The following is a 144179-nucleotide window of genomic DNA, read 5'->3' as shown; positions in this document are numbered from 1 at the left end:
CTGAGATATGAGTCCTGGTATTTGGAAAGCGTGAAGATGTTAGAGGTGAAAAAAACATATTCTACAGAAAATCCATACAAAGACATTTTGTGGTGAAAGAGAGGGCGGGTTCAATGCTGTGGCTTCTGATATTACACTGGAACAGGTGATCCAGAGATCACAGAAAAGCTCTGAGGGAATTGTTGGTCAGACATGTAAAAGTAAATATGTTGCTCAATGGCAGCTAGGTTACCATGAAGTCCGTTCTATTTGCAATGCTTTCAGAGAGATGACAAATTCAAAATTAATGGACCATTGTGAAACTGTTCCTCACCATGAACTTGTGGGAAGGAGAGGGGAACATTTTTAATAAACATGTTGAGAGCCTTCTTAATTTCATAAGCAGCAAGGAAAACCCTTTGAAATGGCTAAGCCTGTGTGACTACACATCTTTGTGACTAAACAATATGTGACAATGATATGACGAAACGTCTACTAGATGTCATGGAACATGGATCGAAACTATATGCAGAACTGAAGCAGGAGAGATTTGTATTGAAAGAGAAAAAGCTGTTTGACATAATCACTACGCAAAACTTCCAAGCGTTAATTGCCATAGTAAGAATTTCGTTCAACCATCCATTACAAAATAGGTTACAAAAAACAGCTTTCACAAGCACATAGAGAGATGGATGTAGCAAAAGAAAGGGGTGAATTTAGAAAGGACGTTCTGTCGCATGATCTTCTTCCAACAAACACATTGTTTGATAGAGATGCTGTAACCGAACAAGTGAAGGACAAACTCATACAAGAGATTGAAAAAAAATGTCACCTGAAGAATTTCAATTTCTAAAGGTGTCCTAATTGAAAACTGCTGTTGTTGTGAACTATATGCCACAATTGCGAATGGTCAAGATTACCTCCATGCAAAACTTTGGAGAGGTTGTTCAGACTGTTCTACAGATATCAAAGTCAATGTGCACCTTACAAGAACTGCATATTGACTTTGGCAGTTATATTGAACTATCTGTAAAAGAATGTGAGAGAATCAGACAAAAGTCTACAAGTGGAACAATTGACCCTCCCTGCATCAAAACCTCGACACCTATACTTGTGCGACTTGATAACTTCTGGTCATCAACATTGAACAATCTGAACTTGAAGATGTTAACTTGCCAAAACAAGGTGATGCTTCAGTGAACAGTGAATTTCCCATTATTACAAGTGGAATGATTGTCAATGAGGTATTGGCGCTTGCAGAGACGTATTCAAAAGGTATGGGCCATATTGTTCAAGAACTTAACAGCAAATTGGAGGAAATGGACCTTCATGTTGTGCCTTTTGTTGAGTGGGCTGTTTAAAATGGTTCCAATCGAGTCATTGTACCATCAAATGTCACAGATGGTATTATTCAACTACTTAGATTTGTTGCAATGTTTATAAGTCAAGTATTGTCAGAATTATGGATACGTTATGGAACAGGCAAGAAAAGACACTTAATCCTGCTTCATATTCTGTGCAAGAAACTTGACCCAGAGATGCCAAGTGTACTTATCAATATATAACACAAATTGCCCGAACCACAAAATCTCTACAAGCTTATTAGGAGGGAAAAGATCAATTTATTGTGATCCCCCTCGACATCCTACTTAGTGTCAATGTGTATTATCTTTTTCAAGTTATGACAAGCTCTATGACAGAAAACAACAATACATTAAATATTTACACACCTATATATACTTTGTACATACATGAAAAACAGATTCTTTACACAGTACAAAAATAAAATTTCTTGCATCAAACATTACAAAAAACTACTAAGAATACATCACAAACATTAGAATTAAAAACATTCTTTTTAATTAAAAAACATTATTTTTAAAAACATTATTTGTTTCATTTCCATATATGTCTCTCCTTCCTCTATTATAGCCGCCTTTTTGGAAAATGGCAGAAGGGTTGCTCTGACTACTTGACCCCCAAAACCTATGTTTTTACACCAAAATGAAGTACATAGGTCTCATGGTTTCTGAAATAGTACATCATCACTGAAACACATCCGCCATTTTTTAAAATGTCATCCGGAAAAATTCAGCCAGGATCATTAATGTCTAAACAAGCTAAATTACTTCCCTAATGATCCAAAAACACTAATCAAGAATATAAATCTCTGGACAACATTTGGTTACAGAGGTATATCAAGGGGCTGGGATTATGCTTGACAAATCACATTTTAATATTGTGTCATGCATGCGCCATCTTGTGTGTTACAAAATCGATGCAACCCATACATAAATATGGCCTCCCATGATTCCGTCAGAACTCAGCATGTTGAGCTGGCGCTGAGACTCCAACCTGGTTCCTGAGTAGCAAATATATAGAGAAAAAGGGAGTAACCCCACTAACCAAGAGACAGGGTACTGCAAGTACTGTATTAAGAAGAAACTCTCTTGGACAAAATATAATTACCCAACATCATTCACATCAGCATCGAGTCAATCCAATGTCTCACATCAACCACAACACCAGGCCCAAAAAACAATTATAAACACATTAATAGAATCCGTAAGTAATACAAAATAATTATTAAAAATAGTTTTCTAGGAAATTATTCATGATTAAAAGCAAATTCAGTGTTAAATAAAGATAACATCAATATAATTACAAATAGCAATTGATCAAAATGTAAAATACATGAAAGACAAACATGTGAAACATACAAATTATCAAAGTACGGTTATTTCAAAAGAATCAATCAATTAGATCAAAAACCCTTCAGTAAATTATAGGACTGGGCATGGACAGTTCTTTGAATATAACCTTAAAATCAAACAAGGGCATCAACACATTTCTGTGGCAATGAGTTATTGCGAAGCCACCTTCATCAGGACAGAGGTAATAATTGTCTCTCTTAATGGCACCATTTGTGGTGCACTTTCCTGTCACCTTTGCGATAAGAATATAATCACCTGTCTACCTCCGGATCTGAAGAAATTCTTAAGAAGTCTTCTTAGGTCAATTGGACTTCACTAGTGGTGCTTTTCGATATAAAGACTGAGGTTTCCTCATATCTTAAGTCAGAGTTAAATACATTGTCCACCTCAGTTCCAGGTCACAAAAGATCAGAAAAGATCTTCTGTTATATCAGTGGGAACCTTTATTATGCACAGTTTTAATATCCAAGGTAATTTTTGATTAAATATATTCTGTTTTCGTCCTCATGTACCAGGGGGCGATATCTTTATCATTAATCACTGTGTTCTTCCGCTGCTTTGTCTAATTCTTTTATACGGGGATCTAGCGTCAGATATCTCGCCACGCCGTTCTGTGCCACGATCGAGTAGATGACCGTGATGTTATCTTTTTTTAAAACTAAATTTGCTTTTAAACATGAATAATTTACTAGAAAACTATTTTTAGTAAATATTTCGTATTACTTACGGATTCTATTAATCGGTTTTGTAATTGTTTTTTGGGCCTGATGTTGTGGTTGATGCGCGACCCTTGATTAACTGGATGCTGATGTGAATGACGTTGGGTAATTATATTTTGTCCAACAGAGTTTCTTCTTAATACAGTTCCCGAGTACCAAAGCCAGGAACTCCAGCCTTTAGGCCATATCTCCTTCTCTACACATGAATGTTCATGAAGAATGGAGTGAATTTCGTAAGGTTCTGACTCACTGGATTTTACATCAAGGCCCGGAGGCCAATATTATGCATTCACCTTTTATTACTACTCAGACAGCAGCAACAAATAAATAGAATCAGAATACATTCTAGAACTCTGAACATGCATATCCACTTAGAACCTGCAGCCATCTTCCTCTTTTTTAGCTTTGAATGAGAGGTTCTATATGGAATGCATGGTGATGTTTCATACTGTGAACATTGCCAGTGGCCCCTGCTGGTCTGCTCTGTTAAATTGAGTCTGTATTTTTTGTATAAACTTACATTGTCTGTCATGCTTTCATCCTAATTACATTTTCTTTTTTTTCCGTCTTAATTATAAAAATACTTTAAAAAAAATTAGCAATAGTGAATATACACTTACCTCTTTATATTTATGTTGATGATATAATGGTATTAGATACAGTAAATGCAATATTGTTGGAAGGTCGATATTCTAACCACTATATAGTGACATGCAGCTATGGGTCGAACAGTTTATTTTAGAATCTCGCCACTGAGTACCTTTTAGCTGCATCTGGTGATCCCTTCGAGGTCTGTTGGGCCCAAATGCCCACGTGCATAATAATGTAGGCTTGGGTGTTAGAGTCGTCAGATTCGCTTCAGCCGCTGATATTCACTGCTGCTCCACTTCAGGGATGTGGGACTTTGCATAATTCTGCCACAGAATTTTGTGAAATGACATGTATGTTTTGGGAAATTGTGCAAAATGGCAGGTACATAGCAAAACAGGATTCGACAATATCTTATTTGATTTTTTAAGTGAGTGTGAACCTCATGATTAAAGTCATGTGAGAGACATCTTCAGGAAACTGATTCGAGGAACAATATTTCTTGTGAGTCATTCTCTCAATCAATCAATCATAAAATGTATATAGCGCACTGCTCATCCAGTAGGGTCTCAAGGCGCTGGGGGGAGGGGTCCGCTACTGCTCGAACAGCCAGGTCTTTAGTTGCTTCCTGAAGGAGAGATGGTTCTGGGTCATCCGAAAGTGGATGTAGAGGGAGTTCAATGTCTTGGCTGCCAGGTAGGAGAAGGATCTTCCTCCGGCGGTGGCTCTGCGAATGCATGGTACGGCGGCGAGGGCGAGGCTGTTTGATCGTAGCTGGCGGGTGGGCGTGTAGAAAGTCAAATGGTTGTTGAGGTATGTGGGTCCTAGGTCATGTAGAGCTTTATGTGGGTGGGTGAGGAGTCTGAAAGTGATCCTCTTGCTGACGGGGAGCCAGTGCAGGTCTTTCAGGTGGGCAGTTATGTGGCTGTGGCGAGGGATGTCCAGGATGAGTCATGCGGAGGTGTTCTGTATGCGCTGGAATCTTTTCTGGAGTTTGGCTGTCGTTCCGGCGTAGAGGGTGTTTCCGTAGTCCAGACGGTTGGTGACGAGTGCCTGGGTGACCGTTTTCCTGGTTTCGGCAGGGATCCATCGAAAGATCTTACGGAGCATGCGCAGGGTGTTGAAGCAAGATGATGAGACGGCGTTGACTTGTCTGGTCATCGAGAGGGATGAAGCCCAGGTTACGGGCTTGGTCCGTTGGCTTGGGAGTGGTGCTCAGGGCAGGGGGCCACCAGGAGTCGTCCCAGGTGGAGGTTGATGATCCCAGGATGAGGACTTCCGTCTTGTCTGAGTTCAGTTTCAGGCGGCTGTTCTTCATCCATTCGGCCACGTATTTCATCCCTTCGTGTAGGCTGGCTCTGGCGATGGCGGGGTCGTTGGTGAGGGAGAGGATCAGCTGTGTGTCGTCGGCGTAGGAGATGATGTTGAGGTTGTGTTGGCGTGCGATGGCTGCGAGAGGGCTCATGTAGACGTTGAAGATGGTTGGACTGAGTGATGATCCTTGGGGTACGCCGCAGAAGACTTCGGTGGCCTCGGATCTGAACGGGGGGAGGTGGACTCTCTGGGTTCTTCCGGCGAGGAACGAGATGATCCACTCCAGGGCCTTCTCTTTGATTCCGATGTTGCTGCGAAGTAAAATTTCACATCATTCTCTGTGCGAACCAGTGCCCTGCTAGTACCTTCAAGACATTATTATGTTAGGAATGCCTTTGCTGAGAAAAGGTCTGCAACATGGCTTTAAAGTAAAATTTCACATCATTTTCGAATTCCTCCAGCATAGTTATAAGTTTATTCTGTTCTGGACCACATCGACTTCCAAAGTCAGACTATTTGCTCACATGAAGCATATGTGAGCAGCGTATGGTAATACAAAAAAACTCAGGATCAGCAGTACAGACATGGCTTTGCAAGCAGCAATTTGATTTTACTGTACCTATGTTTCTAGGTCACAGCAAATAAGTCTCGTTTCCAAATGTGTCACGTTCTATCTGTCCTACTTTTGACATGAACCCGCCCTACTAATCGAAAGAATACGGCTTAGGCTGTGCTACCATTTAGCATTTTGGCTGCACTAAAGCGTCGCTGGAAGGCAATGCTGGCGCAAGCACTAAATTTCATTTTGTTCATTTGTGAAACCACACGTCCAGGAAAAGAGACTAAATGTAAAAGAAATTGGGAGCATTGTTTATCCATCACATCTGAAACACGTTGGAGCCTGTCCTGCCCGACAGTAAATGGAATGTATTGCTAATACTCACAATTGCCGGCTCCCTGAGTCACACCACAGAGGGAACAGCGGGGGCGAGAGATGGCTTTTATTACTGAATATCTAGAAAAGAAAGAGCTGTACATTAATAAATAATTGCATTAAAATAAAGGACGATGAGATAAACGCACAGCCACTTGCTTAATGTGGGGAGTTTCTAAATTATCATAAAGTATATGAGAAATTGGATTCCAAAGTTATACATTGCAATTATCAATCAATAAACAGAAAGGTTAAAATCAAAAATCTTGCTAGATTTGCTAAATTGGATACGTTTTAAAGAAAATTGCTTTTAGGTTCCATTAGCTACATCTTTTCACCCACTCAAATGCTTTTACTTAATTAAGAAAGCAACATTACATATGAGGAACATGCTTGGCACTGTAATTTAGAGAAAACAGTCATGAATTTTGCTCAAAATAAGTCATTAAATGCTCCAACTAATTCCAGGAATTACCTCTCATAAAGGTTATGAGATTTTATTGTTATTTTTTAAGCTATGCATTAAGAATTACATACTGTTTCTGCTAGTCAGGAATGCCATACCTAACTCCACCACATTTAAAAAACAACTTACCTATAATGGCCATATCATGCCTTTATACACCCACATCAATGACACATAAATCACACAGATTCATGGAAGGGTTTATTGCCAGAAAGATGGAGATAGCTACACTTTGAGGGAGAAAACAAACTTAACTATCTCTGTAGGATGCTAATGAAAATAAACTATGGTTATCAATAAGGACTAGCTATGCTTGTGGTTAGAGACTGAAGAATGCGTACGTGTGCAGGCAAACCATTAGGTTTGATCATGAAGCCCTCACCCAACAACCTAGTTGGTGGGTGACCAGCCAGCCAGGTCTTCATCTCGCCACCTATTAAGCAAGTTACACTGGCTGCCTGTTCGTCAGAGGGTGAAATTCAAGATCTGTTGTATTATTCACAAATGCCTGTTTGTTGTTGGCCCTAAATACTTATCTGAAATATTCAGACCTTATGAACAAGGCCGCTCCTTACGCTCCAAGAATCAAGCCCTACTTCAGATACCTAGGATCAAAAAAGAGAGACAGGGAGGCAGAGCTTTATCATATAAAGGCCCCACCCTCTGGAACTCCCTGCCCCTCACCCTCAGGCTAAATCCCAATCTGACTGCATTAAGGAAATGCCTTAAGACCCATCTGTTTATGACCTAGTAATGTCCCACTATTCCTGCCTGATTGTCTTTATGCTAACCAGCTTGTGGTAAGTATGCAAGCGCGGAGATACCCCTTCGGGGGTCGAATTCCTGCGCTATACAAGAAAATAAATAAATAAATAGTTGGTGGCATGCTTCATCATCGGGCCCACCACAGTGACACCGAATGTGTCCCGGGTGTGCTTCGACGCCAGATTACTGCAGAGCTGGTATTTTTGCTGAGTGTGCAGTGTAGTGAGTGAGTTAGTGATAATTTAAAGCTATACAGATGTGCCCGGTACCCGAGGGTAAATGGATAAACTTTAATCACCGGGCCCCTGTTAGCAGCTAAAAGGTAGACGGACGCGCTGGAGTGCGGATTATGACCTCCTGCGTCCTGTGTGGTCTACATGTTTCAGCCAATCCTTTGATTTTAAACTGGCTTTCCTCAGGACTAATGAGTATGTGAAAGGTGGAAATAAATACTTAATTTTAAGTGATTGTGTTTGTTTAATTAATGTGTCGCACTCGCTAAGGTGCGTTATATGTCAGAGGGGGATTCCCTCTTGCTTTACTGTACATATAACATTAAGGACATAGACAGACGTACAGGGTAGAGTCAATTAGCATGATTTCATAGGCACACAACATATTGCCGACTGCTAAGGTGCGTGCACGGCCTATAGTTGGCTGAAAGGTGGTCACGCCAAGGGCATGACTGGCATGGGTTATCTTAGTGTAAAGCTGGTTGTCTGGTGGTGGGCTAAACAGCGAGGAATAGCATGGTGAGGTACAGACAAGTAATACGAATTATCCTCACACTGGCTACTTGCTGTTGAAGCCTCCTTGGGTCACTTGGCAGAGAAAAAGACCCTATGGTAGATTGAGAAAGGGATTGATTAGGATTCAACCTGTAGGGAGAGAAAGGTATCTGCTTACCAGGATCGTAGCGGTCGGTAGTTTTTTACTCACTAAATTGCTGGTCTGGATCCTCCTTGGACCTGTCGTCCTTCTGCGGTGCCCCGAATGACTGGAAGGGGCCGTTCATCGGGTTTAAATAGCCCGCTTGATAATGTGCACCTGGAGGTATTGGTGGAAATAAAAGATGGTGCCGACTCACTCAGGGAGCTGAGTCATCTTGTGCGCTGCGCATGTGGACGGGAGTAGCATGGCTACTGTGCATGCGCTGTGTGCCCTCTGACGGTGAGGAGGTGCGGCATCTGTGCGCATGGGCAGAATACACTCCAAGTAGTGCGGAGTGCTTGCGCATGTGCAATTGTCGCGCATGAGGCAGGATACGAAAGCTGGCCTGATGTAGGCTAATAGTCTTATTATAAGGAGTAGAGCAATTATAGAAGAGAAATCACAGTACTAGAGAGCTGGGAATGTCATGGTTATTGAGAATATTCAGAGAGAAACGGTTCAATAGGCCATTAGAGTGTAGGTGGGGGCAGTCAGTGTTGAATATGGCTTATGGCTCAGGTGGTGAGTGAATTCCACGGGATGGAGTCATTCAGGCCCTCTGTATGTGTGGATAGGCAATATATCCAGCGTTGTTCCTTCATGAGGAGGGTCTTCTCATTGGACTGGGTCACGTCATACTGTTCAATGACCGTCCAGGTGAAGTCATTTGGGGTGTGGTTCTGCGACAAGAAATGTTCAATCAATCTACTTATGTTTTTGCCGCAACGGATGGTGCTCCTGTGTTCGGTCATTCTGGTTTTGACTTTCTGGTGGTCATACCTATGTACCTAAGGCCGCATCTGCACGTTATTAGGTACACCAGATTGGCTGAATTGCAGTTGGTGAATTGGCGTTGCCTCCAGATTTTGCCGGTTTCTAGGCAGAGTGTTTTGGACGGGGAGGTTAGATGACATATGTTGCAGTTGTTACAGGGTTAGTGGCCTATCGAGTTTTGGAAGGCCCCAAGCGTTCAGGAATGTGTTGTCTGCAGGGTGATTGTTGACTCTGGGTCTGGTAGATACCAGTTGATCCTTCAAGTTCTTGGAACATTTGTACGCAAAGCGGGGCGTTTCCCAGTTTCTGATTCCTGAGTTAATGATTTTCCAGTTTTTACGAATAATGCTGGACACCTGGTTAGATGCTGTGTTATATGTAGTAACACAGTTTACCACGGGTGTTTCAGTTGGTTTTATGATGGTTTCCAGGAGCGCGTCTCTGTTTTGGTTACGTGTCCTTTTGCGTGCTTTCGACATGATCCTGGTGGGGTAACCTCGGTCCTCTAGTTGGTGAACTAGGGCAGTAGTCTAACAACCTTTCCCACCATGATTGGGAGGTCATCAAACGCCTACAAAACGACCCCAACCTTATCATCAAGCCCGCAGACAAAGGGGGAGGAATTGTGATAATGGACAAAGCGGATTACGACCAAGAATGCCGCAGACTCCTGAGCGACGCCCAAAATTACAAATGTCTCAAAAAAGACCCAGCAGATGAGCTATGAAATACCATCAACCTACTCATCAAAAATGCAAGTGACTCGGAGCACATCTCCAAGCAAGAGGCAAACTACCTCTGTACCAAAGATGCCAAAGTCCCGTACTTTTACACAGTACCCAAAGTGCACAAAGGAATCACCCCACCTCCAGGCAGGCCAATTATGTCAGGCATTCAATCCCTCCTGGAACCATTATCAGGATTCTGTGACTTCTACCTCAATCCCCTGGTTCAGAAAACACCATCTTATATCAAGGACACGAAACATCTCCTTAACATCATCAGGGATATCAGCTTCAATCCAGCGACCCAACTCCTTGTGGGATTAGACATAGAGAGTTTATACACCAGCCTACCCCAAGACGCCACCTTACAAGTACTACACGACGTTCTAATGGAGAACACCTGGGAATACCGAACACCACGAAGTTTCATCCTTGACTGCGCCGCCCTTGCGCTCAAAGAAAATTATTTTGAGTATGAAGCAAAGTTTTTCCTTCAAACCAACGGAACATCTATGGGGAGCGTTTTTGCCCCCAGCGTGGCAGGACTATACGTCCACCACTTCGAGCAGAGCCACATTGAGCACCCACAAACCCATTCTGCGCCAACATAAAAACCTGGGGTCTCTATATCAATTTACTGGGGGAATTGACCTTTGATATTAACAAATTAAAAGACGAAATTAGCCATCGCATGGAACAAGAAGACTGGAATCAGGTATTGGAGAAGATAAATAAGAACCTAGATGCTCACGCCAAGGAAGTACACGAAAGGAAAACCCGGAAGTTCCGCCGGGATACAATAGACTATAAACTGGACGAAGTTTATACGTGGGCTGAAAAATATGCTCAAAGGAGAGTTTTTAAGAAACCTGGAACCACCTCTTCTGAAGAAAGCATAGTTACAGACCAGGATTTATCTCTACAGAGGCCACCAGCTTCTTCTCTACAAGTTACCATACCAGCGAGTGAGACAACAGCTACAACTTCTACCAGCAGAGTTCCTTTTTTAGCGGAAGGCCCGACGACCAAAACTCACCAGACAAGGATCCAACCAGCACAGACGAAACATCAGGCGTGGAAAAACCAAAAGTCACGAAAGAGCAGGGAAGACCACACAGAAATGTGAAAAAATAAACTCACTAGTGATTAATATTTCGAATCGATCACTTTCCATGGAGGAGGAAAATGTACTTAATAAAGGAATATCTTTTGTTCCCTCTTAAACTTCAAACACTTTGGAGACAGAAATTGCTCTCTTTAAGTTTATGAGAAAATTGAGGCTGAGATGGTTCTTTAACATTAATCCTAGCACAGAACCACCAACACAGGAACAACGCACATTTAAACCTAAAAGTAAGTTTTTGTCCCCTATTTCACACAAGACACTGGACACCTTCGAAATATTGGTTAAAAAAGATTTGGAGGGCATAAAATACGGTCCCCCACAACACCCAAATCTTACCACCAAAGAAAGACGGATGCTGAATAAACTAAGACAAGACAGGTCGATCACATTTCATCCGGCTGATAAGGGTGGAGCACTGGTAGTGCTCAACACAGACTTTTACAACCAGAAAGTCCATGAACATGTACAGAATGAAGACACGTACATACTCTTGGAACATGACCCGACTAAAGAACTGCTCGATGCATTGAAGAATTTATTGCAAAAAGCCTTTGAACAGGGAGTGATTGACGACAACACCAAGAAATTTTTACTCAATCTCACATCTAAGGTTCCAACCCTGTATATGTTACCGAAGGTGCACAAGAGCAGAACCTCACCACCTTTTCGCCCTATAGTTGCCGGGTGTGGATCAATCCACGAACCACTGGGTTACTACTTGGACTTCTACCTACAACCTTTAGTACAGGTCTGGGTTACTCATGTCAAAGACACAACAGATTGTTTGAAAAAACTTGAAAGTAAACGTCATCTGTTTCAACAGGACATTTGGTTATGCACCATCAACGTGGTGTCATTATGCACGTCCATCGCTCATGATGAAGGAATGGAGGCCATTGAATGGAGTCTCCTGAAGTCAGAGATAGAACAACAAAAAGGTACCTTTCTCCTTGAGTTACTTCATTTTGCTCTGTATCACAATTATTTTCAGAGGCAAGACAAGTTTTTTCTCCAACGCACTGGAACCGCGATGGGATTTCCAGGAGCGCCTTCCTACGCCAATATTTTCATGTTGCACTTTGAGGAGAAATTTATACTAACAAACCCCCAATGGCAGGCACATGCAGCGTTATTTATATGCTATATAGATGACATCCTGGTCATCTGGACAGGGACCAGAGAGACATTAGAGGAAAACATCAGTATATTGAATACCTGCAATCCTAGAATCCAGTTCACTTTTAAGATTAACAAAGAAAAGATTCATTTTCTGGACATCGAAATACAGAAAACAATTCATGGTCTCGAGACAACAGTGTATAAAACACCTACAGATGTTAATAATGCTCTCCTGTTCTCGAGTGCTCACCCACTCAGTTTAAAAAGACACTTGGCAATCTCGCAAATGATGCGCACAAAAAGGATCACATCTAACAAATGAAATTGTCAAGAATTAATTCTTCAGTAAACTCAGGAATACAAGGACCGAGGTTATCCGGACAACATCCTGGAGAATGCAAACCTGATTACAGCACAAAAGACACGTGAAGAACTCTTGACTCCGACCACTAAAAATCCGTTGAAACGTGAGGTATTTGTTTTGAAAAATTCGGTACAAGCGTCTCAAATCAAAACAATTATCAGAGAGAGATGGGAAATAATCGACAATTAACCTGACTTCAAGCAAGTATTCCAAGGAACTCCGTTATTTGCACATACTAGAACTAAAAATCTAAGAGAATTTCTAAAACCCACTAGACCTACAGTTAAATCACAAGAGAGGGGCATGATGAAATGTTTCAACTGTGGCCAGTGTGGCAATGTCATAACTGGAAATTTGTTCACGGACCCACACACAGGCAAAAACATAAAACTCAGATACAACGCAGATTGTACAACAGAGGGTGTGATATATGCCATTAAATGTCCATGTGGACTTGTATACGTGGGAAGAACAAGTAGGAAAATAAAGACACGTATAGTTGAACACAAAAGCTGCATCAGAAATTAGAATACCAACTCATCATTAGCCAGACACTGGGTAGAAGCCAAGCACACTATCCCCCAACTTAGATATACTATTTTAGAATGTATCAAACAAAGGTCTGGAATAGACTATAATACCCTTTTAGCCAGAATGGAAACCTTCTGGATAAAATCTTTAGGTACCGTAATTCCAGCAGGTCTCAATGAACATTACGAATTGTTGTGTTTTCTAGATTAATACTATTGTATTGCATAGATTGTACAGGAGTACGCCGGGATTCTTTATACTCATCTCTTTTTATTTTCATTTTCCTTCCCTTTCTCAAGCTTATTTTCCGATCAACAATTTCCTTTTTTCCAGTCCTAAACGTTTTATTACTCAGCCCTTTTTACATATACACTCTGTGATTATTCTCTTGCACGTTTGGGTAATTAGATGTAGCCAGGTTTCTTTTTATCTCATGTTCTTATCTCATGTCTTCCATCATATCTTGAATACATATTCTCTATTTTACTTCCAGTTGTCTACAATATGTGTTTAGGGTATTTCACAGCAGGTTTTCCAAATAGTGAGTTATCAGCCCCTTTCCGTGTCTGTTGTTTGCGGGCCGGGAGGGCCAGCACACATTTTCAGTTCTGAGTCCGTTGTTTAGTTTTAGTCACTCTCTTGCACAAATAACCTCGCGATTTCCGTACCTTGTGACCTAATGGGCGTACACGGAACCAGTTCTCTTCACGTCCAAGTCGGCGTGCGTTCAATCAGGTACGCCGTAGAAACGATTTCACGCCACATTTAGAACTGAGGCACATTGAATTGCCCATGTTTTCAACATTCCTTCATTTTTGTTTTAGCATTCCGTTTGGAATGGCGTAGGTCGAACCTTAGCGTGAGCACCGGATAGTGAGGGTAAGCGGTGTACTTGTTTTGTTATTTTCCAGACACACACTTGTTACATGGGACTCTGATCCCACATTTCACTTCTCATTTATAGATCCACCTTCTAATGCAGATACTGCCTGTGCACATGTAAGCACACCGTGACGAGCAGCTCTTAACATTTTGCCGAGTAAGCATAGATCGGTACTATTTCAGATTCTTTTGGGGCATTTCACATGAGCACGGGATTTTAAGGCACCTTAGTTTCACGCTTTTCATTTTGATTGAGTTCCAGGGTGCCCGCACGTTTTCGGGTTAACATCACAAACACCAGTCTCTTGCTGTTATGTTTGGGGGTAGGCTCATGCACACAGATTCTTTGGTTTACCTAAGTGTAGTGTTTCTTTTTCTGTTCTTTCCAGTCTTTTCTGTTCTTTCCCGTCTTTTGTTACGGTGATTTTTCACTCTTACAAGCACTGTTCGTTTTCCTGGCGGTACTCTTAAGCTCTTGAAATCAATGCGCAATTACTTGTATACAAACATGTTATTTTTCTGTAGACATTCAATATAGATATTGTGTTGCTGTTATTGTAGGTCCTGAGAAATCCACAACTTCGGAAGTCAACATCTGCAATTTATGATTTTTGCTTTACCTATATAACCCCTGAAGAAGGGTTGAGAGTCAACCCGAAATGCATTGGGATTGTTGATATTAAGATATGACTCTTGGTTGTTAGTTTCAATGAAAGATGTAATGTAAAAATGCTAATGTGATTTTTTGAACCGTGTTTTTTCAAGTCAAAAATCATGATCAATGAAGTCCACTATGAAAACAGTGTGAATTAGTTATCGTTTCAGTTGTTATGATGAATACTTCAAATAACACAAAATAAAAACAGAATACAAATACAAAGAAAAACATACATGTGTTTACATTCATAAAGGCTATTGTCCTCACAGCTGTGCCATCAGTAGCTCAGGGTTCTCCTTGGGCTCATATTTACATTGTCTCTATATCAATGACATCTTCATCATCTGGGAAGGGGACAAGGAAACACTTGACCTTTTCATCTCATGGATCAACAACCGTGACGCCTACCTCCGCTTCACATGCACAAGTAGTCCAACAGAACTTGCTTTCCTGGACCTTAGCATCAAAGCAGAACAAGATTGTCTAACAACCACTACACACTGCAAACCTGCAGCAAGGAACTCCCTCCTCAGGTTTGACAGCTTCCACCCCGGAGCCCTGAGGGAGGACCTACCATTTGGACAATTTTTGCGCATCCGGCGCAACTGCATCAACATTAAAGATTACAAATCACAATCTACTGCCCTAGTTCACAAACTAGAGGACCGAGGTTACCCCACCAGGATCATCTCGAAAACACGCAAAAGGGCACGTAGCCAAAACAGAGACAAAGCTCCTGGAAACCATCATAAAACCACCTGAAACACCTGTGGTAACCTGTGTTACTACATATAACACAGCATCTAACCAGGTGTCCAGCATTATTCGTAAAAACTGGAAAATCATTAACTCAGGAAGCAGAAACTGGGAAACGCCCCGCTTTGCGTACAAAAGGTCCAAGATCTTGAAGGATCAATTGGTATCTACCAGACCCAGAGTCAACAATCACCCTGCAGACAACACAATCCTGAACGCTTGGGGCCTTCTAAAACTCACCGGCCACCAACCCTGTAACAACTGCAGCGTATGTCACTTAACCTCCCCGTCCAAAACACTCTGTCTAGAAACCGGCAAAATCTGGACGCAACGCCAATTCACCAACTACAATTCAGCCAATCTGGTGTACCTAATAACGTGCAGGTGCGGCCTGAGGTACATAGGTATGAACACCAGAAAAGTCAAAACCAGAATGACCGAACACAGGAGCACCATCCGTTGCGGCAAAACATAAGTAGATTGACTGAACATTTCTTGTCGCAGAACCACACCCCAAACGACTTCACCTGGACGGTCATTGAACAGTATGACGTGACCCAGTCCAATGAGAAGACCCACCTCATGAAGGAACAAAGCTGGATATGTCGCCTATCCACATGACTCCATCCCGCGGAATTCACTCACCACCTGAGCCATAAGCCATATTCAACACTGACTGCCCCCACCTACACTCTAATGGCCTATTGAACCGTTTCTCTCTGAATATTCTCAATGACCCTGACATTCCCAGCTCTCTAGTACTGTGATTTCTCTTCTATAATTGCTCTACTCCATATAATAAGAGTATTCGCCTACATCAGGCCAGCTTTCGTATCCTGCCTCATGCGCGACAATTGCGCATGCGCAAGCACTCCGCACTACTTGGAGTGTATTCCGCCCATGCGCACTGATGCCGCACCTCGTCACCGTCAAAGGGCACACAGTGCATGCACGGTAGCCACGCTACTCCCGTCCACATATGCAGCGCACAAGATGACTCAGCTCCCTGAGTGAGTCGGCACCATCTTTTATTTCCACCAATACCTCCAGGTGCACTTTATCAAGCAGGCTATTTAAACCCGATGAACGGCCCCGTCCAGTCATTCGGGGCACCGCAGAAGGACGACAGGTCCAAGGAGGATCCAGACCGGCAATTTCGTGAGTAAAAAACTACCGACCGCTACGATCCTGGTAAGCAGATACCTTTCTCTCCTTACAGGTTGAATCCTAATCAATCCCTTTCTCAAACTACCATAGGGTCTTTTTTCTCTGCCAAGTGGCCCAAGGAGGCTTCAACAGCAAGTAGCCAGTGTGAGGAAAATTCGTATTACTTATCTGTACCTCACCATGCTATTCCCCCCTGTTTAGCCCACCACCAGACAACCGGCTTTACACTAAGATAACCCACGCCAGTCATGCCCTTGGCGTGACCACCTTTTAGCCAACTCTAGGCCGTGCACGCACCTTAGCAGTCGGCAATATGTTGTGTGCCTAGTAAATCATGCTAATTTACTCTACCCTGTACGTCTGTCTATGTTCTTAATGTTATATGTACAGTAAAGCAAGAGGGAATCCCCCTCTGACATATAACGCACCTTAGCGAGTGCAACACATTAATTAAACAAACACAATCACTTAAAATTAAGTATTTATTTGCACCTTTCACATACTCATTGGTCCTGAGGAAAGCCAGTTTAAAATCAAAGGCCTGGCTGAAACATGTAGACCACACAGGACGCAGGAGGTCATAATCCGCACTCCAGCGTGTCCGTCTGCCTTTTAGCTGCTAACAGGGGCCCGGTGATTAAAGTTTATCCATTTACCCTCGGGAACCGGGCAACACTGTATAGCTTTTAATTATCACTAACTCACGCACTACACTGCACACTCAGCAAAAATACCAGCTCCACAGTAATCTGGCGTCGAAGCACACCCGGGACGCATTCGGTGTCACTGTGGTGGGCCCGATGATGAAGCATGCCACCAACTTGGTTGGTGGGGGAGGGCTTCATGATCAAACCTAATGGTTTGCCTGCACACGTACGCATTCTTGAGTCTCTAACCACAAACATAGCTAGTCCTTATTGATAATCATATATAATTTTGGGGATCTGGACTAGCTTACCTAGTCCTCTCCTTTTTGATTTGGCAATGAAAATAAACTGACATCACACACCTCATTGTTGATACCACTGACAGCAACACGGATGACAACTTGTATGAGACGATCAAAGATAATGAACTCCCACATCTGTTTCACCAGCTTTGACGTCGTCAATGACACCATTGATGACATGAGTGGCTTGTGATAACACCCTCTGTAGGTGATGAATCACAAAGATACCCTTAAAATTAGAAATTGTTCAAGACAAGTCAAAAATACTTTTTTCGGACACTTAGGGCCCGAAGTAGGTAAATCCCATTTACCGATTTTGAAATACCGAATCCTACCGATTCGGTATTTCAAAATCGGTAAATGGTATGTAGGTCCCAACATCTGGATTCGTTACCGAATCCTTAACAATTCTTTAATTACCGATTCGGTAAATACCGAATCGGTAATGCCCACTCATTCCTATGGGCTTTGAAGCCCATAGGAATGATTAGGCATTACCGATTCGGTATTTACCGAATCAGTAATTAAAGAATTCACAAGGGTGCAGGGGGTGTCACTTTGACACCCTCTGGCACCCCCAAAACAGGCACAGGTGCCATGTGGCAGGCATACCGGCCCTAAGGGCAGGTCTGCCTGTCACATGACATAGGTGTGCATGCACACATGTGCATGCACACCGGAATCGGTATTTTACCATGGATTTGTATTCCATGGTAAAATACCGATTCTGTAAGCCATGTGCAGAAGGTACATTGCCTACCTACATTGCATTTTTGGTAATTTTACCGAATCGGTAAATATTACCGATTCGGTAATTATTTTACCGAATCGGTACATATTACAGAATCGGTAAATTTACCGAATCGGTAATGATACCGATTCGGTAAAATTACCGAAAATGTGCTCCTACATCTCAATAGCCCTTTACCGATCGGAAACGGCCGAAAATCGGTATTTTCGGCCGATTCCGATCGGTAAAGGGCTACCTACATCTGGCCCTAAAAGCCATAAAAGCAAACATAAAACATTAAAAAATATACAGTGTAGCCAGAATGAATTTGACAAGGGCTATATATACAAACAGATAAAGATAAAACTCATCATTAAAATAAATACCGAGGGCCGCTCTAGAGAAAAAATACAACAGATAAAGTGCAAAAGTAATGAGGCAATAGCTTGATTAACAGACTGCATAATCACGTCATATCAAGCACAAAAGTGAGCACATATATTTCCCAAAAAGCATTAGACAAATACAGCCTAGCTGCTGCATGAACATACTCTTCCTGAGTCTTAGGGCCCCTGTAGAAAAAAAACTTGCAATCCCAAATAAACCATAGGGGGAGAAAGCATTTGTACGTATATTAATGCTGGCCTTACTTGAACAAAAAGGGCGGATCTAAGCTGCAGGAGAATACATTTATTATGCAGGGTACTCGTAAAATTCGCTGAAAATAGTAAAATGTAAAGTGTCTTGTTCAGAGACATTTTCAAAAGGACATGGCTTCAGGGCACCAGGCTTCGTGTAGCCTTTGGGAAAGGCTAGTAGCCAGTGTACCAGAAACAATCTAAATTGGGGTAACACGAAGCGATGATCAGCCACGGCAGGAGTGGGAGTACCTGCAGGGCGGTGACAAGGGGAGGGCGAGGGACAGGGTGGGGGGTAGTAATGTATGGATTACAGAGTTTTACAGGTAAGTAAACATTTAAAAAAATAAAACGAATTTCATTGCGCGCACTGCATCCCATTTGGGGATGCAGTGCACTCAACGAAATTCGTTTTATTTATTCAAATGTTTACTTACCTGGGATGCTCCGTAATCCATACATTACTACCCCCCACCCTGCCCCTCCCCCTCCCCACGACACTGCCCTGCAGGTACTCCCACTGCCGGCCACTGCTGGCGATGGTGCATATTAGTGACCAGTGACTAATAAGGCTACACCTATCATTCGCTCTATAATGTACTTTAACCACGCAAGGGATACGTAGGGCCCCCTCAAGTGCAGTACAGTCTGCTACGACAATTTGGTGGCTTGGCTAGACCAAATTCTCAACCAGAGCAAAAGCAACAAGGTCAGAGATGTACCCCATGCCAAGTTCCTCATGCAGGATAAAAGCTGGAGTGCAGGGGAGGACAGCAAGAAGCCTACGCATAAATGTGTTTTCTTCCCCCTGGATGTCCCACGCATTTAAATACCCCCACACATCACATCCATACATGGCCATAGGGACACATTTTTCTCTGTACAACTTTAGCAGGGCGGGTACAGGCTTTGACCCCAATTTTTTTGCAATGTCCATATTTGGCCCTACTGCTCTTGCCAGAATGTTATTTTGTGTGTTCTTTGGGCAACCCAAGTCTCTCGGTCATCAAATAGCACCCCCAGGTATGAGAAGGTTGACACTTTTGTTAAGTATGCCCCCTACAGAAGAAATTGCACATAGCAGCCTTCTGAGTACCTATCATCATAGTATGGGATTAAAAAGAAATTGTGGCAAGATCAAGTGAGCCCATGAAATAGTTAAAAACATTTAAAAGTTATTGGAGACCTACAGCAGTCCTGGCAAACAACACTGCATCATCAGAATACAGGAGTGCAGGGATCAGTTTAGAACCAGCTCTTGGGATATCTTTGCTGCTAGCTGAGAGAAGGTCCCCTAGCATGTTCATGTAAAGCGTAAACAGCAGGGGGGCCAGAATGGACACCTGCCGTTTCCCTCTTCTGAATTCCGAGGAGCCCAGTACACCACCATCCTCACTGCATCTCACCACCTAAGTGGTATTGTTTTGGGTGGAGTGTAGAAAGGCCACGAGGTCTGCGTCCAAGCTCAGGTCCTGAAGAATCAACTGCAGTTTGGATCTGTTAACACGGTCGAACGCTGATGTTAAGTCCATGAAGGCCACGTGCAGGCAGCCCTTCTTTGCTATTGTTTATTTCCCTACCACTAGGTGCAGGTTAATGCATTGATCAAGTGTCCCTTTGCATTGCCTGAAACCATACTGTAACATGCGGGATAGTCCTGTGATCCCTTTTTAAAAATAGGTATAATAATAGCCTTGGCCCAAGAGGAGGGGAATCCACATATGCAGGCGGCATTAAAAACCTGTACCAATATCCTGGCCCAGACTAGAGGGTCAGCCTTATGCAGGTCCGAAGGATCCCATCTGGACCTCACGCTTTCCTCCTGGCTGTGGCCAGGATAGCTTTGTGTACCTCTTCTGAGCTAAAGTGCAGCTGTGCGCTAACTGAGCTGGGGTTCTATTGTACGTCAGGACCTTCTAAATCGTCGCCACAATACATTCCTCCAAAGTGCTGAACCCATCGTTCTGCAGCTATAGTACAGTCTGTACTGGAATTAGATATATCAGAAAAAAAGGGACTGTTGACCACAGCCCAAACTTTTGTGCTATCTGAGAGTACACTTGCCTGCCCAAGAGCCTCCCATGCCTGTTTCCTAATGGACTTCTTCCTCTGATTTGTTGCATATTTATAGGCGCCCTCCTACAAGTCCTGACCTCAGCCTCATCCCTCAGAGCTTGTTTTAGTGCCAACAATAAGTTTCTATGGGCCTTAGAGCAGGTACGTCAAACCATCTCTTTTCCTCTGTACCTTTAGACCTGCTCTTAATGGTTAAACTATTTGCAATCTGCTTAGTTAGCTTGTCAAAAGAATCTAAAATAACTCTGTTCTGCACTCTAGTATCCATATATAGTGATATCTCTGCTGTGCACTCAACATGCAAATTGTCAAGGAAGGTCTCCGGTATCACCTTCTCCGACTTCAGCCTACGTGTTTGGTCTTTAGTGCTAATGACAGAATTTAAAATGCTACAGCCCTCCCCTCCATGTAGAGCGGAGGAGTAAACCAATTCAAGCATAAGGGGGTTGTGATCACAATGGTTGCTTCCGTTTTCTCTAAGCAGCACACGTTATTAGCTAAGAGGAGCTCTTTTATGTGGTGGCCTGATTGCAAGTGCTCAAAACGTGTGGCCAGTGGTGAGAAGACCACATGTCCCATTGCGGAAGTACAATTAAGGTGACATTGATGAGCATTAAAATTACCTAAAATTAAGACCTCATAATAAAAGTGTTTACTCCCCCGTAATGTTAAAAAAACCCTCTAAGGCTTTTAAATGTTCGATCTCAAATCATCTAGTGAAGGAGTTATAAAAATTGACTACTAGTGGGGGGTGGGGGGGTCTTGAACAACAGCTCCACTGCTAACAGATGGAGTGAATGACAATCTACCATTCTAGTTTTGCATTTTAGTTCAAGTGAGACCAGTAGAAGAAGACGCCCCTCGGCTCTACCCACTGTTGAAGACGTAGCACACTTAAAATCGAGGTGAAGCCATCCAGAAAAATACTCTCAGTAGCATCCCACGTTTCCCGTAAAGCAATTAAAAGGCAACTTAAAAAGGAGCTCTGCCAGAGCACGTCATCTCTTTTTGACCTTAGACCTGCAAGATTCCAAGACAGGATCTTCCTGCAGGAAAATGGTGATAGGTGCTGGCTTTAGAGGTGGAGCAGAATCTGACTTGGGGAATGAAATAGATATAGTGCCAGCCCGGACCAAGGACCTTGGGCCCTGTGACTCGGCCTGAGCTGGTGATTGTCAGTCATTGCCATCTAACCCCTGTGGGCTTAACAAGAATCTGTTAGCTAATGGAAGTACACATCTGCCATTACTTCCCTGGGTTGGCTTAACTGGCCTGAATGCTTGCTGCCGAAGGAAGTCTGGGAAAAGGTAATTGGAAGGGTAAAATACTGTAGGGGGGAATTCTGATCGATGTTTTGGAACTTCTTCTAAGCTGATCCTCAATGAACACTTTGGCTTCAGCAGGGTGTCTCACGTTGGCTATGACACTGTCCTCCTCAATATTTTTCCCGACCCTGCATCCCACCCATCCCACTCTTCTGGCCGTGATAATATGAGGGGATAGGGATTGACCATTAACAACATTAGTATCACACCAGTTAGTGACCTTATACATAAGACCCAGTGTGGATTCTTTCAAGCCTTGTATTATAGGTGGAACTCCCAATAAAATGCATCTAATGGTTGTGGTTCAGGGGGCAGCTCTATGGTGCTCAAGTATCCAGCTTGTGCCATGGGGGGGTCTATTTAAGGTAGATGTGTGAATGAAACCCCCCTTTGATAACTGTGCCCCTAGTGTTTATACCACCTGCGTTGGAGAGTGTAAATTGTTAATGGCATGGCTAATCCCTGACCCTTGAGCCACCCCCTGGATCAGTGGCATATTATTTTGTGTCTCCTTTATCACCTGTTTTGGACTACTAATCACAGCAGGTAATGCCCCTGTACTATTCAATTCCATGGTATTGGGCCCAGCAGTACTATTAGTCCCTCTGGGGTATTGACAGGGTGCTTATAGAGAAAGAGAATAAAGCTTCGTCTCTATACCCTCCACCTGTTGCTGTACGGGTGCTAATAATGTACTAAACAGAGATTTCAACCTGAATAAAAAAATTGTGCAGAGTCAGTGTTAGCTGGTGAAAGTGTATTTTTCTGAGGTGTAATCCGAGGGGCTTTTTTACAGCCAGTTCTCTTCCTTTTGATTGGGGGACCGTCCAGACTGGAGCATCTTCCACCATTGTCAGGACAGCCTTGGCGTTAGGGATCACAGCAGATGAAGTGGCAGCAGGTGATAAAACTAGGCCAGCACTTACCCTTTCGGCTTTGTGGTTCTCCATTAAGGTTAAATACTGTGCAACTTTCCTAGATTCCAGAGACAGCCTCCTTTCAGTCAGGGCTATCTCCTTTGAAATGACATTGGCTGCTCTAGTCAAAAAGGAGACTATGGTTGCTGCAGTATTCCCCCCTGATACCCCAGCAATCATTTTCCTTTTAACCATGGTTATGGGATTTGGGATTGGAGTCACTGACCCAGCAACAAATTATACAAGCTCCTTAGACAGACCAAAGAAGGCAGAACACTCACTCAGCTACAGTAGACTACCAATCGGGTGCAGTAAGAGACATCAACATGTGAAGCGGGTCAAAGGGAGAATACAGTAAGGGAGAAACAGTACCTTGATCCAAGGGACCTGGTCCAGCCCAGCCTCTGCCTGCCGCTGACGGGTGCAGACGAGCCCGCTCTTGGCCCAGTCTTGGCCTGGTCATGGCCCGGTCTTTGCCCAGGCATGTCCAGAGCAGCGGTAGCCCCAAGCAGTAATTAAGGCACATCCGGGTGCAAGGAAGACATGGGTAAGGTGCACCAGGTTGCGGGAGCCTGCTGTGACCCGTAGTCTCCTGTCCCCACTGCTATAGCGCAATCCGGGTTTCCCGCGCAGCGGGAGCCCCGAGCAGTAATTACGACACCTCTGGGCACATGGATGATGTGGGTAAGGTGGGGAAAGTTGCGGACGCCTGCTGAGGCCCGTAGTCCACCGCCATAGAGCAATACGGGCCTATTCAATAGAACTGGAAATAGAGGGATAAGTGGGGGTATGTGTATGCATGTGTGCATGTATACCTGATTATTTGTATGACGTAAAAGTACCAGAAGAGAAACCGAGCGGCAAACAGAGAGGTCAGTTCAAGGACAGGATTCAGCATTGTAAACAATGAGGCAGGCTGTTTTGGAGTGATAAGTCATATCATCTAGAGATGTAACACTCTCTGTAAAGGTGATCCTCCTGTTTCCTTCTCAATTGCAGAAGTGCCTCTGCAGTATCTGGTGTTGATGGGGAGGTTGTTCCAAATCATGACAGCTTAGATGGTGAAAGCCTGCCTCCTGATTTACACTCTTATTCGTTTCTTAGGTTCTAACCAGATGGGTGCTGCCTTGGTACACTAAGACTACAGAAACGCCAATTATGAATTATGAAAGGCTTTATTTTGTTAAGAACTTCATATGGTAAGCTGAAACAAGCAGCAAAAAATACTAGTGTAAATGCAACATATATATATATATATATATATATATATATATATATATATATATATATATATATATATATATATATATATATATATATATATATATATATATATATATATATATATATATATATATATATATATATATTGTTTACCAATAAATCATGCGTGTAAAAAATACAGAGACCAGAGTGAGGTTAACTGCAAGGTGTTAAGCCAAATATTATAGCTTGTATTTTGTGACACATTATTACTCAGGCTTATCGCCAGTAGGTATATATAGTTAGGATTTTTTCTCTATGGGATTTTTGAAAATTCTATGTCTAATAACTTTGGTGTTTGTGGACGGAATTGGCTGAAATTTTCAGGAAAATGGAACATTTTGTTTCTGAGCAGCCCCTGACAATATGGGGGGGTTTCATCAAGGGGGGGCCGAGAAAAAAGGGGGGTCCCAAAACGCGTTTTTCCCATGTTAATTTCCATAGGGCGGTTGGCCTCACTTTTAGCTCGAACGGCTGAATGGATTTGCACGAAACTTGGCAAAATTGTAGGGACTGTTAGCCCGATGTGCCTTTGCTAGGTCTCAATATATGTGCTCCAGTGGATTGTGAGTAATTTAGGTTCAAAAAAAGATATATATCTGGGCGGAGCCTAACCACACATCTGATCTGATTGGCTGTCAGCACTTCATCCAAGAAGCGTTGGCAGCCATCTTGGGGCCAATTTACATGATAGCACCTCATTAAAAAGCATTGTAGTTAATAGAGGGTTTTAGGACTTTAGTTACATTATAAATCATTTGTTGATGGTACCATACTCGTTTTAGGAATTGTGGTGGGTTCTAAGGTGATTTTACCATGTGAAAAAACCTTCTGCTGTGATATCATGAATATTGTTTGAAAGAAAACTAATATCTCATGATTTTCCCACAGTGGTTTGGAAGGGGATCTATAAGCTAAACTGAAAGCATATTTTCTGTAAATGCACATTATCTTTCTCAGTCATGTGAAAATGAAGTCTGACATTCTCAGTAAAACATGTACATCTAACAAGGACAGAGACTGTCAGTTGATTCCTTTGTGTTCTACTGCAGCCTCCTAGAGTGTTCTAAAGAACAACTAGAGCGCTAACAGTCCTACTTATTACAAAGGTATGGCACACCTGAAGCCATCTTGATTGGAATAAAGTGGTAACTCTTAAAACATTTAATTTAAAAAGAAACAACATGAGGGGGTATATTTTGCCATAGAAAGTATGATTAGTGCTGCAGAATGAAATATTAGGGCACATTTTGAGTGACTTCTCAAATCCTTTTCTATTTCATTAAAACATTCTGACATGCAGTCTCCCAAAATGGCCACCAGAGACAAAAGAGCCCAAATGTAGCCCAAATATCACCCAGATGTAGCCCAAGTATAGCCCAATGACAGAATGTCCCAGAGTGTTCTAAAGAACAACTAGAGCGCTAACAGTCCTACTTATTACAAAGGTATGGCACACCTGAAGCCATCTTGATTGGAATAAAGTGGTAACTCTTAAAACATTTAATTTAAAAAGAAACAACATGAGGGGGTATATTTTGCCATAGAAAGTATGATTAGTGCTGCAGAATGAAAAATTGGGGCACATTTTGAGTGACTTCTCAAATCCTTTTCTATTTCATTAAAACATTCTGACATGCAGTCTCCCAAAATGGTCACCAGAGACAAAAGAGCCCAAATGTAGCCCAAATATCACCCAGATGTAGCCCAAGTATAGCCCAATGACAGAATGTCCCAGAGTGTTCTAAAGAACAACTAGAGCGCTAACAGTCCTACTTATTACAAAGGTATAGCACACCTGGAGCCATCGTGATGGGAATAAAGTGGTAACTCTTAAAACATTTAATTTAAAAAGGAACAAAATGAGGGGGTATATTATGCAATAGAAGGTATTATTAGTGCTGCAGAAAGAACAATTAGGGCACATTTTGAGTGACTTTCCAAATCCTCTTCTATTTCATTAAAAAATTCTGACATGCAGTCTCCCAAAATGGCCACCAGAGACAAAAGAGCCCAAATGTAGCCCAAATATCACCCAGATGTAGCCCAAGTATAGCCCAATGACAGAATGTCCCAGAGTGTTCTAAAGAACAACTAGAGCGCTAACAGTCTTACTTATGACAAAAGTATGGCACACCGGAAGCCATCTTGATTGGAATGAAGTGGTAAGTCTGAAAACACTCAGTTTAAAAAGGAACAACATGAGGGGGTTAATTTTGCCATAGAAAGTATGATTAGTGCTTCAGAAAGAAAAATTAGGGATCATTTTGAGTGACTTCTCAAATCCTCTTCTATTTCATTAAAAAAATTCTGGCATTCAGACTGAAACATGCACTTTGAATACCAGCAGCAGACGTCCCTGGTGAGCAGTAGCTTTACTACAGTGATCTAATGTGCAACTAGAGTGCTAACATTCAGAATTTATGGCAAATGTGTGACACATCTGAATGCCTTCTTGATGGAACCAAAGTAAACAAGCATTGAAAATGCAATAGATCGCGCCCTCGTTTAAGTTAAAGCCATTCTGTTTGTAATGAGGTGGCTTTTTAGCTTTGCTTTTATTAGTGTTTTTTCAACTTTCATGTAAATAACATGCATCTGTATGCATATAAGTATATGTATGCATGCATTTATGTTTGTATTTATATAGATATACAGATGATATATGTTTATATATATATGTATATATATATATATTCACTGAAAAAACCATAGGCTATAGACCATATATAGTTAGGAATTAGCATTTACAAAACCTTGAAAATTCACTGAAAAAACCATAGGTTATAGACCATATATAGTTAGGAATTAGCATTTACAAAACCTTGAAAATTCACTGAAAAAACCATAGGTTATAGACCATATATAGTTAGGAATTCGCATTTACAAAACCTTATTTTACTCACACAAAACCATTGAAATTCCATATATAGTTAGTTGCACTAACTATATATCGCGCACCCGCAATCCACTGCTGATGATGTCACATATTACATCATTCATGACATGGTCAGTGACATCACTGATGACATCACTGATGACATCTCAAATGACATCACTGATGACATCTCAAATGACATCACTGATGACATCACTGATGACATCTCATTTGACATTACTGATCACATCACTGATGATATCATTCATGTGATAATACGATGAACCTCTTCGGACTCTAATATAACCTTAGATACAATCAGTGTAAACAGACACTCACAGACTGTCACTCATCCATGGAGTTACTCACACACCTAGTCAGTCATGCAAAGAATCAATCACACCTCCATTTCCTCAACTATACAGTTATACAAACTTTACTTATTCAAACATATACTAACACATATTTACTCTCTTATACAATCCCTGATACAAGTTCACAATGATCCATACAGCCACTCACACATTCACTGGCTCTTATGCACAGTTATTTATATATGTCAACTCTCACATGTACTGTGTTTTACATATGTACTTACTTTGACATGTAGCACTGAGATATCCATTCACTCACCAATACACTCATGCACACAGTCAACCGCCCATACAGCTGTTTCCACATGCACTTTTGAAACCATACATCTAGTGAATCAACTGCTCACACATCTATGCACAGAGTCATACACCTCCCTGCCACCCACACACACACTCAGTCTCCCATACAAATACTTGGGCAACCAATCAATAACCCATATAGTTACTCATATAGCTACTTATCAACACATGCAACAGTTTACAGAACAACAGACATAATGATGCACAAATTAAGACAGTTTAGTTACTAACCCATGCACTTAGTGAGACACATTTAATCACTCACTCATACAGTCAGTCATGCACCTACTAAATCCTTCATCCAGACACTTATACATCCACTCATTCTTCAATATGTAAGACATATTTTAACTTTACAGAAACATACAGTCACTGGATTTTGTCATCAGTGATGTCATCAGTGATGTCATTTGAGATGTCATCAGTGATGTCATCTGTGATGTCACTGACCATGTCATGAATGATGTAATATGTGACATCATCAGCAGTGGATTGCGGGTGCGCGATATATAGATAGTGCAACTAACTATATATGGAATTTCAATGGTTTTGTGTGAGTAAAATATGGTTTTGTAAATGCGAATTCCTAACTATATATGGTCTATAACCTATGGTTTTTTCAGTGAATATATATATATATATATATATATATATATATATATATATATATATATATATATATATATATATATATATATTGTTTACCAATAAATCATGCGTGTAAAAAATACAGAGACCAGAGTGAGGTTAACTGCAAGGTGTTAAGCCAAATATTATAGCTTGTATTTTGTGACACATTATTACTCAGGCTTATCTTGGGAGTCTTTCCCTGCCCTCCATTACTCTTGTGTCCACCTTTTTGTTTGCTGTATTTTTTACCTTGATATGAAGTTGACATGCAAACAAATCACTAGTCTTTTTTTCTCATTTCCACTAGTTTGATAAATGAGTCATGATCCGTTTTGAGATGGAAAACGTCCTCTGCATGTCTTTTGAGATGGTGCCCACCTGCAGTGAGTTGCCATGGTAATTATATGGATATTTTTGTCATTTTTAGCCTCAGCACGTAGAACAATAGTGTGTATTCTGCGGGACTAAGTGGAAATGGATTGATATCCCGAGATGTGCCCTTGGGTCCACCTAATGTCAATAACTGACAACAGGAAAGATACACAGAGAACTCAGAGACAGACTTCCCTCTCCAGCACTAGCATAGTTGTGCTGACTGTCTTAGGAAAGGTAAAGCAGATTGCACCCAACAAACTTTGGGACAATGTCCACCTCTTCTTTAATGAGTGTGACTATTATCAGCCAACCAGTTTGTGTAGGGCTGTCAGCTGTGGCAGCCAATTATAACAGATAAATTGAACTTTTACCTGCTGCCTGCACATGAAAAGTGCACATTGGCCTCTCCTGCCTAATATTGTCAACCACTCCCTGGAAATGTAGCATGCATGTTATACACAATGGGGCATATGTCCAAGGACTTAGCCCCATCAGAGAGTCATTTTATAAGATGTTCTGGTAGCGTTAAGTCCATCGTCCTATTTAAAGTGGCTTAACGACGCCTTGTAAATAAGGCCCCCTTTCATGCTACACTTAGGGTGAAAGTGGCGGGCAATGGGTGTTGCGGTGAGCATTCCACGGCAACAACCATTGATTTTGATGCTGTCCCCTATTTACAAGGGTGGCATAAATATGGGGCAGAGCCAAACTTAAGGCAAAAAAAACCTGATCTTAACATGATGAAATGAGGAGAAATGTTTAATTTCTCCTCATTTTTTGCTGTTTCTATGTATGCTGCATTTTGCTGCACACATAGAAACAGCAAATCACAATGAATGCGTGTTTATGTGTAGGAAGGTGTGCCTTCCTGCACATAAATATTCATTATAAAAATGACGATTTGAAACTTCAATGTGTGCTGCATTCTGGATTGTTTATGGGCAGGAAGGGATTGGAAATATTTGGTAGTATCAGTAGTTAAGAGATCCTGCTTCCTTTAGAAAATTTTACATATCAACATTGCTTAGACAATTATTTTTGTAACATAACATCCATTGGCCCTGTTGGCAAAGTTGTTTGTTTACTTAAGTTGACGACTAAACTTCCCTTTTCTACGAATTCCAGAAACTCACAAAGTGATTCCTGGAAGGTGCAAGCCCATTTACAGAAAAGGAGCTCTCTACCACTCTCACCCATTCAACCATGAGTGTGGAGATATCCACAGTGTATATCCGCGGAAAGGGTGGGAAAATGGCAATTTCAAGGCATGGTTTGCATTAACAGTCTGGAAACACTCAAAAACATGGAACTTTGTTGGCATTATCATACTATGATCAGACTTTTTTTCATCCTTGATATGGTTGGAGGTTTACTTAAGAAGAACAGATCAACCCCACATTGAATGGGGGAGTCAGGAAGGGGGTTACTTAACAGGTAAACAGAACGCAAAAAAGTACATTTGCAAGAGAGAATCCATTCCCACTGAACAGAGTTCACTACCATGGAGAACTATGTACAAAGGGGATGGAAACAAAAGTTAGGAATCATGATTTCCAATGGAATCCATCGGGAGTGGCCGGAGCAGGTAAGAACGATGGGGCCAGGATGGGGAGGAATTCGACAGACGAGCACGAGGGAAAATTAAATAAATAATTATTTTTCCCTAGTCCTCGTCTGTCAAAATCCCCCCTCACCTGGCCCCACCGCTCTTACCTTCATGGGCCATTGCTGAAATCCACATGTAAAAAATACACTAGATGTAGTTTTCCGTGCTGGTTTCATTTGGTATTGCTGAATTTCAAAAAGGTTTAAATCTGCATACACATGTAGAACTAAGGGGCATATTAGCAAGAAGCTCGTTAAAATCATTGCCCTCTAAAGCGGCGCAAATGGGCTTGCTAATATGCACTATAGAATTCCAATAGAAGCCCAGGTTAGATGTCCTGCACATCTAACCTGGGCTTCTATTGGAATTCTATAGCGCATATTACCATGCCCATTATCGCTGCTTTAGCAGCAGTTTCCTGCCGCTAAAACAGCGATAATTTTAACGAGCTTCTTGCTAATATGGCCCTAAATCTTCTGGTACAGATTTACAACTTTTTTTTGTGAATAGGGCCTCGTGTATTTACTTAGAAATATATATATTTTTTGTGGCTTTCAGAAGGGTGACCGTAGTGTTGTAAAAGTATTTTAAACTTTTTGACACAGTAGATCTGTGCCCTGACAGGTTTTTTACATTTTGCATCAACTTCATGGCAAAGTACTCCTTGTTTTCTGATGTTTTCCCCTGCAATCGTTCCTGATGTCCTTTTAATTGGGAATGATGTGCGTGTAGGCTCAGTTTTAGATTATGTGAGTACATATTTATATAAAGTTGGACCATTATACTGCAGGTGATTCTCACGTTCTTCATTCATGAGGTTTTCATAATTCTGCATGAGCAGATGTGTGAGCATTATATTTAAGAAAATGTGAGTGTTTAACCTAGAATACAGTTTTGTTGCAGATCAAACGACCGTACACAAAGGGGCATAGAATGGAGATAGTTTGGGATGAGAGCTGCAGGTAGGAAGCATGTCCTGTACATACTTTGTCACATGTGAACTAGGAAGCCTGCACATTCCTTAATTTGCAAGTCAAAAGTCTGGACAATTCCCCAGTTTTAAATAGAAATAATTCAAAACAAGTTTTATGTGGATGTCATTAAAACAAATCAAAGCTATAATTTTTAAGATTATGGGATATGAACATGAATTTGGTGAGGCAGCTCATTGGGCTAATGTGGAAAGAGCAGAGTTAAAAGTCAACAGTTCTAAGACACCAGGTGCATTCAGCCTTTCGCCTTTTATCTTTCCAAATTTGAGACCCAGAAAAACAATACTCATAAGAATACCAATCCTGATAATGTGAGGAAAAATTGTCTGATATTTCAGTGTGTTCCTTTACCATATTTTCAGCAACATTGTAAACTCCCATTAGAAATCTGTCCATTCTGTATTGTGATCTATAGCAGTCACCTGTCAATGCTCAAAAGGCTCAAGCACTGTGAATGAAATGGTGCAAGGATATTCAGCACTCCTAACAAAGTAGTCAATTTGCCATTGGAGCACTCCCTTTCAACATTAGAAAAGACAATTATTCTGTTTACTTTCTTGCGATATTGGCCACTCTAAAGCCTTGCCCCCTCTTACAGAAGCACCGACCTGTTTTAGAAGTTTATTTTCAGTTATGCAATACCCCAGCACTTCCATTCTACGGGGATGCTTCTCATATGCTAAAGCGAAGTGCTTTACAAGCGCATGGCGTTGGTCCATTCTCCAGGACATGAAGTTTCACTGCTTCACCTCACTAAAGGGAACATGTGCTGTCTCTGGGATATACCATCCCCCTGACAAAACTCAATCTTAGTGCAATACCAACCTCATGGACGTTCAGCCCCATTGCCTCCTACATTTACAGTCTCAGTAACTGTCTAGCCTCACCTTTAGAACAGGTGCGGCCTCTGAAATGAGTAACCCCCTTCTACGCCAGCTGAGAGCACTGTTACAATCTCAGGGACGTGCAGATTTCCTTCATGAATCACAGAGAAGTGATGTAATACAAACCAAAGGGGTCTGTGGAGCTACATGATCAGCGTCTGATGGAAAGTTTAAATGTATGTGTCTTGTAAAGCGCACTGCTGCCCTGAGGCGTCGTAGCGCTGTAGACCCCTGGGGACCCCGTCCTGGCTATCCCTGTGAGATGGTCCCTACAGGGTATCTCCAAGGTGAAACCAGGCATCCCCGGCGAATGTGGGGGGCTGTTGTAGAAATGAGGAAAGCTAATGCCCAGAGTTGCTGCGTGTGATCCCTGGTTAGAGTAGGCACCGAGGCGAGAATTATCGAGTCCGCTGACCCTGGTCCACGACCCTGCGGCGTCGGGAATTGAACCCTGGTCCCGAGCCGTTCTCTGCTTCCGGGTCTGCTGCCTCTAACAAGTGAGCCACACCAGCACATCCAGGATGAAGGTGTAAGGCCCAGCTTTATGCTTGGATGCCAGGGAGGGACCAGAGAAGATTGCTGTAGCTCACTTTATGTACTCTACAACTGATGGCTTAAAAACAGAGGCTGACCTACTCAGCCTTTCTTCTCACTAGGTTGTTAATGTAACTGCTAGGTTGGTTGAGAACTGTGGCTGCTCTTCAAGCTCAACGAGGCCACTGAGTTTGCTTTGCCTGCTATCTCCCTGTGAATGTGTTGCCCTGCTGTGGTGAGGATTAAAAGAGGACCTCTTTTAGCAGGACATCATGATATCCACCACTCTCTTGCCAAAGCTATTCTACTACCCAATGACATACCCCACACAGCCTCTGCTGCAGTCTTCCATGCATTTGCCTTTTGCAGCCCTTTAGCCATCTGTATACAGCCCCACACCTGCCTGGTGAGAGTCTTTTTGCCATCTGCCCCATGACTCAAACGAGTTACGACCCTGGTGCAGCTCTCTGTGCACACCTCTTGATCCAGCCCTCTCCCCATCTGTCTGTGCCTCATATACCTCCTGTATTGGCAAAAAAAAGGAAAATGTGCAGAGAAATTGTGGTTTTAAAAAATTCCTTTCTGCTCACATTTTCCTAATTTTGCCACATTTCTAGCTCAGATGCCACTTGTTCACACTTATTTGTGGACTTGATATTAGTATGGGATAAAAATGCAAACGAGAACTTCATTTTTATCTCATGTTCTCCCCATGTTCACCCCAATTCAAGAGGCTTTAAATGACAGTGATTGTGGCATTTCATCCCTTGTTTCCATCATTCTAGATCTGAGTGGCATTAGTGAAATATTTTTTATCTGTGTTGCCTGTATTTGGCAGATTTCCTCTGGAACTACAATAAGAAATGTTGAGTACACTGGGACTGGGAACCTAGAGTGTTGTGGACACTTTATGCAATAGGAGTATACAGTTAACTTCAAAGCGCTTGGTTGTTCTCTGTGGTGTGGCATGTTTGTATCACAATACACCTGCCACTGAGAGGCTATTCAACAGAGATGCTCTGTCAGAGCTGTGTGTGGGAAACAGGAGCAGCAGGCATTCTGCAGATAAGGTCTGAGCTGCACTAGTAGAGCTGTGAGTTACAGCAACTAAACTAGCTGTCGTCTGTGGTAGGAGTAAGGTGCAAAGAAAACTGTACTTGGGTATCCGCATGGAATTTTGAGGGTGCTTCTAGAAAGGATCAATGTACCCAGGTAAGTCCAAATGTTGGCATAACACAGGGTGCTTCAGTATTGCTTGCGATGCACTGCCAGAGCTTTGGCAGCAGTGCTACTGAGCATGATGAAGGTGCATAGGCAGAACGGTGTGTGGGTCTGGTACTGTGGAATATCAGTAGTGAGTCAGGATTGTCAGCCAGGTAGGGTTTTGGGGTCAATTCACGCTGGGGTCTTGCCATTCCTCTATTATACAACCCTGCTATCTTATTCCCCTGTGGTCTAATTATTGCTAACCGGGTCAGTCCCATTATTCTTTTTCCATCCCATCAGAGCTTGAGGAAGGTGCCATGGATTGGTATTCCTCTACCATAATTCATGGACTACTTGTTCCCTTTACCCCAGGACCAGTGCTTGTTGTCCAGTTCAGACTTGCGATTTCTCGTAAACCTGGGACAGTGTCCAAAAGCCTATTGATGTTGCTGGGAATGCTTCAACAACACCAATGGAATGCCCCTTTTAGGCAGTTTTTTGCGTGAAAGGGGTACATATTTATAAGGCCATGAAAAGCCACACGTGGCTTTACGTGGCTGTATAAATCTGTCAGTGGCCCATTGTGCCAGCGGAACTTCAAAAAAGTGATGTTCCAGTTTGGCAAAAGTGCTGGTAGGGCCTCATGAACGAGACCATCTGTATCTATTGTAGGTAATGAGGGCAGTTTGCACTGCTGCTTGCTGCCTTTGCTGTGTCTGTTCTGGAATCATGAAGGAAGCCTACGATTATACAGCCCATACTGTTACACATGTGTGCCTGAGAGAAACATCAAGCCGTAGTTATTCATAGTCATATAGGGCTGTGTCTAGCCATGATGCTGTCACTGGGCAAAGGCTGACTGCATATGATGTCTGCCCCTGGGAATGGGATTTCTTCATCTCTAACTTATGGTAGCAGTCTTAACTAGTTTAGGCTTGGTGACTATAATAGACAAACCTTCTCCAGCAACTTTTCTGTAATGTGAGGAATGTTAAATTTGTTTTTTAATTGTGCACTGATTTTGTTTTTTATTCAGTGATACCATCTCCTGTGATGTCGTCAGAGTCAAAGGTCAGAAACATCACTTTCTGTAATGCACCAGGCCTGATGTTGTGTGGGTCAAAGGCATGTGATGTCGATTCTGCTATCCCAAACATTTTGGTGAATCGACGTCCGTGTTGAACACCTGATCAATAGTCAGGATAGGGCAGGGGCTGACCCTGCGTCACCCAGCTCAACCCTGTTTTCTGATAGGGTGTTTAGATAGGTGGTTTGAAATGCATCACCGCCCGAGACAGCTTCATTATTCAGACATGCTGCTCTGATGTGGGCATGCGCAGCATGTCTATGACTTGCAAATGTTAGAAGGAAGCTGAGATTTAAACCGTCCGTCAAGCATGTGCAATCCCCAAAACTCTGCTGAAACCTTTCCTTGTAATGTGACATACACACTTAGCGCTGTCAGCACACAGACAACAGAAATCAAAACACTCAAAGTGACTGATGTGTCAATTTGACTGTTTTCATTTCTGCTGCCGAAGGTGCAAAAAGCAGCTTCTCCATGTTTGTACGATTAAGGCACTAGGCTGCGCACCAGCAACCTCTATGTGCCAGCCGACCCTGGTCTTTTGTTCATGGAGGGCCATGTTGAAAGTCTTTTCCATTACATCGCCTGGTTTTGGTCCACTGTCCAGTAGCTAAATTCACAGGATTGTAGGTGCTTGCATTTATATAGTCACCGAGTTATTATTGGAGCATGTGGGGTCTGTTTAGCTCCTCTAATTAAATTATACTTTGTTAGCCTATACTCTATTATTAATGGGGGGAAAAACATAGATGGCAATACGAACGGTGCAAAGCATTTTTTTTTTTTAATGTGCACTGCCGGAACATCACTTTAATTGACATTCCGGCAACACATAGTGCAAAGCCATATCTATAAAGCCACATTGCGTGACTTTTCATAGCCATGTAGATATGGTGTGAGGCACGCAGCGCAAGTGGCTGTGTTGCTTCACATTGAAATGGATATGGCATGCCGTGGATGTTAAGGTGGGTGTTCTCATGACATTTGACACATTTCCAGGTATTCAACGTTCTGTAAATCTGGGACTGCGTCAAAAGCCGACACCTCCCCAGTGGAGGCGTAGCGGAGACGCAGTATTTTTCCTATTTCGAAATGTGCTGCATTCAGCAGCACTCATAAAAGGAGGACATCACCTTCATTGATTGTTTTTGTGCAGAAAGGTGCCCCTTCCTGCACAAAAACAATAATTCTTATAATGCAGATACCTTTGCACCATGGTGCAAGGTTACCTGCTTTAGTACACGGCAGCCAATTGTGCGTCAGCACTGCGGAAGAGGTCTTAAATACGCTTTATCTCATAGATACGGTTCATTCCTGTCCTTTTCTTTTGACGTAAGTCAGCACAGCAAAAAGGCTGTGGTGCTGCCCTACGCTAAAAGTTTGTAAATGAGGCCCGGAGTTTCAGATATTTTTAGGGGAAGGGGCCATGAACGACACCCCTGCAATAACCCTAGAATCCTTTTAAGCCACCAAAACACTTTGGGGCATATTATCAAGGGGGTTTATCTCCGCTTCTTTGGCTTTAAAAGCCAAGAAAGCGGAGATAAAATTATCTCCCTATTACCTAGCTGTCGCTAACACCATTTAGCGACAGCTAGTAGGAGATAGCGACCATCCTGGGCCCCACTTTACATGTCAGTGATATTTATCACTAATGATATGCGAAGTGGGCGTGCCAAGATGTTAGCGACTGGAAACAGTCGCTAACATCGCTATCTCCTATTACCAACTTTTGGAGATATTCGCGCTAAGCGCGAATATCTCCAAAAGCTAACACCTGCCCTGAGCAGTTCTTAGCCATGTTATCCAATGGGAGGTGGATAACATGGCTAAGAGCATTAGCTCAGTAATGCATGAATATCGCTGACTTTTCAGCGATATTCATGCATTGCCGCGATTTTTATCGCATTTGCGATAAACCTTGGTAATACCAAGGTTCATTTGCGGTAAAAATCGGCGCAGCTCAGCGGTAATATGCCCATTTGTTCACTGTGTACGTGGTCGTGCTCTACGCACTACCTAAAGAGAGTCCACTTTCGCCCCAGTATTATTCTCCCCGGGCTCCACCGCTAATAAACACCGCTTATCCTTATTAATCTGGGAACACATTGAATTAAACAGTCTGTGAAATTAGCAGTGAATATTTGAAGGAACTGCTCAGTGAAGACATTCAATCAGTTAACTGCTCTCGCTGGAAAACTGGTCATATATTGTTAGAGTCCTTTGTTGGCGGGTTTTAAAGCGGTGGCCCATGGAAAGTGGTGTTTAACATTAGAATCATTAGCATCACACTCTGCTTTTTTAATAATCTCTTTGCCCAGCAGAGCTTACCTGCTCATGGAAGAAAGAATTATAGTTACATGTGTTTGTTAACATCTGTTGATACGATTTAGAGAGGAAGGAGGGTGTGTGCTTCTCTGCTTCCCTTCTGCCTTACATTGGTCTGTGCTAAACTGTCCTTTCTGTTGCTTGTAGCTTGTGGTAGCTTCATCATTTCTTTATGGTATCTGCAACTTTTTTCTATATCCTTGTGTCTGTTTTTGACTTTTTGTAACCTCTTTGACTGCTCCCTACAACCCCCTCTCATTATACATCCATCTCCTTATCCTAAGCATTAACATATTAATTCTGATTACATATGTAGTCCTAATTCCCTGACTCATATCGATCTCATGCTTGACCAACCCAATTTGACTTACACTGCCCACCCTAAACCAATTCAACCAGTTCATCCCTATACCAATCCTATAGGACTAAATATTGTCATACTCATAACATATTGACCTAAAAAAATGCCCAGAAAGTATTAATTCAACCCTTAGTCAATCCGACCTATGCTGTGCAACCAAACTAAGCCACTTAACTGCAATTTATGTCTTATTATTTCATACCATCTTAACCCAGAGCATACTGAGCATTGCCCAATTCCTATTATGCCCCGATTAACCAAGCTTGTGCATTCTTTGTATAACTCATGTTACAATATAGCAAACCCAATACACTGTCCTGTGCAACCCAACTCCACCCGATGCACTGTACACCGTACTCATACTACACCATGATTAACCTGATTTACCCACATTATAACCAAGTCTTACCTCGTACAATACATAACATTATTATTCTCAGTCCCTTACATGCCATAGAAAGTACAACCTAATCCAAAACTAACGCAACAAATAAGATATTCAAATGTCACAATAAAACCAACAAACCTATACAAAACTAAACGCAACCCATACTGAATCCAATGCAATATATTACTCAATATTGTTAGAAATGGGGGTCTCTAGTTGGCAATGGCTGGTGCGACTGTCCAAATAGGGACTCTTCTTTCCAAGGCAATGGCAATTGGGCCACCCCCTTTGACAACCCCTGCTCCACCCTGTGGTAATGTAGCATGAGCAGTTAGGCCTATCTCAGAGGCAGTGTGTGAAGCATTTATGACCATGTACAATAAGGCAGTAATGACACCACAAAAGGACACAACTCAGGTAGTTATAGAAAAATAATATCTTTATCTAACAGTTTAACTCAAAATCTCTCAAGCTTTTCAAGAACTCCAATTCACGTCAACCAGTAGGAACTCAACAAGACAATATCGTATTCACCGAAGCGTGACACTGAGGGCCGGGGCCTACGCACCAGATACCTGTAGTTGAAAGGGGAAGCAGCACGCAGCTTCTCGAAGAAGCAGAGATGATGACAGGCGGAGTCCCAGCGACCACACGTCTTGGAGGTGGAGGTCCGCAGTGTGCACCCACAATGATTCGGGCACTCGGGCACAGGCGGGCACTCAGCTGCAGCAGCACGTGGCTGCGGCGGGCCGGGCTGGTGATGGCGAGGACTCTCGTTGTGCAGCTCCGTGGTGGGTTTACAGCGGCAGCAGCTCTCTCTTAGCTGCAGCAGCCCACAAGACGATAGTGACAATCCTCAACAAGGGTTAACAAGGTGCGGGCACACCGCGGCAGCAGCTCTCTCTCACCCACAGGACAAATCCCAAGGATGCAAAGTTGTCAAAGGTGCGGGCGCTCAATGGCTACAGCTCTCTCTTAGCTGCTGCGGCCCTCAGGACAAAACATGATTAGGCAAAGGGGCAAAGGGTGCAGGCACTCAGCAGCTACAGCTCTCTCTTGGCTGCAGTGGCCCACAGGACAATTCACGATGATGCAAAAGTTGCCAAAGGTGCGGGCGCTCAGCGGCCACAGCTCTCTCTTAGCTGCGGCGGCCCACAGGACAATACACAATGATGCAAAAGTGGCAAAGGGTGCCGGCACTCAGCAGCAGCAGCTCTCTCTTAGCTGCGGCGGCCCACAGGACGGGTCACAATGATGCAGAAGTTGGCAAGGGTGCAGGCACTCTGCAGTAGCAGCACTCTCTCCGCTGCGGTGGCCCACACGACAGAGAATGGTCCCAGCCAGGCTGGCACAATGGTGGACGCTCAGCGGCTACAGCTCTCTATTAGTTGCAGCGGTCCACACAGATTCAGCAAACAGCTCAAAGGTGCAGAGTCCGGCGGACTCTTAGCGGCAGCAGCTCTCTCTCGGCAGCAGCGGCCCACACAGATCCAGCGGAAGAGTTGAGGGTGCAGATTTAGGCGGGCTCTCAGCAGCAGCAGCGGCTTCATAGCTGCTGCGGTCCACACCAGTTTAGCAAAAGTTTCAAAGGTTCAGGTTTATGCAGGCTCTCAGCAGCGGCAGCTCTCTCTTAGCTGCAGCGGCCCACACAGGATTAGCAAAAGATTCAAAGGTTCAGGTTCAGGCGGGCTCTCAGTGGCGGCAGCTCTCTCTTAGCTGCAGCGGCCCACGCAGGTTTAGTTAAAGTGTCGAAGGTGCCCAGTCTGCGGTCCTCATAGTAGAACTAGAGGCTCTGGATTACTTGCCGGAGGCCTCACCTGCAAGTAGAATTCCTCGCACAGGAATTCCGACGGCTGACGGGGTAAAGTCTAATGTCCCAGAGACTTCTGTAGGAGGTGCTCTCGATTTAGACCTTCGGGTAGTTTCTTCGGCAAGCTTGGTGAAAGTTTCAACGTCCTTTCCTCTGTTCACTCAGTTTTTTCATGACACCCAGAAGAAACACACTTGGCCAAAGTTTCAGCGCAGCATTTTATACCTAACAAGTCTTTGTTATCTAAGGTCGCAAAGCACTGACTCCAGTCAGAACCAGTTTGGTGGGGTCAGGGAGCACTTGGTTTATGAGGCGACATCCTGCCTTTTCAGAATGAACCATTATTCACCTTGCCATGCAAAGCCCTACTCGGATCGAAGAGTCACCGCTCCCCACGCTCTGAATATCGATCTCTCTTTCCAGCCAGGTCTGACCCAGCTGGCCCTGCTGCTCCAAAACCAGATGGCCAATACACATACTAGCAACAGCCTGCAGTAAAGCTTAGGCAAATAACTACCGCGTTTTCAGGAAAGGCATTTCAACACAAGTGATATATAAACGGTCCTCACTAAAAGGTGTCCCTTCAATGACCTGAGCATAAACATATCAAACTTGAAGTTCCTATCAGGTTCCTGGTGCCAGATAAGATGATAGAAAGTAACCCTTAACCAGCTCATCCTGGCCTACGAGACAGATCGTTTCACAGTAGTGACAGTGAAAGGGAGGGTAACTCACTATTGAAACATGCTACACAGATGTAGGCACTATGGTTATCTTTATTGATACAGTCATTTATATACAGGGAGAGTTCGAGGTGTGGCACTGATTAGCAGTGGCACGGTGCCCAGAACATCTAAATTCAGCCAACATAAAAGACAGGAAGAGTAGAGGGGAAGGGAGACCCACACCATTGATGCTACGTCTAACAAATAGACAGAACAATCTATAATTAGGCAGGAATATCCCTTGCATAATGTACATTTATGTTTCTATGTCTTGAGGGTCTAGCAACAAGCATCTGAGGGTCTTGAGTGAATTGAGATGAGTAACATGTCCCTCATCTCTTTCAAAAAGGCTGACACATTTACATACACTTAGCTAGTCCAAAACGCTCTTATATACGGGAAGGCTTAGTGCTGTAAATTGACATGAAGGAAGGTTTGTGATCCAGAGGGTGCAATAAGTGTGATCTCATTTAGCTGACTGTGGATGATCATCCCTGTTGCAGATGTAGCATGTTGAGAAATGGCACCAGCAAACCATGTTTTGTAAATAATTAGTTATAACATACCTTTTTATCTATGCCATTGAAGTGGAGGCCTACTTGTCCACTCGTTTAAAATTTTGCTTCTATACGATAACCCAAATTCTTGCACTAACATCCTAAGTGACTGGTATGCATGTGTGTGTATGTGGTCTGTGTGGTGAATACAGTGTGTATAAGCAAACCAGAATGATGGATACCTGAGTATTCTATCTTGGAAGCCCGTGGCATATTATTACATACATGATGGAGGTGAGGTTTGCTTTCCCAGGCGTGCATTGCAGACATTCTTGACGTTGGAGTGAGCAGACGCAGACACTGAAGTAGGGGGCAAGAATAGAGAGGGCTCCAGCATAAATTCAATTAAGTCCTTTTGCGGGGAGGGGTAGTGCTACAGTGCATCTTGCAGCACTGCCATTTAACAGATGTTAGGGTGAGGGGTGGAACTGCAGTTTATGTTGTTCGGAGTGAGAAAGATCCTTAAAGTGAGGTCAGCCTTTTCTCTTTTTTGATCACTATCAGTATACCTGTTGAGCTAGGTACAGAAGGTTCACACCACTTTGTTCCACTGTTGTGGGTACTTCAGGCTGTAAACTACAATGGTGTGAGGAGCATTCCTCTGCACAAAGACTGGGCCTGGAGAACAGTCTAGAGAAGATAAATGAAAAGAAAACCAACTCACCAGTTCTGAAAGTGTAGCCAGAGAATCCACATTTTCTGTCTGCATAAACAGTATAAAAGTGGGTGCCTCTACTCCATTTGATGTCCTGGCTCTACGGGCCATATTATCAAGAAAGGGCGATACATTATCGCCGCTTTTATCGGCAGGAAACTACAGCGAAAGCGGCGATAATGGGCTTGATAATATGCCCTTGTGAATTCCCATAGAAGCCCAGGTTCTGGTGTTAACCTGGGCTTCTATGGAAATTCACAAGGGCATATTATCAAGCCCATTATCGCCACTTTAGCTGCAGATTCCTAGCGATAATGTATTGCCCTTTCTTGATAATATGGCCCTAAGTTCTCTTCGGCAAAGGAAGACAGTGCTCTACATAGGGCTACTGCACATCCAGAGCTGATGTCTGCCTAGCAGTTAGCTCCACAGAGGCGAGGGAAAATCACCTGGCGACAGGCCTAGATGGAAGAAGAATGGTTTCTGGCCTCAAGTGCTACCAAGGCTAACTTGCTGCTAGAGAGAAGGAGCCTTTCAACCCCAAAGAAGTGATACTGATATCAAGCACCAGAACAGATTGACCCCTGGCATTGTGTGGGTCCACCAGCTGAACGAAGGCAGAAGAGAACAATCTGCATTCCCTGATACTTAGTTACAACAATCTCTCAGTGAAAACCAGTTCAAGGAGAGAACCACCATCTGTTTTGTCTCTGATGCCAGCAAGAAATATGTTCCCGAGGTAGAGCAATCTGCCATCAAGAAGTTTGTCCCAAGGTAGAGTGCAGGACCAAGAAGTTTGTGCCTGAGGCTGAGTATACCACCAACATGTCTGCGCAGCCAGGTGGGGTATGCTGTCACCCGGAAGATGTACCTAGGCAGACAGTGCATCGCCATCCATCCTTGTGCCTAAGGTATGCTGTGCTGTTGCAACGGAGACACCACTGAAGATGGCCATATGCTGCTCTTGCCTTTCACCCTTGCAGCCTGCCTACTTTACCTCACCATGACCCAGAAGAGGATCCACCAATTTCAGAGTCTCCCCTTACCAGCGAAGACGTCAGACAGTGACTTCTGTTGTCCTCCTGCTGCCATCCTCCCTCGGATTGAGTGCCAAGCCTCCAGCCAGTGCATCTCCTCCCAGAAGCGGTGGTGAAGTGAGACGCATGTTAAGGGACACCGACAAATGCTAGAAAACAGACACCCTGCACTGTGGCGAGGCAGCAAAAGGAGGAACGTGCTGGAGATCTGAGAGCTAGAACAGAACACTGTAGTAATCTGCTCCTAACCCTTTTATTCATAAACATGGGCACTCAAACCATGGCAGGGAGTCTTACCTAGACCTCCCACAGAGGAAGGGAGCCTTGAGAGAGGGGCGAGGTGGGGCACAATATAAGGCACAGAAGCCCAATCATCAGTACAAGAACTGTGGCTGTTTCATGAGTGGTGATGTATTACATGTAAAGTGTGTAGATGAAAGTACGTGTCTTGGACCAAAGTAAACCACTGAAATGTACATTAAGTTATTGCGCTGCTCAGTGACTATTGCTTGCTGAGTGTGAACAGCCTCACACTACCTCCCTGAAAAACCTGTGACTGCTCGTCATCGGTATAAGTAAGAATCAAGTGCTAAAGGGGTTGCACTTAGGCTAGTTTGCAGTGCCATAGCAGAATGGACCCCAGGACAACAGAGGCAAGAGACTACAGCCCTCACACTGACCTGCTTGCCCTGTGGACCCACCAGATGTGGCCTGACAAACAATAATGCACACAATACCCGTCAAATACCATGACATAACATTACATAGGTAACAAGGTACAGCCCAAATGATAAGCAATACTAAAAAAACAACCAACCCATCTTTCTCTCTCCCTCTCTCTCTCTCTCTCGCTCTCTCTCTCTCTCTCTCTCTCTCTCTCTCTCTCTCTCTCTTTCTCTCTCTTTCTAGATTTATTTCACTGGTCTGACCATCTGCAGTAATCCTCTCTCGCTTACACTCTCTCTCACCTCCATCTCTCCCCCCGTCTGCAGTAATCCTATCTCTGTATCTTTGTGTACCCCTGTCTCTCTATTTCTCTTTCTCACTCATCTATCCCTCGATCTCTCTCTCGCCCTCTCTCCCCCACATGCCTCTTTATGCTTGTCAGAGCAGGAGCTCACCTGAGGAACATCCATCACGCCATCGCCACCTTGACACGCAGCCTCACGCCCCTGGGTCCAGGACGCTGTCGGTCTCGCCGCCATCACCATCTCGGCGGCTGGAGACTACAGCTCCCAGCGGGCTTTGCGTGCACTTCCGGTCCCCGCTGACAGCGCGCCCGGAGGCGCTTCAAAAGCGGGACAGCCCCTCGACGGAGCGGGGGCTCTTGTCAGAGCAGGAGCTCACCTGAGGAACATCCATCACGCCATCGCCACCTTGACACGCAGCCTCACGCCCCTGGGTCCAGGACGCTGTCGGTCTCGCCGCCATCACCATCTCGGCGGCTGGAGACTACAGCTCCCAGCGGGCTTTGCGTGCACTTCCGGTCCCCGCTGACAGCGCGCCCGGAGGCGCTTCAAAAGCGGGACAGCCCCTCGACGGAGCGGGGGCTCTTGTCAGAGCAGGAGCTCACCTGAGGAACATCCATCACGCCATCGCCACCTTGACACGCAGCCTCACGCCCCTGGGTCCAGGACGCTGTCGGTCTCGCCGCCATCACCATCTCGGCGGCTGGAGACTACAGCTCCCAGCGGGCTTTGCGTGCACTTCCGGTCCCCGCTGACAGCGCGCCCGGAGGCGCTTCAAAAGCGGGACAGCCCCTCGACGGAGCGGGGGCTCTTGTCAGAGCAGGAGCTCACCTGAGGAACATCCATCACGCCATCGCCACCTTGACACGCAGCCTCACGCCCCTGGGTCCAGGACGCTGTCGGTCTCGCCGCCATCACCATCTCGGCGGCTGGAGACTACAGCTCCCAGCGGGCTTTGCGTGCACTTCCGGTCCCCGCTGACAGCGCGCCCGGAGGCGCTTCAAAAGCGGGACAGCCCCTCGACGGAGCGGGGGCTCTTGTCAGAGCAGGAGCTCACCTGAGGAACATCCATCACGCCATCGCCACCTTGACACGCAGCCTCACGCCCCTGGGTCCAGGACGCTGTCGGTCTCGCCGCCATCACCATCTCGGCGGCTGGAGACTACAGCTCCCAGCGGGCTTTGCGTGCACTTCCGGTCCCCGCTGACAGCGCGCCCGGAGGCGCTTCAAAAGCGGGACAGCCCCTCGACGGAGCGGGGGCTCTTGTCAGAGCAGGAGCTCACCTGAGGAACATCCATCACGCCATCGCCACCTTGACACGCAGCCTCACGCCCCTGGGTCCAGGACGCTGTCGGTCTCGCCGCCATCACCATCTCGGCGGCTGGAGACTACAGCTCCCAGCGGGCTTTGCGTGCACTTCCGGTCCCCGCTGACAGCGCGCCCGGAGGCGCTTCAAAAGCGGGACAGCCCCTCGACGGAGCGGGGGCTCTTGTCAGAGCAGGAGCTCACCTGAGGAACATCCATCACGCCATCGCCACCTTGACACGCAGCCTCACGCCCCTGGGTCCAGGACGCTGTCGGTCTCGCCGCCATCACCATCTCGGCGGCTGGAGACTACAGCTCCCAGCGGGCTTTGCGTGCACTTCCGGTCCCCGCTGACAGCGCGCCCGGAGGCGCTTCAAAAGCGGGACAGCCCCTCAACGGAGCGGGGGCTCTTGTCAGAGCAGGAGCTCACCTGAGGAACATCCATCACGCCATCGCCACCTTGACACGCAGCCTCACGCCCCTGGGTCCAGGACGCTGTCGGTCTCGCCGCCATCACCATCTCGGCGGCTGGAGACTACAGCTCCCAGCGGGCTTTGCGTGCACTTCCGGTCCCCGCTGACAGCGCGCCCGGAGGCGCTTCAAAAGCGGGACAGCCCCTCGACGGAGCGGGGGCTCTTGTCAGAGCAGGAGCTCACCTGAGGAACATCCATCACGCCATCGCCACCTTGACACGCAGCCTCACGCCCCTGGGTCCAGGACGCTGTCGGTCTCGCCGCCATCACCATCTCGGCGGCTGGAGACTACAGCTCCCAGCGGGCTTTGCGTGCACTTCCGGTCCCCGCTGACAGCGCGCCCGGAGGCGCTTCAAAAGCGGGACAGCCCCTCCACGTCGCGGACGCGCGCGGACGCCGGGCGGAGCCCGGGCAGAGGGCGGGCCGTCTAAGGCCGTCCAAGGACGACCAGGGACGGGACGGGCCACGTCCCTTTCATCATGGGTAAGCGCAAACTGAACACATCGGCGGCAGGCGAGGGTAATGCTAAGGTGCCGAAATACACAACCAGTATCCTCACTTATTTGACCTCCAAAGTGGACGAACTAACCACCCAGATAGCAGTTTCTGAACGTGCATTGGCGCTGGAAACTACATCTGGGAGTAGTAGCACTACAATCTCTTCTCCCATTAGGTGTGTACCACTGGAGCCGAGGGTCATAATTGAAGCGTGCCGGACTAATCTGGCACAGACTCCCACAGTCCTGCCTTCCCCAGAACTGCCTATTTCTGTAAAACCTGTCGGTAATGAGGTTGGGAGTGTGGAAGAAACTGTGACCGACACTCAACCTAGGGGACAGCAGGCCTCCTTTGTTACTAAGGAGGGTCTTATGGAAATATTGGAAAAACTTTTTACTGAGAGGCTAGAATCAGCCCTAATCCAAATTGCAACAGACATTACAGAGACATTGAGGGACTGTGTTAACAATTTGTTGATTAAATGTGAACGTATTAATAATTTTTTGAGTAATCAGCCGCCTGTCTCAGTACCCATAGCACCCATAGGAATTGATCCACCAAGTAACCCAGTAATTAACATACCAACAGAAAGCCTTGCACCAGTCAAAGGAAAAGTTGTAAATGGTAGATACACACCCTTACCACCAGCTGCACTAAACCAGGTTCAACTGAATACATCTGTAGCGGCTAGGCCATCATGCCCCTTGGGAGACCAGGAGTTTAGGGTGCCCCCAGTACACCTACCTCCTGATGCAACACCCTTTGTGGCTGTCCTGGTTAACGTACCTAAATTAGGTCCGGGGGAGGTAGAACATTATGCAACGCTGCGTAAGCACGCAGAAAAGTGGTGCAACACAAATTGCACGGGTGAAAGTAACATCTCAGCTAATATATTGATGTGTAGAAGGGTCAATTGGGTTGGTAAAACCAAGAAATGTGTGGCGGGTGACTGTGTCATAGTAAATTTTAAATCGTGTGATGTCACTAGCCGACTTTTCTGGGATGCGTCCCCTTTAGATCCTTTTGGTAAAGGTGTGCGCGCTATGCCACTGGGTTTTTTCTACCCTCCCTCGCCCAGGCCAACCGGGGCTGGGCGCGGTAGGTTCCAACTGAACAACAATCCAGGGCACCAGGGCAACCAAAATTTCCAGCAGCAAGGAAATGAATGGGTGAATAAAAGGGCCAGGGGTAGTGGTGTCGCCACGCCGGTAATGAATACACCTTCAGACAACCTGCCTCTTTCAAATAGATTTGCGGTTCTTGACAACCTGGTTGACATGGACTGACTAGATCCTGTGCTAACTAACCATTCAGCTATCACACAGGATGCCCTTATAGACATCCCAACCCCCTGTAATTCAGCTATTAACTTTACCCCGTGTAATGTGGTTTCAAATGTGGGGGAGGCATCAACAGAGGGAGATAATAGAAACATTAAGATTCTGAGCTGGAATATTGCCGGCTTACGTGCAAAACAAAATGACCCAATCTGGCTAGGCAAGTTGAAAGAATATGATATTGTAGCCATGCAGGAAACATGGGCCAGGGACAACTCTTTTTGGCTGGATGGTTATTCTTCCTTTTTTGTAAAAGCACAGTGTTCTGTGGCGGGAAGGGACATTGGCGGCCTGATGTTCTTAGTATCCCTCAATATAGCCGGGAGTGTGAGAGAAATTCATAGCTCCTCACACCACTTTCAACTGGTAGAAATATGCCAATTAGACAAAAATAAAACACTCCTTATAAATTGCTATAATTCCCCGCAGGGTGACCCTCAAAACTCTGTTTTAGATGGTTTAAATTTATTTGTCGAGGATTATATGTCAAAACAAACCACTTTTGTTCAAATTATTTTAATGGGTGATTTTAATGTTCACTTATGTGAATCACATTGCCAGATTAAAGATCCTGATGGGCCTGATCTTACGACCCCTCCCCATTTTGAGCACAGCCCAAAGGGTTCCTCTATGGAACATTTGTTATCAGCTAACGATCTTTATGAACCTAGTTTTGCTGACCACAATGAACGGGTGGTAACCTACAATGCAAGGGGTAGTGAATCCATCATCGATTACATCTTTATGTCCCCAGGGCTTCTTCACTATGTCCTTTTTTATAACGCCATTGAAAGTGGCTTTAGCGACCATAATCCGGTGTGTCTAACACTGGATGGATCACTTGGATTGTTGAAGGAGGTCTTATTATCCACTTCTGTGAAACACATTAAGAGTAAAGATAGTGGGCGGCGTTTAAAATGGTGCAAAGTTTGCCCTGAAGATTTTTTGAATCTCATTGAACATGAAATGGCGGTGGAATTTCAGATTTGCAGGGACCCAGCTAGGGAGGATAAAGATATTATTGCCGCTTTTGAGGCTATTTGTATGAAGGTGGAGAAAGAATTAACCCTTAGCCCCAAAAGGGGACCCGCTCCAGTCTCTGGCTGGTTCGACCATTCTTGCTCAAAAGCTCACTCTGCACTGATAGCTGCACTAAAACAATCCCCAAGAAACAGGCAAGTGATAGCTCAACTGAGGAAAAAATACGCAGAGGCAGTTAAAATACGGAAAAAAGCTGTCAAAGAAGAAGCCTGGGATGCTTTAATGGACTCCACCACCTTAAAACATAGCTCTAAATTTTGGTCCATTGTAAATAACCCCATATTTGCTAAAACAGGCAACACAGACCTTGAGGCCAATATACCGGAGTCAGATTGGCTTAACCATTTTTCAGGTATTTATGGGAGCAATTTACTTTATGAAAGCTTCTGTCTACCGTGTAACACTGATTTGCAACCTGCGGTTGTTTTTACTGAAAATGATGTCAAGGTCGCTATAATTGGGTCCGCCAAGAACAAAGCACCAGGACCCGATGGGGTTCCATTGGACTTATATAAATCAGACTTAGAGTTATGGGTAACTGTATTAACGAATGTTTTTAATAATGTGCTTAAGGGGGGCTTTCCAAATACTTGGGCATGTTCAATTATTGTTCCAATTTTTAAAAAAGGAGTAAGAAATGACCCAAAATGTTATCGCCCCATATCCCTGTTGGATTCCTCCATGAAGATTCTGGGAAAAGTCTTATTGGAGAAGATTAATAAATGGTCCACAGAGAATAACATCTTGTCCAATGCCCAGTATGGTTTCCGGTCAGGCAGAGGGACAGAGGACCAATGTCTGAACTTGAACATGATAATTGCTAAATATACGAAGGCTAAAAAAGGGACTATTTTTGTTGCATACATGGACCTGTCTACAGCGTTCGATTTAGTGAACAGAGCTAAGTTGTGGGGCATGCTGTTACAGATGGGTTTGGACCCCCCTTTGGTTCACTTTTTGGCTGAACTCCATAAAGACCTTAAGGCTTCCATTAGAATGGATCAAGAGGGGCATCGTACAGCGTGGTTCAAATCAGGCAGGGGTGTGCGACAAGGTTGCATCCTTGCTCCCATGCTGTTCACATTGTACATAAATTCTCTGGAAAATACTCTTTTGGCTTCATCTGTGGACACTCCACGTGCAGGAGACACTCACATCCCAGTGCTCCTGTACGCGGATGATGCTGCTTTAATAGCTAGGACACATTTGGGCCTCCAGAGACTTCTTAATGCATTTAGTGACTTTATGTCCTCTCTTGAGCTTGTAGTTAACAACGCAAAATCCCATGTTATGGTCTTTGGGGCAGCAAAGAATAACACCAAATCCTTTTATTGCAAAGGGGAAGTGATCAGCAATGTTAAAGTGTTCACTTACCTCGGAGTTATCTTTGATACCAAGGGTAGCTGGACCCCTCAGGTAGTAGCAAAGACCAAAGCTGTAAGGAGTTCTGTAAATGCAATCTTAAGTTTTGCAAGGAGATTGGGGGGGAAACCAAGTGGTGCACTTTTGGCCTTGTATAGGGCAAAATCATTGGCTATAGCGAGATACGGAGCTGGATTATGGGGTTATGTAAAAACTGAAACCATTCAAACAGAGGTTAATAAGTTTTTATGTTCTGTGTTAGGACTCCCCTTATCGACAGCCACTTTCGCAGTCCATCAGGAGCTTGGAGTTGGTTATATCACAGATATCCTCTCGATGGCTCCTATTCTATTATGGATAAGAGTCTGGACCAACAACAACTTAAGTCTTAACCACAAAATTTTGTTGGACTGTCTAAAATTGGATAAACATAAAGATATCGCTTGGCTGGCTTACATTAATAAGTGCTCGAAAGAACTTGGACGTCCGGAGATTTTCTCCTCCCCGCTTGGTTTAAAAAAGGCTGACCTAGCTTGGGTTAAAGAGAATTTTTGCAGACTCAAGTCTCTGGAGAGAGAACAACTCCAGTTATTAAAACCTACGGTCAGAGCACATTATATGACTCTTACATGTATTGCCATCCAACCGTACCTTACTTTAGTTAATATCCCATTTCATAGATGGCTCCTGGTTAAGTTTAGGTTCAACCAGATATACTTGGTACTTAGTGATAGACAGGGTTGGTGCAAACTTGAGGATGCACCAGTATGTGAATGTGATAATTTTTCCATACAAGACAACATACACCTCGTGCTGTTTTGCCCATTTTACCAAGTTCCAAGGAGAAAGTATTTGTTACCTTTACTGAAGGACAAAGCGTTCATGCAAGCAAAACCCGCTTTTTTGTTCTTACAAATGCTTGATTCTCCCTTAGTAATGTTTAGTGTGGCAAATTATCTTGTGGCTGCAGTTCGAATTAGGAGGAGGAAAGCACAAGCTAATCAACGGGGACTGGGATGATTTAAAATATATCTGGCTCTTTTGCACATAAGTTTTTATGACTTTTTAAAATTGAATTGTACAATTTGGAATTTTTTACAAAATGTGTTTTTAACTACTTTGTGTTATATGAAATTGCAAAATGTGTAATTGGAATGATTTTATAGTGGAATGATTTTATATTGTTGTAGTATGCTTTTATGATTTTTAACAAAATCGAATAAAGTGGTTTTTGATTGACTGACTGGCCTCTTTATCCCCTCCCTCCTCTTCAGTCTCGCTAATCATATTTCGTTCTTCCTCTTACCCAGCTCTATTTTCACTCCCACATTTTCTGTGGCTGTTCCCTTCTTCCTTGTTTCATAGGCCCCAGTGCATGCCTGCATGCGTCTACAGTTGTTGTGCTCTCTCGTACATGTGTTTTAATAAACATGGAATGTTCCATTAAAATAGAAACCTGGACATTTCCCAACTCAAACACTCAAGCCATCTCCATACCGGCTACCATTGACGGTTTGGGGTCCTTTGGGAGAGGGGGGGGACACAGACCAACCGGAGACCAAATAAGGTGTGACAAAGGCCGCTTTATTGGAAGCAGGTGCACCCTACCAATACCAAAACCCTTGGCCTGTGCCGTACAAAACTAGGCCTAACTAAATATGCACTACCTGACACAACCCCCACCCCCACCCCGCTAATGGTTTCCTCCGAAGAACAACATACACATAAATGCAAACAGCACAATGCCTGCCTAACTGGTTAAATACTTGTCATATGTACACTCCCCCCTTCTGTCCAGGAAACCTCAGTTCTCCTATCCTGACCCCCCCTAGACTAGGAAAAAGCACCCTGAAAGTAACCATCACACCAGCACCTGTTCCAGCGACACGAAAGAACCTACTACCTCCCCACAGGCATACCTGCTCCCAAGAAAAACACCCATCCTAACCTCACCCCCCAGACACCATGACCTCCCGCTAACATCCTACCCTTCTCCTAGAAATCACAATAGGGCGGGGGGCTGCCGTGTCACTGTCCCTAAAATGGTGGACAGTGACCTGACATGGCCGGTTAAATACACTTCCAGCCCAAGGAGCCCAAAACTAGCCCAGCTACAGCCCAAATCCACCCAGCCAGCCCAACCAGCCCAAGACAGCCTTGCTCCCCTCTCCTGCCTGTCCAAGCCCCCCCCCTCCTTCCTGGGGCCCCAAACCACCCCGGAGGGACAAGCCTCCCTCCGGTCGGCCGTCCCCGCAAAGCCCCATAGAGGCCCATCGGGGGAGGGGGTTAAACAGACCAACCGGAGGCCAAATAAAGTGTGACAAAGGCTGCTTTATTGGAAGCAGGTGCACCCTACAAATACCAAAACCCTTGGCCTGTGCCGTACAAAACTAGGCCTAACTAAATATGCACTACCTGACACAACCCCCCACCCCACCCCACTCCACCCCACCCCTAAAATGGTTCCCCCCCGAAGAACAACATACACATAAATGCAAACAGCACAATGCCTGCCTAACTGGTTAAATACTTGTCATATGTATACTCCCCCCCACTCTGTCCAGGAAACCTCAGTCCTCCTATCCTGACCCCCCCCCAGACTAGGAAAAAGCACCACTCGAAAGCCCCATTATGGTTTTCGACCCCCCCTAGGACCCCTGCACCCTCGGATAACTACACACTCCAATAGCCCGGTCCACCGCCTCCTTCAGCTGCACAATGTATAACTCCATCCCATACCGTGACAAATGTACACCGTCCTCTCTAAAGAAATAGACTGCGCCATACCTCAGCTCCGGGTGCTCCATCCTACCCAAACCTTCTTTATCACAAAACCCCCGCATCTCCCTGTTAATTTTCCTCCTTGTCCTGTCATTGGTTGTCGGCCTCTCCGCTCCCCTCCAGCAACGCCTAGGGACAAACTCCGACCAAATGACATGACACCCCACCCACTGCCTCCTTAGTTCCAACAAGTCCCTCTTCATCTGTTTCACCAGCGCTAATCTCTTACACTGCTCCAAATCATTCTCCCCCAAATGAATGACCACCACGTACGGACAAACTCCCTCCCGCACCACATTGTTCAAAGCCGGCACCAACTCATGCCATCGCATGCCCCCTTTTCCCCGCCAATGAGAACAAAACAACTGGTCATCTAGCTCCAAATTGAGGTTCCTGTGCTTGTCCCATTCGGCCCTCTCGGCTCTTTTAACAAAGGAATGGCCCACAATGTAAATGCTCATTGCCGCAGCCGTTGGCCCCGCCCCTGCACCTGCAAAGACACACATGCAAGCGGCGGGCAAAACAGTTCCATCCTCACTCCATGCCTACCCCCCGCATCCTGACATAAGTCCTGTAAAAGTCTGATTTCCATCGCCCCAGCCGTTTGATCTCCTCTTTCCCCCAACCCCGCCGCGCCGCCTCCGTCGACGCCCCAATGCGAAAGGAATGCGTCCCGAACTCCTTCGGGTCCTCACCCACAGACTGCAGGACGTGCCGCAGGACCCACAACACCTGAGCCGCCGTCACTCTACGCTCCCCTACCCGTCCAAAGACCTCCACATCTCCCTGCGTCTTCCCCCCTGCCAGTCACCTCCCCCATCCTGCTGAGCACACCGTCGCCGACCTCCCAGGCCCCAGCACCACCCAAGTACCTTCCCCACGCTGATCAGTCTTTGAGCGCCGCAAGCGCACCGCCACTTCCCGGCCTCGCATGTCCACATCCCCCCACAGCACCCCCAGACCCCCCTTCAACCCCACCAGCTCCGACACCCGGAACGTACCAAAGAACATCCATGACATTAGTGTGGAGAACCGCACCGCCTCAACCTGATCTCTACAAACCGATGGTAAATACTGCACCAACTCCTTCAGCATCCCTTCCGTAATCGGCCGCCGCTGACGCACCCGTGCTCCCTTTTCCCTCTCCCACCCTTCCAAGAGATGCGCCCCCAATTCCCCCGCCGACGGTGCATAACCCCTACCACAGCTTCCCCATGAACGCCACCACCGACAGTTTCCCCGCAATCGTCACCCGGGACAGCCCTTTGTCCATCAAACCGAGCATGAACTGCACCACTTGTTCCTCCCATCACCACCTGTCCCCTTGCCTTAGCGCTCAGAAGTGCAGAAACTCCTGCCATGCCTGCTCGTAAGCCTTCCAGGTGGATGCCGCCACTGACGCCTTCACCAATTGATTGACCCGCGGTCTCCCACCGACCAAAGCTCCGCTGGCACCGGCGTCTTGACCTCGTTTGCCTCCGTGGCTAGCCCATGGAACCTCCCCCACTGTGAACTTGACAAAGCATCCGCAATGTCATTGTCCACCCACGGCACTTGCCGAGCTTGACAAAGAATGTCATGTTCCAAGCACTTCAACACGAAAACGCGCATCAACTTCAACACTTGAGGATCCCTAGTGGACTGCCTATTCACCACCTGCACCACCGACATATTGTCCACCCGGAACAAAACACGCTTGTGCGCCAAGTCCTGTGCCCACACCGTGATGGCCACCATCAACGGAAACAATTCAAGGAAGGCAATACTCCTCCCCCCTGCCTGCCAGTGATCCGGCCACTGCTCCGCGCACCAGCGCCCTGACCAGTAAACGCCGAAGCCGCAGACCCCGCTGCATCTGATCACATCGTGACGTCCCACTCCCAGTCCTCTGGCGGCGCCATGGGCACCCTATTGAAGCGGCCCAGGAAGGCCAACCACATGCGCAAGTCCTCCTTTGCTCCCGCCGACAGGCGCACATGATGATGCCGCAGTGTCAGACCGCTTGTTTATGTTGGGTATGTAGGCCCAACGAACCATGCACTGTTCACTTGGTGCTATGCACCTAAACTTATTTTACTTGTTCAACAAAACATAAACCTGTTGTAATTTCAGTATCTTCTTTTTCATTTTTTTATACTTCTTTTATATCTTTTGTAATGTATGTGCTTTACCACATGTTGATATTAACAATCTTTCAATTTTCATTAACAGTCAAAAATAACAGCCAGAATAATCTTAACATTTCTTATTCATGTTATGATTTACAATGCCATATAATGTACATTTTATGAGAGAGCCCAATGCATTTCGGCACTACCAAAGTGCCTTCACCAGGGGCAAACCTTGGTATGATGTACTCAATGCTCTAACCGCTAATATTGTTGCTGCAACAACTGCCTGATTCTCCAAAAACTCTGGCTTTCTGTTCAGTTCCCTTATCCAATAAAATAGCAGTGTCAGACCGGACAGCGCAAGCCCCAATCGAATGCAGAACGTCTGCCCCGCTCACACCACACGGCACGCAAAATTCAAGTTGCCCAGCAAAACCTGCACCTCCCTCACCGTCACCTTCCTCTTTGCCCGCATGCCTCCCACCATCGCTACCATCACCGCCCGCTTGTCGCACGGTAGGCGTGCTTCCATGGCCGCTGAGTCGAGCTCTATACCGAGAAAGGACAGCACCGTGCTGGGACCCTGTGTCTTCTCTAGCGCCAAGGGAACTCCCAAGTAACCCATAAGGGCCGTTAAACCATCCAGCTGCCACTGGCAGTCCGTCGACCCGGGCTGTCCCACCAGGAAGAAGTCGTCCAGGTAATACGTCACTGCCTCTGAGCCTGTGAGCCAGGAAAAAGCCCACTGCACGAAGAAACTGAACCTCTCGAACAATGCACAAGAAACCGAGCACCCCATGGGAAGCGCTTTGTCCACAAAGATGAGCCCGTCGAGCTGAATCCCCAACAATTGGTGATCCTCTGGATGTACCGCAGCAACCGAAATGCTGATTTTATGTCGCATTTCGCCATAAGGGCACCCTGTCCCGCCACCGTCACCAACCTCCTTGCCACGTCCACCGACGAGTACGACACCAACGCCAGGTCCGCCGAAATGTAGTCATTCACCGACGCGCCCTCCGGCCACGACAGGTGCTGAATCAAGGGAAATTGTCCTGGGTCTTTTTTCGGGACAACCCCAATCAGGGAAATGATCAAGTCAGGCAGGGTCCTACCATCCTTTATCTCCTTGAACAGCTTCTCCCGGACAATGCCTCTGTGTGCGTTCATGGACTTCAGGTTGTCAGCCCACCGAGTGATCCGCGGACCCTCGTACCCCAATCGAAAACCCTCCCTGAAACCCTGACGCAGCACGGCCGCATCATCCGCCCGCGGATAGGCCGCCAACAAAGGCTCCATTCGTTCTATCCTAACCGGTGTATGAGCCTTTTCCTAATTTGCCGGCCCCTCCTCTGCCGCCCCCCCTCCCACCTGCCGGAGCCATCGCTGGCTGTTGCCCCTGTGTGGGCCCTCCTCCGACCCTCCAGCAGCGCACCACTGGGTGTCTCTTCCCACATTTGGAACATTCGTGCCGGAAACGCCACACCTGCCTGGTACAGGATCATCTATTAAAGTCCCAGCAGGCCCCGACTGTAGTCTGACCCGTGGTGTCTCCGGCCCCCCCCCCGCGGGGGGAAAGGACCGAAAAGGGGGTCGGCGCAAGCAGAAGCCCGCTAGCCGTCTAAATGGTGCGGCCAAACTTCGCCCCACTCAATGTCTGTTGGTACAGATCTGCATCCAGTTCCCCCCACTTGGCCTCCGGATCGGATGCCATGCGGGCCCAGAACTCCTCGTCATACTGAGACCAAGCTTACCCTCAATAAGTTACCTGGGCCCGCCTTACCACATCCCTATATTTGAATGAGGCGACCGACCGATCCGGGTACTTCTCACAATATACGCTGGCGTATATCAGAAAAGCCACCGACCAATTCTCGATGGTCACCGGCACCTTGGGACGCCTGGCTAGCTCCTGCTCTTCCTCCTTCAAACCCTCTTTAGCCATCAGCTCCCTGTGGAGCAATTTCAAGATTTCCACATATTCACCTTTCCAAATCTTTTCCTTGGATGCCAAGGACAAATGTGCCCCTAGTGGCTTCGCCACCCCCATATACGGGAGCTTTCGTACCGGCACGTCGCAACTCTCCTTTGCCCCTGTGCCACTCGCCGCAACTCCCCCCGGCTGAGCCGCTACTGCCGCTGCTACAGCAACCCCCCTGTCCCGGCACCCGCCGACGCCGTTTCCTTTTCCGTTCCCACCCCGGCATCCATCTCATACCTGCCCTTCACCAGCCTCACCAAGTCCTCCCCCGTGCATCCGTACCCACTGACATTTGGCCTCCATGAGGCGTGCCCAAGCCACTCCCCACACTGCCACCATCCTTACCTGGCGTCAAGGCTGGCGTCCGCACTGGATCCCGCCGCCTAACCAGTTAGGCTGCGGGGGCCGTCACTCTCGGCGCTGTCTGCCTGGGGCGTACCTGTAATACACTTTCAACAGCATTACTCCTCTCCCCCACCCCCTCCCGAATCTCCCCCTCCTCCTCCGACTCCAGGTCCCTTCGTCCAATCCGTCCCCCCACTGCCTCGCCTGGGCCCCACCGTAGTCATCCTGCTGAGCCCCGCCTTCTCCCTACATGTCCTCATCAAAGCTTCCAAAACCCCACTCTCTCTCCGCCCGCTCTCATCATGGTAATCCACATGTTCTGAGACACTCACACTCCATCCCCGGCCCCCAGTGGCTGTTTAGACCCTTCGGGGTGGGGCTGGCGGGGTCCTACCCCCGCCATCCGACGCGCTCATGTGAGGTGTCCCTCGGTGGAGCGCGACCGCCTGTACAAGGCTCATCCGGCCCATCCTCTCGGTGGGTTGGAGCCGCATGCTGCTCACCCGAGCACCCAGCCAACTGCTCTTGCAAAGACAAAATAGGGGAAGTCCAGCATGTCCGGGCAAACTCGCCACGCGTGAAACCCCAACCGTGTGGCGCGCTCCTCCCCCGTGCCACAGAATTTGCTTCCCGCCTTGCTGGCCGCCCCCCCCAACCTCCCCATCCCCCATCCTCCCCATCCCCCACGCAACCTCACACACCTCCCGCCCCTGCCCCCCCTCCCCCGCAGGCCCGCACCCCCTCAGACCCCCTCCCCTACTCCTGAACACCCCACCTCCCTGAATCCACCACTGCAAACCCCCCTTACCCCCCCAGCTCACCACACCCCACCGCCACTCCCCAACACCCACCCCCCGGCAACCCGCGCCCCCCTCGGCGATGGCAGTCTGCTGGGCCCCACCACACCACCCTCCCCACCCGACGAAGACCCCCAGTCCAGCTCGCTCTCTCTCCCTCCCCTGTCGCCTCCCCTTCCACCTCTGACTCCTCAATCAAGAGCGGCGACCCCCCCAGCTGACCCCCCCACCGACCCCCCCTCTCCTCCTTGGTCCAAATCCTGGGCCCGCCCACCATCCCCCCTCCCTTTCCTCCCCCGTACCAGATGTTGCATCCACTCCGCCCGGCACCCCCCCTGGCCCCCTCCCCCTTCCTCATGTACTCCAGGCAGCCCCTCTGTCCCCCGCCCCCCCACCCCCACTGCCACTGTCTCCGCCGGTGCCCCATTCCCCACCACCCCCACAGTCCCTCCACTCGCAACCTCCGTGGACGCACCCCCCCGCCCCCCCACAAAAAACAGTGCCTCTTTCCGCACGCCTTTGCTCTTACTCGCCCTCGCCTCCCCCCCTGACACCACCGCTTCACTCCTATGCCGGCCGCCGCCCCTCGTCTTGCCGCCCCGCCTCCCCACACCCTCCTCCCGCCTCGGCCTGGACTTCGGCGGCTCACACGCGATGACTGCCGCTGCAGCGCTATTGGCAGTGCGCCGCGGAGACCTTACCCGGACGTCGCTCCTGACGATGTCTAGACGGCCGGCATCCTCAAGGAGGCGCAAGGTCTCCCTCACCCACGGGTCCGATAACGCGTCGGCTGCCATGCTGCTCCACCAAAATGCCCGGTCACCGCCACAAACACTGCGCTCCTCCTCACCGCCGATGCTCTGCCGCTTCGCCGCCACAGGTATATAACGGGAGCCACATAAACACGCCCCACAGACCCTCTAAAGCCTAAAAGCACAATATAGAATGCTCTTGCCCAAACACAAATACGCTCCTGCCTAAACCCCAGCTGCCATGTCACTGTCCCTAAAATGGTGACCTGACATGGCTGGTTAAATACACTAACAGCCCAAGGAGCCCAAAACTAGCCCAGCTACAGCCCAAATCCACCCAGCCAGCCCAACCAGCCCAAGACAGCCTCGCTCCCCTCTCCTGCCTGTCCAAGCCCCCCCCTCTCCTTCCCGGGGCCCCAAAACACCCCAGGGGGGCAAGCCTCCCTCCGGTCGGCCGCCCCCGTAAAGCCCCATTGGGCCAGAGAACTGACGGTTTACTTGGTTTAGAGGCTTGCACGCGCCACATGCCTCTCATATAGACTGTTGATGTGACACTTTAGTATTGAGATTCAATAAATGTAGGAAAGGGCCCTACCATTTCATATCTGCTAGGAACAGAGTTCGTCGAAGATGAAAACCTTTTTATTTATTCACTTTTATTGTAATGCGGAACACACGGGGATTGAACGCAATCTGCATCCACCCTGCGTCACGTTCACTTAGCGCGAGCCCTTGAGATGCTTCTGTGGAGATGAGCACGAATTCTTTGAATTGTACATTTGATAATCACATGGAAGAGATGCTGGACATGCTAAGTGTATGTAAATGTGGCAGCCCTTTTCAAAGAGATGAAGGACAGGTTTCTCGTCTCAATTCGCTCGAGACCGTCGGAAACGAGTCGCCGCGCAGATTCTACGGCACTGAAAGCACAATAACAAGGAACAGGGAAAGGGGTACATTTCCGAAGGCCCTACTACTAATGCAAGGACGTCATGATTTGCATGATGTTCACTTTCTCAGTTACAGAAGGGCAAGGAGGCTGATAATGCAACGAGTACTGCTAGAGCGGAACCTCAAAACAGATACCAACACAATGGTTGACATTTAGGGTACGTTGGCTGAACTGGGGCTGTATTACATTGAGAGCCCTGGGGGCGCAACGGCGTTTGTGCCTGCTTTGTGCACCCCCAGGCACTTTGTATTACAGAATGGGCCGCAGGCGCTTGTGCGGCTCCTTCTGTAATACCGATAATGCTGGTGCACATAAAGTGCCAGCACTATCTGTAGGGGGCGTTCCCTCATTTGTATGGGGGCGTGCCCCATGCAAATGAGAGAATCCCTTTGCCTTTGCCTCTGCCTTTGCCTCTGCGCCCATGCCGTATTACTGACGCAGGAGCAGGGGCAAAGAATCCCACTGGAGGTGCACTGACATTGCACCACCTAAAAGGTGATGCACTGTCAGTGCGCCTCCTGATGGCAGCCCTATGGCGGGGGATCCCGTGGACCACCCAGACATCCCCCTGCAGGCGGCTACAGTCACTGACAGCACCCCCCTGCAAGGGGATCTCTAATCCCCTTCAAAAGGGCAGATGGGTGCCGCCTGCACAGTGAAAACACGGAGTGGCTGTAAAGCAGCTGCCATGGTTTTCACCTGAATGCACAGCTTGCAAGGCAGCGTATGTTCGCGGCTGCCCTGGGGAGCAGCACATACATGGTAATAAAGTGCATTTTCCCTGTTTGTGCCAAGCGCACCTTTTTGAAGGTGCGCCCTGCGCCACAAATGAAAATGTGCTTTTACCATAATACAGTCCCTGGTGTTCAAACCTGCGATCTGAAGGTCACATTCTCTAGCTCTACATCAGGTGCTTAATCCATTACAATATTTTATGGTCTACATATAGAAGTCCAGGGTAAGAGTCCTAAAAAAAGAAAAGAAGTGGAGGGACTAACCGAGTTAGGCAATTTGCAGAGATGTCATGGCGTGTGACATCACAGCATCATAGGACGTGACATCTCTACACATGACCTCACAGAAAGTGCCGTCACAATAAGTGACATCAGATCCTCACACTTCACACACATTACGCAAGTCTATCATAAGTACATTTGAGTGCCTTATGAGATTTAACAAATTAGATTTTTTGTCTGGGGTGTGCCAAAAAGTGACACAACCCCAACAAAAAATGTGGGATTCAATTTATGCATTTATTTTTAAAAACATCTGCCACAAAGACATTGGCAACCAGGAGAAACATATCAGCAAATATTTTATGCTTCAGTGATTGCAAAGTCTACATTTTAAAATATCTTATGGGGTTAAGGCACTTGCTGCATAGATCTCTGTGTGGCCAGTAAATCCCTGGGAACAATAATAATGCACAGTGCTGCCCAAAACAAAAGCAGACAGCAGGCAAGTACTGCTGAACATGTACCGGTGTCTCAAGATTACACTGGGACAACTAAAGTATATTTCAGTGGAGCCCACTTCTTGAACTTTGGATGGCGTCCACCCTGTGAAAATAGCGGGTGGGCTTGGTGTACCGGAGGATACTCCCTGACTTGTGCCCTGTAGACAGTCATTTACCAAATATACCAGGGTTCATGGAAATAACTTTGCATGCACTTAGACCTATGGATGACATCACAGGAAGTAGCTTCACATGATAATTGACCAAATGGCATTACAAGAAGTCACAACAGGTGACTTTTGACATGCGGTCAATGAGTCAGGAATCAGTGAATTCTTTTGCAGTCCAAGCGATTGGTACCAGAGTGTTGTATATTAAATATACTCTGACAACACTATTGTGTTCCAAATATCATTTACAAGAATACCACCCCATTGGAGTTATTAAGACAAAATCAACGAGCTTCGGGGCAATATTTTTAAAACAATACTTAGTACACAATATTTATGTCAGATTATATTTTTGTAAATGATATTCTGACATGCAACCAATTCTGCCAAATTGTGAAAGTTGTAAAATGGACTGTACATGACATACTCACTCAGGTTACCCTTAGTTGGGAGGTATGGTCATCATTTTGCGTACGTTATCATAATTCATTTATCAGTGGAACCATCAGTAGAGCTGACCGACAGAGCAATGCACACTAGCCAGTTACAGATTTGCACACTGCAACACACCAAGGGCCTGACGTACAAAGTATGTGTACGACCACAACAATGCTTTTTCAAACTAGAAACACCAAATTGTGAATCAGTAACCACAACACCGAGTCTGCCCACCTAGCCTCCACGGACGACATCCGCACTCTCCTTAGCCACACAACAGCCCCATTCTAATAGACCTCTCAGAAGCCTTCAACATCTCACACTGCACACTCCGCAGACTCCATGAAGATGGCATATAGAGAACTGCCCTAAACAGGATCCGCCCCTTCCTCGCCGGTCAAACAAAAAAAAATCTGACTCCTGCCCTCCCTCTCCAAACCCACAGAGATTAGATGTGGAGTACCCCAAGGATTCTCCTTTAGCTCCACACTCTTCAACATCTACATGGCACCACTCACAACCATCATCAGAAAACATGGACTCAGCTTAGTATCCTTCGCCGATGACACCCAGCTCATCCACTCCCTCACCAATGAACCCAACATCAGCAGGCACAGTTTTCAGGAAGGAATAAAGGACATGGTACACTGGATAAGCAGCAGCTGCTTGAAGCTCAATGCAGAAAAAGCAGTCCTCATCCTCAGATCTACCCCCTCCACGTGGAATGACACCTGGTGGCCCCCGCCCTTGGCAACCCTCCCACACCCAGGGACCCTGTACGTAACCTCAGCATCATATTCGACTCCTCTGTCACCATGAGCCAACAGATCAATACTGTATCCTCCACATGCTTCAACACCCTCCGCATACTCCACAAGACCTTCAAATGGATCCCCCGAATCTAGAAAGACCATCACCCACGCACTCATAACCAGCAGATGCAGACTGGACTACGGGAACGCCCTCTATGCTGGAATCAAACAATCTCTGCTCCACAAACTCCAGACCATCCAGAAAGCTGAAGGTAGACTCGTCCTCAGCATCCCACAACAAGACCACATCACCCAGTACCTACGAGACATCCACTGGTTCCCCATCAAAAAAAGAGTGACTTTCAAGCTGCTCACACACGCCTACAAAGCCCTCACAACACCGGACCCCAATTCCTCGACAAAAGAGTCTCCTTCTATGCCACCAAGAGAAACCTCTGGTCCGCCGACCTTGCCCTGGCCGAAATACCCCGCATCCACAGGGCCAGAAAAGGAGGAAGATGCCTCTTCTACATTGCAGCCAAGACCAGGAACGAACCCTGCTCAGCATCCGACGAATTCCGACACTGCAAGCGTTCAGGAAGAACCTCAAGGCTCTTCGGATGAGCTGGAGCTGCTCGAATTCCCTGCCCCCCAGGGCCTTGAGAACCTCACAGGCGAGAAGTGCAATTCACAAGTCCCTGTCTGATTGAATGAGTAACTTGTTACCGAATCACAATTTAGGCTTGCAAACAAATACATCTCTCCCAAATGCTGAATCGACGTGGTATGTATTAATATTTTGCAACTAAATTCCGAGCGCATAACAGCAATACTTTACTACCATTTTAAAAGTGGTGGTAACCTATTCACAAATGGGAATGTTCCCCTTGGATCCCGTTCAACCAAATATTTTTGAAGTGCAGGCAATGGTCCAAACAACGATTGCCTGCTGTTAGAATGGAAAACTTAAAGGTTTCCTTTTATTTTTTCAAATAAATCCCATTTTTCCTTTAAGAAACTAGGTTACATTTAAAAAAAAATGCTTTATTAAAAGGTCAGTCACAGACATGGTGGTCTGCTGATCCAAGCAGGCCACTATCCCTGTGATGGTGCCGATCCCTAATGGGTCGCCAACTGTGATCCTCCTCATTAAAATTCATAAGGTAGGTTGATGTGCGACCTTTTTGGAATTTCGATTTAGCAATACACTGTTTTGTACTTTATGAATATTGATTTCCTAATTGCGATTCAGAGATGATTGCAATTAGGAAATTGGTATTTCTGATATTAGTACATCTGACCCTAAGTACTTGAGTACTGTCTAGTTTTAAAATATTGCAAAATAAAATGCTCCATTTTTTTTGCTGCAGTGAAATGAACTGGAACAAGTTACATGGTTAAAAAAATGCACAAGCAACAACTTAAGCATGATATATTAGCTCTTAACTGCCTGATTTAGTTTACTATTATTGTGACAATCCAAAAATGGATTTATCCAGTCCAGTGCATTTATTTTAAAGCTGTACCAATATTTGAAAGATGCCCATACTTAAAAGACATGTTAATAGTTGTACACCAAGCTTTGTTATAAAAATTGAACAATGCAAGGAATCTTCTCAAGGCAAAATGTGTTGGGCCATGTCCTGGGCCTTTTATGGTGGCTAAAACTGCTTTTCAGTTTAGAAATAAATAACAACCACCTTAAACATAACAAAATGAAAGCACTAATGTTGCAATGAAGTAAACAAGATGCTGATTGATACATAACGTTTCTTACTTTTGACATCAATCATTCAGTGCCTTGTGCTACAAAACCCCATTTTGAAGGAAGGGCATACACAGTGCAATAGCCCTTGGACCCATTGAAAAAAAATCAATTACATTTCCAAGTACATGCCACATTAGATCTCAAGTGATGATCACTTGGAGGGCCTAAACTCCCATTTTAGCAATATTTAAACATATTTGAAAGTTGTAACTCTATTATAATATGGTGTCCCAAGTGACTTGTCTTGAGTGTCTCCTCCTAAGAGCCCCTCGTACACTTTGACTGCGCACATTGGGGCTCAGTGTCCATATCACAAGAATCCTTTTATCCCACAGAGCTGCCCGCTGGGTTTTGTCATCCATATCTATAGCGGGGATACTGCAAGCCCCAAAATTCCAAGGTGCTTTTCCAAACTTGGGGAGATGGAGTGCTGATTCTTTGGCCCGTATTACGGCCTAGCTGTGTGACTTCACTTCGGAGAGTTCTCGCTCTCTGCCCTGGAGGGAATACCACCCCCCTCTTCACCAGTGCAGCCAACAGGAGCATGTAGCATGCAAATATTCCCAGAAGCACTTAGCAGGTGTGTTTACCTAACTCACACCTCTGGGGGAAGGAGGTGTCATCTCCTAGAGAGGACTGCACCATAATAATATAGAAAAGGAAAATCCACAGATATGCATGTATACACAATATGTATGTGTGAAACAAGTAACAGACTCTAAGATGGCGCTCACTGCCAACTTCTTGAAGGTCACAAGTTGGAACCACTCCAGGTCCTCCCCAACTCATTCTCTTTACGAGATTCATAAAATAAATAACTGGAGCACACGTTATTTACCGATCTACAGAACAGAAAAACTGCTGTAGCTGGTGCGATATAAAACAACATTATCCAGATTTTGACGTGTTTCAAGGAGATAAAATATACTGTTATGCAGAATTATTGGCCACAATGTGGTGTGTTTATGTTTTTCCACTACAGATTAGAGTACATATCCTTTTTTTCTTACATTCACCAGTGTAAATGTCATATAAACACCATAGCATGACACATACATTCATAAATATGTTGGATACTCAGGTTGTTCTGATCTAAGCATGTGGTGCTTCTTACGCCAACCCTTCATAATATGTTGCTTTCATGCTCTCAATCCCGTAACACCAATTCAGAAAATTAATTTCACATTTAGCATAATAAGCGGAATTACAGAACATAAGTTTTGCACTGTAACTGTGCAGATCGAACAGATTAAGGAGGTTTGCCAAACTGTGTTGTAATGCCAAAAATCCCTTCGATAAATAAAAGGCATGCACATATTTATCTGTGCCACTTACTCGTAATGTTTCACGAATTTACCTCTACATGCTTCTCACACACCTTTATGCCAGTTTCAGTAACTTATATTGTGCAACTGCTTACTAAGCTAAAACTTACAACAAAAAATAACTTATTATGGAACCAATCTTTTTATTAGATTCATAAAGAATCATAATAAAAAGAACACAGCTTCATGCCTACATCCAGAGTCCGGCAGAGCATATATCTTGCAAAGTTACACAGCTGAGTGCCTACAACCCTGGGGCCGGCAGTGTTGGAATAAGCGTGTCAATTTGTAGCAAGCATTAAGTCCTTATTTCTACAACCAGAAGTAAAATAAAAGAAGGACACTCCCAACAAAACCCGCCCTCCCTCCAACCCCCACTCACGTTCCGCACCAGTCTGCCCTCCCTGTACATCCTCCCGTCAGAAAGTCATGCAGCGTCTGTGAGTACTCCCTCTATTAACTGCTATATGGGTATTTAGGGGAGCCCTGCGGCAACAGCATAAGAATTTGGAGGTATTTAGGGCATGTGATCTCGCGCAGTTCTTTGGATAGTAGATGCAAAAAAGGGCCCCATAGTTCAGCATAAGACCCCCCTTTCTGATCCACTACCAGGGACATTTGTTCCATAGCGAGGATTAGCCAGAGCCGATGCAGCCATGCATTAAAGTCTGGAACAGTGGCTGATCCCCAATGGACTAAGATGGCTTGTCGGGTTACTAATAGGCTATTGCGATTTGTCTGCCTTTCAGGGAGCGCAGAGGAAAGGTAAGGGGATTCGATAGCCCTGGAATGGTATATGCCAGGAATCTAGGCATAGGCCTGTCAAAAGCCTCATCAAGGTTATCTAGGACCTCCGTCCAGTAGCGCTGCAATTTGGGACAGTGCCATAGCAGATTAACTAAGATTTCTGTCATTCCCCAACCCCCACAGCAGAGATCAAATTTGCTTTTATCCCAGCTCTGTATCCACGCTGGCGTATAATACCAGTATGAGAAAACCTTAAAAACGGATTCTGCCCCTGCCGTATTGTGTACTGTGTGGTGTGTGTGATATAGTATATTATCCCATTCTTTAGTAGATAGTGGCCTCTCCAATTCCATTTCCCAAAGAATTTGAGCCTTTGTGCGTTGCCCTGCGTGATTCGTAAGTAAAGCTCAGAAAGATGTTATTTGTCATTTTTACAGACTAGCCATTTTTCAAATGTCGTGAGTGCCGGGACTACCCACTATAGTAGGAGGACGCTGTCACCCAGGGATGTAATTGGTGGTATAAAAACTCATCAGACGCTAAGAGGCCATAATCACGTTTTAGCTGAGCGAACGGAATCAACCCATTTGTGTCAAAAAGAGACCCAGGTCTCTTGTATCCTTCTTCTCTCCACCTTTGGAACACTGCCGAAGTCCGACCCAGTGGGAAGTCTGGGTTGTCCACTATCGGGGTCATCGGCGAGAGAAAAGTGGTCCAGCCATTTTTGCTAGCCAGCACATCCCAAGTCTTCAGTGTTGGGAATGTAACCAGTGAGGAGTAAAGCCCCAGGCTAAGTGCTTACGGGACAACCAGATTTCACGCCAGATATTAATTCCAGCCACCTCCTGATCCATGAAGTTCCAATGCTTACCAGACAGTGGTCTGTTCCATTCCACGATGTATCGAAGACACAACGCCTGAAAATACCTTTTAATCAAAGGGGGCTCGACTCCTCCATCCTTTTTCAGGAGTGCCATTTGTGATAGTGATGGGCGAGGTTTATTCCCCCCCCATACAAATTTGTTGATTAGGGACTGTATTGGGCCTAGTGCCTTCGGTGGCGGAGACATAGGGATGGTTTGAAATAGATAAAGAATACAGGGAGGACTTTCATTTTAACAGCCGCAATTCTCCCAAACCATGCACGTCGTAGACACGCCCAGGAATCCAATCTGTCTTAGATGTGTGCTGAAGCAAGGGCGCATAATTGAGAGCTACAGTAAGTGCAATGTTTGGAGCAAGTCGGATGCCCAAGTATGATATGTCTTGCTGGGTCATTGGACTGGGTATTGGTGCTGTAAATTGTCCGCCACCTCTTGAGGGATCGAGAAGTTTAGGATATGTGATTTAATCAAATTGACATTTTAACCCCAACACTTCTCTGAATTGATTTAGTTCTAGGAGTAGAGCAGGCAGGGTGGTTTGAGAATTGGTGAGCGAGAGGATCACATTGTCAGCGTATAGGCTGACCTTGTGAATGTCTGCCCCAAACTTCAGGCCGTCAATTTGTGGGTTGTCCCTTAAGCGTTGTGCCAATGGCTCCCCATATAAGGCGAATAAGATGGGGGACAGAGGGCATCCTTCCTGTGTCTCCCTTGAGATCCGGAACGTAGAAGACTTAGTTCCATTTACTCTTAGAAAAGCCCTGGGTGCCCTGTAGATCCATTTGATCCATTTATTATAGTTCTCCCTAAACCCAAAACATCGTAGAGTGTCAAACAGGTAGGCCCAGCTCACCCTATTGAATACCTTCTCGACATCAATGGATAAAAATAAGGCCTGCCTGCGTGATCTCTGTTCACTATCCATAAGGTGAAAGAGGCGCTTTGTATTGTCTCCCCCCTGTCTGGTAGAAATAAAACCTACTTGATCGGGGAGGATTAAGTCTGCCATTAGGGGATTTAGGCGCGTTGCTAGGATACTAGCGAATATTTTCTCATCAATGTTTAGAATAGAAATGGGCCTGTAGAATCCGCATTCCATAGGATCTTTGGAGGGCTTTAGAATAACAGAGATAGCCGCCTCTGACATAGAGTCCATCATCGCTCCAGACTCCAAGAATGAATTGAATAGTTTAGTTAAATAGGGAGCTAGCTCATGTAGAAGGATTTGTAGAACAGAGCTGAAAAGCCATCTGGGCCCAGTGACTTTCCGAGTTTTGAGCGGGATATTGCTGAGATTACCTCTTCTATGCGAATGAGAAAATCGAGTTGGTCCGCCGTAACTTTCGGCAGAGGAGAAACCGCACAGTTTTCCAAATAAAGGAGAGGATCTAGCACCGATTGGTCCTGGCCTGTATAGAGAGTGTGGTAAAAGGATCTAAAGGCCTCCACTATTTGCTAGTCCACACTAATCTCCTCCCCTTTCGGCTCCTTTATCGCTTGGATCATTGATGCCTGTGTCTTAGCCCACAGTCGTTGTGTTAGGAGCTTGCCACATTTGTTGCTACTAAGATAAAATGTGTGGCGTAGTAGGAAAAGTGCATGCTCCGCTCTGTCAAGATCCAAGCATTTCAAGAGGAGCCATTTCTTCTCTAGCTCCCGCACACCCCCGGTGCCCCTGTTCTTTTATGAATGGACTTCATCTCCGCTACTCCATGCTCTAACTCTCGTCACTTTTCTTTCCGGGCCATCTTCTCCACCAATCAGATTGTAATAAATTTGCTGCGTATTACCAGTTTCAGGGTTTCCCAGACAATGGACAGAGACGCAGACCTCACATCATTAAGCTGCAGATAATCAACTAATTTTTGTTTGATGCCAGTTACCGTTTCTGGTGAGTGCAGGGGACCCTCCCGCAGGTGCCAACTAGGAGGGGTTATCTGGACAAGTTATGTGGGGATGCTTGCTCAGATAAACACCGGTACTCAATAGTAGCATCTGTTAACCAGAGCGCTAAGGAGGTGAAGGCAAGAAGGTGGTCAATCTGCACGTATGATTTGTGAGCCACAGAAAAATGGGTATAATCTTTTAATCCGGGGTGTTGAGTTTGCTATACATCTTAAAACCCGTTGTCTACTAGCCATCCCAATACCGGGAGGAGAAGGCCCCAGCCTGGCCCAACCTCTCCCCCGACCGGTCCATGACAGTGTCCATCACCAAATTAACCCCCCCCCTTCGAGTATAGTTGTGTCTGGGGATGGGAGCACCTCTTAAAGTTTTGAGAATAAACAGCTTTCGATGAGAGTTAGGCGAATAATGAGAAGCCAGTGTGAGGCAAGTGCCTTTCCATTGTATCAGAATTGCCAACAAGCGCCCCCTTATTTCTGCAGAAGTAGCAACAACCTTGCCAGGGAAGTGTGTTCCAATTAAGATTGTGTTGGAATACGAGGCAGTACCTGTGAGGCCAGCACAAATAACATGACTACATTTGTCCTTCACTGGGAACCAAACACCAAATTGTAGCGCCTGACTTTTAGAGGGTAGTGTTGCAGAGCAGTCTGAGGCCTACTCAAGAGAGGTGGTGTAGGCTAGTAATTGCCATTACAGGTGCGCATCAATAACCCTCAATAACTGATTGTCCAGTCTGTACTTTGCTTTATAAAAGTAATAGTACATTTATTAAACACACACACTATTCAATACTATGCACCAAGTTACAAATATACGTAAGCTGTTGGAATTACTTTGTAACATTGCATAACATCCCCACCCCTCCCGCAGGGGGTGGGGTCTAGTATTACCACTCCCATGTATGCACATCATCTTGCCCCCAAATGCAGTTAGTTGAACCTAGCAAAACCAAAGGGGATGATGGAAAGAGTGTTGAACATTGCAAGCAATCACCCCCAGTCAACTGATCTGGGTTTAATCCATCATCATTCTTTAGCTCTCCGCCACCGCAGGTCAGACATGGCCATATGCAAATCAGTCTGACCCTGTGCCTCATATCATGTGACAGTCCAACCCGAACTGCCAAGCCATGTCTTCCCTGGACTGGAAACAAGCTTCCCGGGACCGGTTTCTGGCTAATCACCCGTCATCAGCCAGGCTAGTTTAAATCCAGTGGCAAAGTGAGCAAGGGACCCACGCCTGGGAATACTCTGCCAACTTAGGGCGAACAAAGCAAAACCAAAGGGGATGATGGACAGAGTGTTGAACATTGCAAGCACTCACCCCCAGTCAACTGATCAGGGTTTAATCCATCATCATTCTTTAGCACACTCCACCACCCCAGTTCAGACATGGCATATGCAAATCAGTCTGACCCTGTGCCTCATGGGAACAGTCCAGCCCGAACTGCTAAACCATGTCTTCCCTGCACCGGAAACAAGCATCCTGGGACCGGTTCCTGGCTAATCAGCCATCATCAGCCAGGCTAGCTTGAATCAAGTGGCAAAGTGAGCAAGGTCCTTAAGTCTGGGCATACCCTGCCAACTTAGGTCAAACAAAGCAAAACCAAAGGGGATGATGGATGGAGTGTTGAACATTGCAAGCACTCACCCCCAGTCAACTGCTCTGGTTTTAATTCATCATCATTCTTTAGCTCACTCCGCCACCCCAGTTCAGACATGGCCATATGCAAATCAGTCTGACCCTCTGTGACTGGGGTGAGTGTTTGCAATGTTCAGCACTCCGTCCATCATTTCTTTGTGTTTATTAGTTGAACCTAACCTGGAGCGAGAGCCCTGCGCACTGGTATCATCCCAGCGGCAACCCACCACATTACCTCAACAAGCATTTTAAATAGTACAGCTGTCCTGGTGACACACAACCCTGATGGAGCATTTCCTACTGACTATGAAGAATATACCTCTACATCTTAAGGGGTACTAGTCTGGGTTCTCCACCTGAGAGCAGCAGCAAGAGCACATGTTTGAGCATCACTTTACAATGACAGTACTACTCACATTTGTTGGACATTCAAATGTGTTGCAATCACAGCCCCTAAAGGCATCACAGTTGAAATCACAGGATTAAGCATATACAGCCAGACACCCTAGCAGGAATGTCCAGCAACAAAACCCCACTTTGCTTATGACATCACCTTACACAAATACTTCACATTACACATGTGACCTTCAGTTCATCTGAAAGAAATTACGTTAATAAATGCACTACAGGTGCAAGTACACCTCTTCACCTCCAGGGAATGCCCTTCTCCAGACATCCCCAGCTCAGTCCTTCATCCCATGGTGCACTTCTCACTCCTGGTCTAGCTGTAGAACAAAAGTTCCAACCCAGGAAGAGTTAACATGCTGGCTGAGCCCTTGAGGGGTTATTTCTTCCAGTTCCCCAGGAGACTTAGGGGGGACTTCCAGTTTAGTGCTGGGGAGACTGCGTTGCTCCTGCAGCTGTACACACATGTGATGGTGACCCCGTTCTCCTGGGGCCACCAGAAGCAGAGGAAACGCTGTTTGCCCTTGCAGGCCTGTAGGGGTCTGCAAGGCATTATGGGAGCTCTTGAATATCACAGCAGCGGCTCTCCTTCTACTTCGAGGAGAGCTGCAATGTGTGCCTCCTACCGCCCTCGGTCTCTGTTGGAGGGTCTGGTCCCACCGGACCCCCAGGTGAGGGCTTCGGCTTGGGAAGCCCACCCCCGACTGCTCCTTTGACTTTTTGGGGGCCCGGTCCCATGCGGGCCTCTTGCACCTCCATCACTCGTTGGGGCCCTGGTCCCACCTGGACGCCCCGTCTTGTTTCCTCCTCTTCACGGGGGCCTGGTCCCACCCAGGCTCCCGATCTGGCCCACACCCTTGTGTACGGTCGCGGGAGCTAGCCCTGCTCTTCTGGTCTGCCCGCTCCAGCAGGAAGACACTGCGGCTGCAGCTGGACCCGCGAGTCTTCGGGGGAGTGCGACGACACTCACCCACCTTCCTCCAGCCACCGGGGATTGCAGCGACACTCCCCCTCCTCCTCCCACACTTCAGGGCCCAGAGATGGGGTCTCTGGCCCCCTCCTCCTCTTCATGGGGAGCGCACCGCTGCTCCCCACCTTAACTTCTCCGACAGGGGCCAGGGTGAGCTCCTGGCCCCCCACCTCACCAATCTTCACCGCGCTCCCCGGCTTCGGCGGGGCCCGCAGTTGGGATCCCAGGCCCCAGAGTCTTCTTTACGGGGGCGCGATGGTGCTGCCCTCTCCTTTCACTGCACACGTTGCACGGAGTTGGGATCCTGGGCCCCTGGCACTTTTCCCAGGGGGGTTTGATGGCGCTCCCCTGTTCCAGTTCTTCTCGGGGGCCAGGGTGGGCTCTTGGCACCCCTCTTTACCAGCTTCACAGGGAGTGCGATGGCGCTCTCCTGCTATGCTTCTTGCGGGGGCAGCCCCCGGGACCTGACCCACCCCGTGGCCCACCTTGGACCGGCGGCGGAGCCCCACACGCTTCGTCGCCAGTCATGGCAGAGGTCAGAGGTTGCCTACCTTCTAGGGGACATATCTCAGCCCCAAGTTTCTGATCTTGGAATCTTCTTGCTATTGGTGGCGCACCCCAGTCACAGGGAGCACTTTCCTTCGCCCTTCTGGTCACACGGAGGGTGGATTCAGCAGGGAGCTGTCTTCACTGGCTCTCTGCACCACCCTTTCGCCTGGCTCTCCTCCTGGGCCTCTCTTTTTCCTGCGCAGAGGCTCCTGATTCTGCGCACTGGTCCTGGTCTCTTCTCCTGGCATTGTTCAGCCAGGGGTTCCTCCTTACAACTGCCCATTGTGCCAGGCTCCAGCACCCTCTGCCTCAGCAGACCACACTCCAGAGAGAGCTTCTCTTCCTGTGCAAATCCTTTTAAAGTTTGGGGATGGGGCTGGCAGGAAGTCTCTATTTGTCCTATCAAACAGTGACACATCACTTTACTGCCCCTGCTCCCTCCTTCCTGCCCAGGCCTCCGGGTTGGTTCAAGATGGCGTCGTCCAGGGTCTCCTGCCACACGGTCCCTGAAAGCCCCTTCCCCAGAGCTGCCTTCTCCCTTGTGCAGCTAGGTGCCTGGCACCCAGTGACATCTGCTGATGGATTAGCCTGTAGCTTCACCCATCTTCTCTCCTTTGAGGGAAGGTCATCAATCCAGGCTGCTGGGGTCAGCCCTCAGCCAGGCCCTGGTTATGAGCTGACTCAGAGAAATATAACATTTCTGGATGACCCAAAAGCAGTACAAATATGACTGGACTCTGCAGAATACTTTTTCTCACTTAGGTTACAGTGGACTTTGGTGCGTGTCTGGAATTTGTAGGCCCTAGGAAAGTAAAAATAGCCCATGTGCTCCCTATCCCCATAAGAGAATAATGGAATAAACACTGTAAAGCACACTGACTATCCCTGGCATGTTTCTTCCTACAGTATAAAGATTATTCCATGTCACCACCCAATTCTGCTCGAATCCTGCCACACCATTCACTTTGTAGCAGCTCTTGGACTGCGCACACCAGGAATCTCCCCTGCGCAGCCCATACACATGTGCACACACATGTACACATGTGTCTGCATGTAACCAGCCCAGTGCCCAATACTCCAGCTGCTGTGCAGCAGCCTAGTCAAGATAGAGAGACACCAGTAAAATCCACATGCAGTCTCTTTCATCATGAGTTCACTGTTGATGAGTCCCAACTTATGAGGCTCCCCCACAGTAAAAGCTCAACAAATAGGTGCCCAAAAAGCAAAAAATCAGGACCACTTTCTAACAGATTGCAACCTCATTTTTCTTGGACTTGCCAGAGGAACAGAATTGTTGCGGAAAGCGTCTAGAGCACATATGTGCAGTGTCCCTAGAGAGGAGGTAGGTCTCCTGCAGAAGACAAATATCCCCATCCGAGTTTTCTAGCAATGAAAAGATTGTCTGTTAACTTCACAGGCTTGTTCAATTTCCGAGCATTAAGACTTACAATTTTTAGAGTCTTACCCATAGGGGGCGGGTGGGGATCTTATGGCAGGAAACACACTTATCCTACTTTCTAGCCTTCTAGTGCCCCAAGAGCAGTTGTGAACCGGTAAGGAGACATCCGATGTGTATTGACTGTTGCGGAAACCCCAAAAAAGAAAAACAGCAACATTCAAGGACAATAAGAAACCCTCCATTGACCCAACCCTTTGAAACATAGAAGGACAAAAGTGTGTCTGTAGTGGAAAACCCATGGGGGTCATGGCTCGGTTGAGGAGTTGTGTGTTGGAATACCTAATCTTCAGCGAGCAGCAAGAGAACATTTGATAGTGGGGATCGTGAAGCGTCCTCACATGCCCCCCGGCACTTCTCCAAGGAATCCATTCTCGAGCATTCGATTATCTAAATCATGGGGAGATCGGTCGCTCTGGAGGCTGAGACAGTGTAGTGAGAACTGCCTCTCTTTCTTTGGCCATCGTCTCTGGGTCTGGTTTCAGCTTGGAGGCAGATCTGCTGACAAGCTGCCAGTGTGAGGACCTCCATGCAGCATGCTCTCTTGGTCCCTCTGCATGCTCTGCCACCGAAGAACTCTCCAATCCCAGCACTTCAAGCGCGTCCTTGAGAGTGCGAAGCTGCCTCAGTTTTCCTTGATGCTTAAAGAGGATGCAAAAGGGATGACCCCAGGAATACAGAATCCCTTTTTCACGAAGGTGGGAGGTAACAATCCTAAATTCTTGCCTCTTAATCAAGGTTGACGCCATCAGTTCCTGAAAGATCGCAGGGTTATGGCCTCGGAACTGAATGGGCTGGGACTCTCGAGATTTGCGTATTAACTGCTCCTTGAGCTTAAAATCATTGACACAGACTAGAATGTTCAGTGGTGGGGCCTTATCCCCTCTAGGTAGGCCCACACTATGCACCCGGTCCATCAGCATGTCTTTATTGTCCTCATCGCCCAGAACAAGTTGTAAGACCTAAAATCGTCTCTCCGCCCACCAAGGCACACCTCGGATCCGTACGTTGTTTCTCCGAGAGCGATTCTCGAGATCTTCTGCGTGTGCTTGTAGCTCCAGGTGCTGCTCCTGCAGGCGGATCATGTCTTGTTGCATCATGTGGAGTTCCTCCTCCCTGCTCGCATCATGCTCTTCCAGAGTGGCCACTCATTCACCCACCTCCTCAATATCGCACATGAGCTGTTTCAAATCAGTGGAAAGCTGTCCCTTCAAGTCTTGGATGTCTTCCTAGAGAGCGGAGCACAGCTCCATCATAAAGACCTTGGTGGCCAGTCCATCACCCCCTCCATCGTCTTTGCCAGTCTCTCATCTACAGGTGAGGTGCTCATTGAACTAGAAGCCCCAAATTGTTTTAGCAGCATGTCTTTCAGGGTCCTGTCCTTCATTGCATGGGCAGCAGACCTTATGCTGACCCAGGCCAATGGGAGCTCGGCTGGTGACCGAACATCTATTAAACCCTGTGGTCGCCTTAAGACCGTCTCGAGCACCACCCCAGCAGTACGCCCCAGTACCCTCCAGGAGAAGAATGTACACCCTTGTTGCTCCCCTGCGTGCTCTTTTGTTGCGGTCGCGCTAGGACTGGAGTCGCACCTTTGTTCTAATGATGGGCAGCCTCGTTGGACTGAGGCTTCCTTCTCCACTATTACAGTGCCACCTAAATGTATGACCCCAATTGGCTTGATGTCACTGCCTGAATCATAGTCTCCAGATTCCTCTGCTTCAGTCTTTGAAAGGCTGCTGGTAGGGCCAGTGATATAACCACCTCTGTGTGCATCAGGGCAGTTGTGGGCTGGACTCCCCTTGTGCTCCGCCAGAAATGACTTTCAATCTCTGGGGCTCTCTGTCTTCCACCTCGGGTAGTGCATCAAGCACGGGCCGCCGCCGTGAGGGAAACCCTGTATCTGAGGGAAATCCTGTATCTTGGAGTGGCTGCAATCAGAGGCACCGCCTGTTCCCAGAGACGGTGGAATCCTAAGGGCCAGTCTCCAGTCTACCCCAAGCCTGAGCAGCTCCTCCTGGGAAGCGCTCTGCCGGCTGCCCTCAAGACAAGAGGAATCTGCTGATAGGGCTCTCACCAAGCTGTTGGCTGTATTACAGTTCATCTGCCCCAAGCTGGTTTCCTGGGCCTCCACCATTCTCCAGTTCTGGGCCAGTTCAGGCAAGAACTCCTGGGCTGATGACAGGCAGAGGGCAGCATGTGTGTGGACCGCCCGGTGCACACCGCTCCGCCGGAGGCCTAGCTGGGCCCGGAGCTATTTTGGCCACCAGCAGGGCCTAGATGGCCACCCATCTCCTCTGTGACAATCCGCAGATCTTGGCACCTGGATCACCAGTCCCATAGTGTTCACTGCACCGTAACCACTCTGTTGCCCTGTAGGTTTTGCCAGTGTCTCAGGTCTAGACTCCCGCCTCAAAAGAGCGGAACTGCGCCTTGTAGCGATAGATGCCTCTGCACCGCCGCTGTTAGGTAAGATGGCGGGCGCCGCACCGTTGCCATCCAAGGCGACCTCTGTGCTCCCAAATCGCCTCCTTTTAGGGAACAAGTAGCTGCAATGCTCAACCAACAAATGAAATTATTGAATGGAATAGAATTAAACTGTAATTGGTTGAGCATTGCAGCTACTTGTTCCCTTTTCTAGTCGCCCCTCACTGCTACCAGGGAGTGTTAGCTATTTGTCCAGATAGGACAGTGTGACACACATACTGTAGTTGGCAGGGACTATGCTTATGGGCGTCCCGAGTTGCCCCTTTTTTCCTTTGCCCCTTGGTATCTACTTGTATTGTGCAGCCGGTTTAAGAACAATGGAGGAGTTGTACAACACCTGCTGTATTTACTTTACTTTTAGCTACAACAGTTTTGTCTTTCTTGATGAGAGATGAAAGAAAGGAATGTCCTCTAGGCACATACTACATATGTTCTGCTCTGTTTTTCAAACAGTAGCCTGTCTAGTTTGTAGTCTAACATGGCATTAGTGCTGAAGAAACGCTTTATCCCATACCTTGACTAGTCTAAGATGGCTGCCAATCCCAATAATGGGTCCTTTGATTGTGTTTTAATTGGATGGAATTGACTATTTGAACATGTGGAGGCAACCCTTTGTCTGCAGGTATGAGAGTAACGATAAAATAATGATAGTGACTTAGATGCACAGTTCCTGGTGCTTTTTGTCACTAACACGGGCCATATCCCTTCTGTTTACACTATCGTTCTAAGATGGCCGCCAGGTTAGTACATGATACACGAGACCTGTTGAAGGGGGCGTGCGCATATGCGATCTTGTATTTCACCGGGACCCGGGAGCAAAGACAGTGAGAAGGAGACGAAGCACTCGAAACTCGATTCCACGGTGAGAAGTATTGGGTGGGGGTCGGAGTGCTTGAGACTGGGGCCTAAGGGGTGACCGCCTTGTTTTTAAACACAGCGTTCAATTGAGGTACTTGGTGTGAGAACGTGCTTCTGCAATAGGTATGGCTTGGCTACACCGAATGCGAGTGTTGGCGACCTGGGATTATCGTTTATTGCGCAATTGGTGGTTTTATACAATGACACCCCTTTCTTGATCATAAATATGCTAATGGCATGGGTGAACATTCAATGCTGTTAAGGAAGCATTTCTAGCTAAACCAGCATGTCTGGGTGAAAAGTATGGATGGGTGGTCCCTTTCGACAGCATGAATGTGTGGTTGCAAGGCCCCTTGACAACGAGAAACGCAGTAAAATTCCATGGCAGAAAACAATGCGAATTCACAGCAGAGCGTGGATGTCATTGGGAGGTGTAATACGAAGGTGCGATGCTAGAATATTCCTGACAGCTGGCAATTCCTTTTGTTTTTATACCGCCAGAATGCTACAAGCTAAGTGAAGGCGGAGACTCACGTTTGGAGGACTTCTGCATCCCCTTTTCATCCCCAGGCGGCCGGTATGAGCAATCAGGCTGTCTCTGGGTAAATAATGTTCACATATGGCTTTAAATATATACGGCAATCCATGGGTGTGTTTACATGTTTTTAACTTTTTTCATGTGCCTGTTTCCTTGGCAGTTAACACAGAACAAGTGTCCAAGAGTGGAGTGGCAGCATATAGTGCAGCCCTGATGAATCTGCCAAAATTGTTGTGGCAGTGAAACATGTCGGCATTGGCAATAGGTAATGGTATGCATGAATAGCTACCAGCCTTTTTATCCTAACAGCAGACATCCATTTCTCTACGAATAAAGTTATTGAAGGGAATTGGATGCTGTGTTTTATGCACTAATTTATGTTTTGTGTTTGTCACTAGCAGATGCTTTCTGCTTCCACTGTTTGTTGCACGTTTTTGTTGTTTGGTTTGGACACCTTCCTTCTTCTTTCTTTGAGAATCGAATGACAACCGATGATGAGACAGGGGCCTGACTGGAGATTACATACCAGTTACCCCGTTGGTGGTGTTTCCGTGAGGTGTCATTTGTTTCTCGCACATTTTTTCTAAGCAGAAATAGGTCCAACACTGACGGTGTGGATGCCTGGTACTGATTAGAGGTGTCTGACAGCATTGACTTGGTGTTCTGTGTATCTGTCAAGGAAGATTGGCCTTTTAGCTTGAATTTAGAAACCTATGCGCGAGGTGCAGTGAATTGTCCCCTCAAGAGTATACATAAAAGATGTAGGGGATTATAATAGTTATCAGTACACACAGACTGTTCTATTATTCTAGTAACCGACACAAGTTTACGTCCTGTGGCCAGGGTCTTTTGTTGTTGGTTTATGATTTAAAAACAAACCTGTCCCCTCCTACTCCCTGAAGGGACCTACATTTTTCTGAAAAAGAAAGTAGATTGGCAACAGAAAGTATTAAATTATTAACTTTCTCAGCTAAAACTGGGACATTATGGTGACATCAATGAGCATGCTACACACAGCCTCTGTGGAGTTTGAGTGGAAAAAATCTCAGCCAAAGAGAAAATAAGCATCATGTGTCTTAAAAATCTGTGTTTATTGTCTGGCTTCACATTGCAGCTGTTGCAAGACAATTATGGGAGAATCACCAGGAGGTAACTTAGGCTGCGCCAACATAATGGTAGCCAGGAATATATGCTTTGATTGGGTGGAAGTTGTGTCCATTCACAAAAAAGTGTTTTCCCTATACATAGCTGTATTCATTTTCTTTATTTATGCAGCTGCCTGAGCATGAATTCTCAGGGGGAAACACATGACATTGCAATGCTATTAAAGTGGCTTAGATAACTAGATAATGTATGTTCTTATTCTCTGGCAGCAGGACAGATGGGAGGAGGGCAGTCATTAGCCTACATGGATCTTCATGTCTTGCATGCCCGTGCATATGTCACCTGACCTTTTAACCTACACCAATGTTATTGTACAGTTGGTTGCTTCCACACAAAGACATATCGATTCCCACGATATTTACTTCACATTACTCACTACTATGAAACATTGCTTTAAAGCCAGACCTATTGGCATTGCCAATGCTAATTTTTTCCTAGCTTTGCAAGCACTACCACACAGATCCCAAGGGCAGTGAGTTAGGTCGCAAGGGGAGAGTGGTCTAGGTGTCACTCCTGGTGACCACTAATTGACATCCATACAGCACTATTAGGCAAACATTCATGCACTCCCCTTTTTGGTGGTGCTGTACATAGTCTTCTCATACTCTCAAAGGTACATTTTATTTTTTCTTAACTTGATAAAGGAGGTTGCCTTCCATTCCCCACTCACTTTTCTCTGGGATGAACTAGTGCATACATCATAGTGCCTCCTGAAAGCTCCACCTAGTGCGCAAGTGCCTTTACTGTACACCACAAGACCCTCTTAAGGAACATGGTGGTGGACACAGAAAACAATATACTCTGAAAATGCATTTATTTGAAAAGCTGTGTTTGGGGATTGTGATATTTAGGGCCAATTTATTTACTTTTGGTGCAACACAGCAACCATAGTCGAATAGCAAAACAGTGAAACACTGTCATATCTGCTATGATATAGTGATGCTGTCAGCTCTGTGTTTCTCTATCCCTGTTCTGGAACACTTTAGGCTGCCATGTAGCAACTCACAACTGTGGATGTGTACATTCCGCCAAGCATAGGTTTTGTACTTGAAAATAACACTTCTAGTACAAAAACTATGCTTTGAGACAGTTTAATACCTTTCGATGTGTATATGCTGCACAGTTCGAGGACGCATTTTGCGTATTTCACATTAAATGTGGTGCTAAAGGACATTTGCTTTCTGTGTAATTTTGCTGAAATTTCATGTACTCAAGTAAGTTATGCAAATTTGACACACCTAGTACTGACCCAAGTTGTGAGCGATCACCCAGTCTACCCACATACCCGGGGCCTTATTTATGAAGCCTTATGCCACTGTTGCATCACTTTTTTATGACGCTGCGGTGGCGTAAACAATGCTCCCCACTGCGCCGTATTTATAAAGAGACTCATCTAGGCATGTGTTTCACTTTGTAAACCCCTGCGCTGCATCAGGTCTAATGTATGCAGGGTGGGCATTCTCCCGTAAAAAAAGTCTTGTAGAAGTGAGATTTCACTGCACCACTTCTACAAGTTCACTACGTCAAATCCTTGCGCCTGCTTCACAGCAGGTGCAAGGATTGATGTGGGCCTTTTACATGAGACTTGCCCATGTGTAATGACACATTGCTGGAGTTGTGTCTGTTTTCCGACACACTCCAGAATTGTGTCATTACTGCGCCACCAGATACGTCAGGATTCCTGACGTATCCGGTCAATCTTTGTGACATGATGTGCTGTGCTGTAAATACGGTGCATCCAAGGTGTCGCAAGGAGGGCACAATGAAAAGTGTTGCATCACTGTTTTCAACCAGCGATATAACATTGTTCATAAATGAGGCCCCTGGTGGGCTTATTGGCAAGAAATAATTATATACCCGAACAACACCATGCTGTCTGGTGCCACTTCACCGAGGCCTGGAGTGAATTGTAATACTATTGCCTCAACATATACCTCAGCATAGCCAGGGCCAAACATCCCCACCATAGAGGAAGACCTGCTCCTGGCTAGGAAACCACAATTGCTGAATAGGAGCAACTGCCAATCAGGCTTGCCTCTCTGTTTGTTCCCAGTAGCCCCAGCAAGGAGTGAGACAAACATCCATGGTCCTGCACCGCATACAAATATACCAATAGTGTGAACTCAGCAAGCTCACCATTCCCTGTTTCACTAAGCTGCATCACAGTTTAAATAGGTAACAGTTAGACTGAGAGACTGTGTCATGATCACACAAAGATAAGAATGCTATTTGGAAGTTAACATTTGTCACAACAAACATTTTTGCTCAACCATTAATTGGACTATCTTATAGATTACCTGACATGGTGATCACTTAGTGAATTTGCACCTATGTCTAATCATTGCCTATGACTTTTTATCTCTGCTAAGTCACCAAATATATTGGGGGTATACTAAGAGTTGGGTTGGGTTGTGAAATCTGACGAAACTGGTGTACATAGACAGCATTCATTTCCCTTCTTCTCCCACTCCTCTCCCTGTGGGCACCATGGATACTGTAAATTATTGACCGTATCACCCTGCCAGTAAGAACCCGTACCCCTATGCATATGTACAGCCATTCTAGGCACCATGGCCTTTCTACCCATTGGAATCCCCAGCTTCCCTCCTGCGCGTATCTTGCACCCCCTCTCTCATGTATAGACCATGAAACCCTTTCCCTTTGCGCGATCCTGATGTGAAAAGGTAACCCTCCTGCTCGACCCAGGCCTTCCTTATTTCCCTCTCGAAGAAGCATCCTTCGCCTCAGCTGACATAGCCCCCCCCCCCAGTTGTATCTGACTGCCCCTGTTCTCTCATGTACAGGTCATAAGATCTCTCTCTCTCTCTCTCTCTCTCTCTCTGCGCGACTCTGGCCCTGCATGCACCCTGACCCCCCTCCTTCTCCTCATATGAGCGAGTCATAAACCTTCTTCTTCCGCAAAGCCCTGTCCTTGAGAGTCACGGCCGCGCCTGACCAGCACCCCCTTCCCTTCCATGAATGCCCCTCTATTGACAAGCCCTCCCTCCGCGCTCGATTGTCCACGTAGGCATGAATACCACTCCTTTGATGACCCCTTCCCCCGAGTTCAGCTGACCACACATGTCCGAGGCCATCGCCTAAGCCAGGAGATACCATTTACTGCCCTTATTGTATGCCTAGCCACCCCACCCCCTGGGCCATGATTAGGCGCACACATCCTACGAAGCACTCAGCTGCATGATTGCCCTCCCCTCTTATCAGCAGGTCAAGGGTCCCCATTGTGAACGTATGTGGAGTAGGATCATCACGAGGATTATAGGAATGTTTTTCTTTTGCGACATACTGACCTGATTGTATCATCAAATGTTCTGCAATGTATAAAAGCAAGAGTCTCAAGCTCACTTGTTAGAGCACCTCCCGAAAGACACTGTGTTTCGTGTCCGAAATGACTGGCTCTCCTCATGAGAAATAAACTCTGTTCTTGATTCCTGCTTCCAGCGCCCGTCTCTTTATTTGGTAATTATTCAGAATGGAAACTAAGAGGCGGTTTGCGCCGGCAGCCTGGGCATTGATAGAATTATGGGCTCACTTTCAACAATTGGCGCCCAACGTGGGGCCCATCAGTGACATAGGGTTCGGTAAGAGAGATCCAGATGAAGAAGTGAACGTCTAAAATGATCGGAGTATACCTGCCTTGAGAGGGCCCTAGCCCGGCTGCCGATCGACAGAACTTCACCAATTCTGAAAGGACCTCTCTTGAGTGACCTATTGTCCTGACTGGAATCCCACAGGAATGCTACATGGAGTAAGAGAAAAATCAGGCGCTGGAGGAGGAAGACGAAGAACTGTCCGTATGGTCCGGTCCGGGTAAGATTAAGTAGGGTGTTTTTACGCCTGATTGGTAGGGTGGTTCTATCCACCTGATTGATTGATTGTATTGAAATCGGTATTTGTATACTGATATTGTATTGGTTGGTATTGGTTCATTTAGCTTTGAGGGCTACTTGACATATTGGTTCTCTTTTGAGAACGAGACATTCTCTGTTTGCAAACAGCGGCGAATAGGAACGTCGTCCCTCTTTGCAGATAGAGAAGGGTAGGTAATGCAGACTTTTGTCCCCGTTGTAATCCGTCATGCCTACTTTTCTCCCCACTGAATTGTTTGAAGTCGATTAATAATCGATTGTTGCTCTTTGAGATCTTCCCTGTCCACAAACAGAGACGAATAGGAATATTCTGTCCCCTTTATGGATAGCGAAGGGCAGGTAATGCAGACATTTGTCCCCGTTGTAATCCGTCATGCCTGTTTTTCTACCCATTGGTTGGTTGGTTGCCTGGACATTGTTGTCTCAGGAATTGGTTCGTTTGAGGTATTTTCTATTTGCAAACAACGTGAAATAGAAATATTCTGTCTTTGCAAGTAGAAAAGGGTAGGTTATGCCCCTTTGTGAATTCGTCAGTCCTACCCACTCCCCACTGGTTGGTTATTGTGGGGTAGCTCGTATGGTCCGCCCAGGAGACTACTCTTATGGAGGACATATGCTCTCTACTCATGGGCCATTTAATAGAAATAGACCGACTGGTCCGTCCAGGAGGCTACCCTAGTAAGTGGAAGTACATCGCTCGGTCTGTCCAGGATGATACCCTAATGAAGGAATATATGTTCCCCTTTTGATCGATAATCTCGTTCCACCCCGGACCATTTATTGGAGGGGACTCGTCTGGTCCGTCCAGATGTACCCCCCTAGTGAAAAGGACACATAAAAAATATGAAGTGATCACCGTTCCCTACTAACAGAAAGCTTTAGCTCGAAACACGCTAAGGAAGAGAAAGAAAAATAAAAGGAAATCAGGCTAAGTCAGTAACCCCCTGATGAGCTTTTGACTTCACCAAAAATAAGAAACATTAGAAATAGTTCGTAATAAGAAAAGTAAAATGGCGAAAAGATTTGATAGCAGAGCACAGCCACGAGGTAGCTAGGTTTCACTGCCTGTTCCTGCTCCCAACATGTCTGCCTCATTGCCCGCCCCGCCCAAATAACGGTCACATGAAATAGAAACAACTCAATAGGGACCTACCCCCATTCCGGAAGCTCCCGAAGTGCAACAGGTCCGCGGTTACGCCCATCCGGAAGGCGAGGCCTGGAGGCACGAGGGACTCGCCTGGCCACGGTCAGGAGGAGATGATGTTGGGCAGGCGGTCCAAAGGATGACAAGGACCTCTCCATCTTCTCTCTTCTGCCGCCCTGCAGGCCGCGGGGAGAGAGGGGGCTGTCTTGCCTCGGCCACCGACCACCCCTCTCTCTCACCCGATCCGGCTTTTGTCGAAGGCCGACGCCAAGGCGAGAACGGCGGCGAATCAAGTAGTCCCGCCACATTTCAAATTCGCCGCATGCCATCGCCTGCTGGTCCAGAGCCGAAGCCAAGGCAAGAACGGCGGCGAATCAAGTAGTCCCGCCAGATGCCAAATTCACCGCATGCCGTCGCCTTCATAGGTACAGGCAGTCCCGCCACATTTCGGGCTCCCTGGAGAATCAGGTAGTCCCGCCACATGTCAAAAAGGGAGGGGGGGGGCTGTCTTGCCTCAGCCGCCGACCACCCCCCCCCCCATCATCAATGGCTGGCACGGCCGATGTCGAGAACGATGGAGCCGAAGAACGGCGCGGGGTCGCTGGAAGGGGGAGGTGGCGCGAACGACCCTCCCCCACCTCCCTCCAGGTGGAGGCTTCCAGCGACACCCCAACACTCTTTGCTTAAAGAGGGTCAACATCAAAAAGCGGTCTTCTGCCCAGGACGGGCACTCGCTCCATATCGCCTCTCCTCGACCTTGAAGATTCTAGAAGAGCCGGGGGGCTCCCGACCCCCTGCATGGGTGCCCCCGTCCCCTTCACTGGGAACCACGACAGCGGTGCTGCTCCTGCCGGCACCAGACTCGGATCGGAAATGGCTAAAATGCCGCCACGGCACAGGCTTGTTCAGTTCCGGAGGAACACCAGAATGACCCGGTAGGAAAATTGTTGCCGCCCTTCCCATTCTTTGACTCATGGTCCATATTGATTAGACTGTTAACCACATTGCACGAGACTTTCTGAACTGCCAATGGAAAGTTCTGGGCCAACCTTGCGAGACTAGAGACACTCTGACTGTGCTAGAACTTGCCTGACCCCACCCAAAATGGCGCCGACGCAAAATGAGATGTTTTTAATGAACTTTGTTGCACCCTGATTACGCAAGCTTTTTACCCCGATATATATATTTATAACGTTTTGGATAATGAAAGTAGATATGAAGGATATTGAGTATGTGCTTGGACGATGAATTGACTTAGGGTGGGTACCGATTATGAGTTGGAAAATGCATTGGTGTAATTTAAGGTAATGAATGAACATTGGATAATGTATTTATGAATTTATTAAAGATGAATTACTGACATGCATCATGCTTGCTCTGTAGGGGAGTTTAATACGATTTTATTGCACTGCCGCACTTTATGCAATGAACTGCCACCAGCTTCGTTCTTCCCATGTACAGTTCCAATCTGCTCCGTGGCTAGTCCACCGGGTTGTAGGCCTGTATTTATGTGTCAACACTTTTTATTAAAAGTATTTTTAAAACGAAAGCATAGTTGTAGCGGTTGCATTAATGAGTTTTGAATGTATTACTACTGTGAGCAACGAGAAAGTATGATGAAGGTAAAAGGTTAAAAAGGACCCGATATTTAGCAACCACACTATGTTTCACAGGCAGCCGGAAAGGAGCTTTAGAAGCCCTAAAACGACACCACAGAAATGCCACCTGACCGCCACCCTTGTACCCGATCGAAAGGGGTTACGACCAAGTAGCTCATGTCACGCAGATCGTCAATGATTATCTGTCTGACCTTTCTGGTCCATCTGGGCTTAAACGCCGTGATGGTAGGGAAATGCACTACGTGGAAATAGGTCGAGTATGTGGTAGGTAAAGCATTTCCGGATTACTGCACGTTGATGAGGTTTTGAATGTTGCCCCCCCACCCCTTCTTTCTCCTCCCTTCTGCAGGTCACGTCGGAACACTGGCTGATGTAAGGATGAACGACGACCGAACCGCCGATGAGAAGGGGAAGAAGGGAATATGAATATGGTCCTTATGACAAATAAAAGTTTTTAAAAGACGTAGACTTAAACATGACTGTTCCTCCTTAGAGCATAGCAACGGGAGGATGGACTGACATAGAGACTGGACAGGTACTGAATGACAAAGAAGAATTAACTAGAAACGACGCGTAAAATAATGTAACTGGACGTTTTGACTAGGTAGGGAAAGGACAAAGAAAAATTGTACGGGTAAGGGTTGCCACGGCACCGCCCGCCTAGGAAGTTAGAAATGTTGCCGATGTTCAAAATGCACTGCCCCCTTTCTCACACTCTTGCAGATATAGCCAAGCTGTCCGACTGTTTTCCCGATCAATATTTGCCGTTGCCTTGGCCTGGAGAACTTCCCACCACAGGAGGGAACAGAAAAATGGTTTAAGATCCAACCATGGGTAACTAGCGCAACCAGGTTAATTTCTGATCGACCAACCGAGGTGTGAGTATTGGTAATTGGGAACGCTCGCAGGCATGACAAGCGAGAAGGGAAAGGGGGGAAGGGCAGAAAGAGCTAAGCACGTAGATAAATAGGATAGTAACGATATGTAGAAAATATAAAAACAGATCTTGTAGACTAACAATTGTTTCCTGTCTTGTCGTGAATGTCTTGTACATGCGTAATATATGTGCCGTCTTCCCTGTCTGAGTTTGTGTGTATGTAACGTACGAATTTATGTCTCCCCTCTGTCTGTATCTATAGGTCACCTGACCTTTGCCGTTCTGTGTTGTGAGCGCACTAAATGACCTATTTTCGTACACGTCTCTCTGTCTCTCTCTCTCCCTATCTCTCTCTCTCTCTCCGCTCCTTTTTATCTCTGTCTCTATCTCTCTCTCTCTCTCTCCTTTCATGTCATACGTGTACCGAATGGCTCGTTTAGATTGCGGACGACTCTCACTCTCTATGAGAGTCTCCCTATTTGTTCCTCCCTCATTTGGTAAAATTGTGCCCCACCGGCACCAGTCTGATTTGATACGTATTTGAACGCAAAGGTGTTCAGCGAAATTGACCGAAACTAAAATGAGCATATCTCGCCATGTTACTGCCTCTCCTTTCTGCAAAATGAATGAACTTGAATTGGCTAAGAAAGAAAGGACAGGTAAGACGACTAAAAGGTCCCCCAAATCTGGCCATTTATAGGGGAACTGTATGTCAATGGCATCCTATGTCTGTTCTTCTGTGACAAGCGCCAACGTCAAGACTGACACCCAATACCCAGATTGCCCCGCCCCTTTGCACCCAAGCGCAAGCGCCCGAAGCATCCCCGCCGCATTTTTGATAGAACGACTTCTGCTGTCCCGGGTATAAACATAATGACCATGAGTAGCTGTTGACCCTTGAGGAAATGTTGTTTTGCCCGACTCTCGACGATAGCACACCCGCCCTGTCTGAAAATATGATTGTTCTGAAGGGAAATGCTCTGTAATGTTGAATATGATGTAACGCACAGTCGATGGAAATGTCATTTATCCTCATGTGAGTTATAAATAGGACAATGAATAAACCTGCCATAGACTTAGTAGGAATGCTGACACATGCACTGCTTGGTAATAGACCTCTGACTGTGACCGATGAGCATAAAATCTCAAATGCGGAGAATTAAGGGAGGAATTCATATGCGTAGATGTCTTCTTCTGCCATTTCTCTAAAACGTTGTCTTGTACCTATTCAAAGATTCATGATCACCGGAGGAGATGGGTCAGATGTGACGTTCAGCCTGACTGCAGACCTTGGGACACGTATGACATCGACCAGAGGTGGAGCTGCAGAGCAACAAGGCACGGGACGAGACCGCAATTTCAACGTGGAAAATGAAAAATGACGGGCCGCCTCGAAGCCCTCCGACTGCTAACCCACGTGTGCCTGGAGTCTCCGTCTGCCTTCTTTGGGCCCGATTGATGGGCATGCCTGCTTGTTATCCTTTGCTCCCTTGGTCCCTTTTTGTGTGTCCCAGGAACTCTGACCCAACTCCGCTCACTCTTTCTCCTATCGACTATTTGAACCACATTCACCCACCTTCCCACGTGACTTTTTGCCAAAGGAAAGAACTTCAATTATATGGGAAGAGGGTGTTGCCACAGAACTCTAGGTGCCGAGCATAAGGCGCCGCCAAACGGACTGTTTAGGGAACAGGACTGTGGTCTAACAGCAGAGGACTGACCGCACCCTGCAACGCGTAAGGATCGAACCGAGCTGGACCTATAGCTCCACCGCCGGTGCTCAACAGTGCCAACGAAAGTACCCGGATTAGAGCCTACCAGTGATGGCTCGCCGATAAAAGACACTGTGACGAAGAGATCTTGTGTATTGAACTGAATTCCGCTCTCAACTATCTGGTCAAAACTGTTCATTGGTCACATATTTTTTTTTTAAGTCAGAAAGATTTATGCTATGTAGTGCGTTTAATTGCCAGGAACACAACGAAAAAGTAATTTCCTATGTACTGTATTCTTCCCATCACCTTGACTGTCTATGATTGTACGCCACATGTTAGTATCGACAAAGTGCTAATTCGTCAACGATGCTTGTCTACCTGTAATGCCATCAGCTGCAAAAATGATTGCTGCTATGTAAAAAGGGGCGACTGTGAAATCTGACGAAACTGGTGTACATAGACAGCATTCATTTCCCTTCTTCTCCCACTCCTCTCCCTGTGGGCACCATGGATACTGTAAATTATTGACCGTATCACCCTGCCAGTAAGAACCCGTACCCCTATGCATATGTACAGCCATTCTAGGCACCATGGCCTTTCTACCCATTGGAATCCCCAGCTTCCCTCCTGCGCGTATCTTGCACCCCCTCTCTCATGTATAGACCATGAAACCCTTTCCCTTTGCGCGATCCTGATGTGAAAAGGTAACCCTCCTGCTCGACCCAGGCCTTCCTTATTTCCCTCTCGAAGAAGCATCCTTCGCCTCAGCTGACATAGCCCCCCCCCCCCAGTTGTATCTGACTGCCCCTGTTCTCTCATGTACAGGTCATAAGATCTCTCTCTCTCTCTCTCTCTCTCTCTCTCTCTCTGCGCGACTCTGGCCCTGCATGCACCCTGACCCCCCTCCTTCTCCTCATATGAGCGAGTCATAAACCTTCTTCTTCCGCAAAGCCCTGTCCTTGAGAGTCACGGCCGCGCCTGACCAGCACCCCCTTCCCTTCCATGAATGCCCCTCTATTGACAAGCCCTCCCTCCGCGCTCGATTGTCCACGTAGGCATGAATACCACTCCTTTGATGACCCCTTCCCCCGAGTTCAGCTGACCACACATGTCCGAGGCCATCGCCTAAGCCAGGAGATACCATTTACTGCCCTTATTGTATGCCTAGCCACCCCACCCCCTGGGCCATGATTAGGCGCACACATCCTACGAAGCACTCAGCTGCATGATTGCCCTCCCCTCTTATCAGCAGGTCAAGGGTCCCCATTGTGAACGTATGTGGAGTAGGATCATCACGAGGATTATAGGAATGTTTTTCTTTTGCGACATACTGACCTGATTGTATCATCAAATGTTCTGCAATGTATAAAAGCAAGAGTCTCAAGCTCACTTGTTAGAGCACCTCCCGAAAGACACTGTGTTTCGTGTCCGAAATGACTGGCTCTCCTCATGAGAAATAAACTCTGTTCTTGATTCCTGCTTCCAGCGCCCGTCTCTTTATTTGGTAATTATTCAGAATGGAAACTAAGAGGCGGTTTGCGCCGGCAGCCTGGGCATTGATAGAATTATGGGCTCACTTTCAACAGGGTCACTGGAGATGTTGTGGAGATTAACTAATGTAATAGGTGAAATTGTAAAATCCTGTCGCTGAAACTACATCAGAATGTGTAGTATTTTGTTTATAGGTGGCATTAAAAGTACTTCCTGTTTACTAAAACTAGTAATGTGAGTGGCAGTGAAATACTGTGCCTGCTGTTTTACTATTTGATTTCTGAGTCTCAGAAAGTCTCACTACATTCCAGAGAAGTATTTGGCTGCTCTCCTTGGCTACCCTTAAAGTCAAGTTTGGAAAGGGTGTACATGGCCCATATCGCAAAGTCATAGTAGGACTGTTGGACTTGGCACTTTTGGAGTGGTTTTCCTCCTATCTTTTGCCTTCAAACCTCCTGTTTTACTGACTTCCATTTTGCTGGCTTTGGGACTCTGCACACTTTTCCACTGCTAACTAGTGCTAAGGTTCATGTGCTTTATTCTTAAAGTATTGTATATTGGCTTACACCCAATCGGCATAATACATTTACTTGTAACTACCTAGTAAAGTGGCACGACCTGTGCTGAGGGCCTGTGAATTAAATGCTACTAGTGGGCCTCCAGCAATGATTGTGCCATACACTTAAGGAGCCCTTTAAACATACATGTCTCAGGTCTGTCACAGCAGCCTGTGTGTGCAGGTTTAAACTCCTATATCAACTGGGCAAATTAAACCTTTTGCCAGGCACAAACCGTCCTTTTTAACACATAAAAGTCACTCTAAGGGTTGGCCCTGGAAAGACTAGGGGGCAGGATGCAGTGTATTTAAAAAGTAGGACATGTACTTTTAAGTTTTACATGCCCTGGCAATGAAAACCTCTGTTGCTCCCATTGTTTAACATTGGGATTACCTTATTACACTTTATAAGTGACATTTTCAATTAAGAAAAGATGGACTTGTCAAGTTTGGTGTCTCTGGACTCACAATTTAAAATCACAACTTATGGTAAAGTTTGCTTTTGAATTGCAAGTCTGAAAATGCCACTTTTATAACGTTGGCATTTTCTTACTTAAACCATTCTGTGCCCCTTGGCCTGTCTCTGAATACAAGTCTGGGGTGGGTGACAGCTAGGCTTTGTGCCTTTTTTCAAGACAGCTGTGTACAAAGGAAGCTTAAGTGGGACTGATGATCCATCCACATTCTGATCGGCCATCCTGGGCAGAATGGGAGAGAGGAGCTGACACTTACACCTGAATAGGCTGTGCCTATCCTAACACAATTGGTTAATATCACCTTGTACTGAGCCTGGAGCACGGGCAAGAAGGGCAGGGACTCTGTGCACTTCAAAGACCACTCTTTAAAATCTCCACCTCTTCAAAGGCACAACTGGGTATAAGTACTGGACCTCTGACACCGCCAACTCAGTACACTTCTGGGCCTGAGGACACTCGGCCAGGAAGAAGGACTGTTGTGGTGCTGAACCAACTGTCACTCTCTGGACTTTGCTGGATTGCTGCCCTGCTATGCCTACCCTGCTGCCTGCTACCATCCTTGCCTAGTAGTGAGAAGGACTGGACCTGTATCTATCCATCCCCAGAATCAAAGTGACTCCAAGAGCATTGCTGGCTTGCCTCCTGTTACCGAAGTCTCAGTAATATCAAAGACTTCCAACAAACCTGCTACAGCACCGGGACTCTTCCAACTGTGAGATTTGCCCTGCCAAGTGGTGCCAATCCAGCCCTGAGTCCTTGCAAGTACATTTTCTGTGCTGATTATTCAAAATGAACGCATTGCAGTTGTTATACCAGTCAGAACTGTCATATTTCTTTTGGCACCGACACATCACCTGCTTCGAGGATATCACATCTCTGGCTGCACAGCTCAATGGTGATGCGTCATCTACCTTGCAAGAAGCTGCCGCATCTCGAATTGTGCAGCTCGGAACTGCCTACATACAGAGGAATTTACGCCGATGCATAGCCTCCTCTGCTCAATGCATTGGGACTGTCAATGGCACAACAAGGTACTTTTTCAGAGGAAAAAGGTTGGTGCCTGTACCAGACCAGCACTTCATCATGGTCAGCCTGAAAGTTTGGATTTGCCCCGGTCAAGCGAGACCAGATAGCCCCGGTTTGCAGTTTATGCTTTTAAGCACTATAATCACAGATATTTAAAAAAAATCATAGTTATGATTCTATGTATTGGATTTTTGCCATTTTGGTTTAGTTTAATTAATTCATTTAAGCTCTATTTTTCTAACCTGGTTTGGATGACTTTTTTGTTGTGTTTCCACTCTTTTGCTATTTTAAGTGTTAAACAAACACTTTACACATTGCCTCTTAAGTTAAGCTGGCTGCTCGTGCCAAGATACCAGAGGGTGAGCACAATTTATTTTAAGGTATGTCTTTGACTTACCCTGACTGATTATTGTGGTCTCTACTTGGACAGGGTGCATACCTCTGCCAACTAGAGACCCAGTTTCTAACAGGACATCACTGGCAGGATGGGAGGATGGAGCTGGGCACAGCGTCTTGCCTCCACACAAAGGGCGGTATTTGCAAACAAAACAGGTGATGGACCGAATGTGGATCAATGTCACACATTCACCCCAGTCCAAAGATCTGGGCCCAAATCCATCGTTTTTTTGCACTCCACACCACCCTGGGTTAGACAATGGCGATATGCAAATCAGCTCTGACCCTGTGCCCCATGGGAACAGTCCAGTCCGAACTACAAAAGCCATGTCCTTCCCAGAACGGAATCAAGCATCCGAGGACTGGACCGGTTTCGAGGTAACACCTCTCATCAGCCCGGCTAGCTTGACTCTAGTGGTGTGGAGTGCCTGGGACCCACGTCTGAGCATCCCCAGCGCACTTATGGTGGTATTTGCAAACAAAACAGGTGATGGACCGAATGTGGATCAATGTCACACATTCACCCCAGTCCAAAGATCTGGGCCCAAATCCATCGTTTTTTTGCACTCCACACCACCCTGGGTTAGACAATGGCGATATGCAAATCAGCTCTGACCCTGTGCCCCATGGGAACAGTCCAGTCCGAACTACAAAAGCCATGTCCTTCCCAGAACGGAATCAAGCATCCGAGGACCGGACCGGTTTCGAGGTATCACCTCTCATCAGCCCGGCTAGCTTGACTCCAGTGGTGTGGAGTGCCTGGGACCCACGTCTGAGCATCCCCAGCGCACTTATGGCGGTATTTGCAAACAAAACAGGTGATGGACCGAATGTGGATCAATGTCACACATTCACCCCAGTCCAAAGATCTGGGCCCAAATCCATCGTTTTTTTGCACTCCACACCACCCTGGGTTAGACAATGGCGATATGCAAATCAGCTCTGACCCTGTGCCCCATGGGAACAGTCCAGTCCGAACTACAAAAGCCATGTCCTTCCCAGAACGGAATCAAGCATCTGAGGACCGGACCGGTTTCGAGGTAACACCTCTCATCAGCCCGGCTAGCTTGACTCCAGTGGTGTGGAGTGCCTGGGACCCACGTCTGAGCATCCCCAGCGCACTTATGGTGGTATTTGCAAACAAAACAGGTGATGGACCGAATGTGGATCAATGTCACACATTCACCCCAGTCCAAAGATCTGGGCCCCAATCCATCGTTTTTTTTGCACTCCACACCACCCTGGGTTAGACAATGGCGATATGCAAATCAGCTCTGACCCTGTGCCCCATGAGAACAGTCCAGTCCGAACTACAAAAGCCATGTCCTTCCCAGAACGGAATCAAGCACCCGAGGACCGGACCGGTTTCGAGGTATCACCTCTCATCAGCCCGGCTAGCTTGACTCCAGTGGTGTGGAGTGCCTGGGACCCATGTCTGAGCATCCCCAGCGCACTTATGGCGGTATTTGCAAACAAAACAGGTGATGGACCGAATGTGGATCAATGTCACACATTCACCCCAGTCCAAAGATCTGGGCCCAAATCCATCGTTTTTTTGCACTCCACACCACCCTGGGTTAGACAATGGCGATATGCAAATCAGCTCTGACCCTGTGCCCCATGGGAACAGTCCAGTCCGAACTACAAAAGCCATGTCCGTCCCAGAACGGAATCAAGCATCCGAGGACCAGACCGGTTTCGAGGTAACACCTCTCATCAGCCCGGCTAGCTTGACTCCAGTGGTGTGGAGTGCCTGGGACCCACGTCTGAGCATCCCCAGCGCACTTATGGTGGTATTTGCAAACAAAACAGGTGATGGACCGAATGTGGATCAATGTCACACATTCACCCCAGTCCAAAGATCTGGGCCCAAATCCATCGTTTTTTTGCAAAAAAACGATGGATTTGGGCCCAGATCTTCGGACTGGGGTGAGTGTGTGACATCGATCCACATTCGGTCCATCACCTGTTTTGTTTGCATATTCCGCCCTAAGTGCGCTGAGGATGCCCAGACGTGGGTCCCAGGCACTCCACACCACTGGTCAAGTCAAGTCAAGAATTATTTGTGTTGGTACTCATCAGAGGACCACAAAAAGAAATTTTTACATTTTACATTTAAAAAGATTCAATTTTATCAATACAAAGGTAAAAAAGATTTTAAAAATGTGTACAAATTATAACAAACAAATTCGTTCAGAGGTTGTTTACACAAAGATATAAGTTCTCTCACCATTGTGATTCTACAAGTGCGATAGATAGGATCTAGGAATCTAGTACGGGCTAAAGTTACTTTATGGTTTGGACATACAAATAGAACATGCTCTAAAGTCTGATCGCCCCCTGCGCACAATGTACATATTGGAGATCCTCCCGGAGTCCATCTTGAGGTATATGTTGATACGGGTAGGATGCCCAAACGAAGCATAGCAATTGCCCTCTTTGCGCCATGAGTCAAAGTAAACCCGATATAGGACCGACTTTGTTTATAGTCTATTGAGTCGGCAAAGGGTTTATAAGTGGCTAGTTTGTTACAGTGTCGAGAGTCCACTTCGTAACTCAATTTTGGGGTGAAGCATTTTAAAAACAATTTTACTTGTGCTGGTGTCCAAGTAAGCAGCAGTTCTGTGTTTATATTTGCTATACGAAATGCTTCGATCATATTCTCTAAGAAGATTTGTTTTTTAGCGTCAGACCCAAAAGTCTCTTTTTTCAGCAATGTCCTTAAGGTGTTCTCTTTTGCATGTAATAGGTTTTAGGCCCACCTGATTACATTTGCAATTGCTACAGCATAGGAGCTTGTGATTGATAATTCCAGTCTCAATGCTTGAACAGGTACAGCATCTGATACTTTCATGATTTTTCTTAGAATTTTTCCTTCTTTGCGATCCATAAATGCCCATTGTTTTATGGGGATGTACTCTGTCGCATAGGATAATACAGGTGGTATTTTTACTCTGTAGATGTTTATCAGTGAGGAAAAATGCCTGCTCCGTGTTGCATTATAAAGTCTCTGGAGGGCTGCAGCATGTATGTCAGATTTCCTTTCTAAATTTTTCAACTGCGCTGTATTTGTTACATTTTTAGAAAGGATCCTTCCGAGGTAGGGATAATCATTGACTTCTTCTATCTTTTCTCCTCCTATCCTCCAGGTATATTTGGCGTTTTGCTTCCTCCTCGAGAAAGCTATCACTTTTGTTTTCTTAATGTTTGGAACTAAGTAGTTTTCTTTGGAATACTTGTGCAGAATATCCAATGATATTTGTAATCCGAAAGGAGTGAGATCCAACAACACTATATCATCAGCATAAAGCAATGCATGTATGCTATGATTAGCAATTTTTGGAGGTAGGCTGGAGCCTAATTGCAGATGGTAACACAAGTCACTTAAGTAGAGGAAGAATAGGATTGGGGCTAGAAGACACCCTTGTTTTAATCCGTTTTCGGTTTTGATTCTTTTTGTAAGACCTTTTTCTCCCCCCATTTGAACTTGACACCAGGTATTGGTATGTAGGCTTACTATAGATTGTAGCAGTTGTTCGTGTATTCCAAGCCTCCTCAGTTGTCTCCATAATGTAGGTCGATCTACCCGATCGAACGCCGTAGAGTAGTCTATAAATGCCGCATAAACGACCTGGGTTTTTCGGGTTACGTATTTATCAAGAATGACCTGGATAACTGCAATATTGTCTTTTACCGAATGTTTGGGTCTGAAACCTACGTGGAACATGGGTATCAGACCTGTCGAAAAAGCCCATTCTTTCAGGCGGTGTAATACTTCTGCTGCAAATACTTTTCCCACAGCGTCCATGAGTGCTATTTGGCGGTAATTACTTGCTTGAGTTTTGCTTCCCTTTTTGTGAATGGGGATGATTATGCTTCCCTGCCATGATTGTGGTACCTGGCCTGTATCAAAAATATAGTTGAAAAGGGGGTGTAGCAACTGACTCCATTCCTTCGGGGCGACTTGCAGTACTTTGATCGGGATCTGATCCGGGCCAGAAGCACCCGTTGTTCTTGCATTACGTATATTCAGTTCAACCGATATAGCTGTAGTTTTAGTTATTGGGCATTTATCTTTTCCTGAGGTATTAACCTCACTACTTTTAGATGGTATTATTATGTTTTCTTTGTAGAGATCTGTCAGAAAAGTTTCCCAGTCGTTCGGAGGGACCGGTATTGTTTGCAATTTCTTTTTTGATCCAGTTAGTTTTGCAATCAGAAACCAATATTTGCGCTGATTATACTTGTTCGCTGCTATCTGAATATCGACCCAATTACGATCTTGTAAGGCTTTTTTATTTCTTTGATTCTCACGTCTCAATTGATTTTTCAATTTATTTATTTCCTTCTTCATATATGGTGTAGGGTTCATATATTGGGCGCGTATAAGTTTATTCAACTTTTTCTTTACTTCAGAGTTCTTTGAGATACGCATATTTTTATCTTTCTTCTTGCTGTTACCTACTGCCTCCTTTGTTATCATATTTAGGATGTGGTTTTTGTAATCTTTTATAATGAGTTCAAAGTTTTCAATAGGATTTTCAGAAAATAGTTTTGTTAGATATTGAGAGTGATCAATCAATGAAGTAATTTTATCAAGAGTCGAGGAATTCCAGAAGATGCGTCTCTGTTCGCTGTTTATCACTATATTACTTTTGTGGTAGATGATATGACAAGCTGGTGAGGATTTAGGTATCCAATCTGTGGTTAAATGCATTAGTGCATGATCACTCTCTTGGCAAAACAGGTTAAGCAAATACGTAACTGTATCAAGTAGATCCATACTGCTAATAATGTAATCTATAATGGAAAAAGTCCCATTGCCCCGTCTGGTGTAATTTGCTGGGATGTCCCCTTCAATGTTACCATTCACTATTATTCCATGCAGGTTAGTCAATGTTGATAATAGCAATTTACCTCTTTTATCGATTGATATACCCTCAGGAAATTGCGGGGTTATAGTTTCCATACCTTCTTCTAAAAATAGTTTAGCCCACTTATTGATTTCAGAGTTAGAGATTTTACTATTGAAATCGCCAGCGATTAAGAAGGATGAGTAGGGATGGTTTTCTGTTATTTTCACGATCTTTTCCATGATTTCAAGGAATACTATATCATGCTTTTTACCTGGAGGGGCATATACATTAAAGAGGAGAATTGTCTTTAAGGAGGCCGTACTATGTGTTTTTGCGGAGATTTTAATACACTGTAAGTTTTCTAGATTAGTATCTACTACTTCCTGCGCCCACAGATATTCTTCACTCAATAAAATGGCTAGACCACCTTTAGCGTGTCCTCGTTTAGTTGGTGTTGCTAGGATTTCGTATACGTAATAGTTTTTAAGAGTGATAGGTTCAGTTGCCCACGTTTCTTGTAGGATCAGAATATCTGGCAAATTTCTCAAGGCTGTGGACAGTTTGTTCTCAATTCTACCAGCGATATTCCAAGATGTAATTTTTAAGCCGGTGCTAAACAGATTGATGTTGAGAGTTCTTAATTTTATTACTATTCAGAGTCTCAGAGACCCAGGCCCAGGACTTTATGCTGTTACTATTATCAAGTTCTTTAGGTGCATGGTACCAAACTGCCCTTTGTCCTTTATCCACCGAAATTTTTAGATTTTCTTGCCCTTTAGAGTATGTATCTAAGCACGTGATTTCTTGATCTTCTATCATGTCGTAATTTCTCTGGTATGCTTTCAAGTGTGAATTGGAGAGTGCACGTATTTGAGCGTTATACCGAATTGAATTTTTACTAACCGTTGGTTCCACTTTTTCAACCACATCATATCCGTGTTTATGTAGTATCTCCTTTTCATTGAGTATGATCCCTGGAAGAACAGACAACCAGAATGTTACCCTTACTAGTTTGATATTGTCTTTATTAGGAAGGTTACTAGATCAAGTTCATTACTGGTCATTGATTGCAAAGACCTTATATGACGTAATAGGTAAATTATCCTTCCTCTATTAAGTGGAGCAGAATCGGTAGGAAAAAGTTCCTCAAATTGTAGAGTTTTGGTGGAAGGCTCTTTCTCCCTTTGATTGTACCTGTTTTTGACTTCCCCAGTATTTTTGTTGTTGCTTTGGTCTGGTTCCTCTGAAAGTCTGTTTGGGACATACTCTACAGCTCTTGGATCTTGTTGAGTCATCTTTTCTTCAGGGTTTTTAATGATTCCTGGTTTTTCGGTCTTTTGAGATGTTATTATATCGTCACATTTTTCCTTTTCAAAGTTATGTATTATAACTGATTTTTGGAATTTTAGTTTGCCGATTTTCTTTTTTTGAATCCTTCTTACTGGTTTTTTCCTCCTTCTTTTCCTTCCTTCTGTGTTATTTTCCTGTGTCGTTTTAACTATCATTTCTTCATTTCCTTGATTTGATATATTGGTAGTATATATTTCCTGAGTATCTGGTGCAGAATCATTTATAAGATTGTTTATTTCGCTTGATTTTGTAAATATTGGGAAGTGTTTGATTTTTTGTTGATGTTTTTCTTTGAAAAGTTGTTTTAGAGAATATACTGTTGAATCGTTTAGATTATCCGGCTTCTGGTTTTGTTGTATTTGGGTATTTGATGTTTGAGTACCAAAATCGCGTATTCTTTTCTTCTGATCTTTATTATATTCTTTTGGTATACCATTTTCCTCGATTTTGGTTTTGTTGATAAATTATTTTTCTCTGCTGTGAAGAAGTCTTTTTTCTTTTTTTCTTCAACTAAATGTTTTAATATCCCTATTTGAACGTCCAGAGTTTGGTCGGAATTTTCTAAAATGTTTCCCAGAAAAGAGAGAACTGATTCCAAAATCTCTTGCAGTGAGAACAAAGCTTTTGATATAGGTGAGGTTGTGTTGATCATATTGTTATTAGTTTTAAGATTAAAGGGGTCCAACGAAAGGTCAAGTGAGATGATTGGAGGAGATGTTTTTTCTTGGATATTGTTGCTTGTCCCAGGCTCTAACTTTTGTGACACAAGGTGTGATTTGTTAATGTTTGAGTCTTCAAATATCATTTCTTGGATATTGTTGCTTGTCCCAGGCTCTAACTTTTGTGACACTAGGTTTGATTTGTTAATGTTTGAATCTTCAAATATCATTGAGCTCCCTCTATTTTTTATCGGTGTTGAGGTTTTTAGAGTAGATGTTTCCTGGTCAAAGTTTTGTAGATCTTTTAGAGTACAAAGTAGTTTGTTGCTTGACTCAGGCTCCAAGTGACCCATTTTAGATTGAGAATTAGGTATCGTTGGAGTACTTTCAGTTTCCCCAATGATTACTGAAGAGTTGAGAGATATTTCTTTACCTGATGTATGTGATTCTTGAGTATCTTTCGCTATAAGCGTGGAGAAGTATGTACTAATTGTCGGCGTATGGGTTATACGACCAGGTTTTATGGCTTTATCGGAGGATTTCCGTACTGCATTCTCCGTCCCCATTCTTTTCATAAATATAGTACGGGATCGCAGTTTTTTGAGACCCATGTGTTCACCGATAAGCGTTAATTAATTAAATTTGTGTGTCGCTTAATTCGCCAAGGATTTGATGGATATTATACTGTTGTTTGTGGGTTATTGGCTTTCCCCGACTCTCTTACAGGGGAAGAACTTTTTCTGTAGAGTTGAGCAAGGTGAAAGGGGGGGGCCCGTCCCGTCCTCGTACGTCCCCGGACGGCCACAGACGGCCCGCCCTTTGCCCGGGCTTTGCGCCGCGCTTAGTCCCGCACGCGTCCCGCGTCGCGGTAAGGCTGATTTTGTTTTTATACGTATCGCCGGTGGGCGTGTCAGTGGGCGTGTCGCCTGGGGGAAGAGGAAGCAGCTGATCCAAGCAGGGGTTGCTGGTCCTCGCAGTCCCCCAGGTTGAGCGTGTAGTTTTGCCCTGGCCTCTTACCCAATGGACTCCAGCTGGGAGCGTTGAACAGAGCCTGCCGACTGCAGCTCTCGCTCACACCAGCGAGTCCTCGGGGAGGCTGCAGCTAGTACACGCAGAGTAGGTTGATGCGTCCTCTCAGGATACCGGCAGCACAGGCAGCAGAAAGCAGCAACACAGGTGAGTGGCCACACCACTGGAGTCAAGCTAGCCGGGCTGATGAGAGGTGTTACCTCGAAACCGGTCCGGTCTTTGGATGCTTGATTCCGTTCTGGGAAGGACATGGCTTTTGTAGTTCGGACTGGACTGTTCCCATGGGGCACAGGGTCAGAGCTGATTTGCATATCGCCATTGTCTAACCCAGGGTGGTGTGGAGTGCAAAAAAACGATGGATTTGGGCCCAGATCTTCGGACTGGGGTGAGTGGGTGACATTGATCCACATTCGGTCCATCACCTGTTTTGTTTGCATATTCCGCCCAAAGTGCGCTGGGGATGCCCAGACGTGGGTCCCAGGCACTCCACACCACTGGAGTCAAGCTAGCCGGGCTGATGAGAGGTGTTACCTCGAAACCGGTCCGGTCCTCGGATGCTTGATTCCGTTCTGGGAAGGACATGGCTTTTGTAGTTCGGACTGGACTGTTCCCATGGGGCACAGGGTCAGAGCTGGTTTGCATATCGCCATTGTCTAACACAGGATGGTGTGGAGTGCAAAAAAACGATGGATTTGGGCCCAGATCTTCAGACTGGGGTGAGTGGGTGACATTGATCCACATTCGGTCCATCACCTGTTTTGTTTGCATATTCCGCCCTAAGTGCGCTGGGGATGCCCAGACGTGGGTCCCAGGCACTCCACACCACTGGAGTCAAGCTAGCCCGGCTGATGAGAGGTGTTACCTCGAAACCGGTCCGGTCCTCGGATGCTTGATTCCGTTCTGGGAAGGACATGGCTTTTGTAGTTCGGACTGGACTGTTGCCATGGGGCACAGGGTCAGAGCTGATTTGCATATCGCCATTGTCTAACCCAGGGTGGTTTGGAGTGCAAAAAAACGATGGATTTGGGCCCAGATCTTCGGACTGGGGTGAGTGTGTGACATTGATCCACATTCGGTCCATCACCTGTTTTGTTTGCATATTCCACACAAAGGGCGGCACACTTCCTGTAGTTAATCTGGAGTCAGGACGGGCGTGGCTGGATGCCTGTGGACTTAAAAGGGAAACCTCTAAATGCTTCTCCCACTTTAAATAAAGGCCCAGGTATAAATACTGGACACCAGACACCAACTCATAAGTACACTTCTGGACATGTGGAGACTCTGCCAGGAAGAAGGACCCCTGTACTGCTGAAAGTATTCCACTCTGCTGGACTGCTGATCTGAAGGACTACTACCCTGCTGTGCAGATTATCTGCATGCTCCCCCCTTGCCTGGGTAAGAAGGACCGGACCTCCACCTTTTGAACTCAGAACCACAATGGACTCCAAGGGCTAATTGGCTGGCCTCCTGACTAGAGTCTCAGGGGCAGAAGGCTCCAACAACCATGAACTCAGCACCTGGAATCTGCAATCTGTGAGTTCTACCATGTCAAGTGGTGCCACCCCTGTCCTGGACCTTTTGAAGTAGGCCTAAAGCTGCTCTGCCAGCCCATCTGTGTGGCCAGCAACACTGGCGCGTGATCCCAAGCAGAACCAACGCATCGCCTCAGCTACAAAGGTTCTCCGAGTGCAGGATGCCACATCGACCTCGCAGCCACTGTGTGATGCATTCCCATCTCCGGTCCTGGCATCACAAATCTCTTGGCGATGGCAGCCTCAACAATGGTGCAGGTTCTTGCATCTCAACCTCACAGCTCTTTGGAACTAACACATCACCTCGACTGTGTGACACATCCTCTATGCTAGACTTCGTATCCCAACCCTTGTTGACGAGATCCTCAATGGTGACGCAGGACCTTGACTTGCAGCTGCACAGCTCCTTGGAACTGATGCTGTGCCTCACCTGCATGATGCATCCATGGTGCAGGACTTCACAACACTGCACAACCAGGATTTAAGGTACTCTTGCTCTGTGGGCCTAACTGGATCCCTGTCACTGGCCCGAGCTCCACCGTGGTCAACCTGAAATCGCGACTTTGTCCCAGTCTGGCATGACCAGATATGCAGAGCTCGAGCCTTGTTCTTTTTGGTACTAAATCTTAAAAATTGTGTGTCTCTGATTTTACTGTTTTGATTTTTGTTGTTTTGGACTTGTTTTATTTATTTAAATTGTAACTTTTTAAAGAAAGTTGGTGTAGGATTTTTCTAGTGTTGTGTTTTTACTTTATTACTGTTTGAAGTGCTGCATACATACTTTATGCTTTGCCTCTAGGTTAAGCCTCACTGCTCTGTGCCAGGCTACCAGAGGGCTGAAGACAGATTAATTTGGGATTTGCTTGTACCTCACCTTGACAAGGATTGTGGTTGCTACTTGAGTATGTTTTCACCCCCTTCAACAAATAATAACATTTCTCACAAGGACTAACCCCAGGATAAAAATAGGCAAATTACCTTAACCACCATGGTTGTAGCCCATGTATGCTCTAAATTCCCTCGAATACTGCGTGATAGAGGCATATGAAATAGTCACTTTTTCACCTATAAATCAAGATTCCTTGCTTCCCCTTGCTGACTAAAATAAAATCAGTTTTTTCCGGAGATCCTTGCCCACCTAGAGTCATGCAGGTTATAGCCCCTGCCATAGTTATGCCACTCAATGATTTACTAAATTCCTCCTTGAAGACAGGAATAATTTCTGATGACTTTAAAAAAAAGCCATAGTGTTACAATTATTAATACGAACCAGGTGCCAATCCAGAGGTATTAAAGTACTACTGTCCCTTTTCCTTATTGCCTTACTGTGCCAAACTCCTAGAATCTCATGTTGCTCAGGAACTTAGCACACATCTGTGTAATTCTAAGTTTCTTGACTCTAAACAAGCAGGTTGTTGTACCAACACTGAAACTGTGATACTACTCTCATTGATGACCTTATGAAGAACTTGGATGTGGGTCTTGTTTCGGCATTAATTCTGCTTGATTTGTCTGTAGCCTTTGTCATTGTGGGCCATAACATCTTGCTATGCCGTGCAAGGGCTGCTGGCACATAAACAGATTGCTTCATTTTTAAATAACAGATTTTACACAGTCCATTTGACCTCAATTAGCTCAGTAGAAGTTAAATGTCATTGTGCGGTCCCAAAAGGCTCGGGTCTCTTGCCTCATCTGTTCAACATTTACATTCAACCACTGAAAAAGGAACAATATAGTAGAGGATTTTTAATTATACTGACGACTCTCAGAGTTTAATATGTTTTGATGGCCAAGCTGTGTCCCAGTTCCTATTTCAAGATATGATGCACTTTATCAGTGAGCGGATGAGTTGTTATTATTTAACCGCATGCGCGCTAGCGGAATTCCGCGCGCACGCTGGGTTTTTTAAAAACGCACTTTGCGTAACGAGCTGGGCTCGTCATCAGCGTGCGAGGAGGCTACGCGATGACGAGCCCAGCTCGTCATCAGCGTTGAAGGGGTTAAAGTTACATTTGGAGAAACCCGTAGTAGTATTTTTAATGGCAATCCCGCAAATTGGTCCAATCTTTAATGCAGGAGCGGCCCATGCAAGTAAGATCGTTGGGGCGGGTTTGGGGAATCAACAGTTGACAATGAGGGAAAATTAAATAATTTATTTTCCCTCGTCATCGTCTGTCAAATCAACCCCCACCCACCTCACCACTCTTACCTGCATAGGCCGCTCCTGCTTTAATGGCCTGGCGAAATGGGATCATTACATGTTTCCAAGCCAGCAGCAAAGAGTTTAGGAATAATAGTTGACCAACAGCTTTCGCTAAGACCACAAATTAATGCTGGGGTCTCTAAATGTGTTTTATTTTATGCACCCTCACAAAACTGTTAATGTGATGAGGTCTATTATTGTAGTTGTCATCAGTGGGAGATTGAATTACGCGAATAGAATTCATGTTGACCTCCCAAATTGCTATATTGGAAGATTACAACTGCTTCAGAATGCAGTGGCCAGGCAGGTATTCAAAGAACCTAACAGATCACACACCTTGGCTCTTTTGAAACGGCTCTCCACTTGTTACCAGTGAAGCAGCGTATTCAGTTTAAAATTTACTGATACGTTTTCAAGGTTTTGCATTGGTCGTCCCCCGATTTCTTGACAAATCGAATGGTGAGATACACTCTGAGGAGCAATCTCAGCTCTTCTAGAGCTAATCTCCAGGTAGTGTCGAGATTCTGCAAATCAAGAGTTGGAGGTTGCAAGTTCTTAAAGTTAGCCCCGACAACATGGAACGCCCTCCCACTGCGCATTCGATCCCTAGGGGGATTAAAAACCTCAGGACTGCTTTAAAAATCTGGCTCCTTAAGAAAGCATTTGAGTTGCATACCTAAGGATAGCCTCATGGTCTAGTATATTCATCTCTCTCTCAGTGTAGCACAATTATATCCTCTGCACTGTATAATTATCGGATAACATAACACCACATAACAGTAGAAGAATACATTCAGATGCTCTTCTCCGCCTTTTTCCAAAATGTTTTAACACCAATGAACCCTCCTGCATCTACATCTGTATTATATCTGCCTTCATTACTTCATTTTAGTGTCATTCAAAAGTCACAGTCTTTGTGAAATTCTGGGCCTCCTTTATGTGGTAGGGCAGCGCCACAGGTCTTTCTGCTGGGCTGCCCTATGGCAAATGAAAAAGGCAGGAATGTGCTGTATCTATCAGATATGGCACATTCGTGTCCTTTCCCTCTGCGCTGGTGCACAATGGACTGCAGTGTGCCAACGCAGGCACCTTTGCACCATAGTGCAAGGGGGCCTGCGTTGTGGGGATGACTCTTTTTGTGCAGGAAGGGCAACCTTCCTGCAAAAAACAATCACAAAAGGTGTTTTCCTCGTTTTATGTGTGCTGCATAATGCAGCACACAAAGAAAAAGGGGAAACAAAGGAGAAATAAAGATATTTCTCCTCGTTTTGCCTCCCTTAAGCCTACCCTGGGGGTGGGTAAGTTTATGTCACTTCCTCAGATTTACGAATTGTTGTAAATCTAGGGCATTGTCAAAAAGCAATGGATGTTGCTGGGAACGCCCCCTGCAACACCCATTGCATGCCCCTTTAATGCAGAACACTGCGTTAAAGTGGATGATATTTATGAGGCAGCATTGACGTAGTGCTGCCTCTGTAATATTGACAGGCTCTTGCGTCACAGAACTTCACAAAAAGGGACGTTCTGGCGGTGACATGGGGCTTATAAATGAAGCCTCTATTTCTTTTTTTGCTCTAACAATTTTTACCTTCTGCACCTCCACATTTAAATTTGTTGAATTGAAATTAGAACGTTACAATCTATTTTTCTCTGCCAACATGCTCAGCACGCAAAACATTTGTGAAGGTAGACGGGTGAGTAAAACGCCTGCTGAACATCACAATTAAATTACCACAGATAATCACTGAAAAGAAAACACGCCACTAACCCTATAAAATGATTTCAAATTAATATGGAGCAATGCTTTTTTTTTCAAAGGCAAATGTAAATAGTGGTGTGTTGGAGGCACTACTTTCAAATAGCATCCAGGTATTTAACTTAAATGCATGCACACGTCCACTGACAAGATTAACTAGTGCTATCTTTAAAACAATTTTAGCAAATATATGGGTTGTGAGCTATACCTCTAAATAAACCGCACGGTACTCTTATCTTTAGTAACATTGTCTCTTAGGAGCTAAATGTTAAAGGATAAACGGCTACAATTTATCACTGAAATTATTTTCTTGCACAGAACTATTCATTTCAATGCTAAGAGCAGGCAAAATAAACATGTCACGTTTTCAGTATTGTTTATAAAGCAAGGGGGCAATAGGTAAGTAAGTGATTAATAAGGAGGTTGGTCGCCCCAAAGTGCAAGGACAGGGAGTGAGAATCAATACTGAATGTGCTTCACCAGAAAAAAATTGGTAGGTTTTGGTTTTGCTTCTTTTTGAATAGAGGCTAGTTTTTGAGCGTGGTTTCTTTGCCGAAGCCCAACCAACTACTCTAAAACGTGGACCATTCCACCGTCAATGTAGTATCCTGATGTAAATGGAATTCTGGAGGCGGGTCAAAGGCCATCTGATCAGCAGAAGGAAGGCTCACAAAAAAACTGATGATTAAGACACAAACTGGATGGAGTTTAATTCAGACCGTTAGAGCAGCCGCGTAGCTAGGGGGGGGGGCGAGGGGGGCGGTCCGCCCCAGGCGGCACTATTCTGGGGGTGGCAGCCGCGTGGCCCGTTGCAGTGGCGTTTTTAAAAGTTAAATCATTAAGAAAGTTCTGAGTTCAGCTTCCCTGATTTCAGCCCTGGGTCCCAGTAGTTTAAAATACTGAAAGTCCCTGACCTGACCTCTGATGACGCACTGCAGCCTCGCTGATTGCAAGCAGCCTGGGTGCTTTAAGCAGAAGCCCAGGGTTTCCAAGGCTGCTTGTCAATCAGCGAGGGTACACCTCCATAACCCCACCCCATCCTGCCTGGGAAGAGCTGCTGTGCACCCGAGGCTGCCTACGAGTACGACCGGGCCTGATCTGCAGCACACGTGCTTTTTGTAAAAACAAGCAGCAGACTTGCTCGGATTGGAGGAGGCTGGCACTTGCAGTTCGTATCAGAGCAGAGGCAAGTTTAATTTAATTATTCTACAGCACATTTGCGTTCTCTAAAGCAGCATGTTTGCATCAAAATACATAGGTGGACATGGAGACACCCATGCTGCACTCATAAAGCGTCTCTCCCTGATGCATAGTAATGCAGGCAGCACTATGCACTGCCTCACGTTTCTTTAAGGTGAAAGTTACACACACAGCCTCGCAAATCTTGATTTCCGTGGCGCAAAATCCAGCAATGATTTTGCACTGGGGCTGCACCACAGAGGGGGGAATCTGCTGCGAAATCTCAGTGAATCTGGACCTCGACTCCTGCTGAAGTGTGACACACAAAATGTGTAGCGCGCCTGTCAGAGGACTCGTGACGCGGATCCTATGCACAGCGCATGTACCAGGCCGAGCAGAAAGGTGCTAATGTGCACACTTTGCACGTCTCTTCATACGGTCACGAAGCGCTTTACGTATTTCTTGATTCATTTATTCATGCCATCATTGACATGTTCACCCATTCAAGCCATGCTTTACTTGTCTCTTCATTTATTCACATAACGCTTACGTGTCGCTTCATTCATTCACTTATGCCACACTTTACATGCCCAGTTATTCATGCCATGCTTTATGCCTCTTCATTCATTCAAGACGCGCTGTACGTGATTCTTCATTCATTCACTCATGCCACATTTTCATGTCCAGTAATTCATGCAGAGCTTTACACGTCTCGTCATTCATTCATGACATACTTTAGATGTTTCTTCATTCATTAACTTATGCCACACATTGTGTCCATGTATTCATGCCATGCTTTACACGTCTCATTATTCATTCACTTATGCTACACTTTACATGTGCTCTTTGTTCATGCCATGCTTTACACATCTCTTCATACATCCACGAAGCGCTTTACCTGTTTCTTCATTCATCCATTTATGCTGGAATCTGGGACATTTTTGCCCAGTCGAGGTCACTGCAATTTGGCACAGCATTAAGTGAATCCGTAAACCACATAAGCTCCTGATGCCAGCACTCTTGCTAGGGCTTGGTCTTGCTTGGTCTCCCCTGGGGTTAGTGCCTACCGCTTGCAGAAATGTGCCAGCAGCAGGCACTTAACACACACCGCTATCTTTCGACAGCAGCATGCACTACGTACTGTGCCCGCCTTGTGCTACAGGCGTGCGGGGAACGGGATTTTGATATCAATTTATGATTATGATAAATTTAATAAAGAATCCCATTCATCTGTTTTGGATCGTTGCTATCTGTCATTGAGGAAAGGACCACCCCTGCATTGGTTAGACAAACCCCATTAACTGACGCCACTCTGAAGAACCACTTACAACTGATGAAGTTTCAAAAGTTTATATAAGGATTAATTTGAATACGATACAATCCACTCAGGATATAATCTCAAAGTATACAAAATACAAACAATTAATATCGCAGTTGCTTTAAGCTTCGGTATGAAGTGGTTCCTTCTGCGTCATCTGCAGTAATACAAAACAATAATCAAGTTAAACTGTCCCTACTCTATGCTATGTGACGTCCCTACTTCGCAAGTTTCTTCCCTAAAAAGGTGTCAGCAGTTTGACTCCCAAAGAAGTTCAAACTCTCTTTAGCCTTTAAAGGAAATCTTAAGTTTCAGAAGCAGTACCCTATCTGCCTACCCATCCGCTCTCTAAGGGTCCTCGGCCTACTGCTCCCTTGCGCTTCTGATGTCTTAGCGCATCTGCTCAAGGCATCTGCCCTTCGCCCTTGCTCTGAGCAATTCGTCTCGCTGTTCCTAATCTCCCAATTGCCAATTGCTCATTGCTGATGGTTCTGCCCTGATTGCTCTCTCCTCCCCGGGGTGCTGTCCCTAAAATACACAATCACCGTGTGGGTGGAACGCCCCTTGACGCCCACCACGGACTTTCCCCGATGATGTCAACTTCCTGCTTCTTCCATTGGTCCACTCCTCGCGTCGTCCGTTAAGTTGACCCTTCTCCTTTGGATGTCATCTTCATCATTTCATCGTCGACATTTATCGATTCTTTCAGATCATGTAACATATGAAACTTAGACAAGGCCTTAACTTTATGTCTCTTAACTTGACCCTGCTAGGTCCTGTGAATGGTCTTGTCAAAACATAGTCCATATTCAAAGTGTCTCTCCTCACGTTCGAGCAATAAGCTCCGTCCGGCATTGTCACCTTAAATCTAACAAGTGCTAGACTTCTCGGCTCTCATGTCCACATCAAGCTATTTACGACCTTCACAAGCCCTCTAAATTACATTCATGTGACTATGCTCCTTCGAACTCTTGACCAGTTAGGTTATAAACACAAATGACCTAAACTCTTCCAACATTCTTACAGAAAGCCTCTACACAGTATAACCTTTGGCATACATTTATATATTCGTACTTTAGCAAAGCCCTAGTTATACTTAAACATTCTACATCAAATACATGAAATACATAGAATACGACTACATAGAATATAACTTATGCATTTTCCTTGGTTACATCTTTATGTGAGTTCTCTTATACATTTATCCACGTTTCTCCACGTTTACGCCTTTCCACGTTACATTTCTCGCCGCTTCTCCCAATGTAAAGTTACACATTTAAAGTTACACACGTACACGAATTCTACTGTGCACGCTCTACATTTCATACATTTTTCTACACATTTCTATACATTTACCCTTCATGTATACGGGTCTTCTAACTCTAATGCATTTTAACGTATGAATACATTTACATTTCCTATACCATGTTATCACATTCATTGGCCTTTATGCTATATTCGCCAACTTTACATTACGATATGCGTTTCATTCCTACGTTTCTAACATATGCATCTAGATATGGCTACTATATACTCTCTATTCAAATTGCGCTCTCTCAGTTCCCCCCTTTGATGACTTTTAGGAGTCATCACTAAAAGCAATTTGAATACATCTCTTATACTGAACTAGTTACTTCAGTTCCTCTTTTTATCGATTCAAGTGTTCTCAAACTTTTATACTGTTGATCTTGTAGAACAGCTAGTCTCCTTTCTTGGTCTCTCATCGATCTTTGTAACTGGTTCGACCTATACCATTTATACAATTTTACTAATCCTAATAATGTAATTATACAAATTACTACTATTAATACAGGCTTCAAAATGTACCAAACTATACCTTTGCCTAGATTAGCAAACCAACTTCCAACCTTTCCCACTCCATTTCCTACTTTTTCCCAAACATTTACGTTTGATAAATCTTCAATTTCCTGATGAATCTGTGTAATGTTCTGTATGACTTTCTCAAGTGGTTTTGAATTATCAGGAATATAAGTACAACATTCCTGAACTTTCAAAGCTTTACAAACTCCGCCTTCTTTTGCTAATATTACATCTAAAGCAAGTCTATTTTGTAAAACCATTGCTCTAATCGACTGCATTTCTCCTTCTACTAACATTAAAGATCTTGCAGTACTAGCAGACAATCTATCCACGACTGTCGCTAACCTTCTAATCTTAACATCGTTAAGAATCAAACCTAACAATGGAAACATCGCTCCAAATACATCTCCTACTACTTCTGCATCTCCTACTTCCCTTTTCGTTCTCCTCGAAGCCTTTCCTTCTATTATCGCCAAATCCTTTGCATGATATATTTTGGGGAAGACAATTGCCAAGTAACACGAACCATACCAATTGTCTGGAAGTTTTACATAGGCATTTCTCCCACATACAAAATACACATTCGGAATAGCTTGCATCCCTTTCATAAAATCCTTTGTGTAGTACTCCAGCCTAAAAGAGTGCTCACAACTAACTTCACCTACAAATTCACTCTCGTAATACGTTTTGCTTCGAGTTAAACATAACTTTCCTTTCTGAGTTCTATCCAATGCTATTGGACCATTGCTACCTTTCTTTTTATGTGCCTTCTCTTCTTCTGTCCAGTCTATTTTCCACTGTCCTGACATTTTTAGAATCTTCTGCCGTCTGCACCGATCATCTACTTGTGCTATAAACCTTTTCTCTACTTCTGATACTTTGCAAGTCAGATTATTTCTACGTGCATATGATGTATCTAATGTATCCCAAGGAAGAAAGAATTTAGCTAGTCTATCTTCCTTTTTGTAGTAGTCCCACTTATTCATTTGCTTATAATTCGGAACTTCAGGCAGTACCGAATCATAATTTGAAAAGTAGTACTCAAATCCTTCTCTCCCATAAAATATACTAAGCAGTAAACTACAGGTTATCCCATAAGTCAATGGGAGATGGTGATATCTAATGCCTTCGTCTACAGAAGCCGGCAATTGCATACAAACGTAACAATCTTTGGCCTCCATGGCATCGATATATTCGTACAACAATTTGGCATATGCATTTGACCTAAAGTTTCCCTGTGACTCGTCTATGTGTAATCTACGAGCTTCATCTGCAAGTAACGCCTTTTCACGTGTAACAGTGCTCTCTTCCTTCTTTCCTACAAGAGCAGGTTTCAAAGTCGTTACCGTTTTCACATTTGCTATTTCTCTATCGTTCTCATGTCCTATTATGTATGATATAGTTACTACTGTAATTATAAGAAGTATCACTACCGCTATAAGTGTACCTACTATACATCTAGCTTTTCTGTTTGGGTTGCCGTTCTCCATGTTACCAAAACAGCGTACCTCGTTCTCTAGCGAAAGTTCTCTTTCCAGTCTTTGGTTGCTTGTTTGCTTTCACAGTCTTTTAAAGTGCTTTTTTATTAACAAATATCTTTCGCAACAATGTCTTTTTCTCTTCTTAGCAGCAGACAACCCTAGCCCTTCTCCGTCCTCTAAATGTAATCCCTAATTTTATTCTTCTTTCCACTCGGCGCTAGGTTATCTTCTTCTTTATAACATAAGTACAAAAGTCTTTTATGCATCAACAATTATTTTCGGACCTGCAGCTTTCACAACAATAATTAATAGTTCAAAACGAATAACTTTTTCTTCTTCTTCTGTCATTTGCTGACCAACTGTTGGAAATTGTAGTCTTTTTAGCACTAAATCTTGAATTTTACTCAAACGTGGGGGTCTGGGAAGTGTGAAAGTCAGTAACCCCTCAGTCTCAAGCCCAGGCGCCAACATCCATATCTCCACTGTCACGACTGGATCGAGAGTGGTTACTTTCACACTCTTCACTCTCCCAGATTTCTGTCCCCAATACATCTGCTAGATAAGTCCACTCTGGGGTGGCGTACCTCCTGCAGGGCACACGTACCCTTCTTGATCTTCGTGGACTCTCAGTTCCCGAATCTGTCGTTTCTTCCTCCTGGTCCGATTCTTCAGCGATCGGGGCAAGAGTTCTTTCCTTTTTCCTTTCCGAACTTGGCCTTTTCCTTCTCTCCGGCCAACTGGCTTCTTCACTCTTTGTCTTTCCGCTCCTTGTTCTAGGACCTGTCTCTTGGTCACTCTCAATTTGTTCGATATCTGTGTCGGATTCCCAATTACTTTCTTCTCCTGAGGCAACTTCGGTCCCACTCGTGTCCTGACCTTCGTCGCCCTGTTCCAACACAGTTTCAGCTTCTTCGATCACCTCCACAGCTTGGCTTTCCCCCTCTATGGCTTCTCCGCTTCCCGCCGGATTCTCATCCGAGAGAGGAGCTGTGTCTTCTGGAGGTGTTGGCACTCTTCGGGTGTGTGAGGCATGTATCCAGTTTGGCAGACCTCCACACTTCACTGCGGTATTCGTTACAAGTATGACTTGAAACGGTCCTCGCCAACGCACGTCTAAGCAGTTCTTCCTGACATGTTTCTTCACCAGGACCCAGTCTCCTGGACTCAGGTCATGGCACAAGTCTTGTACTGATGGAACCTCTGCAGCCTGGACCTGGAGGGACACAGAATTAACGGCATCAGATAGTCCCTTGCAGTAGTCCAAGATCAAATCGTCTGTGATGTTCACTAGCGCTGCAGTCGGAACCGATGGCAACCTCATAGCTCTCCCCATTAGCACTTCATGTGGAGAGAGGCCTGTTCTTCTATCAGGTGTGCTACGTATACTCATGAGAACTACTGGAAGTGCGTCTGGCCAACTCAGGGATGTCGATGAACAAACTTTAGCCAGTCTGGACTTGATAGTACTGTTAATTTGTTCTACGATCCCTGAAGCTTCCGGTCGATAGCTGCAGTGTAACTTCTGATCGATGTTTAAAGCTGAACACAGCATCTTCACCACTTCGCTATTGAAATGAGTTCCTCTGTCCGATTCCAAAGAGGATGGCACCCCAAACCTCGGTATCAACTCTCTAAGTAACAATTTTGCTACTGTAAGTGTATCGCATCTACGTGTAGGGTAAGCCTCAACCCATCTAGAAAATATGCAAACAATCACTAGCACGTATCTGAGTCTGTTGCATGGAGGCATTTCTATGAAGTCAATCTGCATCCTATTGAAAGGCCCCCCAGACCTTCCTATGTGACTCAAGGTAACTGGTGTTCTCTTACCCACATTTAGTTGCTGACAGATCGTACATCGCTGACACACTGCTTCTGCCGCTACTCTAAACTTAGGATTAAACCACGTTTGCCTGAATACTCTCACCATAGCATCTCTTCCTATGTGTGCTGATCCATGCAATTTCCTTGCCATTGGACTAATGAGTTCATTTGGTAATACTGCCCTTCCGTCGGCAGACACCCAGAAATTCATTTCACTTTTCTCGCACCCAGCTGTTGCCCAGCCCTTTTTCTCATCCTCTGGTGCATTTTCCTGTACTGCTCTCAGTTCATCCCACGTATCTACAGTGTCTAACAACATGATCAATTCAGTCATTTCCTGGATTCCCCCCACTTTTGCATCAGTGTGAGAATATCCCTGCTCTGCGCAGTAACGCGCTACCTCATCTGCATATTTATTTCCTAGTGATACAAAATCCGTATTCTTGGTATGAGCTACACATTTGACCACAGCTATGGCCAAAGGTTTTTGCAAAGCCTCTAACAGTAGTTTCACGAATTCTCCATTCCTAATAGGAGAACCCGAGGAGGTCATGTAACCTCTTTGAGACCACAACTGCCCGTAATCATGAACTACGCCGAAACCATACTGACTATCGGTGTATATAGTGACTCGAAGTCTATCGCCTGCTAAGCAAGCACGAGTCAAAGCCACAATTTCAGCTACCTGTGCGGAGTGTACTCCTTCCAGGCAAGCGGCTTCTATAACTCTGGTAATCGTGCATACTGCATAAGCTGCTCTCAGCTGACCGATATCGTTTCTTACACATGAACCATCAACGAAGAAAATTTCGTCTGGGTCTGTCAATGGCTCATCTACGATATCAGGTCTCGGTTTGGTACATAGTTCAGTCACATCAAGGCAGTCATGTTCTGTACAATTTTCATCCTCCACTTCATTCGGAAGCGGCATCAAAGTTGCAGGATTCAAGACAGAGCATCTCTTTAGGGTCACATTCTCGGCAGCCAGTATGACCTGCTCGTAGCGTGTGAGCCTGCTATTCGTCAGATGCTGAGTCTTCGTCCTTGTCATTAACAGTTCTACAGAATGTGGTACATACACCTCTAACGGATGACCCATAACTACACTTTCAGATCTTTCAATGCTGACACCCGTTGCAGCTACGGATTTGAGACATCCGGGCAACGCTGCGGCTACTGGATCTAATGTAGCCGAAAAGTACGCCACTGGCCTGCGCGCATCTCCATTGACCTGTGCTAATACCGCTAAAGCGCATCCCTCTCTCTCGCAGCAGTAAAGCAAAAAAGGTTTCTTATAATCTGGCATTCCTAAAGCCGGGGCACGACATAAGTCCTCCCTCAGCTGCAAAAACGCCATCAAACAATCTTTGTCCCATGGTACCGGATCACTTACTCCTTTGTGCGTCAGTTGTAATAACGGTTTTGCCTTCAGTGAAAAGTTTGCTATCCACTGGCGACAATAACCAACCATGCCTAGAAACATCCTGACTTCTCTTTGTGTTGTAGGCGCGTTCATTTTCATAATCGCCTCTATTCTGTCTGGAGACACCTTCCGCTTTCCCTTTTCAATCCTATGACCCAAGTATTGCACCTCAGTCTTACAATATTGCAACTTACTTGGAGACACCTTGTGTCCATTCTCAGCCAAGTGATTTAACAAGGTGATGGTGTCTTCCCTGCAAGCTCCCTCAGTTTCTGACGCAACAAGGAGGTCGTCTATGTACTGGACCAAAACTGAATTCTTGGGCAGTACTAGACTCTCGAGATTTCGTTTCAATAACTGGTTAAAGATCGATGGGCTCTCTGTATACCCCTGAGGGATACGACACCATGTTAGGACGCGATCTTCCAGCTTGAAAGCGAAAAGATATTGGCTCTCTTCATCTAACGGTATCGAAAAGAAAGCCTGACACAAATCTATCACTGTGAACCATTCAGCTTGGAACGGTATCTGAAACAATATCACTGATGGATTCGGTACCACTGGACAACATGAGACAACAATGTTATTAATCTTTCGGAGATCCTGCACTATTCTGTATTTTCCACTAGGTTTCTGCAAACCCATGATCGGGGAATTACATGGACTTCCCACGATCTCCTTCAGTATTCCCTGCTTAATCATGGATTCGATCACAGGCTTTATTCCTGCAATCGTCTCTGGCGTTAGCTTATACTGTGGTGTTCTTGGATACTCAGCATGGGGTCTTACCAAGATTTTTACCGGTTCTACTCCTTTGATCAATCCTATTTCTTCCCCAGTAAAATCCCATACCTCAGCTGAGACTTTCTCTCTCAAGTCCTGCGGAAGCTCCTCCACTGTTAAAGTAGGATAAAGTTCCACACACTCCCTTGAGTTTACAACTTTAAAATCAGCGTCCTCATCATTGGTCTGCACTTCTACTCCCTCAGGTGTGCAATGTATCGTGCAATTCAGTTTGCACAGCAAATCTCTCCCTAATAAGCACACAGGACTAGAGTCGCAGATCACAAACTGATGTTCGTCATTGTAATTCCCTATTCTTACTGACACTGGTTCGGTCAAGGGATTCGTCATCCTTTTGTTCGCAACTCCTACCACCTGAACCGTTTCTCCTGACATTGGCAGACCCGGGACTACTGCAGATCTTAACGTGGATCGAGTGGCCCCTGTATCCACCAAAAAGGTTGTAGGACATCCCGCTATCTCCGCTTCTACGTATGGTCCTCTCTGATCTACCTCCAAGGCGGCTCCTAGAGTACAATCTTCCTCCCTACTCGCCCGCTGCCCTGTAAGAGGATCAACGTAGTAGCATTCCTCTCCTCCTACAAACAATGGCATCTGTCTGTAGGTTTTCCCTCCGTTTGAGATGCGAGGTGGTTGAGGAAACGGGGCTCGAGGAGTCTGAGTCCCCCCTTTGACAAACTTGCCCTTCGGGACTGTGGCTCCCTTAACCACGTTGTTCTGCACCTCTTCCTCCTCCTGCTCTAATTCCCCTGTCTCAACATTGTAGGGACACTCGCGTCGCCAGTGTCCCACCTCGTTACACTGATGGCATCTTGTTGTCTTTTTCAGTGTCGCGATATCCATTCTCGGTCTCGGTCTTTCTTCCTCGTCTCTGCTCTGATTATTCTGTTTCTTTGCCTGCGTTCCTGTTCCCTGCTGCCGCTGTTTATCCTTTCCAGCTGCTTGCATTTGCACTAGCATTAGCTTTTCTTTAAGCTTCTTTGCCTTCGAGTCTATCTCGTCACTACAGTACCTTGCATACCTCAGAATCTCGTCTAAAGGTTTGTTCTGCCAACAGATCAGATGCTGTTGGATCATTAGGCATATTTCTGGTCTCAATCCTAAGACAAACTTTGAAACAAACTGTCCTATGTCCTTGGGATCCATCACATCTAACCCGCTGTATTGCTTGAATGCTTTCAGCAATCTCTCGTAAAACTCATGCACTGTCTCTTTCGGCTCCTGAGTAGTTCGATCTATCTTTACCCAGTCTATGTCTTGCACCGGCACTTTCTCTTTTAGCCATGTTATTACTCTCTCGTACTTTTCCATGACTCTATCAGATGGACCATTCGTCCGGGTATCTCTTGATGGCTCAGAAGTGGGCCATTCAACACTAAGCTTGCACGCCGTCCACAAGTCTCCGGGTACTACGATATCGAACAGTGTGTTCAAATCGATCCACAGTACCTTCGAGATCTTCACGAATCTCTCTACCTGCTTATACCACTCGACGGGATTGTCTCTAAGCTTTGGGAAGGAATTGGTGAATGCCGCCAAATCCCCCCTACTCCAGGGCACATGAACGTAGCTTCCATTCGCGATTTCTCGCAAAGGGAAGGCTTCCATTCGCATCAAATCTGCGTCCTGGGATTTTTCAAGCACACTCCGTCTAACAGAGCCCTTCTTAGACCATCTTTCCTCCCATCTATCCAGATCTCTCCATATCCTGATACTCATGATCAATTCCCTTATGTGTACTTTCAGCGCGATTGTTCTGCGGTCGTCCAAATCCTGATCTGTGCAAGTTAGCCTGTGGTTACTCTGTAAAGCCTTAGTTCGTGACAGGTCTACCATGTACCTGTTTGCTAAATTAGATAAGTTCTCATGAACTGACCTCGCTCTTCGAGTAACATCTTTGGATAGAAACAGTATCTCATCTGGTGTATACGAGTCTAATCTCTCTAGTGCCACTGTACCATCAATCAGTTCATCCAGATCTGCCTTCAAACTCATCACATCAAGCCGTTTCGCTTTTATTTCAGCTTTCAGCATTTCAGTTCTATGTTCCTCTCTCATATCCCTCTCACCTCCACTATGCGCCCTACGCCTGAGCACAGGTGAGTTATGAGGAGTCTTTCTTCCATCTCTTCGTTCCCACCCTTCTAGATCCCAAGCCTTTCCATCTCCACGTGGGGTATGGTGGAATGACGCTCCGTCCCCCAACCCTACGTTCCGATTTTTAGGCTCGGTTTCTCCAGATGTGAGATAGGATCCACCGTTCGGTTCTAACCCATTATAACTTGCTTGTTGTCTGGTGTCGCTTAATAAACGATAGGGTCCGTCGCGACCCTCCATGTTCCCGTGATCTCTTTCGTGATCACCGGATGCATGGCGAGATGTTTCGCGACTCTCCAAATTCCTATGACTCCTTCTACTGTCCCCGGATGTATGTCGAGACGCTTCGCGACTCTCCATATTTCCGTGACTCCAATGTCTTGCATTCTCACCTGGGGCATGGTGTGTGCACCTGAAGGTATTCCGGTACTCCTGTGTCCTATGTTCCCCTTCACTGAAAGTGACACGAGGCACTTCGCCACACCCTGCGCTCCTATCTTCGCACATTAGCCTATTGCCGTTATCAGTAGGACAAGTATCTCTTCTGCTCTCTTGGCTTCCTCCCTCCCACTCGGGGCTGCTTTCGCCAGCTCCACAATGAGAGAGAATCCTGTTATCCTGCTCTCTCCACTCGGATCCCGTTTCTAAACTTTTATTCCGAGCTTCTTCGGCCGTGTCCCATTCTCTCAGGTATTCCCTTAATTCCTTATGGGTTTTTGGTTTAGGACCCCTCAAATCCATTGGCCCTCTTCGATCTTCTTGTTCTATTCTGGGACCTGTTGCAGAATCCAATGGGGTACTCCGACTTATCGGTGCTCGTATTTGCCTGTGGGAATTCGTTGTGGCATTCCTATTCTCTTCTTCTGCTCTTTCATTGTCCCATCGTGCCTGTTCCTCCTGCTGGACCCCTTCCGGGTTATAGATTGACACAATAGGGCCTATGGTGACCGGAACCTGCAAGGCGTCCGGCATCTGGTATGACCTAGCGCATTGCGTCTCTGGAGCCCTCTGGACCACAAATCTTCCCACTACTCTCTGTTCAGGACTAGTTTGGGGTATCTCTACGGTCTTAGTAGCGTCCCATTCTGATACCGGGATCGACTTATACTCTCCCCACCTAGTTCCGTCTACTTGCGGTAATATGGGACTCGCAAGTTCCCCGCTGTATGGAGGTGGTCTGTCTGTCAATAGCCTCTCTATCAGATCCTCCTCCGTCTCACTTTCCTCATCTTCCTGTTCTAGAGGTTTCTTTTCTCCCGTAGCCTCTATCATGGTGAACAGTTTGTCCACTTCTACCTTTTGTACCCTCCATTTCTTAGCTTCCTCGTCCCATTTGGCATCCTGCATTGCCTTTACTGATCTTCTCACTCTTTCTTGTCGCCTCTTTACGCCCCTTTCGTGTGCTGTTCTAAACCACACACCAAGAGCTTCAAATTGTGTTGGCCTCGGTAGAGGTTTCATCGAAAGCATCGTCGCCTTCAGTTGGTTCAACACTTCTAATTTGAACGTTCCAAATCTTGGAAACGCCAGTTCTTTTTGCCCTTCGGTTAGCCTATGCCACTCGGAAATCCACAGTATTGAGTGTAAGCCTACATTTACTGCCATGTGATATGCTGGTGTGCCTTCTGGTGGAGCTTCTTCTCCGGCATATAAATTTCTCCTTTTCTTTTTAAAGATTTTTCCTAAACCCTTAAAACACTTCATTTTGATCTTTACTTATTTGCGCCTTGATAACAACCACCAATCCCTGTGCGACTCTCGCTAATCAGCCTATCCCAGCACGGTTCTACACTGACGTCACTCGTCTCTTCTTCAGCAGCTTCTCTCGTTTCTCAACTCGTCTCACGATTTCACATGCGTTTTCATTCATACATTGAAAAATGACTACTTCCGTCCAAGCGATCACTTTTCTCTGACTGTACGGCCACAGTCTACTGTAATTTCTACCTCAACTGGCACAGCGTCTTTCCTCTTACGGTGACACTGCAGCAAAAGCTGCTTCAGGCTCTGTTGACAGAGCAATTTGAACCAGTCAAATGTGCAGCGCTGCAATATTTGAATTGATGTTTCTTTTCCGTGCTGTTATCACCAGGAACAGCAAACTATAGTGCCTTCTTTCTGTGACATCCATTTATAAAAAGTAATTGGTTAAAATATGGCATTTATTTATTACCAGTGTTCACTCTAAATTTAAATTGAATTATGATGTAAGCAAAACTAACTACCTCCTGGCTCCGGTTAGCTCCTATCAAAAGTACTTTCATTTCAAGGACAACGACACGAGTACACCCTGCTTTATGTAAAAAAATAAAAAGCAGCAGACTTGCTCGGATTAGAGGAGGTTGGCAGTTTGTATCACATGCAAGTTTAATGTAATGATTCTACAGCACCTTTGTGTTCTGTAAAGCTGCATGCATTGCCCATTCGAGGTTGCTGCATTGGCACAGCATTTGGTGAATTGGTAAACCACATAAGCTCCTGATGCCGGCAAATAGTGCGTAGGACCATGGGTGACGTAACTGGTGCTCTAGCAAAGCACTCAGAGACAAATGGGGTACGCTCATAATACGATGTATGTCTGTTTGCCAAAGAAAGAGCCCCACGTGTTCTAGAAATTTACATGGATTTACAAAGAGCATGACACTGTATCACGGCATTACTGTGAAAGGATATAGTGCCTAAATTAAAGGTTCATTCAGTTTTATTACAATGGCACATAGTGCTCTTTGGGCTTGATATGTACCCAATATGATTTAATTTCAAAATCTTCCTGCAGCCTGCTTCAGTGAAAGGAAATGTTTTGCTCAAGATATAGTATGCTCATTTGGATGGTACTTTGTTTTGATAGTCTTCTCATGGCCATGTTGTTTCAGTAGGGGGGACGAGCTGCCCAATATCTGGTATTGTATCATGTCAATTGATAAGTTTCAAAGTAACAGGTGGTTATGCGTGCCTGACCCCCCTTTTATCAAAAGTACAGTTAATATCCTTGCATTTAATGCATCACATTATATCTCCTTGGTGTTAATGGTGCACAGAATGCGTTTAAGATTTTCGTATTATTTTCTCAGGTCTTGCACTAGATCTGGAAGGGCAGGAGTTAACAGACGGCCCTGGGCGCTGGGAGCTCAAGCAAGCTGACCATGGGTATTGGGGCAGGAATGATTATGTATTATGTTATTGCTCAATAATTGACCCATGTATCCTGCACTAAACAGAGTGGGGGCCAGTCCTGCCACATTGTGTAGCCATTCGCAATGTCCTGAGCTGAGCAAGCAGGCAGGTTGACTCAAAAGTACTATTACTGCTCAACTCATTATCTTTTAGCATATACAAAATTATGAAAGGGTATGTTGTTGTAACTAGAGACACACGAACCACTGACTGTCAAGTTGAGCAGCAGGCGCATGAACCGCATGAGCTTTCTTTCACAACACTCGATGTCACTGTTGCTCTTCATGCTAAATTGACCTCAAATATATTTTGCTCATGGATTTTTGAGCTATCCCTCAGGTGCTAGCTCTCCTGGCTGTTTGAAAAGAGTGTACCTGCTGAGTTTACTGTTAGTTTACATTTGAAGGAATTGTCGGTTAGTTACAAGAGAGCTGCTAATATCTGTGTGTGGTTTGAACGTCACGCCTTTGAACTCCTGCGCGGCCAACAGGGCCGTTCAGCCTGATGACATCCAGAAAATGAGGTTTATTTAAAAGAGAGAACATAGCGCCTATTTCCAGGGCTTATAAAAGCAATATATCCACAGCGTTAAGTGGCATAAGATCAAGTGTTTAGAGCATTATTGAAAGTGGACAAAAGATCATGGAATATTTGAGTTTCTATAATTGGTGAGGCAGACACTGAGCGCAAACAACCACTGCACGTCATGTTGAATTAAACCAAGCAAAGATAGATTAGAGTGTTTTTACTTTTATTTCCTGGGGAAAATATCACACGTCACAGCAATTTTACTGTAAAAATGTGCATGGGGACAAGGGGCCTGCATGTTACTAGTGACGGAGAGGGGGCATCCATCCTAAGGGATCGCAAAAGAGAGACAGGGTTTTACACATTACTCATGAGACTTTCATGTGAGGTGAGGTCTTCAGTGTATCCTCGTTCCAGTAAACCAGTAATAAGAGCAAGTGTCTTCTTGTGATCACCCAGACACATTTAATAGTGATGTAGGTGCGTGGCATCGGTGCACAGGGGCATCAAGGGCTGCTGAAACGCTGAGTATTGCTTTACTTTGCTATGCATACACCAGGCAGGGGCCACAGTTTTCCTGATTGTTTCCTTGTCAATCTCTTTCTTTCACCTCTCGACCTTTTAGCGATATTTTAATTATTATTGCTCTTTACTGTTTATTTATCTACGTATGCTTGGACCATAGGTATCTCGTCGTTCTTGTTAGTTCCTGTATTCCCCTAACAGTTCTGGAGGAGTTACGAATTCAGGGTGGATGCAGCCTATGCAAGGGTGAGGCTGACAGTGCTCCAGGAAGCATTTGACTTATGCCCTCGGATTAGATCTATGCACAGAGGCTTAGAAGCCTATAGGTATCCACCAAGCACCCTCAGAGATAACTGTCCAGAACAGCGCTTAATGCGCTCAATGGTAATGCGAATAATGAGGTCTAGAACACGCAACAGGGATACCATCCTGGGGGCCAGTGTGCTACAAAGAGGACCTGTAACGTGGTCATATCCCAGTCTTACTTTTTAAATTGCACCGCTTTTTAACTATTGCTGTCTGCCAGCCACAGAGTCTTTGGCTCAGTCTGTCGAAGGGGACCCCGGAAGCTTCAAGCAGTGATTGCTCACACTTTTCTGTCTCAGCCTGACTTGGCAGAAGTCTTCATCTAAGTCTGTGCCTGCTCCCCCAGTGAGCGTAGGGTAGGATGCTCGCATCCACACACCGACCTGATTGAAATGTAAAACATAAGTGTGTCACAGGAGCTAAATACCTTGACACTAATGTACAGGACACAGCGAGTTGGAGAACCACCACTGTATGGGCCAGAGCTGAGCCACATGGCTGCTCCCGGGTAAGGATTTGTGCCGTATTCTCAAGAAGTATAGCTGCAGTGCAGGCACTCTCTCACGCATAATTTCTCATCTGCGTTTACAACTGTGTAGCCTTGTACTGTGTCATGTATGTGCATGTAACTTGCACGATCGGGTTAAACTATTAGCAACGATACTAAGTGTCTCTCGAACCTCTTTCAAGTGCTTGCTGTCCTTTTTCCCAGCACACCTCCCCTAGGGGCGGCAATCTGAGGGATAGCCCCGGGCGCCACAAGCTCTAGCTACGCCCCTGGTGGCTAGATAGATAGATAGACAGACAGACAGACAGACAGACAGACAGACAGACAGACAGACAGATAGATAGATAGATAGATAGATAGATAGATAGATACTGTATTTAAATCGGTGGCTCGCTCATAGCCATATAGCAACGCTACTACGGCAGTCTAGTCAGCAAAATGGAAAGTTCTGAATGATGTGACATAAGAAGCAGGCACCCAGGGGTGAACTTTGTCACAGCCATGACAAAGAGATATGAAATACATTTAGCATGGATAATGAGCCCTAGGGTGCTCTGGCGTCACCCCTGACATCTCCACTCTCACTTCCCTGTCCGCTCTGCCTGCCTGAATCACGCACACCTGAGTGGGCGCCAGTCCCGAAAATGACCTCTGGTCCATTGGAAGGACTAAAAGAGGAGAGGTGAGCCCATTTAGTGGCACCTGGAGGTCGAGTCTACATTTGATTGCCCATTAACGTGTTGCAAGCCAGACGTTTTACTCCTAATGGGTCACACAGATACTGATGGGCTCTTTTTTCTGTCAGCTTTTTGTCACTTTTGCACTAATAATGTCCAGAGCAGTTAATTAGTCACATCAAATGTATCTTCTGATTCGTTTTTATTTCCTCGCTGCTTTTATTACATTTTCTTTTCAGTTTCAATGAAGTTTAAGGCCGTGCTTTTTTGTTATTATTTGTTAAATATTTTATGGAAAGTGTTGAACTGTTTCAGTTTGCTTTTGTGATGTAAAAGGGCGTGCATCGCCCATTGAGCTGAAAAGGGTCAGTCAACTTCACTCCCCCTTCCTCCCTAAGGCTGTGGAGGCTGGGCTGGCTGGGTTGGCACAGCCAGGCCTAAAGTCAGCCCCTTTAGAAATATTTCCCACTAATTCTCAAGAAGCCATTCCTTTTGTTTGTTTTTTCATAGATGTTTCTTCCCCCAACCGCAACTTGCAAGGTAATTATCGTCGAAAGTGCCCATTTAAGTGTCTGCGGTTTTATTAGCAGGAATTACATCCACAGTTATTGTTATTACATTCCACCCCTCCCATATAGACACAAGGGGCCTCATTTATGACTTTTTGCCGTAGGGAAGCGCAGCAGGCCTTCCTGCTGCGCTTCCCTACGGCAAAAGAAAAGGGCAGAAATGCGCCGTATCTTTCCTGTCCTTTTCTCCTCCGCCGGCGCACAATGGGCTGCCTGCGCCAGCACAGGCACCTTTGCACAATGCTGCAAGGGTGCTGCGTTGCGGGGAAGATTATTTTTGTACAGGAAGGGAAACCTTTCTGTACAATAATAATCACGAGGCTTTTCCTCTTTCTATGTGTGCTGTAGAATGCAGCACACATAGAAAAAGGAAATATGAGGAGGAATAAAGACATTTCTCCCTGTTGCGCCTCCCTTACGCCTCCCCTGGGGAGGCGTAAGCTTTTGGCACTGCTTCAGAGTTACGATTTCTCGTAAATCTGGGGCAGTGTCAAAAGGCCATGGATGTTGCTGGGAACGCCCCCAGCAACACCCATTGCACGCCCCTTTGACGCAGTACACTGCGTTAAAGGGACTGATATTTATCAGGCAGCAGTACGCCACAAAAACTGGCGTACTGCTGCCTGATAAATACCATGCGGGCTTCTGCGCCACGGAACTTCATGAAAAGTGAAGTTCCGATGGCGCAAGGGCCCCCGCATTCTAGTTACAATAAAAGAAAAAGAATGCAAGCTCCCATCAGAGTTTAAGAACGAGTGAGGTTTGGAGATATGAAAAAACGATAAGAGTTGGAATTTGCTTCCAGGAGAAAATAAAAAAAAATGTGCATCAAATTATAGTTTAACAATAAGGTTTTGTTTTTTTACTTTTTTAGGGGCTGAATATGAATGTCTTGTGAATTGCAGTATGGGTGAGAGCTGCACTTTTTTGCATGGCGAAGATGCCCTTGTGTGTTAAAAATCACACACCTCCAATTTCTCCTCCCGCTACGTTTAAAAAGCTCAAGTCTGCCGAAATACACAAGAAACATATATCAGATATTATTTACCAGTATATGAAGCAAAATCATCTACAAGTAATTTTCCATATTTAAGGGAAACTGGCGTTTTAACACACCAGATCAAGATCAAACCCCAGGCCAACAGATTTTACCCAGTCCAAGTAATGTCATAACCCCCTTCGTGGCACTCGTATTCAGAGCTAAATTGGTTTCAGGCCATTCAAGAGTAGGCACCTTTTTAAATGGTCACTGAATAAAATATTTATGATGGGCAGGTGATTTGGTCTTGAGTCTGCCTTTACCGTGGGGTTTGCATTTTTGTTCTAGTGGCAAAGGAAAAAAGCAGGGATTAAAAATAATCTGCAAGAGTGAAATAAAAGAGACTGCCTGTGGATGACAAAGGGATGAAGTGGCATCAAGACTAGATAGCCTTTATATACAGCAACCCTGTCATTTGGCAATGTCAGTAGCAGGCTTCTCAGAAACGCTTTCGGCCTAGGCGTTTATGTGTTTGCTGCCAGTTAAACACTGGGGGGGGGGGGGCTATTTACGGGAATGTCAAGCAGTGCAGAGCAGCAAGTCATCTTGCTGCGTTGCACTGCGTGACAGGGAAAGGGCAGGTATGTGCCGTATGTAAGGCAATACAGCGCATTCCTTTTTTTTACTCCTGCGCTCGGTCCCTTTTGGCAGCTTTGCACCAATGCAGGCACCCTTGCAGCATTGTGCAAGTGGGCCTCTGTTGCTTGCAGGATTGTTTTTGTGCAGGAAGATGTCTCTTCCAGTAGCAGCTAGCACGGATCTGGGGTGGTATGGCGAGGGGGCGAGGGGGTTAGGAAGTATAATTGTAAAAAAAAGAAAAAAATCACTAATCTCCTCGCTGCTCTGTCCCACGTCTTCTCTCCTGCGCCAAACAGGAAGAAGCCAGGCTCCCCTGAGCCAATCACAACTCTGCAATGCAACATTGTGATTGGTTCCCGTAAACCAATCACAACACTGCAATGCAGCTCTGTGATTGGTCTGAGCACCATGGTTCGACGCTCAGACGGGGTCTGGGGGCCTGGGCATGTTCTCCATGCAGGCTTTAATGCAGTGTGAGTGGAGAACAAGGTAAGTGTGCCTGACTGTTTGGCCGGCATGAGCAGAGCAGCCCCATCCTCTTGCTGCCACAGCAGGGAAGAATAACCTCATAATATCATTGCGTTATTATCATTTTATTTTTAATTTCTTTTGCTGCTGATCAGCCGCAGTGGGGCGACGCTCCTCCACCTTAGTGGAGGAGCCTCCACTGGTCTCTTCCTCTACAAAAACAATCCTGAGAGTCATATTCCTCTTTCTATGTGTGCTACAGAATGCAGCACACATGGAAAGAGGAAGTAATGAGGAAGAAATAAAGATATTTCTCTTGGTTACACCTTACCTGAGATGGTTTACTTATTGACATATTCCAAGGTTGACTAGGTCTGGTAAATCTGGGAAAGCGTCAAAATCCATGGGAGTTGCGTTGGAAAACCCACGTAACAGCCATGGAATGCCTTCCCAGGGCAGGGTAAGCGATTTGCCCTGCGTTGCCTTACTCCAGATTTATGGAGCCGCTCACATCCAAGCAAAGTGGACTTGTGCTGCTTCATAATTCACAAGTAAGGTTTGCATTGCTCTTCCACCACATTGCATTGTGTAAGAGCGACGCAAACAAGCTCATAACTAGGCCCCTGGGAATGGATGCATGAATAAATATAAGGAGAGATAAAATACTGGGTGGTTAAGGGTGCTGAGGAGACTATTATTTAAGGTTACATATTTCTTCTCAGTTTCTTCTATGAATGCTTATTTTTATAGTACTTTGAACAGCATCACATGATGTCACCACAAAGAGCTGAGAACTGTGACAGGGAGTAGGAAAAACATAAAACTGAACCCAGCATAGATGAAAGGAGGAAACATGATAAAGGACTGAGGACGCAACCTTGAGGGTAGAGCTGTTTAGACAGAGCCAAAGTACTTTACGAGTAGCCAGCCTCACATATCTGAACAGCAGGTGGGGAGTAAAGGAAAAATTATTTACCTCAAGATAGGTTAGGAGGACGCCGGAGAGGAGAAGTGGTTGACATTTGGGATGACAGTGACAGAAATCAAAGGTATCAAATGACTAATAGCTGGACAAAACTGTTCAACACATGATAGTGGAGGCCAACAAGAACCCGTGTGGAGCAAAAGACCCTCCATTCTGGAAGTGAAATAAAAAGCAAGAAAAAAGATGCTGTGCATCAGTACTTAAAGTGAGGAAAAAGGAACTTGAGTGTGCTTTAAAAAAATATCTACATTTACATTCAGAATGTCATATCTGGGCCATAGGGCAAGCAAGGGCTACTGGGCCTCAGCGGCCGGGGGTGGGGATCATTTGACTCTAATGTCCCAGGGTCCGTCCTATTACAGCTGTGCATAATTAGTTCAAGGACAGCCCTTTAACACTAGGCTGCCAGGGGTATTGATGGTGAGAAGTCACAGGCTTCTCAGAGCGGTACTGTGGCGGTTGCATCAGGCTCAGGACACCATAATCATCCAGAAGTACAATAACTGTGTGCTGAACCATATACTCGCTTTTTGTTTTTACAAAAGAAAGTACGGGGCGTTGACAAAATGGCGACCGAGTAGGACATGCCTGCTCGTCGCTCCATCCTACCGACCAGGCCTTCTGCCCAAGCAATCCATAGCTGGTCCATGAGAGCCATTCCGGACTATCAAGAGGCTGGCAGAAGATCGGGAAGGAACTCTGCTGGCCTTGGAGCCGCACTCAACTCCCCCTGACATCTGTGAGCTGGGCGCAGGCTGAAACTAAAGACAGCCACTGAAGATTAAGAGGGAGATGGCCGGGCCCTTCCGAAGCCTTAACATCGGGCCGAAGCTGCCAATGGCCAGGGAGAACGACACCAAAGCAGGGGACCGGCCATACTCAGAGGCTGAGCCCCTCCAACGCCAGAGTGAGGACGGGCGGCCTCCGACACTGGTGAGGTAGGGGTGGGTTGGCCCCACAGCGGTTTTTCTGAGACCACGAAGAGGACAGCCGGTGTGACGCAGAGGCTTCGCGCCTGCTGCGGAGAGACCGCTGACCTGCAGCAGGGTTCCGTGAAAGAGACAGTGGATTGGATCGCGCGCCCCTGGCGACGGAGGTGCTCCTGGGCAGGTTGTGGCAGCAGCAGAGGGCGAGCAATACAAATTAGCGCTGACCAAGACAGTGATCGACACCTGACTGTGCTTCCCCCATGATGGACTGAGAACCTGCTGCTGTCCACCCTTAACTGACACCCAGGCCCTATCGTATATCGGGGTTGAGCGCTTACAGCAAGAAATGCGAAACGTGAGCCGAGGCTGAGGCGAAAGGCCTAGACCACACCTGATCTACAGCGTAGTGGTGGACTGTGCTACCGGGAGCGCGCGCTGGCATTGTGAGCCACAGCACTGTGCCTGGAACCCGGTGGAGCTGGTGAGGGGACGGTCAGCCTCCTTGCTGATGGGCCAGAGGCACCACAGGATGCAGAGCAGCACAGCGCACCACTGAGGAGGCCGCAACCCACAGATGGACGATATCAAATGGAGGCCCCTCAACTGCTATGAAACTGGGGAGGGCGAAGTCAGAGCAGCATCAGCTGGGTTGGGACCTGCCCTGCACTCAGTCGCTCTACAGGTGAGCTGCTGACCTCCTTCCTCCCCACGATTGTGCCACGACCTTCATTGGGCGCTTGAGACTGTTGGATAGGCCCAAGGTGGCCTCCACAGCACATAAAAACTATGGTCCATTGAGCTCCCGTGTGGGCAGGGAGTGGGCCTCCTGTATGCCCCTTCATCAGTACGGGGGTGCAAGCTCCTATTTTAGAGAGCCCTACTGCACACCAGGGGCGTCTGCTGCGTGTGTACCCCCCTGCAGAGCCTGAGACGTGCTTACATCGCTGGGACCACATCAGGCAGAATCGCTTGCCTCCTTCCACCTGCTGGTAATCTCCTGCACAGACAGAACCTTACACCCCTCTCAAGACTGTAGAGAGCTCCCATTCCCAGGCTACACAAGGAATGAGAATCTGGCAAGCTATGCCACATTCCCAAAGGGGTACGCCAGATAGACTGGCCCCTGGCGACGGACACCCCTCAGTTTTGCCTCAGGGGGAAATATCTAGGAGGTCGGACATAGAGGCTCCGCCAGTGATTACCTCATTTGTTCTTTCACCATGACAGCCTATAAGAGGAAAAAAGACCATTCGGTTAAATATCTCCTGCTCAAGTCATCCGGCTCTGGTATGTCAGAAACACCAGAACCTACTGATCCAGGGGACACGGAGGCTTCGCTCACCTGTTCATTCATTAAAACCATCTTCGCCTCCCTGTGGGAGGATTTGAAAACATTGAAGTCTGAGCTGATCAGGTGAGAATGGACATGGACACCTTGGGAGACAGGGTTGACATGTTAGAATCACAGAGCACGAGTAGAGACAAGTAGATCGAACAACTCTAGCAGGAAGTAATCTGCCTCAAGGATCAACATCTAGATCTCCAAGCACATTCTGAGGACTTAGAGAACCGCTCGAGGCATAACAATATACGCATTCGGGGAATTCTGCATGGAGATGAGGGCCAGAACATTGCTTCATTTGTGGAAGGCCTTTTCGGATCAATCCTGGAGTCTCCCGCTGACCTAGAGATCAAACTAGACCGCACACACAGGGTAGGCCCGAGAAGACCTTCCCCAACTCCCCCTGCTGATATTCTCACATGTGTTCACAACTTTCAGCTAAAAGAATGCATACTCCGAAAAAAACAGGAGACAGTCACCGAGTCAAAATTTAGTGGCATCGGCCGATCCTCTTTCCAGACCATACCGGCCTCCATACTACAGAAAAGGAGGGCATTCTGTCTGATCATGTCATACCTTCATAACATCAAAAGCCCTTACTCTTGTGGACATCCATTCTGCCTATTCTTTTGCCTAAATGGAAAAATCCATCAAGTTCGCTTGGTGTAGGAAGCTTGCCAACTGCTGAACATCCTAGATGATTCCTCGGCAAGCACACCACCAACTGCTTGTTTAGGCAGAGGGTGGGAAACCGATAACTGGAAAACGGTCGGCCATACCTCGACTGAGCTGCACCCTGACCCAGAGACAATATCCAAAGAGTGCTGGGCGTCCTGGTGTCCCTGGGGGAGGACTATGCCAGTCCAGCATGAGTGGTTCTTCGCCCCACTGTTGGGTTTGATGTACTACACTGACACAGGGTCCTCATGGTACCTCACTAACCTACCTAGAATGGGCGGGGCCTGGGAGGGACGGGCTGCATGATGGTCCAGAACATTTCAACCCCCACCCGTGGGTCTAACCACCAAGGACATTTACTGCACTATTTTGATAAATGTTGTTTGTTTGTTATGTTTAAATGGGGTTGTTGTTGGGTCTTCTTCCCTCCTCATGATCTGTTGACATGTCAATCAGGTCCTACCGGCTGCTATGTCACTGACTTAGGCTGAACACTCCTTTTCTACATGCCTACAGTATTTACCCCTCTCTTCAACAGCGTGCTATCTTAGCCACACACCACGACCCTAGCAATGTCACAGACACTTAAAATCCTCACCTTGAATGTCAAAGGACTTAATAGTCTCATTAAGCGTTGCCCTATCCTTTCTTATCTTGAACACTCAGGAGCACACATCTGTCTCCTTCAGGAAACCCATCTCCTCCCAGGAGACACACACAGGCTCCACTTTAGAGTATTTCCCAAGCAGCTCTTTTCTTCCCTATACACAAAAACAGCAGGAGTGGGGGCGTGGCCAAGATGGCGTCGGAGTAAGACGTGCTTTCGAGTCGCTCCGGCGCCCGACCTGCTAAGCATTGTACAGCATCGCCTTCAGGGCGCCAATCGGCTCTGACACGATCGCAGAGGCCGGCGGCATCGAGCGGAGTGGTCCGGTGTCCCCGGCGGGTCCCGGAGTGGCCATACGGCGCCGTCAGGTGCCCTTCATCTTCGGGCCTATTGAGCACCGGTCTTGCGTGAGAGCGAGGCCGCCGTGGAGTGCTGTGACTCGGCGCCGGCTGGGCGTGGCTTCGCGGAGCAGCGGACGTCTTCTGCCTTCCCTCGCCATCGTGTTCCCTCCTCTACAACGGGACACTGGTTTGCTGGTGAGCTCCCTGCTTTGAAGGGCTGAGAGGCTCGACGAACGGCTGACCACGTGGAAAGTGAGCCGTGGATCTCTGGCGGGGCCGTGCGATCTGACCGCGGCTGCTCCTGACCAACGCGTCGGCGCCCTCGACGGCCTCTGCTGGGTTGGAGGGTCCTCCCGTCCCTGTGAGTACTGAACTGCTTGGGGTGGCCTTGTGCCCTGCATCACCTGCGGGCTGTTGGGCCTGTGCGGAGCACCCGGGACTGGACATTGGCTGCCTCAGAGACCTGCTCTGCTCTGCGGACTGATTCCCCGGCCAGCACTGCCCGGTGATAGTGAACTACGCTGTGCATTGGCGGTGTCGAATGGTTGTATTCGTGGCCCGGCTGTGTGAGACGGGGACTCCGGGCCTGCTGCCGTCCCTCTGGATCCTTGACGGGAGGCCTCCACGCCGCCATTTTCTCGGGCGGCTGCTGCTTGTGACGCAGGTGCTTTTGAGCGGCCTACATCTTGGGCGGCCTTGCTCCCACGGCTCCGCCGCGATGTCGAACTTGCCGCGCAAGGGGAGGACAATGAAAGACGGAGCCTCTAAAGTGTCGCAACCGCCATCCTCCCCCGGAGCTAGTGGCTCGACTAGACAGTCGGACGAGGAGGCACCCGCCACCAAGGCGTTCATGTCGGAACTCTTTGCCTCGATTAAGGAGGATATCTCCCAGCTTCGCGCTCAACTAGCGTCGGACCTACGGGAGGTCCGGAGAGATGTGGATGGAATTGGTGAGGGGGTGGCCACATTAGAAGATCATGACCTAAGTATGGCGAATGACGTTCACCAATTGCAACAAGATGTTCTCCGCCTTACTGACCAGAACCTGAACCTGCAGGCCTACGCCAAGGACCTGGAAAACCGCTCCAGGAGAAACAACATCCACATCAGAGCGGTCCCTTGGGACGGGGAAGCTGGAGACTTGAGAGAATATGTGCAGGCCCTCTTCCTACAAGTGCTGGACGAGGAGGAGGTTAAGGAGATCAAGTTGGATAGGGTGCACAGAGTCGGCCTGCCCAGGCGGGGTGGCCCTCCCCCGGACACCCTTGCGTGTGTCCATGGCTTCCAAACGAAGGAACGTATCCTCCGGAAGGCCAGGGCCATCACCAACCTGCACTTTCGTGACCATCGGCTGCAGCTGTTCCAGGACCTGGCGGCATCCACGCTTCAAAAACGGAGAGAATTCCGGCCAGTGACTGCTTTTCTGAGGGAGCGTGGCATCTCCTACTCCTGGGGTCACCCCTTCCGGATTATATTTAGATGGCAGAACAGGTTGGAGCAGATCCGCGCTCTGAAGACCGCGAGGGAGCTGCTGGGGCTAGAGGAGGACCCGTCATCTCAAGCAGCGCAGTCCTCACCATCGCTTCAGAAAAGGGGGTGGTGATGAACAGAGTGTCTGAATTGAGCAGACCACTCTTACCCAGTCCAAAGATCAGGGCTTGATCCATCACCGTTATTTATCTCACTGCCCCATCCCAGCTCAGAACCTGGCTATATGCAAATCAGTCTGTCCCTGGCCCAGTGCATCATGGGAACAGGGCAGACTAAACTACCAAGCCAATTCTTCACCAGAAAGGAAACAAGCTACCGGGGACCGGTTTCTGGCATTTCAGCCGTCTTCGGCCCGGCTTGCTTGAATCCTGATGGAGCAGTGAGAAAGGGACTCATGTCTGAGTATACCCTGCCACACCTATAGTGGCCAAAATCGATTCAGAGAAGGGGGTGGTGATGAACAGAGTGTCTGAATTGAGCAGACCACTCTTACCCAGTCCAAAGATCAGGGCTTGATCCATCACCGTTATTTATCTCACTGCCCCATCCCAGCTCAGAACCTGGCTATATGCAAATCAGTCTGTCCCTGGCCCAGTGCATCATGGGAACAGGGCAGACTAAACTACCAAGCCAATTCTTCACCAGAAAGGAAACAAGCTACCGGGGACCGGTTTCTGGCATTTCAGCCGTCTTCGGCCCGGCTTGCTTGAATCCTGATGGAGCAGTGAGAAAGGGACTCATGTCTGAGTATACCCTGCCATACCTATAGTGGCCAAAATCGATTCAGAAAAGGGGGTGGTGATGAACAGAGTGTCTGAATTGAGCAGACCACTCTTACCCAGTCCAAAGATCAGGGCTTGATCCATCACCGTTATTTATCTCACTGCCCCATCCCAGCTCAGAACCTGGCTATATGCAAATCAGTCTGTCCCTGGCCCAGTGCATCATGGGAACAGGGCAGACTAAACTACCAAGCCAATTCTTCACCAGAAAGGAAACAAGCTACCGGGGACCGGTTTCTGGCACTCCAGCCGTCTTCGGCCCGGCTTGCTTGAATCCTGATGGAGCAGTGAGAAAGGGACTCATGTCTGAGTATACCCTGCCACACCTATAGTGGCCAAAATCGATTCAGAAAAGGGGGTGGTGATGAACAGAGTGTCTGAATTGAGCAGACCACTCTTACCCAGTCCAAAGATCAGGGCTTGATCCATCACCGTTATTTATCTCACTGCCCCATCCCAGCTCAGAACCTGGCTATATGCAAATCAGTCTGTCCCTGGCCCAGTGCATCATGGGAACAGGGCAGACTAAACTACCAAGCCAATTCTTCACCAGAAAGGAAACAAGCTACCGGGGACCGGTTTCTGGCATTTCAGCCGTCTTCGGCCCGGCTTGCTTTAATCCTGATGGAGCAGTGAGAAAGGGACTCATGTCTGAGTATACCCTGCCACACCTATAGTGGCCAAAATCGATTCAGAAAAGGGGGTGGTGATGAACAGAGTGTCTGAATTGAGCAGACCACTCTTACCCAGTCCAAAGATCAGGGCTTGATCCATCACCGTTATTTATCTCACTGCCCCATCCCAGCTCAGAACCTGGCTATATGCAAATCAGTCTGTCCCTGGCCCAGTGCATCATGGGAACAGGGCAGACTAAACTACCAAGCCAATTCTTCACCAGAAAGGAAACAAGCTACCGGGGACCGGTTTCTGGCATTTCAGCCGTCTTCGGCCCGGCTTGCTTGAATCCTGAAGGAGCAGTGAGAAAGGGACTCCCTAAGCGTGGAAGGGTATACTCAGATGTGAGTCCTTTGCACATTGCACCATCAGGATTCAAGCAAATCGGGCCGAAGACGGCTGTAATGCCAGAAACCGGTCCCCGGGAGCTTGTTTCCTTCCCAGTGTAAGAATTAGTTTTTGTAGTTTGGTTTGCCCTGTTCCCATCATGCACTGGGACAGGAACAGACTAATTTGCATACAGCCAGGTTCTGAAACTGGGATGGTGCAGTGAGCTATAAAACGGTGTTGGATCTAGCCCTGATCTCTTGACTGGGTGAGAGTTCTCTGCTTAATTCAGAGACTCTGTCCCTCACCACCCCTTGTTGTAAATATTTTTGTCCACCCTAAGCGTGGAAGGGTATACTCAGATGTGAGTCCCTTGCTCATTGCACCATCAGGATTCAAGCAAATCGGGCCGAAGACGGCTGTAATGCCAGAAACCGGTCCCCGGGAGCTTGTTTCCTTCCCAGTGTAAGAATTGGTTTTAGTAGTTTGGTTTGCCCTGTTCCCATCATGCACTGGGACAGGAACAGACTAATTTGCATACAGCCAGGTTCTGAAACTGGGATGGTGCAGTGAGCTCAAAAACGGTGTTGGATCTAGCCCTGATCTCTTGGCTGGGTGAGAGTTTTCTGCTTAATTCAGAGACTCTGTCCCTCACCACCCCTTGTAGTAAATATTTTTGTCCACCCTAAGCGTGGAAGGGTATACTCAGATGTGAGTCCCTTGCTCATTGCACCATCAGGATTCAAGCAAATCGGGCCGAAGACGGCTGTAATGCCAGAAACCGGTCCCCGGGAGCTTGTTTCCTTCCCAGTGTAAGTATTGGTTTTTGTAGTTTGGTTTGCCCTGTCCCATCATGCACTGGGACAGGAACAGACTAATTTGCATACAGCCAGGTTCTGAAACTGGGATGGTGCAGTGAGCTAAAAAACGGTGTTGGATCTAGCCCTGATCTCTTGACTGGGTGAGAGTTTTCTGCTTAATTCAGAGACTCTGTCCCTCACCACCCCTTGTTGTAAATATTGTCCTCACCATCGCGGCGGCGACGTCGCTCTTCATCTTGGCACCGGGTTGGCGCTTCCCCGGATCGAATGCGCCCGGACCACTCTATCAGCCTGCAGGAGAGGGGGTCGGCGGTGGCGACGGTGGCCTCGGCCACCCTTGCGGACACTCAGCACAGCTCTGGAGCGGCGTGATCCCTGGCTTCTTCGATAGTCGGGCGCCGGAGAGCCTCTGCTCCTACGGCCCTGGGGTATTATGGTACTTTTGGAGAAGACACCCCGGGCCTTGGCCCTGGGGGCCCCCGAACTGGAGCCCCCTCCCCGATTCCAGTCTGATGTGGACCGTGTGACCTGTGGCCCATTGGAGCTGCTGAACGTTCGATTCAGGTTGCGGGCCTTGTGCTCTGTTTTTTTGGTTTTTGGGTTGTTGAAGGGGGGTGGGTCAGTTGGTGCTCTGAGTGTGGGTACAGTGGCAGGGAAGTTGGGGTTGGGGTTGGGGGCTAGGGGGGGTGTGGTGGCGACCGTGTGTGATGGATGCGTGATGTTGGTGACTTTGATGCTATTCACCCTTCCGTTTTTTCTTCTACTCTGTGAGGGTGCCCCCTCGGCTCTTGCGCTTCCTGGAAGAGGGGCCGTCCTAGTGGGCTTGGGGAGAATGCGTGTGGTCCCCTCAGTGTGGTCGTGGCTGGGGTCTTTTTCTTGGCTCCCTGTGAGTGGGTGTCCCCGATGGACTTGGGCCCCGGTGTTTGATGGGGGTCTAGAAGTGAAGCGTGGGTATCTGGACGTATACATGGCGTGGAGTTTTAGTTCCCCATTATGCCTGTTAGAATAGGCACCTGGAACGTGAAGGGCCTCAATTCCCCACAGAAGCGGCAGAAGCTTTGGAAGTACATTTCGGACCATCACCTGGATGTGGTCGCTCTTCAGGAAACCCACCTGGCTAGGAGGGACGAAATGAGACTTCGCCATAGGCAGTTCCCCCTTATCTACAGGGCGTCCGCGCCCATGAAGCATAGAGGGGTGGCCCTCCTCTTCCGGGCTTCCCTACACTTTCAGCCCCTGGGGGTGAGTGTTGATAAGGAGGGTCGCTGGCTGATGGTGAAAGGGACGCTGTATGGTCGCCTGTGTACTTTTGTTGTAGTGTATGCTCCGAATGCGGGTCAGAATGGCTTTCTGCAGGGTTTGTTAGATAAGATGGGTGACTTTGTGGATGGGCACTTAATCCTGCTGGGAGACTTTAACATGGTGTGGGACAGGGACATGGATAGTTCTGGAGCGCGTAGGGCGGACACTGGTGTCTTCTCGGAGGAAACACAGCGTCAATTGAGTGACATGGGGCTGGTAGACAGTTGGCGCTTTGTCCATGCACAGGCCAGGGACTACACTTTCTTCTCTCACGTTCATCGTTCATACTCCCGCATAGACTACATTTTGGTTAGTCAGGCTCTCAGGGGGGATATACAACTGACTGATATCTTTCCGCTCTCGCTATCGGATCATAGCCTGGTGGTTCTGGGGCTACATTGGGCCGCGGGGGGAGATGGTTGGCGAAAGTGGTACTTCCCGGCGGCTCTGGTGAGGGATGAGGTGTCCTGTAAGGCACTACGCAAGGCTATTGGTGATTTCTTTCTCCTCAATCCTCCTTCTGACACGTAGGTGTATAACACGTGGGACGCATGTAAGGCCTCCCTGCGGGGCACGTGCCTCGCTCTCAACGCGAGCCTGAATAAATTGCGGCGGGAAGAGAGGGAAGCTCTGGAATCAGAACTTGCCACTTTAGAACAGGCCCACAAAGCGAACCCCTCCAGGGTGACCCCGCGCCCACTGACGGCGGTGCGAGGGAAACTGAAGGCCCATTATAATAACAGGGCGGAATTCACTCTTCTGCGCCTTCGGCGTACCTCCTACTCTCAAGGCAATAAGATTGGGCGCTACCTGGCGCGGCAACTTCGTGACAAACGCAAACGGGATTATATAGGGGGCGTGCGTGACCACGCGGGCTCTATTCAGCACAAAGACGCGGACAAGGCGGCCATCTTTGGTCGCTTCTATGCAGCGCTCTACTCGAGCGACGCTCTTGACCTGGAGGCTCAATCCAGGTTTCTGGAAGGTCTGCCTATCCCGAAAGTCTCCAGAGAATGGAATGACTTGTTATCCTCCCCCATCACTCGGGAAGAAGTTCTGGATGCTATCAAGGCCTTGAAGCTGCATAAGGCCCCTGGGCCTGACGGCTATACGGCCCTCTTCTATAAAACATTCGCACCCGACATTTGCGACTACTTAGTCTCCCTCTTCAACGCGATGGCGACTGACGGTAGAACCACGGACTCCATGGCCGAAGCGTTGATTACTATTATCCCCAAACCGGGCAAGGACCCTACCTCCTGTACATCTTACCGTCCGATAGCGCTCCTCAACCTGGACGCTAAACTGTACTCCTCCATCCTGGCAGGCAGGCTGCAAGACCTGATGCCTGCCTTGATCCATCCTGATCAGTCTGGGTTCATTAAGGGTAGGCAGACTCATGATAATCTGCGACGCGTCGTCCATCTCATTGAGAAAGCCGAACGGTTCCGCATCCCAGCTGTGTTGGTAGGGCTTGACGCGGAGAAGGCCTTCGACCGCGTTGATTGGGGGTTTCTGCACCGGACGCTGGTGGCCTTCGCGTTCTCGCCCCATTTTATAAGGATGATTGAGGCCAACTATAATAGCCCTACCTCCCGAGTATTGGTTAACGGCCATACATCCGGGAGCTTTTGCCATTCCCGTGGGACGCGCCAGGGCTGCCCCCTCTCGCCCCTCCTTTTTGCCCTTAGCATAGAACCATTGGCATTGGCGATACGGGAAAATGAGCAGATTCTAGGGCTCCCCTTTACGGGCGAGCAGCATAAGATCTCGCTCTTTGCCGACAATGTCCTGTTGTCCCTTCGGGACCCGGCGCTGTCGCTACCCCATGTCCACTCGGTACTCTCTGAATATGAGGCGGTGGCGGGATTTAAGGTTAACTTTGACAAGTCCTACATCTTAAATCTGACCTTGCCACCGAGGGAGGTGCAACAGATCCGGCTGCTTACTCCGCTCTCATGGACGTCCTCATCCTTGCTTTACCTGGGAGTGCGACTGACTGCTACCATAGGTGCCTTATTCCAGGCTAACTTCCCCCCGATGTTGCGGCGCCCGCGATTGGAGGGAGGAGTGGGCTTTCCGGACATGCATTTGTATTACAAGGCTGCCCAACTGAGAGTGCTGGTGGAGTGGTCCCAACAACTTTCGGAGAAGCACTGGCTCCACATGGATCGGAGTGTTGCGGGTCGTTCTATCTGGGACCTGGCCTGGAAGCCTAAGGTGGACCGGCCTAGAAACGCGTACATTAGCACTCCCACCAGCACGGTGTGGAAGGTATGGGATACGGTGAGTAGCGATGACCGGTGGACCACATTCCCGTCCCCGTTCACCCCGATCCATTTCAATCCGGCCTTTCCCCCGGCGTTGACGGAGGGTCCCCTTGAGGCTTGGAGGGAGGGTGGCTGTAGGGCCCTCACCCACCTGTTCCATGGCAACGAACCCCTCACTTTCCACAACTGTATGAGGGATTATGGTGTTCTGCCGACGGAGCGCCTTAGACCTCTCCAGCTCCTGCACTGGGCGACATCGCCTGGTGTAGTAGATGCCGCTACCAGACCCTTGACGAAATTCGAAACTTTCCTCCTTCGCACGTCCACCATGAAGGGTGCGATCTCTTTTCTATATGGGCTGCTGCTAGACACTACTATGTCTCCACAGCCGCGATATCAGGATCACTGGGAGACCACACTGGGGAGGGACATTTCCGACAGCGAGTGGAGGAGCTTATGGCGGGACGTGACGACACATAACCACTCTACCGACCTCAGGGAGGCCCATATGCAGCTCCTCTTCGACTGGTACTTGTATCCATCTAAACTACACCGCATATTTCCAACGACTTCAGATAGGTGTTGGCGAGGCTGTGGGATGTTGGGGGACTTTAGCCATATATGGTGGGACTGTCCCACCATCCGGCCGTTTTGGGCCGAGATTCTCTCCCACATTAAAGATATTTTGGGTTACCCGCTCCCCGATTCCATGGATTTTGTTTTAATAGGCCTTAGGGACCCATTGCTCGAACACCAGACTAGGGCGGATAAGCGCATTATGTGGTTATGTTTGGGTGCAGCTAAGTTGACTTTGGCAAACGCTTGGAAGAGCCCGTCTGCCCCCGCTGTCTCCTTGTGGCATGCCCGGCTGTCGCGTTTGTTGAGTTTGGAGCGTCTTTCAGACATCTTCCTAGGGAATTTTAAAAACTTTATGTGCAATTGGGGGCCCTTAGTGAAGTTTTTGTCCCGAGGCCTGCCTTTGGCAGTCTGTCCGTCAGCGCTGCGGGCACTTCATCTTTTCCAAATTTGATTACGGATGTGTCTGGTGTGATTGTGTGAATGCTGGTCGCCACCACCGGGTGGGAGTTGGGTGTTTGGGAGGGACGGAGGGTAGGGAGGGGTAGTTGGGGAGGTTCTTTCTTTTTTTTCTTTCTTCGGTTGCGACTTGCCGTGCCCTCGGAATGGACACTATCGCTCAAATGGGGCTTGGGCTGCTCTTCCCGGCTGGGGACAAGGCATCCACTGTTGGAGTTCCAGGCACGATTTGGACACTGTGGCGGACAGGCCTTCGTGTCCGCGCTTCCGCCGCTTTACCTGGCTACCGCCATCGTTGATGTGGATTTTGATGCCCTACTGCCCCTCCCTTTGCGAACATGTTCCCTTTTTTGGCACCCCCTGTGTGGGGATCTGTGGCAGAATGTCGCCTGTTCTTCTTTCCTTTCTCTTTCTTGATCCCTTGCTCTGTTCCCCTCCCCTTTTCTATTTCCACCTTGCATACTACAAAATAAAAATTTTATTAAAAAAAAACAGCAGGAGTAGCCATTCTCATTCTAATACGTTTCCTGGAAAGCTAGGTCCTAGACAAGTGGAACCCACGGGTAGATTGTTAGCATATTCCTTTCTCATAGGCTCCCACATGCGTACAATCGGTTTGGTCTATGTCCAAAATGAGTGTCAGGAGGGATACATACAAAAGGTAGTGCAAGAAGTCAGTGCATCCCCAATAGGAAACTATTGCTGTGGGGGGCTTGAACCGAGCTTCCTACAACACCTTAGATAGTTTGGCCCAGAGACAGGGACAATCCGGGGCACTTTCGGATGAGTGACTCCAGACACTAAAAAGGGTGGGCCTAACTGATATGTAGAGGGACATGAACCCCACGGCCCGAGAATACACATTCTACTCTCACTCTCTGAAGGCATAGGCAAGAATTGACTACTTCTTGGGCACGCAAAATTTACGGTCTCACACCAAAAAAATAGAGATACTATCACGCATGCTGTCAGATCATTCCGCGGTAACGCTGGCTCTCTCCCTACCATGCACCCGCCACGAACATGGTGCCTCTGGGATACATTATTACATCGCCCTGAGGTGATCCAGTGGATCTCAAAGGCCCTGTAGCTCCCAAGGCTCCCATAGACACGCTTTGGGACGCCATAAAATCAGTAGTCAGAGGGGAATTTATTGTGATTGCAGCCTCAGGTAACAAAATACGCAGAGACAAAAGAGAGCTCTTGATTAAACAATAGCAGGAACTAGAGCGCATACATCAGACGACCGGTGCCCCTAGGGTCTGGAGAAATCTAAAAGCTGCACAAACCCAGCTATCCACTCTAGATATGGATAGGGCAGAGTATGCAGTGCTTAGACTCCACCATACCTTCTACACCGGGGTAGACAGGTCTGGGAGGTTGTTGGCCAACATACTGAGAATACAGAGACAGGCATTTGGGATAGCATCAGTGCTTGCACCGACTGGAGAGGAGAGGGTAACCGACCAGCAGATTGCCAAAACATTCCACCAATATTATGCAGGGCTTTATGAAGCACATGACCTTCCCCGAGAGGCCCCTGCCCGGTATCTCTGGGGAGCGGCCACTTCCACAATAACCCAAAGTCAGGCACAGTGCATTGCATCCCCTATTAAAATACAGGAAGTCATATCTGCCATCTCTAAGCAGAAACCGCTCAAATCCCCAGGCCCAGATGGGTTCACTGCTTTATTCTATAAAACCTTCTGCCCCATTATAACCCCGGTCCTCACTAGAGTATACAACGGCATTGGTGTCTTCTCATCACTCTCCCCAACCATGTTAGAAGCCTCGGTGGTTGTAATACCCAAACCTGGAAAGGATAAGCGCCAATGTGCCTCATATAGGCCCATCTCCCTTCTTAATGTTTTTTTAAAGCTGTTCACCAGGATCCTTGCATCTCTGCCGTCCCCTCTTCTTCCCGGCCTATTAGATCTGGATCAGTCAGGATTTGTCCCCAATCGACAATGCGCGGACAACACAAAAAGATTGCTCCATATAATAGATAAAGCACAGTGATTCAACACCGAACGCATGCTCTTATCGACGCAGAAAAGGCGTTTGACAGAGTACATTGGACTTACCTAGAGGCGAACCTGCGGCATTTTGGGCTCCCCGCTAGAATCATAGATTGGGTCTTCAGTAACTACACCAGACCAGTGGCAACAGTCAGAGTGAACGGATGCACATCTACCCCCTTACCCATTCAGAGGAGCACAAGACAGGGCTGCCCCTTTTCCCTTTACTTTCTGCCCTATATATGGAGCCAATGGCCCAAAGGACTTGCAACAACCCGTTTATTGCTAGAGTACAATTTAATTTGGAGGGGACAAATACAGACTTAGCTTATATGTGGATAGAAACATTGGAGGATCCTCGGGTCTACCTCCAAGCCTTTTTGTCCGAACTTGAGCAATTCTCCCTAGCAGCGGGCTTCAAGATCCATAAGTCACAAGCCTTTAGTCTCTCTCCCAAGCCCCCAACATTAGCAGAATTATAAAGCACCTACCCCATTCAATGGGCACCTGCAGCAATACCATATCTACAGTTCAAATCACTGCATCCATACAGCACACCACAGTTTTGAATTATACCAGATTACTTCACCAAATACGGGCAGAGCTATGCCATTGGAGACCACACACACTGTCCTGGCTTTCCCGGATAGCAGCAATAAAAATGACCATACTACCACAAATACTATTTCTTTTTCAGACCCTTCTGCTAGAATCTCCTCCTGGCACAAAACAACCTCTCCAACGAGAGGTGGAGTGTTTCATTTGGGCTGACAAGAGACTTCGATTACAATGGGAGCTGAGGCCCCCAAAAGAGGGTTGCTTTGGGGTCCCAAATTTTCAGGAGTATTATTGGGCAGTTCAGATCAAGGCGCTTGTGGAGTGGTTGCGCCCTGAATCAGAAAAGCAGTGGCTTTTCATGGACAGGGCGGTGGCAGGGAGGTCGCTGTGGAAGATTCCTTTCCTACCAAACAATCCTGCCCCAAGAGCCTCTATCTAACGTTCGTCAAATGGACTCGTTGGTGGCATGGGATAAACCAACGGTGAAAAAAGCTCTAACAACATTCCCTTCTCTGCTAACTTCCATAGTAGATAATCCAGAATTCACCCCTGGGATGGTTGCAGAGATGTTTACCCAGTGGAGCCAGCAGGGTCGTAGGTCTATCAGTGATTTCTTTGATGAGGCGGGCCCCCTAACCTCTGAGGATTTTTGTTCACAGCAGGGGCTCCCAGAAACTGAATGGTACTGATACAAGTAAAATAGACACTGGATAAGGCACCCAGGAGTTCGTCACCAGGCATAACGCCATCTAACAGCATTTGAGAAGTGGTTGCTCTCTAAAACCTCAGATACTCAACTCACATCTCAGCTATATTGCTTACAAAGGCCACCCCCAGTGCCCAATAAGTCTCAGAGTCAAAGAAGGTGGGAACTAGAACTGGGCTGCACACTCACACAGCAAGAATTGGAAGATATATACAACAGAGCCCGGCACACGGCACGTAGTGTTGCAGGTATAGAGTCGGCCCACAAAATAGCTACCTATTTGTAGTTTACACCATATAGACTCCAACTCCGCAAAAGATCCCTTATGCTGGTGTGGCTGTGGGTCACCTGGCACCCTGACACATATATTATGGGAGTGTCCCCAACTAGCCACCTGCTGGATGCAGGTGCTCAATGACATAGACACTTATCTTGATGCAGAGTTTGCCTGCTTCTCACAATACATTCTCCTAGGTCTACCCAGCGTTCTTACGTTCCCTCTTAAGTCAATGAAAGGCCGCCAAATAGGCCTGGCACTGGGGACAGCCCTTCAAAACATCTTGGCACTGTGGTGTCAGCCCTCCTCCCCACCTATTCAAGGTGGCTACACCGCATATGGAACATCCTGGGCGTGGAACACATTTCTCTCATACCAACCAGAGTGCCTCATTCCCTGATCTTTGAAAACCCTTCCTAATGATGCTTTCCTCAGAATTTAGAGAACTCACATGCCCCAAATATTTGCGACCCTTGAGACTCACAGAACCCCTACTGACAGATCCCTGAGAAACAGCGCATGCAGACTTGGAACAATCAGATGATTACAGAGGAGGGGCGGGGTGGGGAGGGAGGGGGGAGGGAGGAGGGGGGCGGTATGGACAAGTTGGGAGGCAGGTGGGAGTTGGGGAATGTTTGAATTGACAATATCATAGGCCTCCCCTAAGACAGTAGGAAGCTAAATTGCATACGTTTCTATCTCCTCTGTGTTTAATTTTGCTTCTGTACCTTCCATAAAGCAATAAAGAAATGTAAACCCATAAAAGAAAGTACTTTAATGCACTTAAA

This window comes from Lissotriton vulgaris, chromosome 2_1 (genome assembly GCF_964263255.1).
Source record: "Lissotriton vulgaris chromosome 2_1, aLisVul1.2, whole genome shotgun sequence".
Taxonomy (NCBI): domain Eukaryota; kingdom Metazoa; phylum Chordata; class Amphibia; order Caudata; family Salamandridae; genus Lissotriton; species Lissotriton vulgaris.
The sequence above is the reverse complement of the archived record's forward strand: the minus strand, read 5'-3'. Positions refer to the sequence as shown.